The sequence below is a fragment of the Pongo abelii genome, chromosome 6 (genome assembly GCF_028885655.2).
Source record: "Pongo abelii isolate AG06213 chromosome 6, NHGRI_mPonAbe1-v2.0_pri, whole genome shotgun sequence".
Taxonomy (NCBI): Eukaryota; Metazoa; Chordata; class Mammalia; order Primates; family Hominidae; genus Pongo; species Pongo abelii.
The window spans coordinates 26,131,309-26,273,541 of NC_071991.2; the positions used below are offsets into that span (position 1 = coordinate 26,131,309).

General features: G+C 41.8%; 1 long non-coding RNA gene and 2 pseudogenes across 3 annotated transcripts; 1 reads left to right on the forward strand and 2 right to left on the reverse strand.

The window, feature by feature from the left end:
- Window positions 1-2,321: 2,321 nt before the first annotated feature.
- LOC129060634 (uncharacterized) lies at window positions 2,322-94,061 on the reverse strand. Of its 3 annotated transcripts, none has more exons than XR_008527478.1 (6): window positions 93,888-94,061; window positions 56,756-57,022; window positions 52,353-52,551; window positions 50,971-51,145; window positions 46,790-46,973; window positions 2,322-4,311 (listed from the first exon to the last, which is right to left on the reverse strand). It is a non-coding gene; the product is annotated as an uncharacterized LOC129060634 (long non-coding RNA). The 3 variants fall into 3 exon arrangements; XR_008527476.1 differs by lacking the exon at window positions 2,322-4,311 and adding an exon at window positions 53,987-54,474 and having other exon boundaries at window positions 45,992-46,973; XR_008527474.1 differs by lacking the exon at window positions 2,322-4,311 and having other exon boundaries at window positions 45,993-46,973.
- On the forward strand, window positions 24,921-25,427 carry LOC100460753 (probable ribosome biogenesis protein RLP24; annotated as a pseudogene).
- Window positions 94,062-103,502: 9,441 nt separating the features above from the next.
- LOC112131334 (proline-rich protein 13-like) lies at window positions 103,503-104,499 on the reverse strand (annotated as a pseudogene).
- Between the last annotated feature and the right edge of the window lie 37,734 nt (window positions 104,500-142,233).

The window sequence follows — 142,233 nt, forward strand, 5'->3', positions numbered from 1 at the left end:
AATATCTGCATTTGGCATTTACTAGATTTTTGTGGAGTTAGTTACTAAATAACAGATATAGAACCTTTTAATAGTAAGCATAATTATAAACATAAATTCAGTTATAGTATTTCATATTTCATCACAAAACTAAGTTATAAAATATTATTCATATTAATCGGCTGAGTAACACTTTTTAGCAATGAAAGAATAATAATCTGCAAAAATTGAAGAAGATAGCATTCCCTTTTTATTAAAAAAAAACTCTGGGCCGGGCATGGTGGCTCACGCCTGTAGTACCTCCACTTTGGGAGGCTAAGGCGGGCGGATCACCTGAGGTCAACAAGTTCGAGACCAGCCTGACCAACATGGTGAAACCCTGTCTCTACTAAAAATACAAAAATTAGCCGGACATGGTGGCACACACCTGTAATCCCAGCTACTAAAGAGGCTGAAGCAGGAGAATCGCTGGAACCCAGGAGGCAGAGGCTGCAGTGAGCCGAGATGGCACTACTGCACTCCAGCCTGGGCGACAGAGTGAGTCTCTGTCTAAAAAACGAAAAAAACCTCTGAATTTTTTACTCATACAGTCTCATAAAATTTTAAATTTGCAATTTGCTTTTTAAGATATATTCACAAATTTGAAAAGTATGTTTCAATTTTGTTAATAAAATGTACATGTTAATGTTTTATTTCAGTAGGGATAGTGTCCTTTTATTATCTATGATTCTTAAAATGAAAGACAGTATGAAGTAAGGGTACTTTGAAATCAAAAGACAAAATATTGATAATAAGTGTTTATTTGTGACCAATGAGGGCATAAAATTGTTAAGAAAATTAAACAGTACAAAATTATGTAATCACATAAGCATCTTAATATTCGATAAGGCATTTTTAATTCTGTGTGTCTTTGTTTTGTGCACTTAGAGATAGTAATGTCAGAGAGAAAAGAACCTCAACTACTTTCAGTGTACATTTCCAACTTGGAAATATCTCTCCAAATTTAATATTTGACACAGTTAGTATGACTCTCGTTATCTCTTTACTGTTATGCACATGGATATGATGACAAAGGATACTGGAAGCCTTTAGATAAAAAAAGTGTTTATTGCCAGGCACGGTGGCTCACGCCTGTAATCCCAGCACTTTGGGAGGCCGAGGCGGGCAGATCACGAGGTCAGGAGATCGAGACCATCCTGGCTAACACGGTGAAACCCCATCTCTACTAAAAATACAAAAAATTAGCCGGGCATGGTGGCGGGCGCCTGTAGTTCCAGCTACTCGGGAGGCTGAGGCAGGAGAATGGCGTGAACCCAGGAGAAGGAGCTTGTAGTGAGCCGAGATCGCGCCACTGCACTCCAGCCTGGGTGACAGAGCGAGACTCCGTCTCAAAAAAAAAAAAAAAAAAGTGTTTATTCACTAATATCTTAGTTGGGATGACCAGAAAACAATCGACAACAACAACAAAAAGAAACAAAAAACTGGCCAGGTGTGGTGGCTCACACCTGTAATCCCAGCACTTTGGGTGGCTGAGGCGGGTGGATCATGAGGTCAAGAGTTCGAGACCAGCCTGACCAACAGGGTGAAACCCTATCTCTACTAAAAATACAAAAATTAGCCAGGCGTGGTGGCGCATGCCTGTAATCCCAGCTACTCAGGAGGCTGAGGCAGAAGAATCACTTGAACCCGGGAGGCAGAGGTTGCAGTGAGCCAAAATTGAGCCACTTCACTCCAGCCTGGTTGACAGAGTGAGACTCTGTCTTAAAAAAAAAAAAAAAAAAAAAGAGAGAGAAAAACTTCCATTAGGATTTTTAGGGTTTTCTAATATTGGCAACACAGTATTTGTGACCAAGCCCCTCCAGAGTCTTTCTGTGTGCTACTTTTGCAGTGATACTTCCCCTGCCTATGCTTTTTCCTAGGGCATCTGAGAATTAAGTGTTGTGAAATTAGCAATATGTTTGTCAGCAAGAATTGTGTTTTCAGTTAGACCCCATACTAAGTTTAATTTCTAATAAATTGTTGATGCATTGCAGTGATTTGATGACATCTAATGATTATAATATTTCTTATTCTGTCATTTGTTTAATAAAGATCATGCATCTTAAATTTCAGTATCCATAATATTTCATGAAAAAGAATATGAATGATGCCAATCTAATACAGAAGAATTTCTCATAGCTTTAATCCCGCAACAATTGATCAAATGCTTTTTAATAAATGCTACAAATGAAGGCATAGCATCAAGTGATGAGTTTAATTACATCAATATTCACATTTCAAAAACTCTAAAATTCTTTCAATATAAAACAATAAACTTCAAATATAATTATAACTCTTCAAAGATCAAACTCTTGCTTCTTTTAGTCTTACATAAAAATAAATTATGTATTTTAACTTTTTTTTTGAGACAGAGTCTTGTTCTGTCGCTTAGGCTGGAGTGCAGTGGCACTATCTTGAGTCACCGTAACCTCCGCCTCCCAGGTTTAAATGATTCTCCTGCCTCAGCCTCTCGAGTAGCTGGGAGGACAGGCGCCACACCACTATGGTTCTGCTACATTTTTTTAATTTTTAGTAGAGACAGAATTTCATCATGTTTGCCAGGCTGGTCTTGAACTCCTGACCTCAAGTAATCCACCTGCCTTGGCCTCTGAAAGTGCTGGGATTATAGGTATGAGTCACCGAACCCGGCCTTAACTTTGGATTAATCTCTATAATCAACACTCTGCTTAATGTCTAAAGTGTGGTGTGTGCCTTACTGATTTCTACTGTGAGTTATCTGATGATTACTTTGGCTATATTTATTTTTTTACATTTACTGAATCTGAAAAAATCTCATTTAATGTGAACACTTTGCTGTTTTCTAAAAACATCATTTAATGTGAACACTCTGATGTTTTCTGATTTTTTAGAACAGTTTTTCTTCATTTATTATATTTGTAGTGTTTGTCTCCAATACAAATTCTCTAAAGTTGAATAAAGTGTGAGCAACTGTGTGAGGATTTCTCTCCAGCACAATTTCTCCTGTGTACAAGAAGATCCATGATACAAGTGAAGGCATTGAACTCGTCTTTGTATTTGCAATATTGTTCTTCACTAAAATTTTTTGCAATCTAAGGCTTGTATTTTGTAAAATGTCTTTAGACAGTAATTACATTGATAACACTACTAGTCGGTATGAACTCTTCCATATCAAGTAAGATAACAGGTATTACAGACATTGCCACATTCTTCACATCTGTAAAATTTTTCTCAGGTTTAAATTTCCTCATGTACAGTAAGGTGTAAGAACTGGTAAAAGGCTTTGGCACATTCTTTACATTTGTATGGTTTCTATTTGGTATGAGTTGCCTTATGATTAGCAAGATTTGAGTGTTAAAGGCTTTGTCCCACTCTATACATTTTCAGGGTTTCCCTCCAGTATGAATGTTCTTATGTTCATTAAGGTGTGAGCTCTGATTAAAGGCTTTGCCACATTCTTTGCATTTGTAGAATTTCTCTCCAGGATGAGTTATCTGATGTCTAGTAAGGTATGAAAACCATATAAAAGCTCTGCCACATATTACCCATTTATATGGTTTCCCTGCAGTATGAATGTCCTTATGTTAAGTAAAGTATAGAAACAATTTAAAGGCTTTGCCACACTCTTCACATTTGTAGGGTTTCTCTTCACTACAAAGTATTATACGTTTAGTAAAAGTTGAAGACTGTGACTATGTCACATTTGTCACATTTATAGATTTCTCTCCAGGATGAATTCTCTTATGCTGAGTAAGGGATGAGGACCACTTAAAGACTCTGCCACATCTTTCACATTCGTTGGGTTTCTTTTCAGCATAAATTCTCTTAATAATAGAAAGGGTAGAGCAAGATTTAACCACTTGGCTACATTCATTACATTTGCAATGTTTCTCTCCAAGATGACTTCCCTTATTTTCAGTTAAGTGTGAGCACTTATTAAAGCCTTTGCCGCATTATTTACATTTGTGGGGATTCCATCCAGTATTGATTCTCTGATGTTGACTTACAATTTAAGACATTTAAAATAATCTGTTTTTTTTTTACATTTAAAATCTTTCTCTCCAATATGTCCAGCATGTCTTATGTCTATTTATTATTGAAGATTTACTAAAGACTTTCACACATTTATTACATTGAAAGATTCTGCTATGAATAGTGGATGAACATTGGTTAAGTCCATTGTAACATGCCCCATACACTCACCCACAATTTTTCAGTCTTTTCTTATGTGTAAATTCTGAAGATTGCAGTTTCCATGTCTTCTCAGTATTACACTTTGGAATTAATGTATTTTGCTTTGCTTTGGCAATTTATCTTCAGTGAAATAGAAGACACCATTGGAAGAAAGAAAAAAAATTATCCCACTTACTAGACTCAGGTGAATATGCTTTACACATCTAATGTATAAAGTTCTACCAAGTACATGAGCAAGATGGCATAATAAAATACCACAGATCTTTATATACATACACACTTAACAAGAATATACTTAACGAAATTCCATTGTAATAATTCTAAAAATTAAGAGTTTGCAGCACTACAGGTTAGCACAATGCCAAGGGCCAAATAGAAGAAGGAAAGTGTGTTACATTTACCCATTACAACCCTTCTTCCTCTCCAATGCAGCATGATGCCTCTAGAAGTAAATTTCTGACTTCTCCCTCAAGAGAGAAAGAAAATACTGGCAGAGATGTCCATACTTCTAGCTTTTAGGGAACTTTTTAAAGACTGTTTTTTGTCTCCTATAACACAAAGTTCTAAAAGGAATGGTGCTATACTTTGAATGACAGGCTGCTTCTGCTGAGAGCAAAGATAAATAATTCTTACAGCAGTACAGAGAGGTCAGTATCACAAATAAACAACAGGTATAGCAAGTGATTATAGTCTCTTAAGAAGAAACACAGGCAAACTTCATTAATTTAAAAAATGTACAAACAATTCCAGGGTAGACACATCCTGAAGAACAAGTCTGAGAGGGTTCTAGAATCTCTAGCTTGGTCAACTGGTATCAGACTCCCTCATGACAAAGCCACTTTATAAATACTGTGACAAGAAGCTTTTTGTAAATGCACAAATTTCAATAAAAGTTTACAACATATACAAAGTTTCACCATAATATGGCCCTCAAAACCCTCTATAAATATCCATATATCAACCCTAAAGAAATGGAGAAATACCAATTACCTGAAAAATTCAAAATAACTATCTGAGTGATGTTCAATGCATAAAATGGGAAAACAGACAAGTAAATGAAAGCAGGAAAATGAGAATATCAGCCAAAAGATTAAAAGTATAAAAAGAAACAAAAACTATGGAGCTAAAGAATATATTAAGATATAATGACTGAAAAATCCTCAAACATAAAGAAAACACTTGTAAAAAATCAAGAAGCTTAACATACTTTAGGATAAACACAAAGTGACTCATAACAAGACAGATTATAAACAAAAATTTTAAAGTCATAGATAGGCTGGGTGTGGTGGCTCATGCCTGTAATCCCAGCACTTTGGGAGGCTGAGGCAGGCAGATCACCTGAGGTCAGGAGTTCGAGACCAGCCCAGGCAACATGGTGAAACCCTGTCTCTACTAATAATACCTTTAATCTCAGCTACTCGGGAGGCTGAGGCGGGAGAATTGCTTGAACCTGGGAGGTGAAGCCTGCAGTGAGCCAAGATTGCACCAGTGCACTCCAGCCTGGACAACAGAATGAGATTCTGTCAGAGGAGAGGAGAGGAAAGGAGAGGAGAGGGGAGGGGAGGGGAGGCGAGGGGAGGGGAGGCAAGGGGAGGGGAGGGGAGGAGAGGAGAGGAGGAGTCATAGACAAGTATGGAATCTTGGAAGCAGCAAAAGAAATCTAATGTGTTGTCTATAAGTTTGTTACAATGAGACTGGCAGTGGATTTATCCACAGAGTCCCTACAGGCCAGAAAAAAAAGTTGAGAAACACGGTTAAAGTCCTGAAAGAGAAAAATTTCCAGGGAAGAATACTATTACCAGAAAAATTCTTCTTCAAAATGAAAAAAAAATTACAAGGTAACCAAATGCTCATTAATATTCACATTTCAAAAAATCTAAAATTCCTTCCATGTAAAACAATAAACTTTATTTTTTTATTTTTTTAAAATTATTATTATACTTTAAGTTCTATGATACATGTGCGCAACGTGCAGGTTTGTTACATATGTATACATGTGCCATGTTGATATGCTGCACCTGTTAACTTGTCATTTACATTAGGTGTATCTCCTAATGCTATCCCTCCCCTCTTCCCCGGCCCCACGACAGGTCCCAGTGTGTGAGGTTCCCCACCCTGTGTCCAAGTGTTCTCATTGTTCAATTCCCACCTATGAGTGAGAACATGTGGTGTTTGGTTTTCTGTCCTTGTGATAGTTTGCTCAGAATAATGGTTTCCAGCTTCATCCATGTCCCTACAAAGGACATGAACTCATCCTTTTTTATGGCTGCATAGTATTCCATGGTGTATATGTGCCACGTTTTCTTAATCCAGTCTATCATTGATGGACATTTGGGTTGGTTCCAAGTCTTTGCTATTGAACAATAAACTTTTAATATAATTACAACTCTTCAAAAATCAAATTCTTGCTTCTTTTAGTCTTACATAAAAATAAATTTTGTATTTTAACTTTTTTTTTGAGACAGAGTCTCGCTCTGTCGCTTAGGCTGGAGTGCAGTGGCACTATCTTGAGTCACCGCAATCTCTGCCTCCCGGGTTTAAATGAGTCTCAAAATAAATAAATATTGGCCAGGCACGGTGGCTCACGCCTGTAATCCCAGCACTTTGGGAGGCCGAGGCAGGTGGATCACGAGGTCAGGAGATGGAGGCCATCTGGCTAACTCAGTGAAACCCCGTCTCTACTAAAAATACAAAAAATTGGCCGGGCGTGGTGGTGGGAGCCTGTAGTCCCAGCTACTCAGAAGGCTGAGGCAGGAGAATGGTGTGAACCCAGGAGGCGGAGCTTGCAGTGAGAAGAGATCACGCTACTGCACTCCAGCCTGGGTGACAGAGCAAGGCTCTGTCTCAATAAATAAATAAATAAATAAATAAATAAATAAGTGCATCGCCAGTAGACCTGCCCTACTAAAAGTGCTAAAGGGAGTCCCTTCCATTGAAAATAAAATGCTAGAAAACAACACATCATATGAAAATACATAACTCTCTGGAAAAGCCATATACGTAACACACATATAAAACTGTGCAATGATAAAATGATGATGCAGCAAACACTGACTGTACTCATAAACATGATAGACAAAAGAACAAATATAGTTATAAACACCTGTTAATATAAAAAGATACAATTAGTGACATCAATAACAAAGTTGAGGGCAGATGTACTTTAAAAAAATTGGGGCCGGGCGCAGTGGCTCACACCTGTAATCCCAGCACTTTGGGAGGCCAAGGAGGGCAGATCACTTGAGGTCAGGAGTTCAAGACCAGCCTGGCCAATGTGGTGAAACCCAGTCTCTAGTAGAAATACAAAAATTAGCTGGGTGTGTTGGCACGTGCCTGTAATCCCAGCTACTCGGGAGGCTGAGGCAGAGTTGCTTGAACCCAGGAGGTGGAGGTTGCAGTGAGCTGAGATCGCACCACTGCATTCCAGCCTGGGTGAAGAAGCAAGACTCCATCTCAAAAAAAAAAAAAAAAAATTGGATGCAACTGAAGATCTTTCCAGTTTAAAATATATTGTTGTAACTTTAAGAGGTCTTATGTAATGTCCATGGTAAACATAAATAAACTACCTAGAAAGATATTCCATAAAAAATGAGAAAGGAACTAAAATCTGTCAATATGAAAACAAATGAGACAGCAAAGAAGACAAAGTGAAAGAAAAAGAGAACACAATAGTTACAATAATCAAATAAAAAAATTAATAACAAGGCAATAGTAAGTCATCTTCTTTCAGAATATTATTTAAATATTTAGGAACTAACTTTCCCAAATAACAATCATATATTACAAAAAAAAATTTTTAATTGCATTAAAAGCTCCAACTATATTCTGTGTACAACAGTTTCACTTTAGATCTAATGACAAAAATAGACTAAAAGTGGCAGTATAAAAAAAGATATTTCAGGCCAGGCGCAGTGGCTCACACCTGTAATCCCAGCACTTTGTGAGGCCAAGGTGGGTGGATCACCTGATGTCAGGAGTTCGAGACCAGCCTGGCCAACATGGTGAAACTCTGTCTCTACAAAAAATACAAAAATTAGTAGGGCGTGGTGGTGAGTGTGTGTAATCCCAGCTACTCGAGAGGCTGAGGCATGAGAATTGCTTGAACCTGGGAGGTGGAGGTTGCAGAGAGCCAAGATCACGCCACTACGCTCCAGCATGGGAAAAAGAGCAAGACTCCATCTCAAAAAAAAAAAAAAAAGCAGATATTTCAAAAAACAAAAACAAACAAAAAGATATTTCATGCAAATGTTAACTGAATGAGAGCATAAGAGATTGCAATTAATTGGACAAAACACATTTTAAGTCAAAATTTGTCATATTTCATAAAATACACTTTAATTCAAAACTACAAGAGGCAAAAAAGACTTTAATAAAAGAGTTCATTCATTGAAAACCTATGACAATTGTATATGTGTGTCTGTCTGTGTGTTTATGTGAGCATATATCTATATCTACATTTATATCTCACATCAGGGTTTTTAATTTATAAAGTAAACATTGACAAAATTAAAGTACAAAACACACAGGGAGCAGAAGACTTGAAACACTGTAAAATCACACCTAATAGATGTATAGCAAACACTCCACCCAACAAAATACACAACCTTCTGAATATCTCATAAAACATTCTTCTTGATACTACACGTTAGGTCATAAAACAAGTCTTCACAAATTTTTAAAAATTGAAAACTTACTGATTATTATTTATGACCAAAATGGAATAAAATAAGAGAAGGAAATCTGAAACATTCACAAATATATAGAAGTTAAACAATACACTCTTGAGCATACTCTTCTTTAAGGGTGGGAAAACAATATTATGAAGATGTCTTTAGGTAGATGATATACTACTTAAAGTGAGCCACAGATTCAATGCAATCCTTTTCAAATTCTCAGTTTATTTTTGCATAAATAGAAAAAACAACCCCCAAATCATATGAATATGAAGTGACCATGAAGAGCCAAACAATTTTCAAAAATCAAAAGCAATGTTGGAGACATCACACTTTTTTTTTTTTTTTTTGAGATGGAGTCTCACTCTGTCACCGAGGCTGGAGTACAGTGATGTGATCTCAGCTCACTGCAACCTCTGCCTCCAAGGATCAAGTGATTCTCATGCGTCAGCCTTTCGAGTAGCTAGGATTACAGTCGTGTGCCACTATTTCCAGCTAATTTTTGGATTTTTAGTAGAGGCGTGGTTTCACCGTGTTGACCAGGCTTGTCTCAAACTTCTGGCCTCAAGTGGTCCACCTGCCTCATCCTCCCAAAGTGCTGGGATTACAGGCATGAGCCACCATGCTCAGCCTACAATCCCTGATTTTAAAATACATTCTGAAGCTACAATAGCTAAAGCAGTTTGATACTAGCATAAAGGCATTCAACCAGAACAACAAAACATAACAGAGTACTCAGAAATAAAGCTTCCCATATGCAGTCAAGAGTTATTTGCATACCCATATTTATTGCAGCATTATTTGCAAAAGCAGATAGGTCAAAGAAGCCCAAACTTTCCTCATCAAATGAATGAATAAATATAATTTGGAATATAAAAATAATAAAATATTACTCAGCTTTTCAAAAGCAGAAAAGGTAACATGTAAAAAATATAAATCTTAACAACATGTTAAATAAAGTAGGTAGTCACAAAAACCAGATATTGTCTGAATCCACTTATATGAGATATCAATAAACAAGAAATAAAATGATATTTGGAAAGATCTAGGCAATAGAAAAACAATGGGTAGTTTTTTCACGTGTATTGAATTTTGGTTTGGAAGATAACAATGTTCTAAAGATACGTTGCATGATAATGTCACTATACTTAACATGACTGAACTACACATTAAAAATATTTAAGATTATAAATTTTATATGGTTTTGAACACTATTGAAAATAAACAATAAAAACTAAAAAGATACAGAGTTATGAAACTTTTCAAAAATTACCTTTGAATCACAAAATATTTCTCTTCTACAAAAATAATATGGATTGTCCAATAAACAGATGTGGAAATTAAGACAACTTTCATGACTACTCACCTAGACAGGATGAACAACCATTGATCACCAACCAAAAATAATACACCATAAAAAAAGAGAGGATATTTATACAGGCAAACAAAAACATAGATAGTTAAACTGCCAACAGACAATTTGAGTCAAGGAACATAAGTCAAGTGACATATGACATGCATATCTAACTTTTTCTTAACACCTTCTTTTTCTTTCTTTCTTTTTTTTTCTTTTTCTTTTTTTTTTTTTTTTTTTTTTGAGATGAAGTCTCACTGTGTCACCCAGGCTGGAGTGCAATGGCTTGATCTCGACTCACTGCAACCTCCGCCGCCTCCCGGGTTCAAGCAATTCTCCTGCCTCAGCCTCCCAAGTAGCTGGGATAACAGGTGCTCACCACCCAAGCCTAGCTAATTTTTGTATTTTTAGTAGAGATGGGGTTTCACCATGTTGGTCAGGCTGGTCTCGAGCTCCTAACCTCAGGTGATCCACCCACCTCAGCTTCCCAAAGTGCTGGGATTACAGGCGTGAGCCACCGTGCCCAACAACACTTTCTTAAAATATACAAAGTTGAATATTTCTATTAAAACTATAATATATAAATAAAAACTAAAACACAAATTATGTAAGGTGGCCTACACTGAAATTAGAAACACAGAAATATAAAATTGCAAAACAAATTTAAAATAAACTTTAAACTATAAAAACCTAAATAAAAATAGTGTACTACTTAAGATTTTATCTAGAAAACTTTTTCTAGATAACTACAATTTTCCACTATGACTGGGAATGCATAAAGAGCACACAGATTTGGCTGGGCGTAGTGGCTCACAGCTGTAATCCCAGCAGTTTAGGAGGTCAAGGCAGGTGGATTACCTAAGGTCAGAAATTCAAGACCAGCCCGGCCAACATGGTGACACCCTGTCTCTACTAAAAATACAAAAATTAGCCAGGTGTGGTGGTGCATGCCTGTATTCCCAGCTACTCAAGTGGAGGCTGAGGCAAGAGAATTACTTGAACCTGGGAAGCAGAAGCTGCAGTGAGCCGAGATCGCACCACTGCACTCCAGCCTGGGTGACAGAGACAAACTCCACTTCAAAAAACAAAACAAACAAACAAAAAAAGAGCACAGTTTTTAAATTATTAGTATCACAGTGACGGCAATAACATTTCACCAAAATGCATTATGATTATTTAGTAAACACTTTGATAAAAATTAAAGATTAAAGAATAAGCATAAAATGATACCAGAAAAACTTCTTTGTTATTAATATATTGCTGCTTTTCTTACACAAACTGGAAAGGCTATAATCCAGCCTTAAGAAGTAACTAAAAGCCTTTTATTTCCAAGTGCAGAAGCACTGTGAATATTATAAAATACAGTATGAAACATATATTAAAGGAACAATTAGGAATAAATTATATTATCATTTATGTGAAGGGTAAAAAAAGTGGATGAAAAATGCTAATAATGTTTTGCATGCAATAAACATAAGATGCGAACATTTTAATAGGTGCAGGGTGAATAAAAATTATTTAATTTACTTTTTATATGACATATAAACTCAAGCATGTTATTAACACCCCACTGTCAATATTAGATCAATGAGACAGAAGATTAACAAGAATATTCAGAACTTTAATTCAGCTCTGGATCAAGGGGACCTAGCAGACATCTACAAAACTCTCCACCCCAAATCAACAGAATATGCATTCTTCTCAGTGCCACATGGCACTTACTGTAAAATCAACCACATAACTGGAAGTAAAACACTCCTCAGCAAATGCAAAAGAACTAAAATTATAACCACAGTGCAAACAAATTAGAGCTCAGGATTAAGAAACTTACTCAAAACCGCACAACTGCATGGAAATTGAACAACCTGCTTCTGAAGGACTACTGGGTGAATAATGAAATTATGGCAGAAATCAAGTTCTTTGAAACCAATGAGAACAAAGAGACAACATACCAGAATCTCTGGGACACAGCTAACGCGAGATTAAGAGGAAAATTTGTAGCACAAAATGTCCAAATCAGAAAGCTAGAAATATCTCAAATCGGCTGGGCACAGTGGGTCACGCCTGTAATCCCTGTACTTTGGGAGGCCTAGGTGGGCAGATCGCCTGAGGTCAGGAGTTCGAGACCAGCCTGGCCAACATGGTGAGACCCCATCTCTACTAAAAATACAAAAATTAGCTAAGCGTGGTGGCAGGTGCCTGTAGTCCCAGCTGCTCAGGAGGCTGAGGCAGGAGAATCGCTTGAAGCTGGGAGGTGGAGGTTGCAGTGAGCCGAGATTGCACCATTACACTCCAGCCTACAGAACAAGAGCGAGACTCTGTCTCAAAAAAAAAAAAAAAAAAAAAGAGGCTCCCCCTCCCCCTCTCCCCTTTTTTCGGTCTCTCTCTCCTTCTTTTTTCGGTCTCCCTCTGTTGCCAAAGCTGGACCGTACTGCCGTGATCTCTGCTCGCTGCAGCCTCCCTGCCTCGGGCTCCTGTGATTCTCCTGCCTCGCCCTGCCGATTGCCTGGGATTGCAGGCGCAGGCCGCCACGCCTGACTGGTTTTTGTATTTTTGGTGGAGACAGGGTTTCACCGTGTTGACCGGGCTGGTCTCCAGCTCCTGGCCTCCAGTGATCTGCCCGCCTCGGCCTCCAGAGGTGCTGGGATTGCAGACGGAGTCTCCCTCACTCAATGCTCAATGTCGCTCAGACTGGAGTGCAGTGGCCTGATCTCGGCTCCCTACAACCTCCACCTCCCAGCCGCCTGCCTTGGCCCCCTAAAGTGCTAAGATTACAGCCTCTGCCCCTCCGCCACCCCGTCTAGGAAGTGAGGAGCGCCTCTGCCCGGCAGCCCATCGTCTGGGATGTGAGGAGCGCCTCTGCCCGGTCGCCCCGTCTGAGAGGTGAGGAGCGCCTCTGCCCGGCCGCCACCCCGTCTGGGAAGTGAGGAGCGCCTCTGCCTGGCCGCCCCGTCTGGGAGGTGAGGAGCGCCTCTGCCCGGCCGCCACCCCGTCTGGGAGGTGAGGAGCGCCTCTGCCCCGCCGCCCCGTCTGGGAAGTGAGGAGCGCCTCTGCCTGGCCGCCCCGTCTGGGAGGTGAGGAGCGCCTCTGCCTGGCCGCCACCCCGTCTGCTAGGTGAGGAGCGCCTCTGCCCGGCCGCCACCCCGTCTGGGAGGAAGTGAGGAGCGCCTCTGCCCGGCCGCCACCCCGTCTGGGAGGAAGTGAGGAGCGCCTCTGCCCGGCCGCCCCGTCTGGGAGGTGAGGAGCGCCTCTGCCCGGCCGCCCCGTCTGGGAGGTGAGGAGCGCCTCTACCCGGCCGCCATCGTCTGGGATGTGAGGAGCGCCTCTGCCCGGCCGCCCCGCCTGGGATGTGAGGAGCGCCTCTGCCCGGCCGCCCTGTCTGGGAGCACACATGCTCACATGAGGCAGTTTTTCCTTTACCAGTCCAGTGTTCCTAGAGGAAGGTCATACACAAGTTAAATTCTGCCATTTTGCTTCTTAGTGTGCATACTTGAGCTGGAGATGTTACTGAGAAGCTGCCGATCATCAGTTTCAGGGTTTTTTCTATCTGTTGGGAGACTGCCTTTCCCTGGTGCCAGCTGCGACCAATTATTGTTTTAGAAAGGCAGTTTAATGGCCACCTGACCATCACCTGATGGTGGCCTGACATTCCTGGTGGAGAGGCCCTCTCCTGCCCTGCTGGTGTCTGATTAGCTACCTTCTGTAACAATACCACCATCCATACATAATTATAATATTGGGATTTATCCTCCTGGGATATTAAAAAATGTTAAAGAAGTGGAAAAAAAAAAAAAAGAAAGAAGGAAAGAAAGATCTCAAATCAACACCCTAACATCACAATTAAAAGAACTAGAGAAGCAAAAGCAAAGAAATCCAAATGCTAGCAGAAGACAAGAAATAAAGATCAGAGCAGAACTGAAGGATATAGAGACACGAAAAGCCCTTCAAATAAATCAATGAATCCAGGAGCTGTTTTTTTGAAAAAATTAACAAAATAGATAGACTGCTAGCTGGACTAATAAAGAAGAAAAGAAAAAGAAGCAAATAGATACAGTAAAAAATGATAAAGAGGATATCACCGCTGATCCCACAGAAATACAAACTACCATCAGAGAATACTATAAACACCTCTATGCAAATAAACTGAAAATCTAGAAGAAATGGATAAATTTCTGGACACATACGCCCTCCCAAGGCTAAACCAAGAAGAAGTTAAATCCTTGAATAAACCAATAACAAGTTCTGAAATTTAGGCAATAATTAATAGCCTACCAACAAAAAAACTCAAGACCAGTTGAATTCACAGCTGAATTCTACCAAAAGTACAAAGAGGAGCTGGTACCATTTCTTCTGAAACTATTCCAAACAACTGAAAAGGAGGGACTCCTCCCTAACTCATTTTATGAGGCCAGTATCATCCTGATACCAAAACCTGGCAGAGACATAGTAAAAAAGGAAAACTTCAGGTCAATATCCCCAATGAATATCAATGCAAAAATCCTCAATAAAATAGTGGCAACCCAAATCCAGTAGCACATCAAAAGGCTTATCCACCACGATCAAGTCGGCTTCATCCTTGAGATGCAAGGCTGGTTCAACATACACAAATCAATAAACGTAATCCAGCACATAAACAGAACCAATGACAAAAACCACATGATTATCTCAATAGATGCAGTAAAGGCCTCCAATAAAATTCAACATCCCTTCATGTTAAAAAAAAAAACCTCTCAATAAACTAGGTATCGATGGAACATATCTCAAAATAATAAGAGCTATTTATGACAAACCCATAGCCAATATCATACTGAATGGGCAAAAGCTGGAAGCATTCCCTTTAAAAACTGGCAGAAGACAAGGATGTCTTCTCTCACCACTCCTATTCAACATAGTATTGAAAGTTCTGGCCAGGGCAATCAGGCAAGAGAAAGAAAGAAAGGGTATTCAAATAGGAAGAGAGAAAGTCAAATTGTCTCTGTTTGCAGATGACATGATTGTATATTTAGAAAACCCCATTGTCTCCACCCAAAAATTCATTAAGCTGATAAGCAACTTCAGCAAAGTCTCAGGATACAAAAGTCAATGTGCAAAAATCACAAGCATTCCTATACACCAATAATAGACAAGCAGAGAGCCAAATCATGAATGCACTCCCATTCACAATTGCTACAAAGGGAATAAAATACCTAGGAATACAGCTAACAAGGGATGTGAAGGACCTCTTCAAGGAGAACTACAAACCACCCCTCAAGGAAATAAGAGAGGACACAAACAATTAGAAAAACATTCCATCCTCATGGATAGGAAGAATCAATATCATGAAAATGGCCATACTGCCCAAAGTTATTTACAGATTCATTGCTATTCCCATTAAACTACCATTAACATTCTTCACAGAATTAGAAAAAAATATTTTAAATTTCATGGACAGGTACAGTGGCTCACGCCTGTAATCCCAGTACTTTGGGAGGCAGAGGCAAGCAGATCAACTGAGGTCAGGAGTTTGTGACCAGCCTAACCAACATGGAGAAACCCCATCTCCACTAAAAATACAAAATTAGCTGGGCATGGTGGCACATGCCTGTAATCCCAGCTACTCGAGAGGCTGAGGCAGGAGAATTGCTTGAACCCAAGAGGTGGAGGTTGTAGTGAGCCAAGATCACGTCATTGTACTCCAGCCTGGGCAACAAGAGTGAAACTGTCTCCAAAAAAAAAAAAAAAAAAAATATGGAATCAAAAAAGAGCCTGTATAGCCAAGACAATCCAAAGCAAAAAGAAAGGCATCATGCTACCTGACATCAAACTATACTACAAGGCAACAGTAACCAAAACAGCATGGTACTGGTATCAAAACAGACAGACGAATGCAACAGAACAGAGACCTCAGAAATAACACCACACATCTACAACCATCTGATCTTGGACAAACCTGACATAAACAAACAATGGGGAAAGGATTCCCTATTTAATAAATGGTGCTAGGAAAACTGGCTAGCCATCTGCAGAAAACTGAAACTGGACCCCTTCCTTATACCTTATACAAAAACTAACTCAAGATGAATTAAAGATTTAAATGTAAAACCAACATCCATAAAAACGCTAGAAGAAAACCTAGGCAATACCATTCAGGACATAGGTATGGGCAAAGATTTCATGACAAAAACACCAAAAGCAATTGCAACAAAAGCCAAAATTGACATATGGGATCTAATTAAACAGCAAAAGAAACTACATCAGAGTGAACAGGCAACCTACAGAACGGGAGAAAATTTCTGTAATCTACCCATCCAACAAAGGTCTAATATCTAGAATCTACAAGGAACTTAAACAGACTTATAAGAAAAAAACAACCCCATCAAAAAGTGAGCAAAGGATATGAACAGACACTTCTCAAAGGAAGACATTCATGCAGCCAACAAACATACGAAAAAAAGCTCAACATCACTGATCATTAGAGAAATGCAAATCAAAACCATAATGAGATATCATCTCACGCCAGTCAGAATGGCAATTATTAAAATGTCAAGAAACAATAGATGTTGGCAAGGCTGTAGAGAAATAGGAATGCTTTTACACTGTTGGTGGAAATGTATATTAATTTGACAATGGTGGAGGACAGTGTGGTGATTCCTCAAGGATCTAGAACCAGAAATACCATTTGTCCCAGCAACCCCATTACTGGGTGTATACCCAAAGGAATATATAAAGACACAGGCACACATATGCTTATTGTAGCACTGTTTACAATAGCAAAGACATGGAACCAACCCAAATGCCCATCAACGATAGACTACGTAAAGACAATGTGGTACATATACACCATAGAATATTATGCAGCCATAAAAAGGAATGAGATCATGTCCTTTGCAGGGATATGGATAAAGCTGGAAGCCATCAGCAGCAGCAAACTAACACAGGAACAGAAAACCAAACACTGCATGCTCTCACTCAAAAGTGGGGGTTGAACAATGAGAACACATGGACACAGGGAGGGAAACATCACACACCAGGGCCTGTCAGGGGATGGGGGGCAAGGGGAGGGAGAGCATTAGGACAAATACCTAATGCATGCTGGGCTTAAAACCTAGATGACGGGTTGATAAGTGCAGCAAACAACTGTGGTACATGTATACCTATATAACAAACCTGCACATTCTGCACATGTATCCCAGAACTTAAAGTAAAATAATTTTTTAAAAAAGCATGTAAAATCAACCATTTTATTTCAGAACTTTTAAATCTAGAATTACAGGCAAATCTGGCATATTTCAGATTACAAAGTGAACACATATAGCACATAATCCTGATAATATTTATGTTAAAGAAGACATAATTTTATTTTTGTTTATTTTTTTTTTAGATGGAGTCTCACTCTGTCACTCAGGCTGGGGTGCAGTGGCACGATCTTGGCTCACTGCAACCTTCATCTCCTAGGTTCAAGTGATTCTCCTGCCTCAGCCACCCAAATAGCTGGGATTACAGGTGCACACCACCATGCCTGGCTAATTTTTGTATTTTTAGTAGAGACAGGGTTTCACCATGTTGGCCAGGCTGGTCTCAAACTCCCGACCTCAGATGATCTGCCCACCTTGGCCTCCCAAAGTGCTGGGGTTACAAAGTGCTGGGGTTACAAGCCACCATGCCCGGCCGACATAATTTTAAAATAAAATTATTATAAATAAGTAACAATTAAAATTTACGATATGCTGGGTAATCGTCCAAGTTCCTCTCTGACATTAGTTTCTTTATGAATTTCCTGAGGTGAGTAGAAATAAAAAATATTCTACACTAGAAGGATTAAACATATGGAGTTCAAATTTCTAAGCTGAGTTTCTTCTAATATAAATTTTTTAAATAAAATTGATAATTATTCTCACATTTAGTAAGATGCTTTGTGCTATGATGAAAATTCAAAGTCTGATTTTCTTTAAGATCACATATGAAAACTCTATTAAGTGGAAATTACAAAGATTAAAACATACGACATCTGTCCCTGGTGTTTCTGGAATTTCTGAGTGAAATCTCAATTTCTCCATTATTCCTCAAACGATTTTGACATAAGGCACAAACAGAACATTAAAAATAACATACAGGTCTCAGAAAATATGCACAGATTGCCACAGATCTCCAAAAGCAATGGAAGGGCAGTCAGATCACGCAGGCCCTCCCAAGATAAGAAGAGGACTTTGGCTCTAACTGTGTATGCACTGGAAAATCATTGGAGGGACAGGAGAAACCTTTAAGGATTTAAGAACATTATAAGCATAGGTAGAAAATTTTTCTCTGTGGCCACAAGAGAAAGAAAGCTCAAATTCTCAAGAACCAATTCCAGGACAAACACAGTGGCTCATATCTGTAACCAAAGCACTTTGTGAGGCCAAGGCAGAAGGATTGCTTGAGTTTGAGACCAGCCTAGGCAACATAGTGAGACCTCATTTCTACTTAAAAAATAAACAAAATTAACCAGGTGTGATGGTGCATGCCTGTAATCCCCGCTACTTGGCTGACTGAGGTGAGAGAATTGCTTGACAACAGGAGGTCAAGGCTGCAGTAAACTGAGATTATGAGACTCCAGCTTGGGTGACAGAGCAATACCCTGTTTGAGAGAAAGAGAATCAGTTCTATTGCAGCAGAGCTTCCCAAGCTACATTTAAAACTTTGGTTTTCCATTGACCTTTGGACCTCACACATGTGTTATCTGTTCATTCCTTCCCACCCATCAGGATTTATGGCAATTGTCTCCTCTCTATTTACATTCCATGTATGTTCCTATTGCTGTACAAAGTAACCAGGTCTTGTTTAAAGACTGTCCATTACACCCATTCATATTTTCCACAATATTAACTGGACTCAGAAAAAAAAAAAAAAAAAAAAAACTCCCATCATCTCTCTCAGGAGAAAATTAGAACAATAGAAGATGTGTTTAAAGTTTTATCTTTCTCCAGGACTGACTTTAGGCTAGATTCCATCTCCCCTACATGGTGCATTATAAGACATGATGAAGTAATGAAGAAAACAGTTTATTTCTGCTAAGAAGAAGGTGGATGCTTGTTATATTACTAGAGAAACTGGAATACCACAGGAAGTAAACAAAGAAAGCATAATATTACAGGATTTGAAAAAGAAATGAAAAAAAAACTCTCCAAGTCAAAAAACACACACAGAAGTCCAGAGAAGATATATCTGAGGATATGTTCGTAAAGCACCCAGAATTGATAGCCTGGCTGACTGCTGTGAGTATTGCCCTATAATAAGCCAGTCTATAAATACTACGTTAGACAGCTGTTTTATGAATAACCAAGTTTGACCAAAAGATCACTGTGCATACAGAGAAACCAAAAAACTTGTCCCCCTTGAAAGAAAAAAAAAGAATCTCTGGAAATTTACCTTTAAGAAATAAAGATCTTAGGCCGGGCGCAGTGGCTCATGCCTGTAATCCCAGCACTTTGGGAGGCTGAGGCAGGCGGATCACGAGGTCAGGAGTTGGAGACCAGCCTGACCAACATGGCAAAACCCCATCTCTACCAAAAATATAAAAACTAGCCAGGTGTGGTGGTGGGTGCCTGTAACCCCAACTACTCGGGAGGCTGAGGCAGGAGAATTGCTTGAACTCGGGTGGCAGAGGCTGCAGTGAGCTGAGATCACGCCATTGCACTTCAGCCTGGGCAACAGAGAGAAACTCTGTCTCAAAAAAAAAAAAAAAAACAACAACAACAACAACAAAAAAAACCCTATGGTAATAATAAAGTCTTTCCAAGATAAACAAAATCTGAGTGTGCTCCTCGCAACTAGTATGGTACTAGAAGACGTGTAAAAGGGAGTCCAATACGTTGAAAAGTGCAATAATGCAGGACAGTGTCATGAAACCATAGGAAAATATAACACTCTTTTTTAAGGGAAATATTTAGACAGATAAAAAATTTGCTACTATTATAATAATGGTGCATAAAGTTTTAAAATGTTATAGAATTTGAAAAAATAAAAAAGCATAAATCTTTGTTGATAAGAAATAAAATATTTGTGACATTAATAATAAAATGGCAGATGTAAAGTTGTATAGTTATGATTTAATTGAAGTAACTTTATTAGAATAAAATATAGTTATAAATTTAATGTTTTATATACTTTGCATTTCTTAAGATGATTATAAAAATCTTATAGAACGTATATCAAAAATATGAGAAAGGAATCAAAGCATGTCACTACAAAATTGCCAAAAAAAATGAAGACACAGAGCAAATGAAGAAAAACATATCCACAGGAAACAGGGAAAAGAAACACAAACCAAATGGTAATAGTAACTTTTCCATTAGAGATTATGTTATATATAAATGGACTAAAATCTTTAATGAAAAGAAATACAATAGCTAAAGGAATTAACAACAAACAAGATGTTACAATATGCTTTCCACAATAGGGTCACATTAGCTCTAAGGAGTTAAATAGGCCGAAAGTATCAGGATGGAAAAACATATTCCATGCAAATAATAACCACAATTTGGTAAAATAGTCTTAATTATATTAGACAAAATACACCTTAAGTAAACAACTGTCACAGGAGACTAAGATTGTCATTTCATAATGGTAAAAAGGAAGAAAGACAGAGGTGGAGCAAGATGGCTGATTAGAACCCTCTAGCAATCATCCCATATAGGAACACCAAACTGAACAACTATTCACACAAGAAAGCACCTTCACAACAACCAAAAATTAGGTGAGTAATTACAGTACCCAGTTTTAACAAAATAGAGGTACTGAAGAGGGTAGGAAAGACAGTCTAGAATTTCCTACACCACTTATCCCTCATTTCCCAGCAGTAAATATGTGGCACAAAGAGAGAATTTGTGTGCTTAGGGGAAGGACAGCAAGGGATTGTTGAACTTTGCATTGAAACTCAGTGCTGCCCTGTCTTAGTAGGAAGTAATCCAAGGCAGAATTTGGCCATTGCCCATGGTGGGAGCACTTTGATCAGCCCTAGACAGAAGAAAATTATTTATCCCAGCACTTGGTACCTGAGTTGTGGCTAGCCCCTCAGGCTAAAGTGCTCTGGAATTTTAAGTAAATATAAAAAGCAGTCTAGGCAGGGCACGGTGGCTCACGCCTGTAATCCCAGCAGTTTAGGAGGCCAAGGCGGGTGGATCACGAGGTCAGGAGTTCAAGACCAGCCTGACCAACATAGTGAAACCCCATCTTTACTGAAAATACAAAAATGAGCCGGACATGGTGGCACGTGCCTGTAATCCCAGCTACTCAGGAGGCTGAGGCAGGAGAATTGCTTGAACCCGGGAGGTGGAGGTTGCAGTGAGCTGAGATCACGCCACTGCACTCCAGCCTGGGTGACAGAGTAAGACTCCGTCTCAAAAAAAAAAAAAAAAAAAAAACACACAAAAAACCCCGGCAGTGTAGATCACAATGATGGAAATCCCTGAGCAAGTTCTGATGTTTTGCTGGGCTCAGAAAAAGTGGACTTAAGTTCCTAGTACTTGGTACACCATGAAGGGTTTCCAGCATCTGTGTCCTCCCTCTGCCCACTTGCAATGCATTTCATCTGAAGATAGGCTCAGAATGGGACGGAAATTTCAATGTCTCAGTGTCTTGTCAGTTGTTTCCCCTGGCTGTGTCTAGTCAGTCATCTTGGCTCCCAATTGAAACTTAGTCTTTTAACAAAACAGACAGTATTAGTCCATTCCCACAGTGTTATAAAAATACTAACCAAGACTGGGTAATTTGTAAACAAAGGAGGTTTAATTGACTTACGGTTCTGCATGGCTGGGGAGGTCTCAGGAAACTTATAATCATGGTGAAAGCAGAAGTAGGCATGTCTTACACAGCAGCAAGTGAGAGAGAGCATGGAAGAACAGGGAAAACTGCCTTATAAGACCATCAGGTCTCATGAGAACTCACTCACTATCACAGGAACAGCATGGGGGAAACCGCCCCTATAATCAAATCACTTCCCAACAGGTCTCTTCGTAAACACCTAGGGATTACAATTCAAGATGAGATATGAGTGGGGATGCAAAGCCTAACTATATCCTTCCACCCCGGCCTCTCCCAAATCTCATGTCTCTTTGACATTTTAAAACAAATCATGCCTTCACAACAGTTCCCTAAAGTCTTAATTTATTCCAGCATTAACCCAAAAGTCCAAGTCCAAAGTCTCACTTGAGAAAAGGAAAGTCTTTTCTGCCCAGCAGCCTGTAAAATTAAAGGCCAGTTAGTTACTTCCAAGATACAATGGAGGTACAGGCACTGGATAAATGCTCCCATTCCAAATGGGAGAAATTGGCTAAAACAAAGGGGCTAGAGGCCACATGTAAGTCTGAAATCCAGTGGGGCAGTCATTAAATCTTAAAGCACTGAAATAATCTCCTTTGACTTCGTGTCTCACATCCAGGTCACACTGATGAAAGAAGAGGTGGGCTCCCACAGCCTTGGGAAGCTTCACTCCTGTGGTTTCCCAGGGTACAGCCCTTGCCCCCTGCCTACTTTCACAGGCTGGCATTAAGTGTCTTTGGCTTTTTGAGGTGCATGGTGCAAGCTGTTGGTGGATCTAGCATTCTAGGGTCTGGAGGATGGTGGCCCTCTTTTCACAGCTCCACTAGGCAGTACCCCAGTGCTGACTCTGTATGAGGGCTCCAACCCCAAACTTCCCTTCCACACTGCCCTAGCAGAGGTTTGCTATGAGGGGTCCACCTCTGCAGTGAACTTCTGCCTAGACAGCTAGGCATTTCCGCCATCTCGGCTCACTGCAACTTCCACCTCCTGGGTTCAAGCAATTCTCCGCCTCAGCCTCCTGAGTAGCTGGGACTACAAGCGCCCACCACCACGCTTAGCTAATTTTTGTTTTTCTTTTTTTTTTTTTTTTGAGACGGAGTCTCGCACTGCTGCCCAGGCTGGATGGTGCAGTGGCGCAATCTCAGCTCACTGCAAGCTCCGCCTCCCTGGTTCAGGCCATTCTCCTGCCTCAGCCTCCCCAGTAGCTGGGACTATAGGCGCTCACCACCACACCCAGCTAATTTTTTTTGTATTTTTAGTAGAGATGGGGTTTCACAGTGTTAGCCAGGATAATCTCGATCTCCTGACCTTGTGATCCGCCCGCCTTGGCCTCTCAAAGTGCTGGGATTACAGGCATGAGCCATCGTGCCCAGGCCAATTTTTGTATTTTTAGTGGAGATGGAGTTTCGCCAAGTTGGCCAGGCTGGTCTCGAACTCCTGACCTCAGGTGATCCGCCTGCCTCAGCCTCTCAAAGTGCTGGGAAGTTCCAATTTTAAATGAGCTCCTTATGAATGCATAAAACTGAATGCTTTCAGAATAACCCAGTTCACATCTTGAATGCTTTGATGCTTAGATATGTCTCCCACCAGATATCCTAAATCATCTCTCTGAAGTTCAAAGTTTCACACCATCTCTAGGGCAGGGGCAAAATACCACCAGCCTCTTTGCTAAAACATAGCAGGAGTGACCTTTACTCTAGGTCCCAATGAGTTCCTCATCTCCATCTGAGACCACCTCAGCCTGGACTTCATTGTTTACATCACTATCAGCATTTTGGTCAAAATCATTCAACAAGTCTCTAGGAAACTCCAAACTGTCCCACATCTTCCTGTCTTCTTCTGAGCTCTCCAAATTTCTACAACCTCTGCCCACTACCCAGTTCCATAGTCATCTCAACATTTTCAAGTATCCTTATAGCAGTACCCTACTTTATGCAGTACCAATTTCCTGTATTAGTTCATTTTCACACTGCTATAAAGATACTACCTGAGGCCAGGCACAGTAGCTCATGCCTGTAATCCCAGCACTTTGGGAGGGTCAGGCAGGTGGATCGCCTGAGGTCAGAAGTTCGAGACCAGCCTGGCCAACGTGGCAAAACCCTGTCTCTACTAAAAACACAAAAATTGGATGGGCATGGTGGCATACACCTGTAGTCCCAGCTACTCAGGAGGCTGAGGCGGGAGAATCACTTGAACCTGGGAGGCAGAGGTTGCAGTGAGCCAAGATCATGCCACTGCACTCCATCCAGGGTGACAGAGCAAGACCCTATCTCAAAAACAAAACAAACAAACAAACAAAAAACAAAAAAAATTACCGAGACTGGGTAATTTTTTTTTTCTTGAGATGGAGTTTCGCTCTTTAGCCCAGGCTGGGGTGAAGTGGTGTAATCTTGGCTTACTGCAACCTCCACCACCCAGGTTCAAGTGATTCTCCTGTCTCAGCCTCCTGAGTAGCTGGGATTACAGGCACCCGCTACCATGCCTGACTAATTTTTGTATTTTTAATAGAGATGGGATTTCGCCATGTCGGCCAGGCTGGACTCAAACTTCTGACTTCAGGTAATCCATCCACCTCAGCCTCCTAAAGGATTACAGGCATGAGGCACCGTGCCCGGCCAAGACTTGGAAATTTATAAACAAAGGAGGTTTAATTGACTCATAGTTCAGCATGGCCGGGAAGACCTCATGAAACTTACAATCACAGCAGAAAAGGAAGCAGGCACATCTTACATAGTGACAGGTGAGAAAGGCTGTGCAAGAGCAGGGAAAACTGCCTTATATCTCTGAGGCCAATATCTCTGATAAACATCATTGTAAAAATCCTTAAGAGAATACTAGAAAACCAAATTCAACAACACATTAAAAACATCATTCAACTTCCTCTCAAGCTTGGCATTCGCTTGGTAGGGACCTGCGGGTTCGACATGCACTTCGAGATATGTTATTTCTGTTTGGGGCCCACCTACCCTGGCCGTGGCATGATGTTCATCCGCAATGATTGCAAGGTGTTCAGATTTCGTAAATCTAAATGTCATAAAAACTTTAAAAAGAAGTGCAATCCTCACAAAGTTAGGTGGACCAAAGCATTCCGTCCAGAAAGCAGCTGGTAAAGAGCTTATAGTGGATAGTTCATTTGAATTTGAAAAACGTAGAAATGAACCTATCAAATACCAGCAAGAGCTATGGAATAAAACTATTGATGCAATAAAGTGAGTTGAAGAGATGATCAAACAGAAACACCAAGCTAAATTTATAATGAACAGATTGAAGAAAAAGAAAGAGCTACAGAAAGTTCAGGATATCAAAGAAGTCAAGCAAAACATCCATCTTATCCGAGCCTTGCAGGCAAAGGGAAGCAGCTGGAAGAGAAAACGGTACAGCAGTTACAAGAGGATGTGGACATGGAAGATGCTTCTTAAAAATCTCTGTAACCATTTATATACATTTGAAAATGGATATTGGTTTTTTTTTACATAAGGTCACTTAAATGGTTTCTTTTTTACATAAGGTCACTTAAATAAGGTCACTTACATAAGGTCACTTAAATTGGTTTATTTTTTACATAAGGTCACTTAAATGAAAAGTGATTAAAATATATCTTTCCTACATTGCTATCTACAAAACATCAGATATTACGGATGTTAGATCGCATTCCAGTGTTAAATCTTCACTGATAGATGTACTTATGTAAACCATGAAAATTCTACTTACAACTATAGAAGTGAATTGTAGACGTAAAATGGTTCTGCCATTTGGACAGTGGCACTAGGTGGCATTTGTGTAATAACTAATGGCAAAAATTCATGGCTAGTGATGTATAAAATAAAATATTCTTTGCAGTAAAATATTCCCTTTATTAATGTTATAAAAGGGGGGATATGGCTGGGCACTGTGGCTCACGCCTGTAATCCCAGCACTTTGGGAGACAGAGGCTGGCAGATCACCTGAGCAGGAGTTCGAAATCAGCCTGGCCAACATGGTAAAACCCCGTCTCTACTAAAAATACAAAAAATTAGCCAGGCGCAGTGGTGGGCACCTGTAATCCCAGCTACTCTGGAGGCTGAGGCAGGAGAATCACTTGAACCTGGGAGGCGGATGTCGCAGTTAGCCGAGATCACCCCCATTGCACTCCAGCCTGGGTGACAGAGTGAGACTTTGTCTCAAAAAAAAAAAAAAAAAAAAAAGTGGGGGGTGGATACAAGGAACTAACAATTTCTATGACAGTGTCAAATATTATTTTGATTTTAGTATATCCTGTTTTGGTTTATTTGCATCTTAGAAAAGCATAATGGCATTGTTTGATGAAGTCTAATTATGCTGGACTGTTTTGACCTGATTTAAACGTTCTGATAGGTAGTTGTGGAAGTTGGGGATGAGAACTGAATAAATGGCACTACACTCTAGACTTTCCACTTTGGAGGATACTCAGTTCTAACTTGTGATTCCTGGTAGAACAAACTTTATTTTTCTAGCCTAGCAATGATCTAGAAGCAGAGGAATCCCAGTGCCTTCTAAAAGTTATTATGTGGTTTTCTTTTAAAAAAAAAACTCCTGTTTTTGTAAAGTAGAATTTATGGGTACAACATCTGTTCATTATTTGAACATAAAATAAAACCATTTTTAAAGTAAAAAAAAATAAAAATAAACAAATAAATAAAAAGATCATTCATCATGACCAATTGGAATTTATTCAAGGGATAAAAAGATGGTTCAACATACACAAATCAATCAATGTGATACATTATATGAACATAACCAAAGACAAATCCTTATGAATATTTTAAGTAATGCTTAAAATACACGTGATAAAATTTAACATTGGTTCATAAGAAAACCCTAAAAACACTGGGTATAGAAAGAACATACTTCACCACGACAAAAGCCATATATGATAGAACCACGTCTCAATTACATTAAATGGGGAGAAACTGAAAGTCTTTCCTCTAAGATTTGGAACAAAAGAAAGATGCTTACTTTTACCATTCTAATTCAACATAGTCAGGGAAGTTGTAGCTACAGCAATCAGACAAGAGAAAGAAAGGGCATTCAAATAAGGAAGAAAGAAGTCAAAGTAATATTGCGTGCAGATGATATAATCTTATATTTGGAAAACCTAGTCTCCATCAAAACAAACTATTAGAACTAATAAAAAAATTTAGTCAAACTGCAGCACACAAAATCAACATACAAAATGTAGTAGCATTGTGGCTAGGCACGGTGACTCAAGTCTGTAATCCCAGCACTTTGGAAGGCCAAAGGAGGCGGATCACTTGAGGTCGGAGTTCGAGACCAGCCTCGCCAATATGGCAAAACCCCATCTCTACGAAAAATTCAAAAACTAGCTGGATGTGGTGGCAGACGCCTATAATCTCAGCTACTTGGGAGGCTGAGGAAGAAGAATTACTTGAACCCAAGAGGCAGAGGCTGCAGTCAGCTGAGATTGCACCACTGCACTCCAGCCTGGGTGACAGAGCAAGACTCCATCTCAAAATAACAATAATAATAATAAAAAAACTCCATCTCAAAAAAAATTAGTAGCATTTCTAAATGCCAACAGTGAACAATCTGAAAAAGAAATCAAGCATGTCATCCCATTTACAATAGCAATAAATAGAAAGAAATGCCCAAGAATAAACTAAACCAAAGAAACAAGAAGATCTCTATAATGAAAACTATAAAACAGAAGAATGGAAAGATATTCTATTTTTATGGACTGGAAGAAGTAATACTGTTAAAATATTCCTATTACCCAAAGCAATCTAGAGACTTGATGCAATTCATATCAAAATACCATGACATTTTTCACAGAAATAGAAAAAAAGATTCTAAAATTTATATTGAACAACAATAGACCCAGAACAGCTAAAGCCACGAAATTACATTACCTGACTTCAAATTATACTACAGAACTATAGTAACCCAAACAGCATGGTTCTGGTATAAAATCAGACACGTAGACCAATAGAACAGAATAGAGAACTCAGAAAAAAATTTGTATATCTATAGTGAACCTATTTTCAACAAAGGTGCCAAGAACATACATTGGCAAAAAGGGACAGTCTTGTCAATAAATGATGCTGAGGAAACTAAATATCCATATGCAGAAAAATAAAACTATATCTCTATCTCTTAGCATATACAAAAATAAAAGCAAAATGGGCTAAAGACTTACATCTAAGACCTGAAACTATGAAGCTACTAAAAAATCCCCAAAAACTGGGGAACCTCTCCAGGACACTGGACTAAGCAAAAATTTCTTGAGTAGTACCTCACAAGTGCAGGCAACTAAGCAAAAATGAACAAACAGGGCTGGGCGTGCTGGTTCATGCCTTTAATCCTAGTACTTTGGGAGGCTGAGGTGGGTGGATCACTTGAGGTCAGGAGTTCAAGACCAGCCTGGCCAACACGGTAAAACGCCATCTCCACCAAAAATAAAAAAATTAGCTGGGCATGGTGGCACACGCCTGTAATCCCAGCTACCTGGGAGGCTGAGGAAGGAGAATCACTTGAACCCGGGAGGCGGAGGTTGTGGTGAGCCGAGATTGCGCCATTGCACTCCAGCCTGGGCAACAAGAGCAAAATTCTGTCTCAAAAAAAAAAAAAAGGAACAAACAGGATTACAGCAAGTTAAAAAGCTTCTGCACTGCAAAGAAAACAATCAACAAAGTGAAGAGACCACCCACAGTATGGGAAAACTATTTGCATAGTATCTATATGACTAGAGACTAATAACAGGAATATATAAGTTACTTAAAAATGCTATGAAAAAATGTATTAATTCCATCAAGATTGGATAAAATAATTGTTTCTCAAAAGAAGACATACAAATGACAAACAGGTATATAAAAAGGTGCCCAGTATCATTGATTGTCAGGGAAATGCAAATCAAAACTACAATGAGATATCATCTCACTCCAGCTAAAATGACTTTTCCCCAAAAGACAGGCAATAATACATGTTGCTGAAAGTGTGAAGAAAAGTGAACTCTCATACACTGTTTCTGGGAATATAAATTAGTACAGTGACTATGAAGTACAGTATGGAGGTTCCTTAAAGAACTAAAAATAGGACTACCATATAATCCAGCATTCACACTTCTAGGTATACATACTAAAAAATAAAAATAATTAGTATATTGAATAGATATCTGGCCTCCCATGTTTATTGCAGCACTATTCCCAATAGCAAAGTTTTGGGATCCACTTAAGTATGCATCAACAGAGAAATGAATAAAGAAAGTGTACTACATACACACACACAATATTATTGTGTACACACAATAAGTACAACTTAGCCGTAATAAACGAGATTCTGTCATTTGCAACAAAGTGGATGGAATTGGAGGATATTATATTAAGTAAAATAAGCCAGGTACAGGAAGACAAAAACAAAAACTGCATGTTCTCACTTATTTGTGGGATCTAAGAATTAAAACAACTGAACTCGTAAAGATAAAGAGTAGATTGTAGTTATCAGAGGCAGAGAAGGGTAGTGAGGAGGGATGATTAATGAGTACAAAATTGTAATTAGAATGAATAAGATCTAGTATTTGATAGCACAACAGTGTGACTACAGTCTGTAATAACTTATTGTACATTTCAAAATAACTAAAAAAAGTATAATTGGAATATTCATGATACAAAAAAATAGTACATGCTGGAGATGATGTATACCTCATTTACCCTGGTGTCATTATTAAACACTTTAGGCCTTTAAAAAAAAAACTCAAGAAACACATTAATATATACACTTAATATATACCCACAAAATTAAAAAATAAAAAAAATCTATTTACCAGGTATCTGTAACAGTTATATAAATTTACATATTTTTGTGTGTATATTACACCAAATATTGACAGAAATGAAGCAAGAAATACATAGCAACACAATAATTGTGCACTTCTAGACCAGACCCCACTTTCAATAATGAATAGAAAAATCAAACATAAGGTCAATTAAAAAAACAGAAAACTTGAACATTATAGGCAAATAGACCTAATAAACATGTACAAAACTCTTCAGTCAAAACTGGCAGAATACACAATATTCTCAATTGCACATGGCAAATTCTGTTAGGATACATAACAAGACAAATAAAATTGTAAAAGATTGAAATCGTGAAATATATCTTCTCTAACCAAAATAAAATGAAACTAGACATTAAAAGAAGAAAAAGTGGCAAATCCAAAATTACTTGGAATTATTTAAACACAAGCTTGAACATATTTTTGTTCAAGGGTAAAAGAATTTAATATTTTTAAGATTTTAATACTACCAAGAGTTATGTACAACTTCAACTTTATATCTATCAAAACCCCAATGGTACTTTTTTGCAGAAATATTTTCAGAATCCTAAAATTTCTTTTAGGGACAATGACTAGGCAAGCATTCCCAAAAAACAAGAACAAAGAGGCATTACACTTCCTGATTTCAAAACATATAACAAAGCTACAGATATAAAAACAATGTAGTACTGACATAAAGACAGATAATTATATAAGGGAACAGAACAGAAAGCCCAGAGGCAAACCCTTTTGCATATGATTAAATGAACTTCCACAATGTAGCCATGATCATCCAATGGGGAAAGAAGAATGTCTTTAACAAATAATGTTGAAAACTGAATATCTTCATTAAAAACACCACAAAGTTGGATCCTTTCCTTTCTCCAGATACAAAACAATCTTTTAAAGGGATTAACTAAATGTAAAAAACATAACTAATGAAATTCTTAGAAAAAGTATAGGAGAAAAGATAATGACATCAGTCTTGGCACTTTCTTATGTATGGAATTAAATGTATAAATAACAAAGAACAGAAAAATGGGAGTATATCAAATTCCAAATTTCTACACGTCAAAGGAAATGGTGAAGTAGAAAAAGGTAAAAATATTTGCAAATCACATATTTGATTGGTGTTAGTATCAAGAACATATAAACAGTTCCTAAAACTCAACAACAAAAAAGTGAAGAACAAAATTAAAAATGAGAACAAAACTGAACTGATATTTCTCGAAAAATATACAAATGGCCAATAAGCATTTGAAAGGATGATTTACAAAAATGCAAAGCAGAATACAATGAGATATTATTTCACACCAATTAGAATAATGACTACAAAAAAAATCTGTCAAGAATGTGGAGAAGTGAGAGAGAAAATTTGTAAACTGCTGCTGGGGAAATATGACTCTGCCAGTACAAAAAACAATATGGAAGTTTTTCAGAAAATTAAAAATGGAATTGTCATAGTATCCAGCAATTCCACATCTAAGTATGCATACAAAATATAAGACACATAACCTGGAAGAGATATCTGCACACACACGATATTTGTTTATTATAGCAATGTTTACAAAATCCAAAAGGTAGAAGCAACCCAGATGTCCCTAATGAGCAATTAAAACAATGTGGTGTATATCTATCTATCTATCTATCTATATATATATATATATATGCCAAATACATATACACACATATATGTGCACTGTAGTGGGTACATATATACACACACAACATATGTATACACACACATATACACACAATAGCGTTATTCAGCTTTTAAAAAGGAAATTTGGTCACATTCTCTAAGAATAAATCTTGAGAATGTTAACTGAAATAAGCCAGTAACAAAGTGACAGATAGCATATGATTTCATTTTTATGAAATATCTTAAGTAGTCAAATAGAAACATAAAGTAGAATGGCATTAGTCAAGGGGTAGAGAGAAGGTGATATAGGCAGTTGTTATATGAGAGGTATTGAGTTTTAGTGTTGCAAGATGTAAACATTCTAGAGGTCTTTTGCATTAAAATGTGACTATACATAACATAACTGAAACATACACTTAAAAAGATTGAGGCCGAGGCAGTTGGATCGCCTGAGGTGGGGAGTTCGAGACCAGCCTGGCCAACATGGTGAAACCCTGTCTCTACTAAAAATACAAAAAAATTAGCTGGGCATAGTGGTGCACGCTGTAATCTCAGCTACTGAGGAGGCTGCGGCAGGAGAATTGCTTGAACCCAAGAGGCGAAGGTTGCAATGAGCCAAGATTGCGCCACTGCACTCCAGCCTGGGCAACAGAGCAAGACTCCATTTCAAAAAAAAAAAGATTTAAGATGGTAAATTTGATGTTATGTTCTTTACCACAATATTTTTCTTAAAGGATAACTAAAAAAATCAGAGTTATAAAGCTATCCAAAAATTACCTTCAAATCACAAAAGTGTTTCACGTAGAGAAAATACAGATTCATCAACAAACACACTGTAAAACTAAGATTATTTTCCTGATTACTCACCTAGACAAGATAAAAAAACATAAAAGATCAGCCAAGAAAAAATATATAAGATAAGCTATGAACAAAGTTGGGGTCATATTTATAGACAACATGCACATTCGTATGTATAATTTAAGAATGACAGCCATCTGGCGGATTCATTTTCTAATTAAGCCCCACATTGACTTAAAGTGCATATATAGAGTTGCAAATTGTCATCCAAAGCTATAATGCATAAGTAAAACCAAAAACACAATAAACTGATGTCAAGGAATCTACCCTAAAAGAGAAACCCAGTAATATGAATTGTACAACAAAAATAAGAGAAACATTTACCCACAAAATTCTGTAGGCTACATTGATGTACTATTAAGAAATAATTTTGCTAGATAACCAGAAGTGCTTGTGCACTTCTGGAGTGGACACATTTGCAATAATTGGTGTCTACCATATGGCAGTAATTTTTTTTCTTTTTTATACTTTTTTTGTGAGACAGAGTCTTACTCTGTCACCCAGGCTGGACTGCAGGGGCAGGATCTCAGCTCACTGCAACTGCCACCTCCTGGTTTCAAGCCATACTCCTGCTGCAGCCTCCCAAGTAGCTGGGATTACAGGTGCGTGCCACTATGCCTGCCTAATTTTTGTATTTTTAGTAGAGATGTGCTTTTACCATGTTGACTAGGCTGGTCTCAAACTCCTGACCTCAAGTGATCCACCTGCCTCAGCCTCCCAATTTGCTGGGATTACAGGCATGATAGCCACCGCACCTGGTCCTTTTTATTCTTGATTTATTTATTTATTTTAACATGTATGAAACCAATCATCCCTGGTTGCTACAGGAGAATAGCAGACAGGTATAGTTAAGAAACAACTTTATTTTATTTTATTTATCTTTTTTTTTTTTTTTTTGAGACAGAGTCTTGCTCTGTTGCCCAGGCTGGAGTGCAGTGGTGCAATCTCGGTTCACTGAAAGCTCTGCCTCCCGGGTTCATGGCATTCTCCTGCCTCAGCCTCCAGAGTAGCTGGGACTGCAGGCGTCCACCACTACGCCCGGCTAATTTTTTGTATTTTTAGTAGAGACGGGGTTTCACCGTGTTAGCCAGGATGGTCAAGATCTCCTGACCTCTTGATCAGCCCACCTCGGCCTCCCAAAGTGCTGGGATAACAACCATGAGCCACCGCGCCCGGCCTATTTATCTTTTTTTTAGATGGAGTCTCACTCTGTCACCCAGGCTGGAGTGCCATGGCACAATCTCAGCTCACTGCAACCTCCGCCTCCCAGGTTCAAGTGATTCTCCTGCCTCAGCCTCCCACGTAGCTGGGATTACAGGTGCCCACCACCATGCCCAGCTAATTTTTGTATTTTTAGTAGAGATGGGGTTTCACCAAGTTGGCCAGGCTGGTCTTGAACTCCTGACCTCAGGTGATCCACCCGCCTGGGCCTCCCAAAGTGCTGGGAATACAGGCATGAGCCACCATGCCCGGTCAAGAAACAACTTTATTTTGAGCACAGGAAGTGACAACAGCACTTAACAGCTATATCATAGTCTAAATCCTGCTTTGGCAGGAAAATTTTACAGAAAATGCACTACAGTCAATAAGAAAATGCTCTAATAAGAAAATTTTAACAAGCATTTAAAGACAGTAAAGATAATTTCTTACTATTAATATACTAATGCTATTTTTACACAAAATTAAAAGTCTGCAATCCAGTCTTTAGAAGCAAAAAAAAAAAAAAGCCTTAGACTTCTAAATAAAGTAAAAATGTGTATGTTGAAAACATGAGTCACTGATATATAAAATAAAAATTTTGGAATAAATTATATAATAATTTCGATATAGGTTGAGAAAATGAAAATCTTGATGTATTTTTGGCTACTATAAAACTTACAAATGAACATTTTAATAAATGAGTGCCTAGTATCTAATTAACTTCTTGCATAACATGTAAATTACAGTATATTGTTCTGAACCTTTGAATCTAAAATTACAGACAAATTTGAAAGAGAGAAAAATAGAAAGTGAAACCATATTGGGAGAGTGACATCAGCAGGAATGTGGAAATAGGGGGGTCACTCTTATTTATCCTGCCAGAGCAACAATAATTTTGCTGCCATCCATGGACAAAAGTGCCTTTATGAGAGTTTTGGGATCCAGGGAGAGTATTGTGATGCCCTGCAAAAGCCCAAGACTGAGGAGGGCTGTATTGGGAAGGCAGGCCCTCATTCAGGTGGCAAACTTGAGGGCTCCTGATCTTGGTTACAGAACAGAAAATGACTCACTCAACTCAGTCACATTGAATATTCTGAAGTGACTCTGTAATCATCTCTGATGCCTTCTAGCCACGGTCTAGAAGCAGTCCTTCCCAGAGACCTCAGGACACTCAGTCATGGTCATGGAGGCAGGCCTACAGAACTTGGCCTTTAGTCTTTACTGTGACCTCTGAAGCAGGTCTGTGACTCAGTTTTAGCCATCTTAGCCACAGTTCATGGACAGTCCTGCCTACCTGGGAACCTACACAGAGACCTGAGGAAATCCTCTCAGGTACTCAGAAGGAGCCATACTCATCTACACATCTTGTAACAGGCCTACCTTATGTGAACCCAACTGCAGAACCCTGCCCTGGTATCTGCCCTACAAAACAAAGTTCTGAAAGCAAAGTCTGCTCAAAATAAGAAAGGATTTACAAGAAGACTACATTAGGTCTAATTCGAATACTTCTATTTTAACATATTACTGAAAATCCTAAGTATAACAATTTGGCAAGAAAATGAAAAAAGCCATCTGACATAAAAAGAAAAAAGAAAAATGACACTGTTTGTAGATGACATACTCTTATATATAGAAAACAATAAATAGCTGGCGCAGTGGCTCACACCTGTAATCCCAGCACTTTGGGAGGCTGAGGCGGGTGGATTACCTGGGGTTGGGAGTTCGATACCAGCCTGACCAATATGGAGAAGACCCGTCTCTACTAAAAATACAAAATTAGCTGGTCAGAGTGGTGCATGCCTGTAATCCCAGCTACTTGGGAGGCTGAGGTAGGAGAATCGCTTGAACCCCGAAGGCAGAGGTTGCCGGGAGCCAAGATCATGCCATGGCACTCCAGCCTGGGCAACAAGAGCGAAACTCCATCTCAAAAAAAAAAAGAAAACACAATAAATAGTACACCAAAAAGCTGTTTAACATAATAAATGCATGCAGTAAATTAGCAGAATATAAAATTGCCATACAAATATCAATTGTGTTTTCATACACTAACAACAAACTATCCAATAAAAAAGAAAAAAATAATCTCATTTAAAATAGTATCGAGGCTGGGTGCAGTGGCTCATGCCTGTAATCCTAGCACTTTGGGATGTCGAAGTGGGCGGATTGCCTGAGCTCAGGAGTTCGAGACCAGCCTGGGCAACATGGTGAAACCCCATCCCTACTAAAACACAAAAAAATTAGCCAGGCATGGTAGCATGCACCTGTAGTCCCAGCTACTAGGGAGGCTGAGGCAGAAGAATTGCCTGAACCTGGGAGGCGGAGGTTGCAGTGAGCCGAGATCACACCACTGCACTCTAGCCTGGGTGACAGAGTGAGACTCCATCTCCAAAAAAAAAATAAAATAAATTTAAAAAGCATCAAAATAATAAATTTCTTAGAAATTAAACCAGGTAAAAGACCTTTATGATGAAAAATAAAAGATATTAATAAAAACTGAAGAACACACAAATTTAAAAGTATCCCACATTTATAGATTGGAAGAATAAATACTGTTAAAGTTTTCATGTTATCCAATTCAATGAATTTCCTATCAAAATTCTAGTGACCTATTTCACAGTGATAGAAAATACAAGCTTAAAATTTATATGAAACTCTAACAGACTTTGAATAGCTAAAGCAATCTTGAGAAAGAAGAAAACAGTTGAGGGCATTATAGTTTTGATTTCAAACTATATTTCAAGACTACAGTAATAAAAACGTGATGCCATAAAAGTGGACAAAAGAACCTATGGAACACGGTAGAGGGCCCAGAAAAAAACCTATTTATATTAGGTCAGTTAATCTTCAATAAGGGTACTAAGAATGCACAATGCAGAAAGTATAGTCTCTTCAATATTTGGTGCTAAATAAATGGATATCTGCAAGCAAAAGCATGACATTAGACCATTTTTCTTAAATTATACCCAAAAATTAACTCAACATAAAATAAAGACTTAAATAAAACACATGAATCCTTTAAAATTCAAAAAGAAAACATATGGTAAACCTCCTCTATATTGGTCCTGATGGTAATTTTTTGGGAAAAGGTACCAAAAGTACAAAAACAAGAGCAAATATAAACAACTTGGACTACATCAAACTTAAAAGCTTCTAAACAGAATACAACAAGAAAAATCACAAAATGGGAGATAATAATTGCAAACTATATATCTGTTAAGTGGTTAATATCCAAAATATATACATAACTCATGCAAATCAAAGGTGAAAACAACAATAAAAAATATAATAATAATAACCCGATTTAAAAATAGGTAAAGGAGGCCGGGCATGGTGGCTCACGCATGTAATCCCAGCACTTTGGGAGGCCAGAGCAGGCAGATCACGAGGTCAGGAGTTTGAGACCAGCCTGACCAATATGGTGAAACCCCACCTCTACTAAAAATACAAAAATTAGCCAGGCGTGGTGGCATGTGCCTGTAACCCCAGCTACTCAGGAGGCTGAGGCAGGAGAATCACTTGAACCCGGGAGGCAGCGGTTGCAGTTGAGCTGAGATCACGCCATTGCTCATGCCTGTAATCCCAGCACTTTGGGAGGCTGAGGTGGGCAGATCACTTGAGGTCAGGAGTTCGCAACCAGCCTGGCCAATATGGCAAAACCCTGTCTCTACTAAAAATACGAAAATTATCCGGATGTGGTGGTGCATGCCTGTAATCTCAGCTACTCGGGAGTCTGAGGCAAGAGAATCACTTGAACCCGGGGGACAGAGGTTGCAGTGAGCCAAGATCATGCCACTGCACTCCAGCCTGGGCAACAGAGTGAGACTCTGTCTCAAAAAATAAAAAAATAAAAATAGGTAAAGGAATAATTTTTTTTAGTAAAGACATACAAATGGCCAACTGATATATGAAAAGCTGTTCAACATGACCAATCATCAGACAAATGCAAATTAAAATCATGATGAGCTATCACTTCACACTTGTTAAGATGGCTAACATAAAAAAAGAGACATGTATGTTACTCAGGTAATGAATATCCTAAAAGCGCTAATTTCACCACTGCACTCTATTCATGTAATAAAATTACACTTGTGCTCCCAGAGTTTATACAAAAAAAAAGAAAAATATATAACGTTTTGAAAAGGGTGTGAAAAAAATTCTGTACTCTGTTAATGAGTTCTAAATTGGTAGTCATTATAAAAATCAGTGTGGAGATTATTTAGAAAAAACCCCCACAGAACTAACATACAATACATCAGTCCCACTTCTGTGTATATATATAATATATAGAAATAAAATTAGTATCTTGAGTATTTGGATCCCCATGTTACTTGCAGCATTATTCAAAATTGCCAAGATATAAAAACCATCTAAATGTTGTTGAATGCTGAATGGATCAAGAAAACATGTTGTATATATACTCAATGAAGAATTGTTTAGTCAGTCTGACAACATGGATAAACCTGAAGAAAAATATGCTAATTGAAATAGGAAGATACTAAAAAAGCTAACTTATGGACTCACCTACTCATTACTTAGAGTAGGCCCCAGAATAACAAACGATTTACATGCACATTGAAGCTTGAGAGGCAATGCTTAGCTAAGTGGCTCTTAGCCCACACTTCTAATTAGGATTACACAGCCAGTTTTAAAAAAATCCCATCACCCATGCCTCCTCACAGATTATGTCTGTTGATCTGGATGGGAGCATCTATGTTGTTTTAATTAAGTGCCCTTGTGGTTCTAATGTGAGGTCAGGATCATGCCTGAGGGCTCCTAGAGACATTCATGAGAACTGAATTCAGTCCTTATTTCTATTTTTTTTTTTTTTTTTTTTGAGATGGAGTTTTGCTCTCATCACCCAGGCTAGAGTGCAGTGGCACAATCTCGGCTCACTGCAACCTCGGCCTCCCATCAGCCCTTGTTTCAAAGGGAGGTTGCAGACCGTGCTCTGCTTAGGTTTGATAGAAGCAGGCCAGTGCAGCCATTATTCCCATTGCTGCAGCAGAAATTACTGAAATCTTTGGCAGAGACAGGCACTTGCAGGAGGGAAAGGAGAAACAAATGTTGATCTTTATGTAGAAGCTCACTGTTCCTGACTCTCTTCTGGGATAAAAGACAGGGAAGTGTGACTTTTTATGCACTTCTACATCCTTCTGCCTGTGGGTGCAGTGGTAGCAGGTGAAGGGGTTGTGTTGATGCCTTTACAGGAATATTCTCAAGATGCAAGTTTTGGCCGGGTGTGGTGGCTCACTCTTGTAATCCCAACACTTTGGGAGGCCGAGGCGGGCGGATCACAAGGTCAGGAGTTTGAGACCAGCCTGACCAACATAGTGAAACCCAGCCTCTACTGAAAATACAAAAATTAGCCGGGCATGGTGGTGCGTGCCCGTAACCCCAGCTACTCGGGAGGCTGAGGCAGGAGAATCACTTGAACCCAAGAGGCGGAAGTTGCAGTGAGCAACCTCCAGTGAGCCACTGGGCGCCTGGATGACAGAGTGAGACTCAGTCTCAAAAAAAAGCAAGTTTTATTTTTTCCAGAGGATCTCACCCGACAAGGAATCTCAGAGAAGTAGTAAAAAAGAGAATAAAATGGCTGGGTTTTGGGTAAATGTGTCCCAGTTCAGGGGCTGTGTCCACTTTTCCTCCTGGAATGTTACATGTTTAGAACTTCAAAAACCTTTACTTCTCTACTTGTGATATTCCTGCCTATGTGTTTTTTTTCAACTACATTTTCCCCTTTTCTTCCTGTGGTGGTCAAAGAGCTCTGCAAAATTTCTCTCCTCTATATACCAGAACTTTCCCTCTACTCTCTCCATTCAGGCTTTATACACACCGTGACCAAACCTCACTATGAATGTATTGCATGCAATATTAAAAGTGTTCCATTTGGCTAGGCATGCTGGCTCACACCTGTAACCCCAGCACTTTGAGAAGCTGAGGTGGGAGAATCTCTTGAGTCAAGGAGTTTGAGACCAGCCTGTGCAATATAGGGAAACCCTGCCTCTACAAAAATAAAACAAATTAGCTGACATGATGTCACACATTTGCGGTCCCAGCTACTTAGGAGACTGAGTTGGGAGAATCACTTAGGCCCAGGATGCTGAGGCTGCAGGTAGCCAATGTACCTAGCCTACATGACAGAGTGACACCCTGTCTCAAAAGAATGTTCTCTTTGTGACAGATCAACAAGAGCAGGCACGAACACCCAAGATTTCTGTTGGGGACAGGGTCATGCCCTCAGATATTGGTGAAGAAGGGGAACACATGCTGTTTAGGTCCCATCTGGATACTCCATCTGCTCCATGCGTAACAGAATTAAGGAAATGCAGAAAGAGGATGGCATTAATTCCCCAGAATTACTCAGAAAGTTTTGAACAAAAGAATACTTAGAAGACACTTACTTTTTACGATGCTAAAGAAAAAATATTTAACTACATTTACTAAAGATTACAGAACCTGGGAGATTTCTGTAGCTTAATCTTTGAATAAAACTAATGTAACTCTATAATTAGATTCAGATTGTAATTTACTTCTTTGTGTTCAATAATATCACAGCTCTGGGTGCGGTGGCTCACGCCTGTTATCCCAGCACTTTGGGAGATCGAGGTGGGTGGATCACGAGGTCAAGAGATCAAAACCATCCTGGCCAACATGGTGAAACCCCGTCTCTACTGAAAATATATAAATTAGCTGGGCGTGGTGGTGCACACCTGTAGTCCCAGCTACTCGGGAGGCTGAGGCAGGAGAATCACTTGAACCTGGAAGGTGGAGGCTGCAGTGAGCCAAGATTGTGCCACTGCACTCCGGCCTGGTGACAGAGTGAGGCTTTGTCTCAAAAAAAAAAAAAAAATTACAGCAGTGATATTGTGCCCTCTGTGTGCATTAGCACTTATACCAATTCTTTCTATTACAGTTCATGTTAATTTTATTCTGTTGGATAAGGTGCTGACAGATTTTTTAACTGTAGAGGTAATGATTTTTCTAATTATTAATAAGTAACTTTAGGAGATTTACCAACTGTTGTTCATAAATCATCACATGTAATCTGGAGTCTCCCAATTCTTTTCAAATTCTCCTTGCTTATAGCTTGCTTTAGAAAATGGAAGTTCTCACCTTTGTGTACTGGGATAAACCCAGGCTCTGCCATGTACTTAATATTTGACAGAATATTCTCCTTGGGCCAAAAGCATTGGCATCACTGGGTAGCTTATTCGAAATTCAGAAACTCAGGCTTGAGCCCAGATCCTCTGAATCAAAACCTGCATTTTAACAAGATCTCCAGTTCATTGTTTTACACATTAAAATTTGAGGCATATCTTCTAACTGACCATAACTTCTTCATATAAGAAATATTCAGTCAGGCTTGGTGGCTCACGCCTGTAATGCCAACACTTTGGGAGGCCGAGGCGGGTGGATCACAAGGTCAGGAAATCCGGACCATCCTGGCCAACATGGTGAAACCCTGTCTCTACTAAAAATACAAAAATGAGCCAGGCGTGGTGTTGGGCGCCTGTAGTCCCAGCTACTCAGGAGGCTGAGGCAGGAGAATTGCTCGAACCCAGGAGGCAGAGGTTGCAGTAAGACGAGATCTCACCACTGCACTCCAGCCTGGGTGACAAAGCGAGACTCTGTCTCAAAACATTTAAAAAAAAAAATCACAACTTAGCCTGTATAATGTAAATATATCAGTAAAAAAATATATGCATGGGTTAATGCGCTAAATTTTATGCTGTCTCATCCACAAAAGCATACTCACTACTCTGGTTTAATGGATTTTTTGCCATTCTTCTTCAGCATTAGAGAATAAATTAGAGAGTATTTCTGTGTTAAAAATTATTTTACTGGACAACTTCAGTCACTCATATACGTCAGAGCCAGTTCTTTTTACTCTCTATTTTCTTTCTTTCTGTTTTTTTTTTTCTTTTCTTTTTTTTTCTTTTAGACAGAGTCTTGCTCTGTCATCCAGGCTGGAGTGCAGTGGCACAATCTCAGCTTACTGCAACCTCTGCCTCTCGGGTTCAAGCGGTTCTCCTGCCTCAGCCTTCTGAGTAGCTGGGACTACAGGCACCCGCCGCCTCGCTCAGCTAATTTTTGTATTTTTTAGTAGATACGGGGTTTCACCATGTTGGCCAGGCTGGTCTCGAACTGCTGACTGCCTCGGCCTCCCAAAGTGCTGGGATTACAGGCGTGAGCCACTGCGCCCGGCCAACTTAGATTTTTTCACAAATAAAAAATGGATAACTATTGTATACAATATAATGATTTTTTTGAGACTGAGTCTGGCTCTGTTACCCAGGCTGGAATACACTGACATGATTATGCCTCACTGCAACCTTAATACCCTAAGCTCAATTGATCCTCCCACCTTAGCTTCTCAAACAGCTGGGAGTACAGGTGCAAGCCACCACGCCTGGCTTATTTTTTTTTTAGTTTTGTAGAGATGGAATTTTGTCATGTTGCCCACACTGGTCTCAAACTCCTGATCTCAAGTGATGTGGCTACCTTGGCCCCCCAAAGTGCTGGGATTATAGGCATAAGCCACCATGCCCATCCTGTGCCCATATTAAATGAGCATTTAATATGTATATAAACTGTGAAATAATTTTTTTTTGAGACAGAGTTTCACTCTTGGTGCCCAAACTAGAGCGCAATGGTGCAATCTCGGCTCACTGCAACCTCTGCCTCCTGGGTTCAACTGATACTTCTGCCTCAGCCTTCCCAGTAGCTGAGATTACAAGGTATGCTAATTTTTTGTATCTTCTGTTTTTTTTTTTTTTTTTTTGAGACGAAATCTTGCTCTGTCACCCAGGCTGCAGTGCAATGGCACATCTCAGCTCACTGCAACCTCCGCCTCCTGGGTTCAAGCAATTCTCCCTTCCTAAGCCTCCCGAGTAGCTGGGATTACAGGCGCCCACCAACACACCTGGCTGATTTTTGTAGGTTTCGTAGAGATGGGGTTTCACCACGTTGGCCAGACTGGTCTCGAACTCCTGACCTCAGGTGATCTGCCTGCCTCAGCCTCCTAAAGTGCTGGGATTACAGGCGTGAGCCACTGTGCCCTGCCATTTGTGAAATAATTAATTCAATGAAGTGAATGAATACATGTATCATCTTACATAGTTTCCTTTATTATATCCAAGTATACAAAAACATTATTATCTACTATAATCATGATGCTATACATTAGATTCACAAACCTTATTTATGTTATAACTAAAAGTTTGTACCCTTTAAATAACATCTTCCATTTTCCCTACCTCTTGGCTCTAGTATCCACCTTTGTACTCCCTACGTCTAGGAGTTCAACCTTTTAGATTCCTCATACACGTGAGACAAATAAGAAATATTTGTCTTCCTATTCTTCCTATTTTTATTAAGTCCCCTGTTAATGCTCATGCTGCTCCCCCAGACCCATCATCAGTAGCACTCAGGTGGAGAAAGCAGGCACAGCACTGAGTCACTCAACCCAACACTCTTACCACAACATGAATGCTTACGGTCCAAAGTGAAAACCACCAATTACCATCCTGAAACATGGCATTCTCTGCTGACCTTTAAAGTTTAAAGAAGCTGGAGAAGGCAGCAACGTCTGAGTGAGTCCGCATTTGGAAAAGAGCATATGTACATGCATCAGTGCAGTATTTACTGAGAATGTGCTGTGTGCTCAACAGTATGCTACAGAGCACAGTGCTGGGAACTTCACATTATGTGAGTGAATCCTCATAACACCATGGGAGATGGGTATTAAGTGTCCCATGATTCTCAGAATTTAGATAAAAAGCTCAGCATTTCTATTTCTTCTTCTGTTTTCCTAACATTTATTTTATTTTATTTTATTTATTTTTTTGAGACAGAGTCTCTCTCTGTCACCCAGGCTGGAGTGCAGTGGCACAATCTTGGCTCACTGCAATCTCCACCTCCTCGGTTCAGGCGATTCTCCTGCCTCAGCCTCCTGGGTAGCTGGGATTACAGGCGCATGCCACCACACCCAGCAGATTTTTGTATTTTTAGTAGAGACGGGGTTTCACCATGTTGGCCAGACTGGTCTTGAACTCCTGACCTCACGTGATCCACCCACCTCAGCCTCCCAAAGTGCTGGGATTACAGGCGTGAGCCACCACACCTGGCCCTAATATTGTTTTTAAAAAGAAAATGTATGTAATAAAATTTTATCTAGAAAAGTAGGAGGGATACAGAAAAGAAGAGTTAAGCTTAATTCAGAGGAATTGTTATATTTATATTTACTTTCTTGTGACTTGCAGGGCAACTACTGGATCTCCAGGAATAGAGAACGGGTTGCTAGGTGGCATATGTCTCTAGAAATACTTGTTTTAATTAAAAAAAAAAAAAGAGAGAGAGAGTTCTCCTCTTTCATTTATCTGCTTTTAGCTTTTAGGAAATTGTGAGCAGCAGCTCTAGGGAGGCAGCAGAAGCCACCACCCAAAACTCTGATCTCCTTTAATCAGTCTGTAAGGGGAGATTGCAGGGTGGGGCAAGACCTGGATGAGGCCTCAGAAGAGGATGGAGTTAAGCAGGCCTAGAGTACCAAGGGGGCCACAGGATTCTCATTTCTATGCTGCTGGGGTATTTCCAGGTCTGTCTTTTCTAAGTCTGTCCAAGGGAAACTTGACTTGAAGTTTGTAGAATTGTCATCTATTTTGGCCAATTTTCTGTCTATTTTATAACATATAATAACATATATACATGTTAATTTAACCAAAAACCCCTATGGTTTTCTAGCACAATTATAAGCTAAACATGGATTCTTAGCGAGGTAAAAGCAATAGAAATAATGATAACAATAACAACCGTTCTGTGCATCAATAGCCCTTCAGCTGGTGACATAACAACTCCGAACAACGTAAGGGAATTGGCCCCAAAGGAAGCCCAAGTTCCTGTACACCTCCCTTCTTTGTACTGACCCCATAATACTGAATTCAACCATTTATCCATGTGCGCTAGGCTGAAACTGCCAGGATTATAGAGATAGTGACTGCTTTATCTGTTTTTTCTAATGCTCATTTTTAATGGAAGCAATTGATTTATCGATCTGTCTTCAGAGCTCCTCATTCATTACCCAGAAAACTGGAGAAACACCCATCTAGGTACCAACCAAGGAGATTCCTTCTGTGAGGGGGGGAAAAAATCCTGGATGACTCATTCCCCTTCCTCTGAAATGGGAACAGAATTAGACACTGCTGTCAGCCTGACACAGCTGTGCCAATCCGCACAGCACATCCCCAAATGTCTCAAAGACTCCCAGGTGCTGGTGAGAGGGTCCCCAGTGAGCCTGGGCTGAAGCCACCCTGGTTATCCAGGCAGGAGAGACTCAAGCTAACTCTGCATGATCGGAATACAGAATAAACCTGCCCTGGTGGAGCTGCAGACCCTGGATCCAGGTGTGATATCACTTGTTTGTGATCAACTCACTCTTGGGTAAGAAAAAGAACAAGAATACTCTACTACAGTAACACAGTTTACAGGTGGGTTAATTGTGGTCATAGCTCTGGATATTGTGTGGCCCTAACATCCTTCTGCTAAGGTGCTTGTTTAACTTACAGATTCTGCTACCAGATTCTGTTTACACCAGGAACATATCACACAACTGTAGCAAGTCACTAAACATTATCTGGAAAACTTGAAGGACCTCACCCTGAAAGAAGAGCACTAAGATTTCTACGTTGCTTTCTCATGATGAAACAAATGTGCCCCATGGGTTTTCTGTACATCCTCAATCCAAAATCTGACCCTGTCTTGTAAATTCCAGGTGTGCAGATTTTAGATGGGATCCACCTGTCTGCATTTTGGGGGGTTACAGCAAGTGGAGTAAAAGCAGAGGAGAGATTCCCTCATGGAGACTCCTGTAACACATTCTAAAGACCTGTAAGGAAGAAGATGAGGCAAAAGTAATACAAGTAGAGAGTTTATTTGGGCCAAGTTTGAGGATTGCAACCTGGGAGCATAGATTCTCGTTTCCCTGAATATGCACTTTGACTAGCAGCAGTTACAAGTGGATTTTTAAACGCAAAAATTGAGGATGGGACATGGGTTGTCACAAAGCTATTTGTCAGGACATCTTATTGATTTACAGAAATAATATTGATTAGTGATTGGCTATATAGGGTGTAGGCTATGATTTCAGGTGTGGTATTATTAGTTAATGTATAGTCATTTTGTAGCAAAAGCAAGCAGTTTCAAAATATGAATACATAGGTCGGGTGCGGTGGCTCACGCCTGTAATCCCAGAACTTTGGGAGACTCAGGCGGGCAGATCACCTGAGGTCAGCAGTTTGAGACCAGCCTGGCCAACATGGTGAAAGCCCGTCTCTACTAAAAATACAAAAATTAGCCAGGCATGGTGGCACGCACCTGTAATCCCAACTACTCAGGAGGCTGAGACAGGAAAATCACTTGAACCCAGGAGGCGGAGATTGCAGTGAGCCAAGATCACACCACTGCACTCCAGCCTGGGCAACAGAGTGTGACTCCATCTCAAAAAAAAAAAAAAAAAAAATACATATATATATATATATATATACACATAGCTCAAAGAGGGGAGCAGGACATGATTATAATCTCCTTTTAATGTCTCTATGGGCCTGATAATTAAAGTTACTTGCATTTCTCAGATGAAACTTACATTTTTAGGACCTATATACAGAATTTGAAGATGCCAATTTGGGTCTTAGCAGGGTGAGGATGTAGCGGTGAACTCTGTGCCTCCCTAAGCATTATGGCAGAAGGAAAATGAGGGGAGTTAAGATTCTCAAAGCTACTTATTGCACATGTGTGAGCCTGGATGGGTTTCGAGGTCCCATGGTCTCTGAACCAGTTTCAGGTATAAAGAATGCCAAGGGCATAAAAAGAGGTAGACTGGCTGACTGCTGTCCTCTGAAGTTATTTATGTGGAAACCTGCTCTAACTGCTCTAACATGACTGTGGACCCCAAATAGGCAGAGACACCACTCTACCTGCAGATTTTGGGGGCAGCATGCATGTTGCTGCATAACTGTGAGTTACTGAGAGGAAAGGACCCCTCTAGTGTGAGGCCTGGTGGGCACCTCATATGTTTATAGTGTGTCTGGCAATTCTGGACAGTATTCATAAAATGTAATTGAAAACTTAATTGTCTCCAACTCCCCCAAACACTCTCCACAGTAGAATAGAAAGCAAATTATAATTACACAGTTAGACCAGAATCTGATTTAAATTACAGGTAATCTTATAACAGACTGAAAGACATAATTAGTCCTCAAGTAGGATACTTCACAGCACCATGTGTCATATACAGTTTATCCTAAATTCACCTGGTAATTGGGGAGGCCATCTGTGGTTGCTGAACGGCATATCTGAAGGAAAAATAATGGTCCCAAGTCCAAGAGGGACAGAAGGTAATTTTGAAACTTGGAGCAAGCTGTGTGATAGGGCTCTAACTTTTTTGCTGTTTACATTTCCAAGCAATCATTTCCAGGTCCTAGAGAAAGACTTTTCCTAGAAAAAAATAACAAAAGGACTGTTCAGCCATTAAAAATATTAACACATATGTCAAAGAGGCAGAGAAAAAATTAAATATAAAAGTTTTCTAAATTAAATGCTTTAAGGAAGGAGAGCAAATTTTCTACTCTTACTTTCAAGTTGGAAAATTAAGTCTTATATTTCTAATTTGTATTTATGCTTTCAACAGCCAAGTCCAGGGAAGTTGGTCTTAAACTCATGGGTATTTGAATTCCAGTAAGTCTGGACTCAGGCGCCTGAGGGGTAGCCTCGGCCACACTGTATGCACTTGAAATAAAGTTTGTGGAAAATAAAATGTCAGAAGAGAAAAAAATGCTATATAGGACAGACGTGTGAGGGACAATGAAGAGTTGCTGGAAGGACTGGTTTGTGCTACAAATACTGGCCTAGGTAGGGTTATGCTCTGACTTATTTCTGTTTCCATGAGGATGAGAGTATAATCAAGTGGTCCAGAAGCCTAGGTGCATAAAGGGACCACATTACTGCCACTGATTCAGGGTGTTGGGGCAAGGATATGCCAGGAGTTCTCTAGGCATATGTTTGGGTTTTTGGTGGAAACCTCTAGGTTCCCACAGAGCAAAAGCACTGTGGGTGCAATTCCTGAGTTTGTACTTTTGTCCTGGGAGAAGCAGGGCCCTGTCTTTACCTAGAGCTAGAGCACATGTGCGTGAGTGGGTGAAAATAACATGGTGGCAGCTGGGCGAAAAGAGGGGTCTGTCCTCAGAATTGATTTATTCTGTGTTGTGAGACAAAAGAAATAGCTCAGAGCTGTCTATGTGACATATGCAAAATCAATCACACTCAGAGAGACATGAATATGAAATTTAAGTCATCTTACCCCACCCATACCTGGAAGCAATTGTTTAGATATTTTCTTCCCAACTAGTATCTCACTCATCTTCGTGTTCCTGAAATTGGTGACAAAAAGTGCAATGCATGGCCAATCAATAGTTTATGTTATTTTATTTATTTATTTATTTTTAGTTTTTTGAGACGGAGTCTCACTCTGTCACCCAGGCTGGAGTGCAGTAGTGCAATCTCAGCTCACTACAACCTCTACCTCCTGGGTTCAAGAGATTCTCTGGCCTCAGTCTCCTGAGTAGATGGGATTACAGGCGCCCGCCGCCTTGCTCAGCTAATTTTTGTATTTTTTAGTAGATACAGGGTTTCACCATGTTGCTCAGGCTGGTCCTAAACTCCTGACCTCAAGTGATCCACCCATCTAGGCCTCCCAAAGTGCTGGAATTACAGGCGTGAGCCATTGCGCTTAGCCAGTAGCTTATGTTATTTTATTTTTTGTAAGTTTTTATTTGAGACTAAGTCTCACTCTTGTCCCCCAGGTTGGAATGCAATGGCGTGATCTCGGCTGACTGCAACCTCTGCCTCCCAGGTTCAAGCGATGCTCCTGCCTCAGCCTCCCGAGTAGCTGGGATTACAGGTGCCTGCCAACACGCCCAGGTAATTTTTGTATTTTCAGTAGAGATGGGGTTTCACCATGTTGGCCAGGCTGGTCTCGAACTCCTGACCTCAGGTGATCCGGCCGCCTCGGCCTCCCAAAGTGCTGGGATTACAGGCATGAGCCACCATGCCTGGCTGCTTATGTTATTTTAATGTAATGCTTGGAAAACAACTTATAAACTATTTTTGCTATTTCCCTTTGCAAAACCATATGTAACTGTGGCTAATGTTCCCAGATAGAACTGTGTCCAGCTGCATGTTCTTGCAACCCAATAACAAGATGCAGCAAACTGGAAAAGAAGAGAGTTTATTTCTGTAACTGGGTACAGGGAGAAAGTCAGAGATAATTTACCAGACCAACTCAAGATTCTAAAGTTCTTCCAGTGCTTATATATATTTCAAACTATACGCCTACGTGTAATATTATACTCGCTTAAGTTTATGGGTGATTAATTTTGTTTTAACTAAAAGATCAGAGCCCAGAAATGTCCCCTAAATCTACTTAATTTGTGAGGGCCCCGGTACCAGTGTGATTACTTCCATCCTATCTTACCTATGGTTTGGGTCTGGAGAGTTGCTTCAGACCCCCAGTAAATTTATCTGACCCAAGATGGGTCTTGGTACAAGGAATGTAGGGCTTGCTTTCTTTATTATCTTGACTTGCCTCAAGTTTCAGGAGAATCCTGGGCAAGATTCTTACCAAACATGTGTTTCATTTCTGGCTTTGCTGTTGGGGCATCAATTTCCCTAGGTTTAACTGCTACCTTTATGTTAAGGCAGATGCTGTGGTAGTTTGAATGTATAACTGGAGTGCTATGGAGGCCTGTCTATGTGACTGTTAGGAAGAATTGGCCTGCCACCATCCCCACTGTCAATTTGCGCATGATTTCTATCATGCCCAAGCTGGAGGGACTACAGGGATGTGGGACGTCGTGATCATTCTGGCTACTTCCTGCTGAGGGGGGGGTCACTGTTAGGGGGCAGTGAACATGGGATTGGAGTGGCAGAGGCTCATTTGCTCTTGGAAATACTATTGGCCTCAGGCTTTTAGCAGCAGCACCTGCTGAAACATAATGGCATGAGTTTTGGGAACGTTGTGAAACAGCACACAGCACATAGCAGCAATACATTACACAGCACAGAGATATACTTAAGCCTAGGAAAATAGCAAAGAACACCAGGACTTCCTGCCAGCAAGAAGGTTCTGTGCTGAACCATGATGCGAGCCAATCATTTCGTGATAACTGCGGGCTGGAAATGGCTATAATTTGCTAACGTATACCTTTTAGTGCTAGAAAGGCGTTCCCAGAATTATTCGGAATATACACACAGCATTCAGTTTTGATGAGGGCATGAGTTCCCCCTTGGGCTGCAGTAAGAATGTCTAAGCCCATTCGATATTGCAAAATAGACTTTCACATATGATACATTTCAGTATTTATAAGAGAGATGCTTTGGAAGCTGTCACTTAGAGCCCACTGAGTAAAGTTGGCTAATGCCTCTATGTGCCATATAACATTTTCTAATCCTATTAAGAGCATGAATATTGCAGATTGATGGTTGTACCAGTGAAAGACTGACCTGGTCCATCTGTTAATCATATGTGGAAGATTAGGCAGATTTTGTATGGTTTTTACCTAACGACCTTATGCCTATGGGAAGCCTAGAGTGCAACATCCCTACCCGCCCAAGGGAAGCCACGGCCACAGATTGGTGCTGCAAAGCCATTGAGTCCTGTTGGGAGGATACCAATTTAGGCCAGGCCATTAAGACCAATCTATGGTGAACACATCCCTCTGCTGGAGTACTATAATATATTGGTACCACTCAGAAGGAATCCATCCTATAATCTGAGTTGCATTAGGCCAATGGTCAAGGAAATGTTTTCATTGCTCCCAGAACAAGGAAGCTATTTGCCTTAAATGTCCAGTAGAAGCAGTTAACCAAATGAACCCATCCCAAATTTGGAGAAAGCCATTCTTGTATCAAACATTTTGGGGTTTGACGTTTGGATGGGCACTTTTGAATCTAATAAAGGAGTAGCTAATGCTATAACTTTGTCCCTTGTTCTATTAAAGAGAATGGCTTTTTGTGTCCTAGGTCACTTAAAGTCTCATTTATGGGCCATTCTGACATATTTGCTTTAGTTATCCCCGTCATTTGCAAACCAAACCAGTTTTCAAATTTCCTAGAAAAGTTTGTAGGTATGCCCAATCTTTTCCTTGCACAGGTGAGACCCACCAAGGCAGACCTGTGGTGCTAGAAAGCAGTAACGGGCCACAGACCCAACAGGAATCTTGCTGGAGGCTGTCTGCATAGTCCTGTGCCCATTGTAGACAGAGGTTACAAGTGTGTAACGAAACAGTAAGAGGTATAAAAGGAAGCATAGCATAAAAGAAATCTGTATCGTTTTCTGAATAGAAACTTTAAGTCCTCTAGGGGCTCCACTTCCCATTGAGTGGTTGCAGGTGTTTCCATTGTGGAGACCCCGGGTGACTGGAATTTCTTCACTCACATATGATGAACCCAGGGTTTGATGCCTGTCAGCTTCAGTGCCAAGTCAGTAGTCAACAGCACGTCATAGGGCCCTTTCCATTTTTCCTGTAGTTGTTGGGCAGGATCAGCTTCCCTCCATTCCTTCAGCAGCACTTGATCACCAGGCTGAAATGGGTGGCGGTCTCCTACAAAATCTGTGACATTCCTCTAATAAGCAAACTTATGCAAATCATTAAGAGTTCGTCCTGAGTGACATAAGTTTTAATAGCTAATTCTGTATCCAGTGACACTCTAGCAACCCAGGACAAGGCTACAAAGGGCCTCCCAAAAATAATTTCATAAGAACTTAATTTAATCCCATTTCTGGGAGCCATTCTTACCCAGAGCAGTGCAATCCCAAGTACCTGAATCCATTTTAACTGAGCTTCCTGACATAGCTTAGCAAGAATTGTCTTTAAAGTATGATGCATTCTTTCAGTCTGTCCAGAGGATTGAGGCTTCCATGCCGAGTGCAGCTTCCATTTTATTCCTACTGTTTTGCTTACTTGTTGGGTTATTTCCGAGGTAAATGAAGGCCCATTGTCACTATGGATAATGTCAGGGAGCCCATATCGGGGTATGATGTTCTTTAGCTGCACTTTAACTACCTCTGTTGGCCACTCGGTGTGATATGGGTATGCTTCCACCCAGCCTGAGAGTGTCCACTACAACTAAGAGGTATTTGTACCTTCCAGGGGCAAGTGGCATTTGAGTAAAGTCAATCTGCCAGTTTTCTAGTAGATGCTTCCCTCTCGCCTGTTGTCTGGGTTGTCCTCTGCTATAGTTATTGGTCTCATTTTCAGCGCAAAGGTAGCAATGTTGTATTATACTTCTCAAGTGAGCCTTTTCCTTCATATATTTTTGCACAAAAGTTAACGAGGCATCTCATCCAAAATGCATGCTATCATGAATATATTTTAGCATTGGGTTGAAGGAAGGTGTGCTGGCACCCAAACCAGGCCCTTGTTATTTACTTTCCAGCCTTTCTTGTCTTAAATAAACCTTTTGTCCTTGGCAATCTTTTCATCCTCAAACTATACTGGGGTTTGAAAGCTGCCAAATCTACTTGGGAAATCAAAGGTCCCTGGACCTTGGCACTGGTGCTGGCTAGATGCCTGGTTGTGCGGTAGGTGAAGGTATTCCCCCTAGCTGGTTTGAAATTGCTGCTCTTATGGCCTGGACAATGCATAGCAGCTATTTTTCTTGACGCTTTTACTGCCTCCAACAGCTCCAACACTTGCTTAGCATATTAAATTTCAGTATTATCAGCTTTTAGCAGTCCCCTTTCCTTCCAAATAGCTCTGTGTGCATGAACTATCATGAAGGAATATTTGGAATCAGTGTAGATATTGGTGCTCTCACCTTGGGACAGTTGCAAGGCTCTGGTAAACGCGACTAACTCAGCCTTTTCCGCAGAAGCCCTGTCGGGAGTGTTCTTGCCTCTATTACCTCCAAGAGAGTTACTACAGAATAGGCAGAATTTCTCCTTTGTTGGTGACTAAGCTGCTTCCATCCGTGAACAGCAACCAGTCTACATAGGGGAGGGCTGCATCCTTTAGATCTGGGAGACCAGAAAATACTTCATTATAACCTCTACAGTTGTGTACTAGTTCGTTTCATCCCCAGTAGGTGGCAGCAAAATGGCAGGGTTTGAGGCTCCAGGGGTCTGCACTTTTACTGCAGGATTATCGAGCAGGATGCCCGATATCAGCCTAATCTGCCAACCGTCAGCCAGTAGCCACCCTTCTGCTCAAATAACACCAGGCTTGATGGGGCACATAAATCACGATGGGCTGATCCAAAGTCAGCTTCTCAGCTCCCTTGAGCAACAAGCAGGCGGCAGCTACTGCTTTGAGACAAGGGGGCCAGCCCCTTGCCACTGTATCAATCCTTTAGACAAATAAACCACTGGTTGCAATATTTCTTTTAGTTTTTGTGTTAGGATCCCGAGTGCCAGACCCAGTCTTTCATGCACTTAAAGTTGCAAGAGTTTATGAGGATTTGGCAGCCCCAGAGATGGGGTAGATGTCATCTTAAGCTTTAATTGTTTAAACGCATTCTGGTGTTTCAGCTCCCATTTAAAGGGGTTGTGGTTGGCCCCTTTTATCAGTTCATATAGCAGCTTTACCATCAGCCATAATTGGAAATCCAGATTCTGCAGAACCCTGCCATTCCCAGGAAGCCCCTTAGCTGCTTTCTGGTTGTGGGTGTCATGATAGAGGCAACTGCATTTTGCCTCTCCACCGTCAGGGCTCTGGTTTCTCTGTAACAGAAATCCTAAGTATCCCACGGTTTGTTTGCATATCTGTACCCCTGTGCCCTTTTGCTTAAGACCTTGTACCCCCAGGCTGCCAAATGGTTTAGAGTTTTTACAGTGTTATCCTGACATTCTTGCTTCAAGGAGCTGGAGATTAGCAAATCATCCGCATACCGTAGCAGTACCCCATTTTCCAATTGTAAGTCTCTTAAGTCCTGAGCCAGTGCTTCCCCAAATACAGTTGGGGAATTTTTAAACCCTTGAGGAAGCACTGTCCAACAATACTGAAATTGTGCGGCTGTTTCAGGGTCTGTCCACTCAAACAATAATTGGCTTTCTGCATCCACTGGTATGCAAAAGAAAGCATCCTTCAAATCTAATACTCTAAACCATTCATGGTCTCTGGACAGGAAGATAAAAATAGTGTATTGATTGGCCCCAGTGGGGTGGGTGTCTTCTACAGTATCACTGATCACCCTTATATCTTGCATGAATTTGTACTTGCATGGATGAGATTTCTTTACTGGCAGAATGGGCATGTTCTATGAAGACTGACAAATTCTTATTAAGACATGCCACAAGAATCAGAATGTACCAGCTGGATGCCTTCTAGGGCCTCTTTCTTTAAGGCATACTGTTCCTTTCGAACAGGTTGGGTCCCTTCCTTCAGCTTGATTTCTACTGGATTCACATTAATTGTCCGCCTTGGTTGGTTGGATGCCGATACTTCCGGCTTTACCTTGTTGAGGACTTCCTGTGGAATCCTCTCTACCTTAAGGTGTGAAGTCTCCGATTTCATCAGGAGGGCGTGTCGCCACAATCTGTGTTCTGAGGGTACCTGGAGGCACATCTGGCGCATCTCTGGGTCAAAGACAACTCATGCCTGTAACTTACATAAGAGGTCTCTACCAAGCAGAGAGATCGAGCAGTCCAGCACATAAGGAAACTGATGAGGCCGGGCACCTTGGCTCACACCAGTAATCCCAGCACTTTGGGAGGCCGAGGCGGGTGGATCACAAGGTCAGGAGTTCAAGACCAGCCTGGCCAAGATGGTGAAACCCCGCCTCTACTAAAAATACACAAAAATTAGCTAGGTGCGGTGGCAGGCGCCTGTAATCCCAGCTACTCGGGAGGCTCAGGCAGAGAATTGCTTGAACCTGGGAGACGGAGGATGCAGTGAGCCAAGATCGCACCACTGCACTTCAGCCTGGGTGACAGAGCAAGACCCTGTCTCAAAAAACAAAAGGAAAAAAGAAACCAATGAGTTATTAAGCCATTTCCCACCTTCCAGGATAGAGGGTGAAAGAACTATTCTGATTTTAGCTTTCTGCTCACCCCAACTATATTGACAGAGGTGTCAAAAAGTTCAGTAAGGCCGGGTGTGGTGGCTCACACCTGTAATCCCAGCACTTTGGGAGGCCAAGATGGGCAGATCACTTGAGGTCAGGAGTTCGAGACCAGACTGGCCAACATGGTGAAAGCCTGTTTCTACTAAAAATACAAAAATTAGTTGGGCATGGTGAGGCATGCCTGTAATCCCATCTACTTGGGAGGCTGTGGCAGAATTGCTTGAACCCAGGAGGCAGAGGTTGCAGTGAGTTGAGATCATACCACTGCACTCCAGCCTGGGTGAAAGAGCAACTCAGTCTCAAAAAAGGTTCAGTAATTGGGATATTAATTGACAAGTAAGCAGCACCCATATGGATTTAGAAGTCCAATTTTCATTTCCCCACTGTCAAATTTACCCAAGGCTCCTGAGGGAAAATCTTAACATCAGACAGGGTTGGAGCCATCAGGAGTCTTGGGCCCCTCAGTCCTCCTTGGATTCGTTTTCAGGCTTAACAGCCATAAGTGACCTGGGCTCCTTCTTAATCAACTTGGGGCAGTCTTTCTTTCAATGCCCTGTCTCCTGACAGTAAGTGCATTGATCCTTTCCTATATTTTCCTTCTGCCTCAGGGGTCCCGTTTTCTTTGGGTTTCCTACCACAGTGGCTGTAAGTATTGCTGCCTGCCATAGAGCCTTAGTTTCCTTGGATTCCCTGCTATTATAGACATTGAATGCAATATCAATTAACTGAGAAGCATTCATTCTGACAGCCCCTTCCACATTTGGAACTTCTTTCTGATGTCTGGGGACACTTTGCCCTATAAAAGTCATGTTTACCATTCTGACATTTTTGGGATCCTGTGGATCTAAGTCTGTATTCTTTCTATACATTTGACAGATCTGTTCCATAAATTCTGAGGGGTCCTCATTAGGTTTCTGCTGAAGTTCCTGCAGTTTGTTCAGACTTTTGGTCTCGGCATCCCAACCTAATGTCCTTTAGAATACACCTTTTATAATGCTACAGACAATTATCTCCAGCTACACTGGCCTCATTTGGGTCCAAATTTGGGTCACTGCATGGAATCAGCTCATCAGGGTCTAGGGTATCATCAGGGCTTTCGTCATGAAAGTGCCATGTTTTTCTCCTTTGTCTAATACTAGCCTTCTCTCATCTGCAGTAAGCATAATATTTAGGAGGGCTTGCACATCAGCCCAGGTAGGGCAATGGGTAGCAAAAATAGTGGTAAACAGTTCAGTCATCTTCTGGGGATCTTCCCTGTAGAAAGGACTGGAACTTTTCCAATTCAGTAAATCAGATGTGGAAAAAGGGCTTCATGCTCAAGTAATATCCAGCCAGAGGCTCTTGCTGATTAACTCCCGTGGGATATTGTCAGAAGGGAAATTGTCCTGCCCCAAGCTTGGTAGCTCCTCAGCCAAAATTAGTGCCTTGCCTAGTTCAGGAGGGAGAGACTATGTTTGTAACCTCTTTGAACTTTGGGGGTGGTGACTCTTCACTCTCTTGACTAGGTGGTGGGGCACTAGCTTCTACTGGATTAGGCATGTATAGCAATTGCTGACTCTCTAGCTCTTTTTCTTTCTTCCTCTCCCTCAGGGTCAGGTCACAGTTTGTCTGGGTAATGCAACATTAACTTACTCCCTTTAACCTCTTGGTTATGTAGCAACATAAGTGCCTGAATGTAGGGGAATTTTTAAACCCTTCCTCCCATTTCCCCAAACATTGACAAAACAGCTGTAACTGAAAGATATAATAGCTTAAAGACCCCAAAATCGGCCACCATTTTTTGGATCCTAAAGCATACATTGGCCAAACCATATTACAATAGTAAACCATTTTCCTCTTAGTCATGGGGGGAACCTCATACTATTTCCAATCTGACAGCGTTTTTCCCAGAGGGCTCCCTGAGGGAAGGAAAGCAGCACTTTCCATTTTAAGTCTGACGAAACCACAGACATGAACATGGAGACAGTTTCAGACAAACACAAAAGGAAGCGTACTTGGGTAAAACAGATCTGAAATCAGCTTAAGGTTTACTCCTAACCAAATAGCAACTGAGTATACAAATGAGCCCTACTATTTTCCTGATGATATCAGACCAAAGGGCTTAATAAGCCCAGATAAGAAAATAACAGGCTTCCTGCATATGATCCGGTTTTACTCACCCTTTGAGTGCATCCACTCCTGCCTGATCACCATTCTTCCCCAGTGGTGAGAAGGACATGTGGTTTTTGCACATGGGATAGCCCCTGGGAGAGTCCCCAGGACAATCTTATCCAGCAGCTTAACCATCTTAACCATCTCGCCACAATCACGGGCCACTGAGTGCAGCACCATTTCAGTGACTCTTGGTTAGCTTGCCAAATGTTGTTCCTGGACCAAACTGGGTCTGACTGTGTGTTCTTGTGGCCCAATAACAAGATGCAGACAAACTGGGAAAGAAGAGAGTTTATTTCTGTAAACAAGTACAGGGAGAAAGTCAAAGATAATTCCCCAGACCAACTCAAGACTAACATTTTTCCGTTGCTTATATATGTTTCAAACTGTATGCTTATGTGCAGTATAATACTCACCTATGTCTACAGGTAAATAATTTTGTTTTAACTAAAAGCTGAGAGACCAGAAATGAACCCTAAATCTACTTAATCTATGAGGGCCCTGGTACTAGGGTGATTAAGAAATGTCCCCTATTTTTGCTCTACTTAATCTATGAGGGCCCTGGTACAGGAGTGATTACTTCTATCTTATGTTACCTATGGTTTGGGTCTGGAGAGTTGCCTCAGATGCCCAATAAATTTATTTGACCCAAGATGGGTCCTGGTACAAGGAATGTGGGGCTATCTTCATTATCTTGACTTGCCCCAGGTTTTAGGAGAAACTTGCACAAGACTCTTACCAAACATATATTTCATTCCTGGCGTTGGTGTCCAGGGATTGATTTTTCTAGGGTTAAGTACTAACTTAATGTTAAGGCAGATGCTGTGAAAGTTTGCCTGTATAACTTGAGTGCTATGGAGGCCTGTCTGTGTGACTGCTAGAAAAAAATTGGCCTGTCACACTAATAGGAGTGTATATTCAGGGAAACTGTAATCTGTACTCCCCTGTGGCCACCCTAAATTTTGCCATACATAAACTCTAAACAAGATTCTGACTTTTTGATTATATTAAGTTGATGGTTCTCAGTCTCCACTGACCCTGGGAGAGAAACAGAATCATAGGACAATTTTCAGTGTGACAGCCTCTGTGCAGGAGAACAGAGCCTCCCTTCCATGAGACACCCGGAGTCTACCCCCAGCCCAGACACCCATCTGAAAAGCACTGATCGAGACTCACAGGCAACCACATGTTCTCACCTCCCCTAATGTATCTCACTAGAGACACTTAGGCCAAATCTCAGAAGCCTGAGCACAAAAACTAACCGCCTTTCTTTCGCGTATCTCTCAGGGCATACTGTCAGGAATCATTTCCACGTGAGAATGAAGGTGTTTTTATCCAAGAATGCAACAAGGGAGCATAGTTTAATAACATCTGGTTGGAATGGATGGAAGCCCTTAAAAGATGCCATTATGCAGTGATGATACACAAAGCAAGTTGTGAAACATGTCAGGTAACAAATTAGATTATAGCACCATCGAAATGTGATTCTGTTGTTTTTGCTTACTTTCTGTGTGTTTTTTCTATTATGTTACAATATATCCCATTTAAGTCCTTGTATTTTCTCATTTAAAAGTCTAGGGCTGGCCAGGTACAGTGGCTCACACCTGTAATCCCAGCACTTTGAGAGGCCAAGGTGGGTGGATCACCTGAGGTCGAGAGTTCGAGACCAGCCTGACCAACATGGAGAAACCCTGTCTCTACTAAAAATACAAAATTAGCCAGGCATGGTGGCACACACCTGTAATCCTGGCTACTTGGGAGGCTGAGGAAGGAGAATTGCTTGAACCCATGAGGCGGAAGTTGTGGTGAGCTGAGATCGTGCCATTGCACTCTAGCCTGGGCAACAAGAGTGAAACTCCATCTCAAAAAAAAAAAAAGTCTAGGGCCAGGTGTGGTGGCTCATGCCTGTAATCCCAGCACTTTAAGAGGCTGAGATGGGTAGACTGCTTGAACCCAGGAATTTGAGATTAGTCTGGGCAACATGGTGAAACCCTATCTCTAGAAAAAATACAAATGTTAGTTGGATATGATGGTGTGTACCTGTGGCCCCAGCTACTTGGGAGGCTGAGGTGAGAGTATTGCTTGAGTGTGGGAGGATGGATCGAGTCTGGGAGGTGGAGGTGGCAGTGAGCTGAGACTATGCCACTGCACCCAGCCAGGGCTATAGAGTGAAACTCTGTCTCCAAAAAAGATCTATTGCTTAAGCTAATTTTTAAAAAATTTTATTTTTCAAATATACTTTGAAAGCAATGACTCTTTAAAACATTATCTAAAGATTTTATACTCAAAATACCATTATAGTTTAATATTTCTGTTGTAAAAAACTTTACTTCTTGGCTGTGTTCTAAAGTTTTATATCTAAGGTATTTTTAGAAACATTTAGTTCAAAAGAGTGATGACACTGTGGTCAACATGTGCAAGATTTTAAATGAGAAAATAACCATTTTATATGCTGTGAAAAAAATCTCATAGCTATAACTGGTTAGAATTGACATGAAGGCAGTTGTCTTTATGCAAACACATACAAAGAAACAGACAAGCAGAGCACCACTGTGGTTTGCACGAGGCAAGATAAGGAGAAGAGGGAAGGCTGTTGCAAGTGTGGTTAAGGACTGAAGCTTAGGTGGTCCCAGGAAAGCCTCACTGAGAATTAGGTTTTAGTAATTAAGTAATGGAGGGCAAGTGAGTAGTTATGCAAAGAGTAAATAGAAAGATGTAAATTTTATTTGCTGTGGGATTAAAATGTTGATGATCCTACTAAATAAACTATTAATTCATCCAGTTTAATTATTGGCATAATCTTATCATGACTGTTATCTCAGTTAACTACTCTACATTAATTATTTTAACTTCCAAGTCAGGTTTATTACATTTGTAAGCTTTTCCATACCAACGAACAGCTTTTGTTTTCTTGTTTTACCAACTGTATCTTTTAATATTCCATTTAGCCTTTGTGTGTAGATGGTCAGCTGAGAAGCCGGGACCCTAAAATATACGGCCTACAGATGTGGGTTGTACCCCATTTGCAGCTAGCCGAATGTTCTTTAAGCTGTCAATTGGAGAGATGTGGATCTTAGAAGGGCTATAGCTTTTGCTTCTTCTTTGGAGACCTTAATTACAGCTATAAAGGACTTCTTGGTTGTGGTCTCACGTGTGTTTATTTGTGTAGTTCTGAGAGATTTATTAAGGTATCCCTTTGATTTAAAATTTTGATATATGTTAAGAATGTGATAAAAAAAAATTTTGTTTGTATAGCCTTCTCTCCTAAGCTAAATAAGATATATACCCAAAGAGAAAATAATTAAAACATTTCGGGCTGGGCTCAGTGGCTCACGCCTGTAGTCCCAGCACTTTGGGAGGCCAAGGCGGGCGGATCACGAGGTCAAGAGATCGAGACCATCCTGGCTAACACGGTGAAACCCTGTCTTTACTAAAATACAAAAAATTAGCCGGGCATAGTGGCGGGCGCCTGTAGTCCCTTCTACTCAGGAGGCTGAGGCAGGAGAATGGCGTGAACCCGGGAGGCGGAGCTTGCAGTGAGCCGAGGTTGTGCCACGGCACTCCAGCCTGGGTGACAGCGAGACTCTGTCTCAAAAAAAAAAAAAAAAATTCAAAGGCAAACAGTTTTAAATAATGACTATCCTACACCTCTAGTAAAGAAATATGCCCCACCTCCAAAACTTATTAGTAGTGTAAATTTCAGAATAAAATAGCCAAGAAACAGAAATGTTTGCTATTTATGCAGCTAAAACCCGGCAAAAATATTTTAAGAACTCTATAGTCAGAAGTTTACTTAATTGAAACTGATATTTAGACTATATATGGACACATACATTTATCTGAGGTCTCTGTTCTCTCCATAAAAGCTTCTCAGTCCACGAAATTTACCACTTCTTAAACTCCTGCTATCTATATGAACTCCCCGTTTATCCTCTTGTTGACATATTTTTTGCCAAGGATAATCTAAAACATTATTGGCTTTTTGATAAAGAAGATATTTTCAAACTGGCTGCTCTAGAATTAGTTTTTTCATTTACTATGTTCTGTCAGTCCTTCCTTTTGCCACTTTTGACACCATATAAGGGGCCCTAAAGGGAATTTCTAGAGGCCCAGGGACCCTTTGAAAAAGACAGAAAGGACATAAGGGATTTTTTTTGGCAGAGTACTTTTATTTTTTCTCACAGGGCTCCAAGGCTTGTGCAGGTGGAAAGGTTCCTCTTAGGTGTAAGCTCCACTATATTTTCAATTGAATTCCTCAATCTCTTTGAATTTTAAATGCATCCATGTGCACACACATAAGTTATGTACTGTATCTACATATATGCATATGTTTATACCTCTGTTTGTATAGTATCCACATGGTACCATATTAACTTAAAGATAAACAAGGGTTTGTAAATTAAATAAATAAGTCCAAATATTTTTCAAGTTCACACTACTTGAGCACATTATTTGGTAAATGTAATTAGTTTAATATTGTTGCATTAATAAAAACAATTGGCTTCTGACTTATCAGCAAAATATGCGTGTATTTCACTGTAAAGTTATTGCCTCTATAATACTTGCCTAACATACAGTAATATGAAATTAGTTAACATTACTGACATTAGCTAACACTACTGACATTAATTACTAAATATAATCATATACTTTTGACTTTTTATTTCAGAGAAACAAAAGATATCTAGATATTAGTAAATACGTTTTGTTCCAAATTGAAAAACTGTTCAACTAGAATTATGTTTCTAAATATTATAAAATGTGTATTTATAAATTCTTTTTTGGGGGGGACAGAGTCTCTCACTGTCACCCGGGCTAGAGTGCAGTGGCGCAATCTCGGCTCACTGCAACCTCCACCTCCCACGTTCAAGCGATTCTCCTGCTTCAGCCTCCCAAGTTGCTGGGATTACAGGCGCCCGCCACCACGCCAGGCTAATTTTTTGTATTTTTAGTAGAGATGGGGTTTCACCATGTTGGCCAGACTGGTCTCCAACTCCTGACCTCGTGATTCACCCACTTCGGCCTCCCAAGGTGCTGGGATTATAGAAGGAGTTAAACTTTCTTACTTCTTAGGTTTTCATACTATGAATTAACATCATTAGGATTTAAAATTCTTACTAACATGGTGATTGAAACTAGAAATAAAGAACAATTCTATATACAGTGTGTATAAAGAAAATAAGATACGTTTGTTGAAAAAAGATCATATTGAAAAAGACATGAGGATGTGGTTTTTCTTAAAGAAACAGTAATTTTGCTTAATGTAGAGATTATTTAAATGTTTTCTTAAATTGCAAAAAGAAAAAATGAGATACAACAATTAAATGGATATAGAAATTGAAGAAAGAAAAAGAATAGAAAAAAATTATAAGAGTTTATAAAAGATTTATAGAGTTGAGCATGGTGGCTCAAGTCTGTAATTCCAACACTTTGGGAGGCTGAGGAGGAAGAACTGCTTGAGCTCAGGAGTCTGAGACCAGCCTGGGCAACATAGGGGAGACCACATCTCTACAAAAAAAATTTAGATACTAGCTGGGCATGGTGTCGAATGTCTATATTCCCAGCTACTGGGGAGGCTAAAGTAGGAGAACCCCTGGTGGGACTGAGGCTGCAGTGAGCCATGATCACACCACTGCACTTTCAGCCTGGGGGACACAGTGAGACTCTCTCTCCAAAAACAAACAAATAGAAAAACCAAAGGTTTATAAAAAATCTTATTATGGGCCAGGCATGGTGGCTCATGCCTGTAATCCCGGCACTTTGGGAGGCCGAGGCGGGTGGATCAGCTGAGGTCAGGAGTTTGAGACCAGCCTGGCCAACTTGGCGAAACCCCATCTCTACTAAAACTACAAAAATTAGCTGGGCGTGGTGGCGGGCACCTGTAATCCAAGCTACTTGGGAGGTTGAGGCAGGAGAATCTCTTGAACCCAGGAGGTAGAGGTTGCAGTGAGCCATCATCACGCCGCTGCACTCCAGCCTGGGCGACAAGAGCAAAATTTCATCTCAAAAAAAAAAAAAATCTTATTATGAGCGGTCAAAGCTGACTGAGATTACACTGATCTGTTTATGAGATTTTATTGAAATTAGCTTTAATTTTAATCATACAATCAATTGTATCAAACATGGGATACAATTCAGTTTTCTTTTTTTAAACAGAATTTTTGTGAAGTATTTTTAAGCAATAATAAAATACCTGGGGGTTCACCTTTTGAGTAAACTGTGTAAAATAAAAAAGAAAATGACCAAATTTCTTTGCCAATTGCATCTTTAATCCTGACCATATTAAGTCTTGTACAATTTCTTCTTAGGGAGTTTCTTCTGAGGTTTCCAGAGACCAAGAAATGCACTTCACTGGGCAAACAGTTTATTGTACTTTTAACATATGGCTGCTTTTTAAAATTTTTTATTGTGCATACCACCCTCTGTCCTCTGGAGTGGTGTCTCACTAAAAATTTTAAATTAATTCAAGATTCCGGCTGGGCGCGGCGACTCACATCTGTAATTCCAGCACTTTGGGAGGCCAAGGCGTGTGGATCACTTGAGGTCAGGAGTTCAAGACCACCCTGGCCAATATAGTGAAACCCCATCTCTACTAAAATTAGCCAGGCGTGGTGGCAGGCGCCTGTAATCCCAGCAACTTGGGAGGCTGAGGCAGCAGAATTGCTTGAACCCAGGAGGCGGCGGTTGCAGTGAGTCGAGATCGTGCCACTGCACTCCAACCTGGGTGACAGAGCAAGACCCCATCGAAGAAGAAGAAGAAAGAAAGAAAGAAGAAAAAGGAGGAGGAGGAGGAGGAGGAGGAAGAAAGAAGAAAAAAGAAGCAGCAGCAGCAGCAAGATTATAATGGTAATTAAAAAGTTACCAAAAAATAAGTCCAGGGCCAGACCGATTCATACCTGAATTCTATGAGACAATTCAAAAAAAAATGGGTACCAATCCTATTGACACTATTCCAAAAGATAGAGAAAGAGGAAATCCTCCTTAAATTATTCTATGAAGCCAGTATTACTCTAATACCAAAACCAGGAAAAAATATAACAAAAGAGAAATCTACAGACCAATATTCCTGATGAACATAGATGCAAAAATCCTCAACAAAATACTAGTTAACTGAAACCAACAGCATATCAAAAAGGTAATCCACCATGACCAAGTGGGTTTTACACCAGGGATGCAGGAATGGTTTAACATCGACAAGTCAATAAATGTAACACACTGGCCGGGCGCGGTGGCTTACGCCTGTAATCCCAGCACTTTGGGAGGCCGAGGAGGGTGGAGCATGAGGTCAGGAGATCGAGACCATCCTGCCTAACACGGTGAAACCCTGTCACTACTAAAAATACAAAAAATTAGCCGGGCATGGTGGCGGGTGCCTGTGGTCCCAGCTACTCGGGAGGCTGAGGCAGGAGAATGGCATGAACCCAGGAGGCGGAGCTTGCAGTGAGCCAAGATCGCGCCACTGCACTCCAGCCTGGGTGACAGAGCAAGACCCCGTCTCAAAAAAAAAAAAAAAAAAATGTAACACACCACATAAACAGAATTAAAAACAAAAATCACATAACCATCAAAATAGATGCAGAAAAAAAGCATATGACATAATCCAGCATTGCTTTATGATTAAAACCCTCAGCAAAATCGGCATAGAAGGAAAATTCCTTAAGGTAATAGCAGCTGTCTATGACAAACACAGCCAACAATATACTGAATGGGAAAAAGTTAAAAGCATTCCCCCATGAGAAGAGGAACAAGACAAGGATGCCCCTTTCACCACTTCTATTCAACAAAGTACTGGAAGTCCTAGCCAGAGCTATCAGACAAGAGAAAGAAATAAAGGGCATCCAAATCAGTAAAGAAGAAGTCAAACAGTTGCTGTTTGCTGATGACATAATTGTATATTTTGAAAATCCTAAAGGCTAATCCAAAAAGCTTCTAGATTTGATAAATGAATTCAGTAAAGTTTCAGGATACAAAATTAATGTACACAAATTAATAGCTCTGTTATATACCTACAGTGGCCAAGTTGAGAATTAAATCAAGAACTCAAGCCCTTTTACAATAACTGCAAAAATAAAATAAAATACTCAGTAATATACTTAACCAAGGAGGTGAAAGACCTCTACAAGAAAAACCACAAAACACTGCTGCATGAAACCACAGATGACACAAACTAATGGAAACACATCTCATGCTCATGGATGGGTAGAGTTAAGACTGTGAAAATGACCATACTGCCAAAACAATCTACACATTCAATGCAATTCTCATCAAAATACCACCATCATTCTTCACAGAACTAGAAAAAACAATGCTAAAACTTATGTGGAACCAAAACAGAGACTGCATAGCCAAAGCAAAACTAAGCAAAAAGAACAACTCTGGAGACATTATGTTATCTGACTTCAAATGATACCATAAGACTATAGTAACCAAAATAGCATGGTACTGGTATAAAAATAGGCATATAGATCAATGGAACCGAATAGAGAACCCAGAAATAAAGCCAAATATTTACAGCCAACTGATGTTTAACAAAGCAAACAAAAACATAAAGTGGGGAAAGGACACCCTATTCAACAAATGGTGCTGGCAAGCCACACATAGAAGAATGAAACTGGATCCTTATTTCTCACCTTATACAAAAATCAACTCGAGATGGATCAAAGACTTATATCTAAGATCTGAAACCATAAAATTTCTAGAAGATAACACTGGAAAAACTCTTCTAGACATTGGCTTAGGTAAAGACTTCATGACCAAGAATCCAAAAGCAAATGCAACAAAAACAAAGATAAATAGATGGGACTTAATGAAACTAAAAAGCTTCTGCAAAGCAATAGAAATAATGAGCAGAGTAAACAACCCACAGAGTGGGAGATCTTCACAAATTATGCATTCAACATCGGACTCATATCCAGAATCTACAAGGAAGTCAAACAAGTCATCAAGAAAAAAAACAATCCCATTAAAAAGTGGGTTAAGGAAATGAATAGACAATTCTCACAAGAAGATACAGAAATGGCCAACAGACATAAGAAAAAAAGGCTCAACATCACTAATGATCAGGGAAATACAGTTCAAAACCACAATGGGATACTAACTTACTTCTGCAAGAATGGCCATAATAAAAAAAAAAAAACATAGATGTTGGCATGGGTATGGTGCAAAGGGAACATTTTTACACTGCTGGTGGGAATGTAAATTAGTGCAACCACTACAGAAAACAGTGTGGAGATATATACATCTACTATTTAATTCAGCAATTCCACTATTAGGTATTTACCCAGAGGAAAAGAAGTCATTATACTTAAAAGGCACTTGAACGCGCATGTTTATAGCAGCACAATTTGCAATTGCAAAACTATGGAACCTGCCCAAACACCCATCAATCAACAAGTGGATAAAGGAAATGTGGCTGGGTGTGGTGGCTCACACCTGTAATCCCAGCACTTTGGAAGGCCAAGATGGGCGGATCACTGGAAGCCAGGAGTTTGAGACCAGCCTGGCCAACATGGCAAAACCCCGTCTCTACTAAAAATTCGCTGGAAATGGTGGCTCACAACTGTAGTGTCAGCCACTCAGGAGGCTGAGGCATGAGAATTGACTGAACATGGGAGGTGGAGGTTCCAGTGAGCCAAGATCACACCAATGCACTCCAGCCTTGATGACAGAGCTAGAATATGTCTCAAAGGAAAAAAAAGTTAGAAAATATGGTGTATATTATATATACACACACACACTATGGAATACTACTCGGCCATAAAAAGAATTAAATTAATGGCATTCACAGCAACTTGGATGTAATTGGAGACCATTACTCTAAGTGAAGTAACTCAGAAATGGAAAACCAAACATTATATGTTCTCACTCATAAGTGGGAGCTAAGCTATGAGAATGCAAAGGCATAAGAATAATACAATTGGGCTTTGGGGAATTAGGGCAAAGGGTGGGAAGAGGGTGAGGGATAAAAGACTACACATTGGGTACAGTGTACATTGCCTGGGTGACAGGTACACCGAAATCACCACTAAATAACTCATTCATGTAATCAAACACTACCTGTCCCCCAAAAACCTATTGAAATAAAAAAATAATAACACTGAAACCCCAAATTAAGTTCATTCATAGTCTAAATGAAGCATTTACAATCCCCTATATGCTCCCTGAATTATGAACACTGAAGGAGCATTTTTTTTTTTCTGATACCATGATTAGGGAGTCATGCTTTCTCCATTTTTAAAGCATAAGGCTATCTAATAAACATTAATTTTGAATAAACTTACAATTATTCTGATAGAAGTTATTTTCACTTTTCTGATATCTGAATTATCAAATAATATTTGTCTTCTATGTCTTCCATCACAAAAAGCACCCAACATTACAAAGATATGTCGGTATTTTAAAAACCTGACCATTTTATTTTATTTTTTTTTTCTATTTTATTTATTTATTTATTTATTTATTTTTCTTTTATTGTAATTATTATTATTATTATTATTATTATACTTTAGGTTTTATGGTACATGTGCCCAATGTGCAGTAAGTTACATATGTATACATGTGCCATGCTGGTGCACTGCACCCACCAACTCGTCATCTAGCATTAGGTATATCTCCCAATGTTATCCCTTACCTGACCATTTTATTATACTTAAAGAGCAATTGGTGAAATAATTTGGAAACTTCAGAATATTCCTTGTACTTTAATACAGAAGAATAATGATCTGAATATGTATATTTTTACATGCATTACTGTTTTATATGCAAGTATTTTTCTTTATATTTTCTTTATATATTTTACATTTGCCATTAAACTTTCCTTAAAACAAACTGACATTAATAATTTTTACCTAATATAGAACGACCTTTCATAGCCCTGAGGCAGAAAAAACAGACCTCCTATTTTTATATAAACACTAGGAATTAATATATAGCATCGACTATTTGAGAATTGAATTATATCAATAATACTTGCTTTTCAAAAATTTCAAGTACTGCCAGTGTCAATAATATATCCATTGAATATGACAGAACATCAATATTCTTGCTTGTTTGAAAGAAATAAGCAAATAAATTATCTAATTGCCTTGACTTTATATTATTCTCTGTAATAAATACTCTGGTTTGATGTAAAGTCTGAAAATGTTCGTGCTTTAGTCCTTTCTTGTGTAACTCTCCTGACACATTTATACTTGAGTTTTATTAAATATTTCATCACACTTATTACATCTGCGAAGTTTCTTTCTGTGTGAACTCTATGGTGATTTCTAAGTTCCATATTTTAGATAAACTCTTTTCACATTAATTACTTTTATAGAGTTCTAATATGAATTCTCTTATGTTAAGTAAGGGTTGAGTAGCCATCAAATAGTTTGTGGCATTTCAATAATTGCAGGGTTTCTCCCCAGGATGAATTTCTCTGGTGTTGAGTAAAGTGTAAACTATGGTTAAAGGCTTTGCCACATTCTTTCAATTGGTAGGTTTTCTCATCATTACAGATTATCTCATGGTTTTTTTTGTTTGCTTTTTTTGAGACGGAGTCTCGCTCTGGCACCCAGGCTGTAGTGTGGTGGTGCAATCTCAGCTCACTGCAAGTGCAAGCTCTGCCTCCTGGGTTCACGCCATTCTCCTGCCTCAACCTCCCGAGTAGCTGGGACTACAGGCGCCCGCCACCATGCCCGGTTAATTTTTTGTATTTTTAGTGGAGACGGGGTTTCACCATAATAGCCAGGATGGTCTCGATCTCCTGACCTCGTGATCCACCCGCCTCGGCCTCCCAAAGTGCTGGGATTACAGGCGTGAGCCACCGCGCCCGGCTATCTCATGTTTTTTTAGATTTGATTATTAACTAAGAACTGTCTCACATTTATTGTATCTGAGTTTTATCCGATACAGATTCTCTAATGCTGAGTATGTTTTGACAACTGGCTAAAAACTTCTACACATTCATTATATTTGTATGACTTCTCTGAACATTGGTACTCTGATGTATAGTAAAGATGAAGAACTAATAAAAGACTTTCTCACACTTTCTACATTTGTAGTGGTTCTCTAGAAAATGAGTTTTCTAATGTTTTCTAGGGATTAAGCTTTGGCTCAAGGTTTTATCGATTTATTGCATTGCTAATTTTTTCTTCAATAAAAATATCTTGGTAAATATGTAGCGTAGAGCCCTCCCTACTGGTTGTCAAAGTTGTATTATATGTGTGATGTTTTCCACAATTATCTATTCCATGATATTGGCTAAGTAATACTTAATGGGTAAAGACCTTCTCATATTGACAAAATTTGCAGATTATGGCAGAAGAAGGTATTATTTCTTGGTGAAAACTTTTTAACAAGGACCCATTAAACAGATCATATTTAGAAATATTCTCATTTTGAAATATCTGCTTTTCAGAAATATTTGAACGTTTAATCCAGTCTTATATTTTAACTGGTTCATATGATTATTTTAAATGTAATCTAGATTACTATTTAGATTTTCTAAGTTTTATTTCAAAGAAAAATATGTTTCAAAATTGATATTAATATTTGTAGAAATACATGGTACAGGGCCAGGCACGGTGGCTCACACCTGTAATTCTAGCACTTTGGGAGGCTGAGGCAGGCAGATCACGAGGTCAGGAGTTTGAGACCAGAATGACCAACATGGTGAAACCCTGTCTCTACTAAAAACACAAAAATTAGCCGGGCGTGGTGGCACATGCCTGTAATCCCAGCTACTTGGGAGGCTGAGGCAGAAGAATAGCGTGAACCAGGAGGCAGAGCTTGCAGTGAGCCCAGATGGCACCACTGCACTCCAGCCTGGGCAACACAGCGAGATTCCATCTCAAAAAAAAAAAAAAAAAACCACACACACACAGAGTACAGAAAAAGCAATTGACATAAATTGTGCTGTCTTCGGAATACTTTATGTTCTTGACCTCTTTTAGCAGTGGTATGTTTGCTATAGGTAGTTGTCCTACATTTGGTATAGCCATCGTAACATCTATTGTGTTCTTCACACTTACCCTTTACTCTCCCACTCTCCTTAAGGGTAAATTCTCAAGGCCACAGTTCCCATATCTTCCCAATATTACTTTTTGAAAAAAAGCTTCTAGGGCCATACGTGGTGGCTCACGCCTGTAATCCCAGCATTTTGGCAGGCTGAGGCAGGTGGATCACTTGAGGTCAGGAGTTCAAGATCAGCCTGGCCAACATGGTGAAACCCCCTCTGCGCTAAAAATACAAAAAATTAGCCTGGCATGGTGGCCAGCACCTGTAATCCCAGCTACTCAGGAGGCTGAGGCAGGAGAATCGCTTGAACCCAGGAGGCGGAGGTTGCAGTGAGCCGAGATCGCACCATTACACGCCAGCATGGGTGACACAGTGAAGCTCCATCAAAAAAGAGAGAAAGAGAAAAAGAGAGAGAGAGGAAAGAAAGCAAGAAAGCAAGAAAGAAGGAAGGAAGGAAGGAAGGAAAGAAAGGAGAAAAGAAAGAAGCTTCTATGCACTGCTTTCTCAACTTATCTCAGGTATAATGAGAAAACATATCTGAAAAATATTTTTAAAATTTTCCAATTACTAGATTGAAGTAAATATACTACATAAATACACAAAACTAGGACAGCTGAGAACAGCACCATAATAGTTGAATCAAAAACCTGAGATCCTTTTTTCTCAACATATGAACTTTATTTTTATTTTATTTTATTTTTGAGACGGAGTCTCACTGTCACCCCAGCTGGAGTACAGTGGCACAATCTCGGCTCACTGCAACCTTCACCCCCGGGTTCAAACAATTCTCCTGATTCAGCCTCCCGAGTAGCTGGGACTACAGGCACCTGCCACCACACCCAGTTAAGTTTGTATTTTTTAGTAGAGATGGGATTTCATCATGTTTGCCAGGCTGGTTTGAACTCCTGACCTCAAGTGATCTGCCTGCCTTGGCCTCCCAAGTGCTGGGATTACAGGCGTGAGCCACCGTGCCCAGCCAATATATTAACTTTCATGACAACAGGGTGAACAAAACCAGTTGGGTTTGCAACACCTCATGTGAGCAGAAAGCCAAGAATAACCACATTTAGAAGATTTGTTACATTCTGCACTACAGCACCATGCAGTTAAACAAATCTTCCCACTTTCTGTTTCTCCCTGAGGAAAGACTAAAAAAGTGGAATGTGTATCCAAATTTCTGAGTTACTGAGTTATTCTTGGGCTATACAAAGACTGGTTATTGCTTCCTTTAACACCTCCTGCTGAAGAGAATAAAGATACAGTTAAAATGAGAGGTTTGGTCAAGGGAAATGAAGATAAATGCTTGCTACAACAGACAGACTGTAGTGCCTATAAGAGTGACCAAGGGAAGAGATTACAAGCTCTTGAGCAGAAACAGAGGTAAACCTTTCTTTTCTTTTTTTCTTTTTTTTTTTTTTTGAGACAGAGTCTTGCTCTGTCACCCAGGCTGGAGTGCAGTGGCGCGATCATAGCTCACCCAACCTCCGCCTCCTGGGTTCAAGGGATTCCCCTGCCTCAGCCTCCCAAGTGGCTGAGACTACAGGCACACCACCACGCCCGGCTAATTTTTTGTATTTTAGTAGAGACGGGGTTTTACCATGTTGGCCAGGATGGTCTCGATCTCCTGACCTCGTGATCCACTCACCTCGGCCTCCCAAAGTGCTAGGATTACAAGAGGAAGCCACCGCACCCGGCTGAGGTAAACCTTTTTAACAAGAAAATACACACAGTAGTCCAGAGAAGACACAGTTTTGCTAATAGTTTAGAAAAGCTCCCAGAATGATTAGTGTGGCTAAATGTTGTCAATTTTCCCCTGTGAAAAGCGATTCCGTAAGGGATGAATAGGTAGTCGTTTCTTAACTGGCCAAAACCTCAACAAAATTGCAATACATAAAAGTGACCAGGAAGCACAGCCCAGTCAAAGGAACAAAATATATATTCAAGTGAACCTAAAAAGTGAAAATTTATGAATTAATTTTTAAAAATTTTAAATATTTTTATTTTTATTTTTCCACACTGACAGGGTCTTGCTCTGTCTCCCAGAATAGAGGGTAATGATGTAATCATGGCTCAATATAACCGCAAATTTCTGAACTCAAGCAGTCATGCCACCTAAGTCTCCTGAGTACATATGACTACAACACCTGGATAGTTGTTTTTAATTTTTGTACAGACAGAATGTTGCTATGTTGCCCAGGCTGGTCTCAAACTCCTGGTCTCAAGTGATCCTACTGCCTCAGCTTCCTAAAGTGCTGGCATGAGCAACCACACCTGGCATTTTTTTTTAAGAAATAAGGACTTTAACAATAGTAAAATAGGACAAAGAAAGGCATTGCATAATGATAAAGGATTCAATTCAACAAGATAACTTAACTAGCCTAAATATAGATGCACCTAACATTGGAGCACACAGATTCATAAGAGAAGTAATTCTAGACCTGCAACAATACTTAAATAGTCACACAACAATAGTAGGGGAATAGGACATCTCGCTGACGGTGTTTAACAGATTATCTAGGCAGAAAACTAAATGAAGAAATTCTGGAGTTTGACACTTGACCAATTGGAACTAATAGACATCTACAGTATACTCCACACACCAACTGAAGAATATACATTTTTCTCATCTGCCCACAGAATATACTCTAATACTAACCACATCCCAGCCATAAAGCAAATCTCAATACATTCAAAAGAAATAAAAATCATGCTAACCATACTCTCAGGCCACATAAAACAACAATAAAAATTAATACAAAGAAGTTCTCTCAAAGCCACAGAATGACATTGAAATTAAACAACTTGCTCATGAATGACTTTTGGATAAAGAACATAATTAAGGCAGAAATAAAAAAAAGTTTGAAATATATGAAAATATAGACACTACATACCAAAATCTTTGGGATGCAGCAAAAGCAGTGTTAAGCGTATAGAGAATCTATAAGAAACTCAAACATCATCTTACAGCAGTCAGAATGGCTTTTGTTAAAAAATTAAAAAACAAAACAAAACAAAAAAACAGGTGTGGATGAGGTTTCAGGGGAAAAGAAACACTTATACATGGCTGGTGGGAATGTAAACTAGTTCCGCCACCATGAAGAGCAGTTTGGCGATTTCCCAAAGAACTGAGATTTGAACTAAGATTCAGCCCAGCAATCCCACTACTGGGTATACACCCAAAAGAAAATAAATTATTCTATGAAAATAGCACATGCGCTTTTCTGTTCATCACTACACTAGTCACAATAGCAAAGACATGGAATCAGCTTAGGTGTCTATTAATGGTAAATTGGATTTACCATTGGTATTTTACACCATAAAATACTACTTAGCCATAAAAAAAGAACAAAATCTTGTTCTTTGCAGCAACATGAAAGCAGCTAGAGGCCATTGTTCTAAGCAAATTAATTCACAAACAGAAAACCAAAAGATGCACGTTCTCACTTACAAGTGAGAGCTAAACATTGGCATACATAGACATAAAAATGAAAGCAATAGAGGGTGGAAAAAGGGAGGGGGTCAAGGGCTGAAAAACTACCTATTGAGTACTATGATCATTATCTCGGTTATGGGATGATTTATTCTTCAAACCTCAGTATCATGAAATATACCCATGTAACCGACCTGCACAGGTATCCCCCAAATGTAAAATTAAAATTAAAGTATAAAAAGGCAAGAAAAAAGGTCTTACTCTCTCACTCTGGTGAGAGTGTAATGCCATAATTAGCCCACTGCAGCATCAAATTCCTGGGGTTAAGCAATCCTCTCATTTCAGCCTCCTGAGTTCCTGGGACTACAGGAACATGTAACCACACATGACTAATTTTTAAGAATATTTTTGGCTGGGCATGGAGGCTCATGCCTGTAATCCCAGCACTTTGGGAGGCTGAGGTGGGCGGATCACCTGAGGTTGGGAGTTCAAGACCAGCCTGACCAACATGGAGAAACCCTGTCTCTAGTAAAAATACAAAATTAGCCAGGCATGGTGGAGCATGCCTGTAGTCCCAGCTACTTGGGAGGCTGAGGCACGAGAATCGCTTGAACCCAGGAAGCGGAGGTTGCGGTGAGCCAAGATCATGTCATTGTACTCCAGCCTGGGCAACAAGGGTGAAACTCCATCTCAAAAATAATAATAATAATAATAATAATATGTTTAAACACAGGATCTCACAATATTGCCCAGAGAGGTCTCAAACATCTAGCCTTAAGCAATTCTCCTGCCTTAGCTTTCAAAGTAACTGCAATTACAGGCACACATCATTGTGCCTGGCTAAAACATCTCTCTTAAAGATGCTTAGTCAGCGAAATGAAAAAACAGAAAACTAAACAAAAGAGGAAAAACAATGCATGAAGAAAATGAGATTAAAACCATAAAAACAGAAGCAAAGTGTGGAGCTAAAAAATAAAATAAATTATTATTTTTAAAATTTAAAGGATATTTATTAAGAACCTACTACATGAAAGATACTGTTATCAGGTGCTGGGTTTCCAGCATGGGCAAAGGCCTCAAGGTGGGATGAAGCATGACACGTTCTAAAAGCAGAGAGTGAGGCTGAGGGTGACATGAGCTGAGGAAGTAGGCAAAGACCTGGCAGGATGGGACCTTCCAGTTAGAACTGGCTGCTGTGTGAGGAGCTGAGGCCCTGATTTGATTCTGGGGTTGCCCTATTTGACCTTCAGATTTTTGTCAAGGGCAGACAGGATAACAGGGATAAAAAAGAGCTTAGGAAATTGAAACCTACTGTGCATTATATAATAAAGATGGCCAACCAATTTCATAGCAAGAAATATGAGTGAAGGCTTGTTCTGGGCAGCAGGACTATACAAATCTAATGCCTGGAACTGGCAGGTGCCCTGGGACCTCACCCTGAGACCGCAGGTCACCAGTCCTCAGAATGACACAGCTCTTTTCAAGCTGCTTACAGAAAACTCTTTGTTTAATACTTTATACAAATCTCATGACGATGTTACAAGCCGTTATCTTACTTATCCCTTTTTACAAAAGAGGCCTGGAGAGGCCAAGGGACTTGCTCAAGGCCACACAGCTAGACAGAGGCAGAGCCAGGCCTCTGGCCCTCGTGTTCTGACACCACCTAGGGATCCTTTCATTATTCCAGGCTACCTCTTCTTTCCCTTCCATCTTCTCTTCTCTTTCCCTCTCCTCCTGTTTATTGCCTCTTATCTGCCTGCACTTCAACTTTCTTCAACTTTTCCTCAACTTTTGCGTTCAGGATTACATGTACAGGATGTGCAGGTTTGTTACATAAGTAAACATGTGCCATGGTGGTTTACTGCACAGATCATCCAATCGCCCAGGTATTAAGCCCAGCATTTATTAGCTATTCTTCCCAATGCTCTCCCCCAGCAACAGGTGCCCAGTGTTGTTTTCCACCGTATGTTCATGTGTTCTCATCATTCAGCTCCCACTTATAAGTGAGAACATTCGGTATTTGGTTTTCTGTTCCTGAGTTAGTTTGCAGAGGAAAATTGCTTCCAGCTCTGTCCATGTCCCTGCAAAGGACATGATCTTGTTCTTTTTCATGACTGCATAGTATTTCATGGTATATATGTATCATATTTTTTTTATCCAGTCTATCATTGACGGACATGTAGGTTGATTCCATGACTTTGCTATTGTAAATAGTGCTGCAACGAACATATGCATGCATGTATCTTTATAATAGAATGATTTATATTCCTCTGGGAATATACCCAGTAATGGGATTGCTGGGTCAAATGGTATTTCTGCCTCTAGGTCTTTGAGGAATTGCCACACTGTCTTCCACAATGGCTGAACTAGTTCACACTCCCTCCAACAGTGTAAAGGCATTCCCTTTTCTCCACAACCTCATCAGGATCTGTTGTTTTTAACTTTTTAATAAAAGCCATTCTGACTGACATGAAATTGTATCTCATTGTGGTTTTGATTTGCATTTCTCTAATGATCAGTGATGTTGAGCTTTTATTTTTTTTCTTTTTCTGAAAGAATCTCGCTCTATCGCCCAGGCTGGAGTGCAGTGGCACGATCTCAGCTCACTGCAACCTCCGCCTCCCAGGTTCAAGCAATTCTCCTGCCCCAGCCTCCCAAGTAGCTAGGATTACAGGCACCCGCCATCATGCCCAGGTAATTTTTGTATTATTTTTTAGTAGAGGCAGGGTTTCACCATGTTGTCTAGGCTGGTCTCAAACTCCTGACCTCAGGTGATCCACCCGTCTCAGCTTCCCAAAGTGCTGGGATTACAGGTGTGAGCCACAGCGCTCGGCCTGAGCTTTTTTTTAATGTTTGTTGGCTGTATGTATGTCCTCTTTTGAGAAGTGTTTGTTCATGTCCTTTGCCCACTTTTTATTGAGGTTGGTTTATTCTTGTAAATTTAAGTTCCTTGTAGATTCTAGATATTAGACCTTTGTCAGATGGATTGCAAAATTTTCTCCCATACTGTAGGTCGTCTGTTCATTCTGATGATAGTTACTTGAAGCTCTTTAGTTTAATTAGATCCCATATGTCAATTTTTGCTTTTGTTGCAATTGCAATTGCTTTTGGTGTTTTTGCCATGAAATCTTTGCCTGTGCCTATGTCCTGGATGGTACTGCCTACATTCTCTTCTAAGGTTTTTTCTTTTTTGTTTTGTTTTTGGTTTTGTGAGATGGAGTCTCACTCTGTCACCCAAGCTGGAATGCAGTTGCCTGATCTTGGCTCACTGCAATCTCTGTCTCCCCGGCTCAAGTGATTCTCATGCCTCAGCCTCCCAAGTAGCTGGGATTACAGGTGTGTGCCACCATGGCTGGCTAATTTTTTTGTATTTTTGGTAGAGACAGGGTTTTGCCATGTGGGCCAGGCGGGTCTCAAACTCCTGAACTCAGGTGATTCACTCACCTTGGCTTCCCAAACTTCTGGGATTACAGGCATGTGCCACCATGCTTGGTCTCTTTTAGGGTTTTTAGTTTTAGATTTTGTTTGTTTTCTGCATCTATTAAAATATGCATGTGTTTTTTGTCTTTAGTTCTGGTTTATGTGATGAATCACATTTATTGATTTGCATATGTTGAACCAAGCTTGCATCCTGGGGATGAAGCCAACTTCACCATGGTGGCTAAGCATTTTGATGTGTTGCTGGATTTGGTTTGCCAGTATTTTATTGAGAATTTTTGCATCAATGTTCATCAAGAATATTGACTTAACACTTTCGTTTTTTTGTTGTATGTCGCCAGGTTTTGGTATTAGGATGATGATGCTGGACTCATAAAGTGAGTTAGGGAGGAGTCCCTCCTTTTCAATTTTTTTGAATGGTTTCAGTAGAAATGGTCCCAGCTCCTCTTTGTACCTCTCGTAGAATTCCACTGTGAATCTATCTGGTCCCGGGTTTTTGTTTTGTTTTGTTTTGTTTGATTTTTTTTGATTGGCAGGCTATTTATTACTGCTTCAATTTCAGAACACATTATTGGTCAATTCAGGGATTCAATTTCTTTCTGGTGGATAAGCATTTTGATGTGTTGCTGGATTTGGTTTGCCAGTAGTTTATTGAGAATTTTTACATCAATGTTCATCAAGAATATTGACCTGAAACTTTCATTTTTTGTTGTATGTCTGCCAGGTTTTGGTATTAGGATGATGCTGGCCTCATAGAATGAGTTAGGGAGGAGTCCCTCTTTTTCATTTTATTTTGAATGGTTTCAGTAGAAATGGTACCAGCTCTTCTTTGTACCTCTGGTAGAATTCCACTATGAATAATCTATCTGGTCCTGGGTTTTTTTTTTTTTTTTTGGTTGGCAGGCTATTTATTACTGCTTCAATTTCAGAACACATTATTGGTCAATTCAGGGATTGAATTTCGTTCTGGTTCAGTCTTAAGAGGGTTTATGTGTAAAAAAAAAAAGTATCCATTTCGTCTAGATTTTCTAATTTATGTACGCATAATATTGTCTGATGATTGCATTTTTGTGGGCTCGATGATATCCTTCTTATCATTTCTGATTGTGTTCATTTGATTCTTTTCTCTTGTCTTCTTTTTTAGTCTAGCCAGTGGTCTATCTACTTTATTAATTTTTCAAAAAACCAGGTTCTAGATTTTTTGAATTTTTGAAGGGTTTTTCATGTCTCTATCTCCTTCAGTTTGGCTCTGATCTTGATGATTTTTTGTCTTCTGCTAGCTTTAGGTTTTATTTGGTCTTGGTGCTTCAGTTCTTTTGGTGGAAATGTTAGGGTTGTTGACTTGAGATCTTTCTAGTCTGTTGATGAAGCCATTTAGTGCTTTAAATTTTCCTCTTAACACTTCTTAACTGTATCCCAGAGATTCTGGAACATTGTGTCTTTGTTCTCAGTTTCAAAGAACTTTTTTTTTTTTTTTTTTTTTGAGACGAGTCTCACTCTGTCACCCAGGATGGAGTGCAGTGGCGCAATCTCTGCTCACTGCAAGCTCCACCTCCTGGGTTCACGCCATTCTCCTGCCTCAGCCTCCCAAGTAGGTGGGACTACTGGCGCCCGCCACCACGACTGGCTAATTTTTTGTATTTTTAGTAGAGACAGGGTTTCACCGTGTTAGCCAGGATGGTCTCGATCTCCTGACCTCGTGATCCACCCGCCTCGGCCTCCCAAAGTGCTGAGATTACAAGTGTGAGCCACCGCACCCGGCCTCAAAGAACTTCTTGATATCTGCCTTAATTTCATTATTTACCCAAAAGTCATTCAGGAACAGATTATTCAATTTTCATGTACTTGTGTGGTTTTGGGTGGATTTCTTAATCTTGAGTTCTAATTTGATTATGCTGTGGTCTGAGAGATTGTTATGATTTCAGTTCTTTTGCATTTGCTGAGGATTATTTTACTTACAATACATGATCAATTTTTGAGTAAGTGCTGTGTGGTGATGAGAATGTATGTTCTGTTGTTTTGGGTGGAGAGTTCTGTAGATATCTATCAGGTCCACTTCATCCAGAGCTAAGTTCAGGTCCTGAATATCTTTGTTAATTTTCTGTCTTGATGATCTGTCTAATATTGTCAGTGGTGTGTTAAACTCTCCTACTGTTATCATATACTAGTCTAGGTCTCTTTGTAGGTCTCTAAGAACTTGCTTTATGAATCTTGGTGCTCCTGGATTGGGCGCATTTATATTTAGAATAGTTACATCCTCTTGTTGAACTGAACCCTTTACCATTATGTAATGCCCTTCTTTGTCTCAATGAAACAGAATAGAGGGCCAGAAATCAAGCTGCACATCTACAACCATCCGACCTTTGACAAAGATGACAAAAACAAGAAATGGGGAAAGAATTTTCTATTCAGTAGATAATGCTAGGAGAACTGGCTAGCCATAGGCAGAAAACTGAAACTCAATTCCTTCCTTACATCATATACAAAAATTAACTCAAGATGAATTAAAGATTTAAATGTAAAACCCAAAACTAGCACTAGCTCTCCCTCTCCCTCTCCCTCCTTCTTTCTTTGGTTTCCCTCTACTTCTTTCTTCGGTCTCCCTCTGTTGCCGAGGCTGGACTGTACTGCCGTGATCTCAGCTCGCTGCAAACTCCCTGCCTCAGGCTCCTGTGATTTTCCTGCCTCGGCCTGCCGAGTGCCTGGGATTGCAGGCGGGCACCGCCACGCCTGACTGGTTTTTCTATTTTTGGTGGAGACGGGGTTTTGCCGTGTTGACCGGGCTGGTCTCCAGCTCCTGGCCTCGAGTGATCTGCCCGCCTCGGCCTCCTGAGGTGCTGGGATTGCAGACGGAGTCTTGCTCACTCAATGCTCAATGTTGCCCAGGCTGGAGTGCAATGGCGTGATCTCGGCTCGCTACAACCTCCACCTCCCAGCCACCGCCTTGGCCTCCCAAAGTGCTAAGATTACAGCCTCTGCTCAGCCGCCACCCCGTCTAGGAAGTGAGGAGCGTCTCTGCCTGGCCGCCCATCGTCTGGGATGTGAGGAGCCCCTCTGCCCGGCCGCCCCGTCTGGGAAGTGAGGAGCGCCTCTGCCCTGCCACCATCCCGTATAGGAAGTGAGGAGCCTCTCTGCCTGGCCGCCCATCGTCTGGGATGTGAGGAGCGCCTCTGCTCAGCCGCCCCGTCTGGGATGTGAGGAGCGCCTAGGCCCAGCCACCCCATCTGGGAAGTGAGGAGTGCCTCTCTCTGCCCGGCCGCCCCCTCTGGGAAGTGAGGAGCGCCTCTGCCCGGCCGCCCCGTCTGGGAGGTGAGGAGCGCCTCTGCCCGGCCGTCACCCCTTCTGGGAGGAAGTGAGCGCCTCTGCCCAGCTGCCCTGTCTGGGAAGTGAGGAGCGCCTCTACCTGGCCGCCCCGTCTGGGAAGCAAGGAGCGCCTCTGCCCGGCCGCCCCGTCTGGGAGGTGAGGAGCGCCTCTGCCCGGCCACCCATCGTCTGGGAAGTGAGGAGCACCTCTGCCCGGCTGCCCCGTCTGGGAGGTGAGGAGCGCCTCTGCCCGGCCGCCACCCCGTCTGGGAGGAAGTGAGGAGCGCCTCTGCCCGGCTGCCCCGTCTGGGAAGTGAGGAGCGCCTCTACCCGGCCGCCCCGTCTGGGAAGTGAGGAGCGCCTCTGCCCGGCCGCCCCGTCTGGGAAGTGAGGAGCGCCTCTGCCCGGCCGCCCATCGTCTGGGAAGTGAGGAGCGCCTCTGCCTGGCTGCCCCCTCTGGGAGGTGAGGAGCGCCTCTGCCCGGCCACCACCCCGTCTGGGAGGAAGTGAGGAGCGCCTCTGCCCGGCCGCCCCGTCTGGGAAGTGAGGAGCGCCTCTACCTGGCCGCCCCGTCTGGGAAGTGAGCGCCTCTACCTGGCCGCCCCGTCTGGGAAGTGAGGAGCGCCTCTGCCTGGCTGCCCCACCTGTGAGGTGAGGAGCACCTCTGCCCGGCCGCCCCGTCTGGGAGGTGAGGAGCGCCTCTGCCCGGCCGCCCATCGTCTGGGAAGTGAGGAGCGCCTCTGCCCGGCTGCCCTGTCTGGGAGGTGAGGAGCACCTCTGCCTGGCCGCCACCCCGTCTGGGAGGAAGTGAGGAGCGCCTCTGCCCAGCCGCCCCGTCTGGGAAGTGAGGAGCGCCTCTACCTGGCTGCCCCATCTGGGAAGTGAGGAGCGCCTCTGCCCCGCCGCCCCGTCTGGGAGGTGAGGAGGGCCTCTGACCGGCCGCCACCCCATCTGGGAGGAAGTGAGGAGTGCCTCTGCCCGGCTTCCCTGTCTGGGAAGTGAGGAGTGCCTCTGCCCGGCTGCCCCATCTGGGAAGTGAGGAGTGCCTCTGCCCGGCTTCCCCGTCTGGGAAGTGAGGAGTGCCTCTGCCCGGCTGCCGCATCTGGGAAGTGAGGAGTGCCTCTACCTGGCTGCCCCGTCTGGGAAGTGAGGAGCACCTCTGCCTGGCCGCCCATCGTCTGGGATGTGAGGAGCGCCTCTGCCCGGCGGCCACCCTGTCTGGGAGGAAGTGAGGAGTGCCTCTGCCCGGCGGCCCCGCCTGGGAAGTGAGGAGCGCCTCTACCTGGCCGCCCCGTCTGGAAAGTGAGGAGCGCCTCTGCCCGGCTGCCCATCGTCTGGGATGTGAGGAGCGCCTCTGCCCGGCAGCCCATCGTCTGGGATGTGAGGAGCGCCTCTGCCCAGCCGCCCCATCTGGGAGGTGTACCCAACAGCTCCGAAGAGACAGCGACCATCGAGAACGGGCCATGATGATGATGGCGGTTTTGTTGAAAAGAAAAGGGGGAAATTTGGGGAAAAGAAAGAGAGATCAGATTGTTACTGTGTCTGTGTAGAAATAAGTAGGCATAGGAGACTCCATTTTGTTCTGTACTAGGAGAAATTATTCTGCCTTGGGATGCTGTTGATCTATGGCCTTGCCCCCAGTCCCGTGCTCTCTGAAACATGTGCTGTGTCAACTCAGGGTTAAATGGATTAAGGGCGGTGCAAGATGTGCTTCGTTAAACAGATGCTTAAAGGCAGCATGCTCATTAAGAGTCATCACCACTCCCTAATCTCAAGTACCCAGGGACACAAACACTGCCTAGGAAAACCAGAGACCTTTGTTCATGTGTTAATCTGCTGACCTTCTCTCCACTATTATCCTATGACCCTGCCACATCCCGCTCTCCGAGAAACACCCAAGAATGATCAATAAATACTTTAAAAAAATAAAAAATAAAAATAAAAAAATAAAAAATAAAAAACCCAAAACTATAAAAACCCTGAAAGACAACAGATATTTCCATAGGCAAGAAGCACATAGCTAATTCATATGTAAATTAACGGACCCTCAGGGAAAAACATCCATCTGTGCCCCTGGATGTAGGACAATCAACATTATAATCTCACTTTTACGAGTAATCTGAAAAAAAAGGAGGGGTTTATAGAAGCAACAAATACAACAGGGATCACAGAAGAGTAAACGGGGAGGATGGGAAGAGGTTACTTAACAAATATTAAGTTACAATTAGACAGGGGAAATAAGTTCTGGTTTTCTACTACGCAGTAGTACAAAATAGCTAGAAGAGACCAGGTGTGGTGAAACACGACTGTAATCCCTACACTTTGTGAGGCTGATAGGAGAATCACTTGAAGTCAGAAGTTCAAGACCAGCCTGGACAACATAGTAAGACCCCATCTCTACAGAAAATAAAATTATTAGCCAGACATGGTGGCATGTTTTTGTAGTCCCAGTTAGTTGGGAAGCTAAAGTGAGAGGATCACTTGAGCCTGGGAGTTTCAGGTTACAGTAAGCTATGATTCCACTACTGCACTCCAGTCTGGGTGATAGAGCAAAATTCTGTCTCTAAATAAATAAATAAGGTCGGGCAAGTTGGCTCATGCCTGTAATCCATAACTTTGGAAGGCCAAGGCTGGTAGATCACTTGAGGCCAGGAGTTCAAGATCAGCCTGGCCAACATGGCAAAACCTCATCTCTACTAAAAATACAATAATTAGCTGGGTGTGGTGGCACATGCCTGTAATCCGAGCTACTCAGGAGGCTGAGGCACAAGAATCACTTGAACCCAAGAAGTGGAAGTTGCAGTGAACCAAGATTACACCACTGCACTCCAGCCTAGGTGACAGAGCAAGACTTTGTCTCAAAAAAACCCAAAAAACAAAGATAAGATGAAATAGCTAGAAAAGGGGCTTTTGAATGTTCTCACCACAAAAATAACAATTGCATTAGGTAATAAATACACTAAATACTCTGATTTGATCATTATACAACCTATATATAATTGTACCCCAATATGTGTAACATTACATGTGTCAATTTTAAAAAATGAACTAAGACTTTAACATAAAACCTGTAACTGTAAAACTCCTAGAACAATACAGAAGGGGCAAGTTTCATGACAACTGGTTTTGGCAATGATTTGGGGGATATAACGTAAAGGATCAGGTGACAAAATCAAGAGCATATACATGGTACTAAATCAGTATATTTAAAATATCCCATAGTCAAAGCAGAACATGGAATAGATATTTTGTACATTCAGGTACATTGCAGCATTACAAAAAATAATACCTGGAAGCAAATGTTTCTTTACGGATGAGTAGATTAAACAAATGTGGCACATATATACAATGGAATATTATTCAGTCTTTTAAAAAGGGGACATCTTGACAAGACCAGAGATCCAGTAGGAGTCAAGCACCCCTATATGCAGAAACAAGTGCAATTTCTTATCTCAACACCAGCCGTAATAATAAAGACTCTGAAGAAAGTTGAGTCTTTCTAGGTAATAGACAGAATCTATGACTGATGTCCTGATAACAAGTCAGCCAATCATCTTGACAAGTACTGCAATAACGATAAATCTTTAGAACATTATGTTAAGTAAAATAAGAGAGTCACAAAGAAAGAGACACTGTATAATTACACTTGTATAAAATATTTAGTCAAACTCATAGAAACAAAAAGTAGAATGGTGTTCTTCAGGAACTGGAAAGAGGTAGAAAGGACAATTTGTTGTTTAATGGGTATTCACTTTTACTTTTGTAAGACAAAAATTATCTAGAACCTCTTGCAAAACAATAGGATTGTACTTAACAATTCTAAACTGTACACTTAATAATGTTTAAGATGACAATTGTATATTTTTAACCACAATTAAACACTTAAGACTACCTAAGAGACAGTTACAAAATTTTTTTTTAATTACCTTCAAATAACAAAAATGTTCTTCTCACACAATCATATACATTCAAACTGTAAGTAGATTGTGAATTTAAGATTATTTTCCTGACTATCACCTGAACAGAATAAAATAATCATTGAAAACCAAGAAAAAAGGTCAGGAGCGGTGGCTCACGCCTGTAATCTCAGCACTCTGGGAGGCTATGCATTTGTCAAAGGACTAATATCCAGCATCGATAAGAAACTTAAACAAATTTACAAGAAAAAAAAATAACTGGCCAGGTGCGTAATTCCAGCATTTTGAGAGGCTCAGGCGGGTGGATCACCTGAAGTCAGGAGCTCATAACCAGCCTGGCCAACATGGTGAAACCCTGTCTCTACTAAAAAATACAAGAAATTAGCCAGGCATGGTGGCGGACTCCTGTAATCCCAGCTACTTGAGAGGCTGAGGCAGGAGAATCGCTTGAACCCGCCAGGTGGAGGTTGCAGTGACCCAAGATCATGCCACTGCACTCCAGCCTGGGCGACAGAGTGAGACTCCATCTCAAAAAAAAAAAAAAAAAGAAAGAAAGCCAAGAAAAAATATGTCATAATCAAAGTAGGGGCAACATAGGTGAAAAACACAGATATTTCTATAGGCAAGAGGCATATAGCTAATTCATATGTAAATTAAGGGACCCCCAGGGAAAAACATCCATCTGTGCCCCTCAATGTAGGACAATCAACATTATTCTGGAGTCTTGAAATGGCACTGTAACCTGGCTCTTGAAATGGCACTGCAACCTGGCTCTAGTTTCATGCAGCCACAGTTCAGGAGCAGTTTTGCTCAACCTGGGACTTGCCTAAAAGCATGCAAGTCTGTGCCCCTTGAGGCAGGCCTGCTGACATCAGTCTCACTGCGAATCTTAAAGCAAGGCCTGTAACCCAGTTTTAATCCCCTTCAGCCAGTGTCTGGGAACAGTCCTGCCCACCTAGAAACCCGGAGGGAAATATATCATGGACCCAGAGACAAAACTGAAGACTTTTAGTCTCAGTTGTGTATCCTGAAGCAGCCCTATGGATCAGTTCCAGTGGCTCTCAGGTTTGATCAGGGGTCAGTCCTGCCCATCCAGTGAACTGTCTAATGACTGGGTTAGACCAGAGATCCAGTAGGAGTCAAGCACCCCTATATGAGGAAACAAGTGAAATTTCTTATCTCAACAACAGCCCTAATAATAAAGATTCTGCCCTTGTCTTTCTAGGTAGTAGACAGAATCTACGACTGATGTCCTGATAACAGGTCAGCCAACCATGAAACCCACTCAAGGCCAAGTAAGAAGTCATGTCATCTGGCTCCAACAAACTCAAATGCAATCTCAGTTGAAATCTCATCAGCCCAGGGACCCAATAAAAGAAATTATTTATCTTTCAAAACTATTCTATAATTAATGGAAGATTTGTTCTTTCACATTTAGGGATACAAACATAAGTCTACATAGATGAAAAAGAATCAGGAAAACAAGAGCATCACCAAAAGAACTAATAAAGCTCTAGTAAACATCTACAAAGAAATGGAAATCTCAGAATTGCCTGACAAAGAATTGAAAATAATCATCTTAAGAAACTTTGATAAGATGCAAAAGAACACAATAGATAACTAAAAAATTTTAGAAAACAACACAGAAACAAAGTGAGAAATATAATAAAGAAGTAGACCAAGCATGGTGGTTTACACCTGTAATAATAAAACATTGGGAGGCTGAGGCAGGAGGATTGCTTGAGGCCAGGAGTTCAAGACCAACCTGGACAACATTGCAAGATGGCTCATTAAAAAAAAAAAAAGAAAAAAGAAAGTAATAGGAAAATAGAAACCATAAAAAACAACCAAACAGAAATCCTGCAGCTAAAGTAAAAAAAAAAAAAAAAAGGTAGAACTGAAAAACCATAATAGAAAATCATAACAGGAGACTCAATTATAACATAAAAAAAATCAGCGAACTCAAAGATAGGCTATTTGAAAGTGACCAATCATAAAGTGAACAAATCAACACATTTTAGAATTTTCAGAAGAAGGGAGAGAGAAAAAGAGAAAGAGATTGAAAGACATAATGTCTAAAAACTTCCCAGATCTAGGCCAGGCATGGTGGCTGACACCTGTAATCCCAGCACTCTGGGAGGCCGAGGTGCAGGGATGGCTTGAGTTCAGGTGTTTGAGACTAGCCTGGGCATTATAGCAAAACTCCATCTCTACAAAAAATACAAAAATCAGCCAGGTGTGGTGGCACATGCTTGTAGTTTCAGCTACTTGGGAAGCTGAGGTGGGAGAATTGCTTGAACCTGGGAGGCAAAGGTTGCAGTGAGCCAAGACCATGCCACTGCACTCCAGCCTGGCTGACAGAGTGAGACCCTGTCTCAAAAAAAAACAAAAAACAGCAACAACAACAAAAACTCCCCAAATTTAGAAAAAGATATGAACATCCAGTTTCATGAAGCTCAATATACTTACAGCAAAAAGAACCTAATAGGATTGCCCTAGAACACTTTATAATTAAATTTTCAGCATTCACAGATAAAGCGCAATTCCTGAAAACAATAAGTGACAAGAGATTCTTCACATACAAGGGAACCTTTATAATGTTCTCAGTGAATTTTTCAGCAGAAACCTTGCAAGCTAGGAGACTCAATTATATATTTAAAATACTTTAAAAAGAAAAAACCTGACAACTAAGACTATATCTAATTAGGCTGTCCTTTAGACATAGAAGAGATCAAGACATTTTAAGACAAAAAAGCTGAGGGAATTTATCACCACTCAACCTGTCTTACGAGAAATGCTAAAAGAAATTCTTCACATTGAAATGATAGAATGTTAACTAACAATACGAAAAACATATTATACATTAGACATAAAGTATAAATGTCACTGGAAATGGTAAGTAGTGAAGTTCAGAATACTCTAATACTGTAATGGTTTTGCATAAATCACTTTTAACTCTAATGTAAGACCTATTAAAAAGTATTAAAAAGAAAGATAGCCACAATAATTTGTTAAATGCACAATATAAAACGTTCTAAAGTGCCATATATAGTATAAAATGTGTGAAAGCAGAAAATTTGTAGTTTTTCTATGGCATAGAAGTTAAATTGCTATCATCTTAAGCTAGGCTGTTAAAATATAAGATGTTTTATGTAAGTCCCATGATAACCACTAGGAAAAAACCATAGTAGATACACAAAAGAAAAAGAGAAAGTAACTAAAGCATATAAAAACAAAAAAAAACCCAAAAATTTAAGGCTGGGTGCAGTGGCTCATTCCTGTAGTCCCAGCACTTTGGGAGACAGAAGTGGAAGAATCACTTGTGCTCAGGAGTTTGAGACCAGCCCAAGCAACATAAGGAGACCATATCTCTACAAAAAATAGCTGGGTGTTGTGAAACATGCCTGTAGCCCCAGCTACTTTGGTGGCTGAGATGGGAGGACTGCTTGAGCCCAGGATGTTAAGGTTACAGAGGGCTATGATCACGCCAGGCACTCAAGCCTGGGAAACAAAGCATGATCCTGTCTCAACAAAAATGAACAAAACCACAGGAAAGATAAGACAAGAAAAAACAAACAAATTTTAGATAGTCAGAAAACAACAAAACCACAATAATAACTTATTAATGGTAACTTATTAATAGTAACCTATCAGTATTTTACATATAAAGAGATTAAATTATCCAATAAACACACACTGCTACAGAAAATGTCATCTCTAAATTTTAGGTTAAAATTCAATAGCCATTATGATAGTATTAAGAAGCGGGACTTTTAAGAATTGATTAGGCCTGGCCAGGCACACTGGCTTACGTCTGTAATCCCAGCACTTTGGGAGGCCGAGGCGGATGGATCACCTGAGGCCAGGAGTTGTAGACCAGCCTGACCAACATGGCGAAAACCTGTCTCTACTAAAAACACAAAAATTAGCCAGGGGTGGTGGTGGGCACCTATAATCCCAGCTACTTGAGAGGCTGAGGCAGGAGAGTCACTTGAATCCAGGAAGTGGAGGTTGCTGTGAGCCAACATCACACCATTGCACTCCAGCCTTGGTGACAAGTCTGAAACTCCATCTCAAAAAAAAAAAAAACCCCAGGTGCAGTGACTCACTCCTGTAATCCCAGCACTTTGGGAGGCCGAGGCAGGCAGATCATAAGGTCAGGAGTTTGAGACCAGCCTGGCCAATATGGTGACACCCCGTCTCTACTAAAAATACAAAAATTAGCCGGGTGTGGCAGCTCACACCTGTAGTCCCAGCTACTCTGGAGGCTGAGGCAGGAGAATCGCTTGAACTGAGGAGGCAGAGGTTGCAATGAGCTGAGATTGCGCCACTGCACTCCAGCCTACATGATAAAGCAAGACTCCATCTCAAAAAAAAAAAAAAGAATCGATTAGGCCATAAGCACTCTGCCCTCATGAACGGATTAATGTCCTTATCACGGGAATTTATTAATTATAACAAGAGTGGGTCTGTTATAAAAGGAAACTCTCTCCCCCGCTCATACTTTTGGCTATGTTATCATGCAGCAAAAAGGCCTTTAACAGATGCCAGTGTTATGCTCTTTGCCTTCCCGGCCTCCAGAATCATAAGCCAAATACTTTTACTCTTTATAAATTACCTAGTCTGTGATATTCTGGTATAGCAGCACAAAATAGACTAAAACAGGATGAATAAATTTTTTAAAGACAAATGATATGCTGCTTACAAGAGACTAGCATTTGCTATAAGGACAACCACAGGCTGTAAGTGAAAAGATGGAAAAGAATATTCCATGCAAGTAATAACCAAAGAAGTGCTTTAGTAGTTATGCTTAAATTAGACAAAATAGACCTCCTGGCAACATCTATCACAAGAGTCAAATGAGTTCTCCATATAGTAATAAAGAGGCTAATTTGTCAAGAGGATATTATAATTAAACATATATATGCTTGGCTGGGCACGGTGGCACATGCCTGTAATTCCAGCACTTTGGGAGGCCAAGGTCAAGAGTTTGAGACCAGCCTGGCCAACACACAAAACCCTGTCTCTACTGAAAATACAAAAAATAGCCAGGCATGGCAGCGCACACCTGTAGTCCCAGCTACTCGGGAGGCAGAAGCAGGAGAATTCTTGAACCCAGGAGACAGAAATTGCAATGAGCCAAGATCACGACACTGCACTACAGTCTGGGTGACAGAGCAAGACTCTGTCTCAAAAAAAAAAAAAATTATATATTCTCACTGGAGCTTCTAAATATATAAAGCAAATATTGACAGAACTGTAGGGAGAAGTAGATAGGAATACAATAATAGAAAACTTTAATACCCTACTTGAAACAGACAGATTATTCAAACAGAAATCTTCAAAAAAAGAAGTGTGCTTGTATAACACTATAGACTAAATAGATGATATAAATATAACATTTCACCCAACAGCATAAGAATACACATTTATCTCAAAAATACATAAAATATTCTCCAGGAGAGATTATATATTAAACAAGCTTTTCAAATTTAAGAAGGTTAAAATTATGTCAAGTTTTTATTCTGACTATAATGGTATAAAACTGGAAACCAATAGTAAGAAGAAAATTGGAAAACTCACAAATATGTGGATATTAAACAATATGCTCCTAAACAACCAATGGGGGTCAAAGAAGAAATCAAAAGGGAAATAGGAAAGCACCCCAATACAAATAAAATTGAGCACACAAGGATCCAAAACTTCTGGGATACAACAAAAGCAGTTCTAAGACAGAAGTTTATAATAATAAACTCCTACAGTAATAAAAAAAGAAAGATTTAAATAAACAACCTAACTTTAACTCCCAAAAAACTTGAACAAGACCAAAATAATTCCGTTAGCTTAATTATAAAAATATCAAGAATTAGAGAAAAAAGAAAGTAAACAGAGACTAGAAAGACAATAGAAATTTTTTTTAATTGAGCTGAGTTTTTTAAAGAACCAAAATTGACAAACTTTTGGCTATATTAACCCAGGGAACAAAAAGAGAGAGGACTTAAAAAAAATTGTAAATAAAAAATTAAGTTATTTCAACAGATCCCAGAGAAATGCAAAAGATAATAAGAGACTACTATGAGCAATTATATGACAACAAATTTGATAACTCAAGAAATAATTATTAGAAACAAACCCACCAAGATTAAATTATAAAGAAATAGAAATACCGAACAGATCAATAATGAGGAAGGAAATTGAAGCAGTAACCAAATAGTTCCAATTTTAAAAAATCCCATGACCGGCTGGGCATGGTGGCTCAAGCCTGTAATCCTAGCACTTTGGGAGGCCGAGATGGGCGAATCACGAGGTCAGGAGTTCGAGATCATCCTGGCCAACATGGTGAAACCCTGTCTCTACTAAAAATACAAAAAAATTAGTAGGGCGTGGTGGCAGGCGCCTGTAGTCCCAGCTACTCAGGTGGCTGAGGCAGGAGAATGGCGTGAACCCGGGAGGCGGAGCTTGCAGTGAGCTGAGGTGGTGCCACTGCACTCCAGCCTGGGGGACAGAGCCAGACTCTGTCTCAAAAAAAAAAAAAAAAAAAAAAATCCCATGACCAAATGACTGCATGGGTGAATTGCATCACACATTTAAGGAAGAACTAATGTCAGTCCTTCTCAAACTCTTCCAAAAATTGAAGAGAAAAAACACTTCCAAACTCACTTGAGGTGGCCATTAGTACCCTCATACTGAAGCCAGATAAGGACACTACAGAAAAGAAAATTATAAGCAAATATCCCTTTGAAGATACAGAAAAAATTCTCAACAAAATACTAGATGCTGAGTTCAACAACATATTAAAAGGATCATACACTATGATCAAGTAGGACTCATCCCCAGGATGCAAGAATGTTTCAACATACACAAATCATTAAAAATAATATACTACAATAACAAAATAAAGAATGAAAATTATATAATTATCTCAAAAAATTTATTAAAAGCATTTGACAAAATTTAATATACTTCTATGATAAAAACTCCCAACAATGTACATATAAAAGCATGCATTAAAACACAATAAAGGCCATATACATTAAGGCCTCAGATCCCATTATATTCAAGAGTGAAATGCAACAAATTATTCCTCTAGTATCAGAAAGAAGACAAGGATATCAAATCTCACCACTTCTGTTCAACATAGTACTAAGGAATCAAGCTAGAGCAATCAGGTAAAAAGAAGAAAACAAAGGCATTCAAATAAAAAAGTCCCACATTTTCTTTGTCCAGACTATCATTGATAGGCATTTGGGTTGATTCCATGTCTTTGCTATTGTGAATAGTGCTGAAATGAACATACGCATGCATGTATCTTTATAATAGAATCATTTATATTCCTTTGGGTATATACCCAGTAATGGGATCACTGGGTCGAATGTTATTTCTGGTTCTAGATCTTTAAGGAATAGCTACACTCTCTTCCACAACGATTAAATTTATTTACATTCACACCAACAGTGTAAAAGCATTCCTATTTCTCCACAGCCTCACCAACATCTGTTGCTTCTTGACTTTTTAATAATCGCCATTCTGACTGGCATGAGATGTTATCTCATTGCAGTTTTGATTTGCATTTCACTAATAATCACTGATGCTGAGCTATTTTTTCACATGTGTGTTGGCCACATAAATGTCTTCTTTTGAAAAGTGTCTCTTCATGTTTTTTGCCCACTTTTTAATGAGGTTGTTTTTTTTCCTGTAAATTTGTTTAAGTTCCTGGTAGATTCTGGATACCAGACCTTTGTTAGATGGATAGATTGCAAAAATTTTCTCCCATTCTCTAGGTTGTTTGTTCACCCTGATGATAGTTTCTTTTGCTGTGCAGAAGCTCTTTAGTTTAGTTAGATCCCATTTGTGAATTTTTGCTTTTGTTGCAATTGCTTTATACACTATGGAATACTATGCAGCCATAAAAAGGAACAAGATCATATTCTTTGCAGGAACATGGATGGAGCTGAAAGCCATTATCTTCAGCAAACTAATACGCAGGAACAGAAAACCAAACACTGCATGTTCTCACCTATAATTGGGAGGTGAACAATAAGAACACATGTACACAGGAAGGGGAATGACATACACTGGGGCCTGTTAGAGGGGTGGAGGGAGGAAGAGTTCCGATATAAACTGGGGGCTCCCATAACCTCCTTCTCAAGTTCAATAACTTGATACAACTACTCACAGAATTCAGCAAAACACTATACTTGCATTTACCAGTTTATTATGAAAGGTACAAATCAAGAAGAGCCAAATGAAAAAAAAAGTATAAGGCAAGGAAAAGTGGTGGGAGAAGATGAGGTGGGTAGATAACAGCTGTGATTAAAGAAATCCCCCATTCTTTGTGTTTTTCAAGAGCATCTTACTGCTGAGAAACACCCTTCCTGTTTTTGATATCCCAAAGCCAGAGACTCTCTAAATTCCCATATATTTTTATTTTTTTGTCTCATAAACAATTAAACAAGTTTGTCTCTAGTGGACAGAACAAAATACTTGTTAACCAAACTTTTCTTAAGTTTCTTTCCTTCCCCAGGCCCCTGAAATTCGACCCAATCTTACAACCCCTCCTTATGTCCCTCTTAAGAACAGGCTGACTTCTAGGTAAAACATTCTCTGATCTAGGATCTGATTTCGCCATGTTTTATCCCTTCCTCCCCCTCCCATATTTTTTTCTCACCTTCCAGTAGTTTGCTCCTCCTTAAGAAAGAAAGCCCTTTTCTGCCTAATCTTAGTTTAAAGCTAATGCCCAGTGTTTAAAGAAAACAGCAAAATCACTCAAACACAGTGTTTACAGAATATTGTAAGGAAATAGTAAGGCACTTAAATTTTATACTTCAACAGGAAAAGCTGAAGTCTCTATCTCTTTCAGACATTAAGCATGCCACTTACATACTTTCATGATAAATAGTTTAATAAGCAACCATATACGAACATTTCTAGAAGGTGCCAAGTTCTATTTCATAAAATTTAACATCAAACTTGGACATTTAGGCAACAGAATACAAAACAGAGATATCCACTGTTACAAATTTTAGACCCTGCAAAAAAGGGGAGCTGACATTTTGGCAAATATATGCACTTCATCAATTAATCTTTCACATTTTCTTGGGGAAATGTATTCACTTTCTATAGCCATAATGAAAAAGTGATTTTTCCTATTTCTTTTCCCTGGTAGCATTCCCAAAGCAAAGCCTTGGAATTCTATTTGAAATCACCACCCAAAAAGAACGGACATAACAAACTTACTACACTCACTCTGAGGAAGATAAAGGTAAAGAAGCATTTTTAACAAATAAAATATATGACTAGATTTTTCTGAAATCCACCTTTCATGGTCTTTGACTTGTTAAAAAAATTTTCAGCTCTATTGACGAAACGTAATTTACAGTTATTGAAAAACAAGTGGAAACAAGTGAAAAAGTCTTTCCAAGGTGACAAACTCAGGAAGTGGCAGCGCTGATGGGAACACAAACATGTCTGACTCAACTGTCAAGTCAGACCATGGTATCCCTCAAAACATTCTCCCATCCCCATCCTGCCCATTAAATTACTCAAGGAGTGTCCCCTCCTTCCCAGGAGGCACCGTACAATGTCCTGCTTGAACCTGGGAGGTGGAGGTTGCAGTGAGCCGAGATCGCGCCACTGCACTCCAGCCTGGGTGACAGAGCGAGACTTCATCTCAAAAAAAAATTTTTTAACAGGAGACACTAGGGACCCCACTGGCCGCAGCTCCTCCCACGCACCCACCGAGTCGGGATTCTGCTCTAATGACCCTCTGTCATCCCTGAACAATCTGGGAGAGTCGGGGCTGCGGGTGGTGCAGCGCTGCCCAGAGAGCTTCAGGCAGGTCGCGGCGCGGGAAGAGGACGGTGAAGGGTCAAAGTCCGCTGGCTCAGCCGCAGTCTTGCGCCGCCCCCCACCCCACCCTCCGGGGGTACTAAGGGCCCAGCTGCGCCAACGGGGACTCAGGTCGGTGGACCCGGGAGCTGACCGTGGGGAGGCCGGTTCCGCCGGTTTCGACCAGCCCACTCTCCCCTCTTGGGATGCCCAACCCTGCATACTCACCATTTCCTGGTTTCCAGGATGTCCTGGCATCTTAGCCATGCATCTCCCAGTACCTGCAGATCTCAGGGCAACAGAGGCTGTGACAAAGTCACCGAGGGCTCCCGAGGGGCAACACGCGGGACAGTAGAGATGGATCCCAGGCTCCGGCCTGAGCCAGAGACAAAGGCCCCGCCAAACGCTGGAAGCCACGCCCTTCTCCCCAACTGCATGCCTGATAGGACGGTTCCTACTCTGACAGATTGAGCAAGGCTCCAGGACCCTCCCCCACACCCACCGGCCCCAGCATTAGTGCGCCTTATGGACAGGGAAACAGGTTCCTGTAGGCGGAGTCACATGCCCTGGGTATCACAGCTAATTAAGAAGTGAGCTGAGCCTTGAAATGCACTTGCTTTTTCCCTTACCTGGGTCTGCTTGTATAATGCATCTTATTAGCTATTTAAAAGTAGAAAGTAGAACAATTCGACACCTTTTTAACAACTTTCTAATCATTTGGATAATGCAGGAAAGACCCTTATCCCATCCCTGAGCTCCTTTCTCAGCATGCTGTACCACACTGCTGACCACAACGTGGGATGGCTATTAGAAATGGAGGGGCAGCAGGGGCTGGGAACGGATAAGCAAGAATTATGTTGCCCAAATATGCTTTTTTTTTTCTTTTTTTTCTCTTTTTTTGAGACAGAGTCTCACTGTTGCCCAGGCTGGAGTGCAGTGGCTTGATCTCGGCTCATTCCAACCTCCACCTCCTGGGTTCAAGCGATTCTCCTGCCTCAGCCTCCTGAGTAGCTGGGATTATAGGCGCCTGCCACTACCTCCAGCTAACTTTTTTGTATTTTTAGTAGAGACAGGGTTTTGCCATGTTGGCCAGGCTGGTTTTGAACTCCTGACTTCAAGTGATCCGCCTGTCTCAGCCTCCCAAAGTGCTGTGATTACAGGCGTGAGCCACCACGACCAGGCAATATGCTCATCTTAGAAAGACTAAGATATATTCACACACACACATACACACACACACATATATACACACACACCTATATATGTGGACAAGGCCAGAGGAAAGTATATTTAGTATAACACAACCATGAGGCTGCAAATCAAACTGGTGGAAGAGAACATACATGAGGCTTCAATGGCCAAGACACTGATGGCTATCCTTGGGTGTCACTTAAGACTTCGAGGTGAGGGACAACTTTTTTCCAGTTGGCGCAGGGAAAATAACAGACATTAGAATTGGAATTTGTTGTTGTTGTTGTTTTTAGAATTTCTAAAACATGAAGGACTCCCTAAACACTCCAAAAGGCATTGAACTATATATGTGGCTGAGGACCTGCCTGCTCTGCAGAGGGATGGCTGAGCAGCAGCCATCAGCTGTAATGAGCCTTAAACTCCCCCTCTCATAGGGACAGGCCACCTCCACACACACCCTCTTACTTCACAGGCCCTGTCCCTCAGGTTCACCTGAGGGCAGGTACCCTCGAGGGTAACTTGACAAGGGCAGGTACCCAGCCAGTTAGATGTTCAGGGACCTCACAGGTCCAACATGCCCAGGGTTTAGCCCCACAGCCTAGCACCCCTTCCCCACTAGCCTTTTTCCTTTTGTCACCAATGACAGGTTCACCTGTGCCACACCCTCACGAGTCTAGTAAACGGAAGGTGGGTAAACCCCAACTGAGTGCCTGTGACTCCACCCTCTTACTTTCCACTCAAGTGGCATTATAAGAATAACCTTAAATTTGATCTAATTTATACATATTCCTCTCTTAGTAACATTTCTAACAACAGCACTCACAATCAAACTCAGTTTGATTGTGAGACTGGGTCACAGAACACACAGGTGAGGCTGGAGCAGCAGGTTTTAAAAACTTTATTCTAATGTGATATAAAGATGTGATGGTTTAAAAATAAGAAACACATATTTATCAGCTGTGGGGATGCTACACTTGCTAGCTTGCATCCTTTCTTCTTGAAACAAGGTATCTGGACAGACCATACCCATAAGTAGCTCTTTGCAATACCCCAGGCAGAAGCTCCAGTCAGACACAGCTCCCTCAGGCTCACAGGGTGGCAACCTCCTCCTTCGTGTGGGCTCTGAAGGGCAAGGGAAGGAGCACAGGCAGCAGGGGACAGGGAGCAGCCCGGGGCTGCTGGGATTCCCAATCACCGCAGAGCTAGTCTCTGTAAAGGTGCTGTGTGGCAATGACCCGGTAGAGAGCTGGGCTCCACAGAAAGGTGAAAACCACTCCTGTGTCCTTAACTTTCCCCCAGGATCCATGATCCTGCCCTGGTTCCCCCAAAGCCCGTCACCCATCCTATCTCCACGGTGTGTTAGGCAGTTCAGATTAAAACGGGAGAAAAATACATTCAGATTGTAGCCTCCGAGTATTCCCATCTGGGGTGCAGGGAGTAGGGGGGCAAGTCAGGGCCTGTGGTTGTGCCTTTTGCTGTGCCTGAGGGCAGACAGGTCAGTGCTGGGCACGTGGATGTCTGGGGGACCACCACCGCTGACTCCCTCCCCCTCACCCGGAGCTATGACCAGGCCAGGCCAATCACAATTAATAAAATCACTGCAGCTCTCATCCTGCCACAAAACTAAAGTGCACCCCAACCCCCAGGGATCTCTGACTTCCCATCACAGGACACAGGAAGCCCTCCACCTTTTTTACCTAAAGCCTAGACTTTAAGCTAGGTCGGGCCTAGGGGCAGGGGCAGCAAAAGCAGCAGCCATAATGTCAAGCATACAAATGACCTGAGAAATCTCATCTGCATGTCCTTCACTCAGAACTGACCTGGAGTTGTGTACAAGTTAAGAAGGACAGGTCACACACCATGGGCATGGACACATTCCACACTTGCTGGGGAAGATGAGATACCTGAGAGGCACCTGTTTCCCAGCTGCAAGCTGATCTCCACATAACACGATTCATGTGTCTTCATTTTAGGCCTCTGCATTGTATATTCATTGAGCCAGTGCAAACACATTTTGGGGGGGTCATCATTCAATGCAGTACCTGCCCCCACTTGTTCTGGGGGGCAGTCAGGAAGGATCTGGTCAGTTCCTAATCCCCCAGGACAAAGGTGCTGCCACCTTTCCAGCACTAACATCCAGCAGCGCCATCTCAGGATAATTTATTCACACAAGAGCAGCATGAGGTAGCAAGCATGGTGTGACAGGCTCAGGGCCATGGACAGCTCGCTGCTGGTGAAGCAGCACAGGACAAGTGCATCTGTGGTGGGGCCATGACAAACCAAGGCAGCCACAGCCCCTGTCTCCACACAGCCCCAGCCACAGATGGCATTCAGATCTTCCTGGATGGTATTGGGGTGCTTGAGGCCCATTACTAGCCTGCTCATTAGCACTGCCTTGTGTTGTTTACACAGGGCCTGGGAGAGGGAGTGGGGGTTGTAGATCCAGGATGGGCACGACCTCACACCCAGAGTTCACCTGGCCGCAGGCCAGCAAGCAAGCCCAAGCAGCACGGCTCTAGACACTGAGCCTTGTCACCTCTGGCTGCACTTCCTATATATACTTTGTGCAAAGGCAGCAAGAGAAGGTCAACATTAGCATTTGTGACATGGAAGTCTATGCCCCACTGAGAACTTCTAAAAATGTTCTTTTCTTTTTCTGTTTTCTTTTTTTTTTTTTTTTTTTTTTTTTGTGAGACAGAGTTTCACTCTTCTTGCCCAGGCTGGAGTACAATGGCTTGATCTCGGCTCACCACAACCTCTCTGCCTTCCAGGTTCAAGCAATTTTCCTGCCTCAGCCTCCAAGTAGCTGGGATTACAGGCATGCGCCACCATGCCCGGCTAATTTTTATATTTTTTTAGTAGAGACGGGATTTCTCCATGTTGGTCAGGCTGGTCTCAAACTCCTGACCTGAGGTGATCCGCATGCCTCAGCCTCCCAAAATGCTGGGTTACAGGCATGAGTCACCGCGCATGGCCAAAAATGTTGTTTCCTTAAGCCCTCTTTCTTCTAATAAAATCTATACAAATACATACAAGCTTGAAACTACTATAAATGAAATCTTAGGTTTTTTAAAACCCATAAATAAACAAACACCAGAGACACTGTTTGATTGAGGAAAGAGTGGGAACCTAAATCAGCTGACCCCCAAACAGCCTCACCAAGCCCCAGGCCAGGCAGTCTGAACACTACAAGGCCACATGATGGTTACAGAGGATGACAGCTCCCACAAGTACTTGTCAGGCACTGTGCTAGCTTCTCATTCAGAGTCTCAGAATGCCTCCTTGCCAATACCCTGTGAGGGGAGGCCCTGCCTCAATGGAGCACAAGAGGTTCCTCAGCTCTCCCAAGGAAATGGTTATCAAAGGGTGGAGCTGGGGGATGCCAGACAGAACAAGAGTCTCCCCAGGGTCCCCCTAGACTCCCTCCACTCTTCCACATGGGCCTGGGGGGAGGTGAACAGCCTCCTAACCCCCTCGATAGGGTTCCAGTCCTGTAGGCCTGGACGCTCTCATTTCCTGCTACCATGTGGGGTGACAATGCAACCCCAGACCCCTCATTTGCCATCCTTCAATCCCAGGCCAGGCCCAAAAGCCTTTGCTGATACAGCCCAGAGGGTACTCGACACCCGCCTTGGCACGGTTACTCATAATGTAGTGGGATGGTCAAGGAGGTGCACGTAGGTGCAAATCCCCATGAGCGTGGCCTCAGGCATGTTCCACAGGCTCAGGACCTCACTGAGGAGCCCACAGCCCTCCTTCAGGAGGCCGCAAACACAGTCCCAGGGAGCAGTGCTCAGATGGGCAGACAGGCCCGCCAGCACTGAGGACCCCAGACCCCCCAGCGTGAGGCTCTGTGCAACTTTGTAGGGCTTTTACACTGGCCGGTCCCCATTGCTTCTCTGGTGAGACGTCCGAGTTGAATTGAATGTTGAAGGCCGTGCATCTGATGGAGCTGACTGCTTTGCACACACTGTAAATCACCTCCTGGCTCCAAGGGTGGGCTGTGGAGACACAGCCTGATGGGAGGTAGTTCCACTCCACCATCAGTGGGGCTGGGCTGCCCTGAGCCACAGCCACCCAGCTTCCTGCAGAGATGTCTGCCTGCTTCTCTCGGAGGCTGAGTTATGAGCCACCCCTGGCAAGGACCGGCTGCCAGGACAGGCTGGGAACTCTCCCCCAGCATCCTCGGCAGCCCCGCCTACGCTGTCACTGGTGCTGATGATCTCCATGGTAAGATTATGGACTGGCCTGGTTATAGCTCCGAGTGAGGAGGAGGGAGTCCTCAGTGGTGGTCCCCCAGACATTCATGTGCCCAGCCCTGGCCTGCCTGCCCTCAGGCACGGCAAAAGGCACAACCACAGGCCCTGACTTGCCTCCCTACTCCCTGCCCCCGACAGGGGAATACTCGGAAAGTAACCTTCCCCTCGTCATTTCTCTATCTTAATAACAGCGCTGATAACTTTTAAGTTCTAGTAAGCTGAAAGTGTAAGATAAATGAGCTCCTGCCTTAGAAGGGGCATGGTTAGGCAGTGTGTGCCCAGGTGAGAGCCCCATGGTTGTTAGTAGAGGGTGGGAAGCTGGATGGCCCTGGCCACTCAGCACAGTGGAAGTAGAGTCCTCTCCTTCCAGGGAATCAAGGTCTCAAAGAGGCCAGAAAAAGGTGCATGGGTGGCCTGCCAGGAAGCAGAAGGCTAGAAGGCCTTGCAGGAAACCCTAGACAGCATTCAGGGTGCCTGAGAGGGCTCGGCTCATTCCAGCTTTCCTTGCTTTCCTCCTGTCCACAAGAAAGCCTGCCCGCAGATGGCAGATGGGCCTGAGGCTGCCAGTCAGTCACCAGGGGCTCTAAGCACCTTGATTATGGCTCTTTCTTGAAGCAGCTGCTTAGGCCAGTTCTGGCAGAGCAGTTCCCTCATTATCTGCAGCTCCTTCTTACAATCCCGGGTCTGCAGAGGGACCAGGAAGACAAGGGCTCAGGCTGTGCCCCACAACCTGCTGTGAGAAGTCTCTCTCTTTTTTTTTTTTTTTAACCTCTTCATTGATAGCCCTAGACTTCCAAATGAACTGACCAGCATGGAGCCTCCAGAAAAGGGCACAAAATTCTGTCCGGCACCCAGGAGGAAGGGGGTTCCCAGTGAGGGCAGGGCCAGTCTGCGTGCACCTGTTCAGGAATGTTCTCCTCATAGCTCAGCCTCAAGGTGTAGACATCCTCTGTGAAGACGCAGTGTCATGGGAGCCCCTGCCTGGGGAGCAGTCCAGCTGCACACCTGGAATGGGATGGTTTTCCTCTTGAATGGGTGGTGCTAGGCCCCATGGCAGGCAGTGGAGAGGGAGATACACAGCCCACCAAGCTCAGAGCCCTGCCACAGCCTTCTTCTCTGAGACCTCTACCTGCTCTAAGTTCTTCTTGGCACTGAAGTCAGAAGCAGATGGGGTCCCTCCCAGGGTTGCTCTCTCCCACATTGACTGACAGCCCCCTAGAAGGGGACTCAGGCAGTGGAGGCAGTTTTTTGGGCAGAAGCACTGGAGTTAGGCTGGCCAGTTCATCCCATATCCCCACATGACATGACACAAGGCAGGGGCAGTGGGACAAAGCCATCACCTTTTTTTTCTATGGCATGACAAAGGGTTTTGTGAAGTTCAGGCTGATGTGGTTGAGCAGCTCCAGTGGGAATGGCTTGGGAAGCCGGGGCTAGTGGGCTTGGGTTTGAGTGATAGGCTATGGGCCTACAAGGAGTGGGTGGGCACTAAGTAAGTGCCCTGGTTGTCTGTCCACAGACCCAGAACAAGTGGCATCCCAGGAACCTGTGGGGGGCTGGCAGAGACTTACTGGTTCCAGTAAAAGCCCCATGTGGATGCAGTGATTCTGCCTTACTGGCCCTTGGCTGTAATTACAAACAGGTACATGAGGTCTCCATGCATCTTGCAGTTCCCAGTGGGTGGGTTCCTGCTGCTCATGGTAGGCACTGGAAGTGCTTCAGGAATGGCCAAGCTTGAATAAGCCAGGCTTGTTGGTGTGTGGCCCTCCACCCCAACGAGGACCCTCTTCCTTGCTCCCCATGGGAGTTCCACCTTCCAGTCATGGTTCTAGAGACACAATGGCCCCTCCTGGGTCCCTGGCAGGATCAGCGACCCACAGTTGACAGGGCCCATCTCCAAGCCATTCTTCCAATTCCCACTGTTTGAATATCTATGATAACTGTATATCTGTGAGGAACCCGAGGCTGGTGGTCAGCACAGGGCCACCCAGGGCCAGCTGTCTTTCTACCTAAATGTGACCCTGGTCTGGGTGTCTCAGGGCCAGGCCCCTCCAGGTTGGAAGGCCTGGTCCTCAGCCCCTGGCCTCCATGCTCCTTTTCCCTCTGTTCAGTCCTGGCACCAATACCTCCCACCCCTCTCAGGTCACCACTGGAGAAAATGCTCAAGAAGGACAAGCAGCTTCAGTCAACTCTGCTGAAGGTGGCAGATGGGTCCAGGCTCTTGAGCAGGGCTTGGACATGGTACCTGTGGATTCAGGTCTTCAGCAGTGTGTGTAATTCTTTCAGAAAGGGAGAAAGAAGGGTGTTACCAGGACCCTGCACCCTGGAACAACCCATCTAGCACAGAAAATAGTTTATAGCTATCATGGGTGATTTTAATTTTCAACTTTAGGCTTCCATTTTCAAATTCCACAATGAACACATAAGGTGGAGTTCTGGTTTCAACACACACACACACACACACACACACACACACACACACACACACACACCCCACACTCCTGCCTCCTAGTGGGCAGAGATTTTTGTTCACAAAGAATCTTCTGCCAAATGCCTCCGAGGTACACGTAGGTCTTGGGGAGCCCACGGGCCAACTGTTTTGTGTGCACTCCTGTCTTCGGTAGGCAGGGTCTTCAGAGCTTTGAGACCTCCACAACCTTGCGCTGCTCTCCTGGGGCAGCCTTCATGCAGGGGTGTCCTGAGGACTTCCCAGGGCACCCAACTTCAGCACTGTCATCCAGTGTGCGTTTCACAGAATTTTTTTTCCCAGGAGAAATAACCTTATTTGAACTGAGAGTTGGAGAATAAGACAAGGACTTGAGACAGCATGAGTAGAGGTGAGGTTCCAAAACGGCAGTCAGTCAGAGCTCATCCACCAAACGGACTCCACTTCCCAGCAACCTTGCTGTTAGTGCCACCAACAAAAGGTCCACTGGGAAATGTATTTGCCACAAAATTACCCAAGTATGCCAACATTACAAAAAAGATATAGATTTTTCATCGTAATTAAATTTCCACAAAACCCCCAAATCACAAGTGTTTTGTTTGTTTCTTTTTTTTGAGACGGAGTTTTGCTTTTTTCGCCCAGGCTGGAGTGCAGTGGCACAATCTCAGCTCACTGCAACCTCTGCCTCCCAGGTTCAAGCAATTCTCCAGCCTCAGCATCCCAAGTAGCTGGGATTACAGGTGCCCACAACCACACTGTGGGGAAAAGAAAGAGAGATCAGATTGTTACTGTGCCTGTGTAGAAAGAAGTAGACATAGGAGACTCCATTTTTTTCTGTTCCAAGAAAAATTGCTCTGCCTTGAGATGCTGTTAATCTATAACCCTACCCCCAACCCTGTGCTCCCTGAAACATGTGCTGTGTCAACTCAGGGTTAAATGGATTAAGGGCTGTGCAGGGTGTGCTTTGTTAAACAAATGCTTGAAGGCAGCATGCTTGTTAAGATTCATCACCACTCCCTAATCTCAAACCACTCCCTAATCTCAAGTACCCAGAGACACAAAACACTGCAGAAGGCCACAGGGACCTCTGCCTAGGAAAGCCAGGTATTGTCCAAGGTTTCTCCCCATGTGAGAGTCTGAAAGATGGCCTCGTGGGAAGGGAAAGACCTGACCGTCCCCCAGCCCGTCACCCATAAAGGGTCTGTGCTGAGGAGGATTAGTAAAAGAGGAAGGAACGCCTCTTTGCAGCTGAGATAAGAGGAAGGCTTCTGTCTCCTGCTCATCCCTGGGCAATGGAATGTCTCGGTGTAAAGCCCATTGTACATTCCATCTACTGAGATAGGGAAAAACCGCCTTAGGGCTGGAGGTGGGGCATGCTGGCAGCAATACTGTTCTTTAAGGCAATGAGATGTTTATGTATATGCACATCAAAAGCACAGCACTTTTTTCTTTACCTTGTTTATGATGCAGAGACATTTGTTCACGTGTTTACCTTCTGACCTTCTCTCCACTATTACCCTATTATCCTGCCACGCCGGATAATGATCAATAAATACTAAGGGAACTCAGAGGCCGGGGCCTGCGTAGATCCTCCGTATGCTGAACGCCTGTCCCCTGGGCCCCTTTCTCTTTCTCTATACTTTGTCTCTGTGTCTCTTTCTTTTCCAAGTCTCTCATTCCACCCAACGAGAAACACCCACAGATGTGGAGGGGCAACCCACCCCTTCACACATCAGGATAATTTTTCTATTTTCAGTAGAGACAAGGTTTCACCATGTTGGTCAGGTTGGTGTCAAACTCCTGACCTCCAGTGATCCACCCGCCTCGACCTCCCAAAGTGCTGGGATCACAGGCGTGAACCACCACACCTGGCCCCAATCACAAATATTAGAAGAAGCAGTAAAACATAACATTTTACAGATCTTAAACTTGTCTTCAACATTTAGCTCATCATCTTTGGAAAATAGCTCCCCTGCTAAATTCATCAGCTATATGATGTGTCCAAGCAGCAAGAAGACAGTTGTGCCATAGCAATCCTCTTCCCAGTTTCTCTAGGCACTCAAGGCTGAACTGCAGGGTGAGGACCGGGCAGGGGTAGGGGTGGGGAGCACAGGGGCTGCTTTCCCCTAGTACAACATAGGATCTGAAGCTTGATGGGAGAGCAGAACTGGTGCAACTTGAGGGTCTGAATACAGGGTCCGAATACAGGGTCCAGAGCCTGTATTCAGTCAGGTCACTGTTGGAAGAGGAGGAGGAAGAGGGGGAATGCGGGCCATGCTTCTGGTGCTTGTGCATCTTTTTATGAGCTTTCTTCCTTTTCTTTTTCGTCTTTTTTTTTTTTTTTTTTTAGACAGAGTCTTGCTCTGTTATCCAAGCTGGAGTGCAGTGGCGCCATCTTGGCTCACTGCAACCTCCTCCCCCCAGGTTCAAGCGATTCTACTGCCCCAGCCTCCCAAGTAGCTGGGATTATAGGCACCCACCACCACACCCAGCTAATTTTTGTATTTTTAGTAGAGACGGGGTTTCACCATGTTGGCCAGGCTGGTCTCAAACTCCTGACCTCAGGTGATCCACTCACCTCGCCCTCCCAAAGTACTGAGATTACAGGTATGAGCCACTGTGCCCAGCCTTCTGCATCTTCTTGTCCACTATCACTCCTTGTCCTAACATGTCAGGAGCCAAGGGATTCACAGGAGGCATTCCAGGGGCAGGTGGTGGGTATAAAGGAGGGTAGGCATCCTGAATACCCTGGCTATAGCACAGGATGAGGGGGCCCACCTGGAGGGAAAGCTGGATTTCCCTGGGGAGCTCCTGGTTGGGGAGAAAAGGGGCCTGGAGGAAAGATTGTATTGGTAGGTGGTAGGTTGGCATGATTGGAACCTCCAGGGTACCTGATGTTGGGGGGATATGGATTTGGACCTGGCAGCTGGGCATTGGGATTGCACATGTTTAGGTGTTTCCTCCAGCCTTCCCACCACAGCCTGGGTGGTGATGCCTCCTCCTTTCCAGTCTCATCATGGGATTTTAATGGTGGTTCTTTTTTTTTTCTGAGACAGAGTCTTGCTGTGTCGCCCAGGTTGGAGTACAGTGGCATGATCTCAGCTCACTGCAACCTCCGTCTCCAGGGTTCAAGTGATTCTCCTGCCTCAGCCTCCTGAGTAGCTGAGATTACAGATGCCTACCACCGCACCTGGCTAATTTTTGTATTTTTAGTAGAGATGTGGTTTCACCATCTTGGCCAGGCTGGTTTCGAACTCCTGACTTTGTGATCCACCCGCCTCGGCCTCCCAAAGTGCTGGGATTACAGGGGTGAGCCACCACGCCCGGCTTAGTGGTGGTTCTTTTAGGAAAGAGGAAAGGTTCTGTGAACAGCTATAGACACCATTGAGCTACAGATCTTCCTCACAACTGCTCTTAACAAGCAGGTAGGTCCTAGGAACACAAGTGGCTCCTGCCCAGGGAACTTGAGTACATGAGAGCTTTTGCTTTACACCTAAGCCAATTTCACCACACCAGTTGGTGGTGCAGTACTGCATAGACTTCCTCATTAAAAGACTGAAACTTTTAAAGTTTTTTGGTTTTTGCTTCTTTTTTTTTGTTTTTTACAAAACATCATTTATCCTTACAAATTTTGATTGGGCTGATGTGAAGCCCTGATTCAGTACTGCCTGATTTTTTTTTAGAATCACAACTCTGTTCTTTAAGTCATGGGCCAGTAGTGGAGAGAAGGTCAGAAGGTGCTGGTGTGACAGCCTGAGATGCAGACCTGGGCTCCAGACCCACCTTCATGTGCTCATCTGTGACACAGAAACCCCAGAAGGGGTGGTGAGGTGCTGCCTGGCCCTGCTTCTGGGGGCTGTCCCCAGGACAGACCACCTAACTTCCAAACCAGCCCTCCATCGTGCACAGCGCTGAGCCCTCCTGCAGCTCCTCAATGCTGCGCAGCTCTGAGAAGTGGTCTGGTATGTTGCTGTCCAGGTGCAGTGACAAGCAGGCACAGTGACACATGTCATCAGATGCAGTGACACCATGAGCACTGGGTAAATCTCCTGCACCATCTCCTTGGGGGACTCCTGCAGGGAGAAGGCCCCAACAACTCTGATGAGAAACCACATGGCAGCAAGCAAGGACTTACCCTTTCCCCAGCCCAAAGTCCTGAGAATTATGCTGAAAATTCTGTTTCCCACTTTTAGGAAATATAAAAATTTTTTAAATTCCAGGTTTTATCCATACACACCATGCCAGCCTGCAAGAGTGTGTGTGTGTGTGTGTGTGTGTGTGTGTGTATGTATATGTGACAGGACATAGCCTGGACCTGTTGACTATTCCTGCAGACCAAGAAAAATTCTGATGGGGGAGATGGAAGAACAGAGGAAAAGAAAATGGCAGCTTTGCCTACTCCCTTGCCCAGTGCTAAGGTCCCCAGGGCAAATGGATTTTGCCTTCAACTTCATGTTAATAGTATACAAAATGTATACTTTAAAATTTTTCCCACTTTCTTACTAACATCACAATTTATATCCTTATATATTGTGTGTATATTAACAGAGATTTAACCTTTTTTTTTTTTTTGAGACAGAGTCTCACTCTGTTGCCCAGGCTGGAGAACAGCGGTGCCATCTCAGCTCACTGCAACCTCTGTCTCCTGGGTTCAAGTGATTCTCCTGCCTCAGCTTCCTGAGTAGTTGGGATTACAGGCGCCTGCCACCACACCTGGCTGGTTTTTGTATTTTTAGTAGAGATGGGGTTTCATCATATTGGCCAGGCTGGTCTCCAACTCCTGACTTTTCAAGTGATAGGCCTGCCTCAGCCTCCCAAAGTGCTGGGATTACAGGCATGAGCCACCAAGACAAGTCAAGATTTAGCAATTTTAGGCACCATCATTATTATTGCGGAAAATTGTGTATCTGCATCTATATTTACATTCAACAGAGAGCTTAATATTTTCATATGGTTTTATGATGCTGTCCAGCATCATTTCATTTTTCAACATAATGAACTCTCTTTAACATTTTTTCTAGAAATATCCTGGTGTTGAACACCCTTAGCTCTTTTTTTTTTAAACCTTTAAAAGTCTTTCTTTTTTTCTAATTTTTGAATTACAATTTTTCTTGCATCAGTTATTCTTGGTTGGTAGTATTGTTTGTTTCATCACTTTGAAATGTGAAAATTTATCAGAACCTCCCATTTTTTCCAACTAACTTCTAAGCCATTTCTCCCTATATTCTTTTATTCTTTTTATAACACTCGTTTTTTTTTTGTTTTTTCAGACAGACTTTCAGTCTGTCGCCAGACTGGAGCGCAGTGGCATGATCTCAGCTCAGTGCAACCTCCACCTCCCAGGTTCAAGTGAGTCTCCTGCCTCAGTCTCCCCAGTAGCTGGGACTACAGGCGCACACCACCATGCCCAGCTACTTTTTGTATTTTTTCTTTTTTTTTTTTGAGACAGAGTCTCACTCTGTTGCCCAGGCTGGAGTGCAGTGGCACGATCTCGGCTCACTGCAAGCTCCGCCTCCCGGGTTCACACCATTCTCCTGCCTCAGCCTCCCGAGTAGCTGGGACTACAGGCGCCCACCACCACGCCTGGCTAATTTTTTTGGTATTTTTAGTAGAGACGGGGTTTCACTGTGTTAGCCAGGACAGTCTCGATCTCCTGACCTCGTGATCCGCCCGCCTTGGCCTCCCAAAGTGCTGGGATTACAGGCATGAGCCACCACACCTGCCACTTTTTGTATTTTTAGTAGAGATGGGGTTTCACCATGTTGGCCAGGATGATCTCGATCTCTTGACCTCGTGATCTGCCCACCTTGGCCTCCCAAAGTGTTGGGATTACAGGCGTGAGCCACCGCGCCCGGCCATAAGACTCTTTTTATAAATATATTGGTCTACTTGATGGTGTCCAGTAAGTCTCATATTTCATCCTGATTTTTTTCATCATTTTTAAAAATTGGCTTCCAGGACTCAATACTTGTGAATAATGTTCAATTTCCTGATTCCTTCTGCTTCATTAAGTTTGCTGTTGTGTCTGTAGTGAATTTATAAAACTCAGTTATTGCATCTTTCAACTCCACAATATCTGTTGGCTTTTTGAAAATAATTTTTATCTCATTTTGCTCATTCATTATTTTAAAATTTCATTTAGTTGTCTATTTGTGTTTTATTTTTTGTTCACTGAGCATGCTTAAGATGATAATTCTGAATTCTTTATCAGATATGCAAAAATCTTTACTTCTTAAGATTCCATTTCTGGAGATTTATTTTGTTCCTTCAAGTAGGGCCTATTTTCTGCCTTCTTTATATGCCCTGTGATTTTTTTTATGAAATCTGGTGATTTAATAACATAAGAAAGTGCTGTGGCTCACATCTGTAATCCCAGCACTTTGGGATGCCAAGGGGGGCGGATCACCTGAAGTCAGGAGTTCAAGACCAGCCTGGCCAACAAGGTGAAACCCCCCTCTACTAAAAATACAAAAATTAGCTAGGTGTGGTGGCGGGCACCTGTAATCCCAGCTACTCAGGAGGCTGAGGCAAGAGAATCACTTGAACCTGGGAACCCGTGATTGTAGCGAGCCAAGATTGTGCCACTGCACTCTAACCTGGGCAACAAGAGCAAAACTCCATCCAAAAAAAAGAAACAAAGAAATTCCAGGACACCAGGGACAGATGACACATTTTCTGCTGTGTAATTTCAAGTCCTATGGAGGTTTAAAACATAATTCTACAAAAAATTAGACTAAAAAATTTTATGTGCACAAAGTGTCTTATTAAATTATTTCACTTAAAATTTTTCTCTTTCCTAGTAGGACCTAATCTTAGAAATTTAAACTCTATATGCCAACAGCCTGTACTATAGGGAGTTTACTGTATGTACTCATTTCATAGATTTCCTTCAAAAACTTTTGTCATAAGAAAACTTAGAACATTGTTATATATATAGTAAATTCCCAATTGTTACCTTATTTCCAATTATTATCTTATACTTCTGTCTTCTTTAATATGAAGATTACCATGGCTGTGTTTTCACTTTCTGAATTGTCATATGTCACATTTGTCTGTAATTTTGGTTTCAAAAGTTCTAAAATAACATGCTTGAACGTATATGTTAAAATGAAGTAACATATAATTAATAATTTATTAACATATTTGGCTTGTATGTTTAATTAACTATAGGCAGAATATTATTATTAGCATTTCCATCCATGTTCCTAAACCTTTATCTGAATGTTAGTACAACTTATTCCTAATTTTTTATATACCAATGTTTTATACCCTACATACTATATTTACATTGTCCTTGTATTTAGAAATGTAAGACTTTTCTTCTAAAGGCTAGATTACAGCCTTACCATTTTATGTAATAAGAGCAGCAATGTATCAACAGCATAATTTAAGTTTCTCTAGTATTATTTACATTTTTATTCCTTAAAACTTTCTCATCAAAGCTCTTTATTAATAATTATAATGTGTTTTCTCTGAAATGTTGTTGCCCTAACTGTAGGCTAATGATTCAAAATTCATGCTCTTCATGGCTGCACAGGCAAAATTCAAAATTGTAGTTATCTGGCCGGGGCGACAGCTCACGCCTGTAATCCCAGCACTTTGGGAGGCCGAGGCGGGCAGATCACTCGAGGCCAGGAGTTCGAGAGCAGCCTGGCCAACATGGTGAAACCCCGTCTCTACCAAAAATACAAAAATTAGCTGGGCGTGGTGGCGGGCGCCTGTAATCCCAGCTACTCGGTAGGCTGAGGCAGGAGAATCGCTTGAACCCGGGAGGCAAAAGTTGCAGTGAGCCGAGATCGCGCCATTGCACTCCAGCCTGCCTGGGCGACAGAGCGAGACTCCTTCTCAAAAAACAAAAACAAAAACAAGAATCTTAAGAGAAAGGTGCCCAACAGTCAGGTAACTCACCAGGCCCGAGCGTCTCAGAAGGAGGAAAGGCTTCCGGGAGGCGGAACTGGGCCTAGCGATTGGGAAATGGAGGAAATGATTGGGCGAAGGTGTGTGGGTGGGAGGAATAGTATGAGCAAAGGCCGGGAAAGGAGAAAGCGTAGGACAGGAGGGGGAGAAGATTCGAAAGCCAGCTTGGAGCTAGGTTGGAGAGGGGCCTTGCTGCCAGGTTTGAGTTTTGAGCAAGGTGCTTCTGTCGGGTTTAGAGGAGAGGACTAAAGTAAAAAGGTGGAACTCAGCCCAGGATCCGGAGGGAAGAGCCTCACAGTCTCTGGTGACGGAGGGTTCACTCCTTGACAAGTGCAGTTGTTCCATGTCCCAGTTGGAGCCTATTCTGCGTCCAGAGCTGGCCTGGTTGTGGGGCCTGGGCTGTTTCTTCGCTCCCGCTGCCCCTCCTTCTGTTCCTTTCTTGCTGGCATCAGGTTGCAGAGAGCTTCTGTTTCCTGCTGCCACCCTTCCATAGGCATAGCAGCCTCTGTATTCTGTGAGCTCCGCCTCGGGTGCTGCAGCAAGAGCGCGAACATGGATGGGGAGAGCCGCTCCTATGAGGGATGAGACCTCGGATCTGGTTGGGGGAAGGCAGAGTCTCGAAGCGCTTTGCCTGCTGCCCTTGGTTCTGCTGGTCACAGTCGTAGCCCCAGTGCCCTGCCTACCCTTTCTCCTCAGTTGCATCTTCTTTCCCAGCTATTTCCACGAGTTCAGATTCTCCATTTTTCTTCCTGTCTCCTCCATCAGAGTATGAGCTCTTGGAAATCAGGGGCACTTATCTGACTCACCTCTGGCCAATGAGTCCTGGCTCCAAGCAGCCTAGTCAGCACTTCTTAACCTCAACTAAACTGCAGGGTTCACTGTGGGCAGGAAGACAAGAGGCCCAGCTGGACTAGCCACTGCCCTGGACCTGCCATGAGCCATTGATGTCCATTATTTCTAATGCTCACAGCAACCCTGGTAGGTCTTGTGCCGGTTTTACAAATGGGGAAAATTGAGTTTCTGGCTCTGAGTCGTGTGTCCAGGATGGCCTAGCTAGTCAATGGGGCTGGAATCCAGATTACCCTGATTTCAGAGCCACAATTCTTGACGATTTTTTTCCCATCCATTCCCTTCCCTCCTGTAGTTCTGGTCCTGTTGCCTCATCCCTGGCCTGTTGTAATAGCTGTCTGACCAGTTGCCCTTTTTCCAGGTACCTCTCACCTCTCTTTGACCTACACATAGTCCCAAGAGTGAGCTTTCATGGCATTGGCTCCCTGCCTAAAATCTCGGCTGGCTCTAGTCAGGATCCAATCCACCCAGTGCCTCACGCTTTCTGACTTCTGCATTCACTTCATGTGACTCTCCAGCTTAAATACAGTGCCCCAACCCAGTCCCTCCCACCTCTGGGGTTGTATCAAGTCCTGGGGCTGCAGAGTTGGGAAGGGAGGCATGTTTGGCCATGGAATTCGACCACTTGTTCCTTCACCCCTTACTCACAAGAATCCCATCATCAACACCTGCCCCCTCCCAGCTCCCTGGCCTCTTATAGTAGGAAAGCCCTTTTCCATGTGGAGCTGTTTGCCTGGCCAGCTCCAGTGCAATTTTCTCTAGGAGGCCTGACCAGTATTTGACCAGACTTTTGGTTGCAAGTAAAAGAAGCTTAAATCATACTTGCTTGAGCAAGAAGGGATTTTAAAGTCCAGGAGTAAAACTAGATCAGGCATGGCTGGATCCAGGATCCTTCTCTTCCCCATTTCCATCTTTTCATACATCTGCCATTTCTTGTCTCTGCTTTTCTCTAGGTTGACTTCATTCTTTGCAGCCTGTCTTCCTGTAGAGGCCCCAGATGTTTTCTGGCTTACAGTCAACCAGCTTAGCAACTCCCACAAAGGCAGAGTGCCCTTCCTAGAACCAGTCTTGTTGGCTTGATTTGGGTCATAGGCCCGTCTCTAAACCTGTCTCTGTGGCCAGGAGGATAAAATCAGCCTTTACTCATGTGCCTTCTGGGGCACAGTGAGTAGAATTAGCCTTACCTGAGCCAAAGGAAGACAGGGATTGTTAGAAGTAGATGAAAAGGGGCTGGGCGCAATGGCTCACACCTGTAATCCCAGCACTTTGGGAGGCTGAGGCGGGCAAATCACCTGAGGTCAGGAGCTCAAGACCAGCCTGGCCAACATGGAGAAACCCTGTCTCTACTAAAAATACAAAAATTCACCAGGCGTGGTGGCAAACACCTGCAATCCCAGATACTCGGGAAGCTGAGGAAGGAGAACCTCTTGAACCTGGGAGGCGGAGGTTTCAGTGAGCTGATATCATCCTACTGCACTCCAGCCTGAATGACAGAGTGAGACTCAGTCTCAAAAAAAAAATGGGTGGTCGCAGGTCAAAACAACAGATCTCCTCCACTTTTCCTGCTCTTGTTCATCTCAGTAGGAAGGGAACACTTCCTTCCATGTTCCTAATGGGCTTGTCATCCTGGGACATTTGTTCTCTGTGTTTGAGCTCTAGTCACTTACATTAGAGGTTTTGCAAAAGCTCTTTCTTTCATTGGCTTGGTGGTCCTTCCTTGCCCCTTTTCTTTCTCTCAAGGTGATACATGAGTTAACACATACAAATGTTTAGAACAGGGCTTGGCATGTAATAAGCCTCAATAAGTGTTAGCTATTATCCTATGGACTATTACCACGAGCCCATCGATTCTTCCAGACCCGAAATTCAACAATCCTGGCTATGAATCTGGGCTTTGCCATTTACTAGTTATGTGACCTTGATCAAGTTATTTTGCCACTGAGTTTCCTCATCTACAAAATGGTGTCATCCTAACTTCCTGGGATTGTTGTGAGAATCAAACAAGACAGTGCGCAATAGACACATAGCATAGTGAGGATACCCAGTAGTGGTAATGCTTTTTTACAATCACTACTATCACCATTACAAAACCTTTTTCAAACTTCCCAGTTAGGATTTATGTTTTCAGCCTGAGCGCCTTGGCTCACACCTGTAATCCCAGCAATTTGGGAAGCCGAGGCAGGTGGATCACCTGAGGTCAGGAGTTCAAGACCAACCTGGCCAACATGGTGAAACCCCATCTCTACTAAAAATACAAAAAATTAGCCAGGCTTGGTGGCACACGCCTGTAGTCCCAGCTACTCAGGGAGTTAAGGCAGGAGAATCACTCAAACCCCAAAGGTAGAGGTTGCAGTGAGCCGAGGTCACGCCATTCCACTTCAGCCTGGGCAACAAGAGCGAAACTGTCTCAAAAAAAAAAAAGGAATTAATGTTTTCAAAACACCTTGCTCCTATATTCTAGTTCTTTCTTCATTCTGCCTTGTGGTGTAGCAACTTGTTAGCTTTTCTGCAGGCCTCATTAGCCAAGGAGGTAACAGGGGGACTCTTCCTTGTTTTGTTTCTCCCAGTGCCTGGATTTGGGTTTGTTTCCCAGCTCCCTCTTTCTGAAAGCAGGGCTGTGAGCTGCTCTTGGGATCCTTTGTGGGGCCAGCTTAGCCTCTGTCCTGTGATTGTAGGTGTTTGGAATGGAAAAAGTGGGACAGTGAGACCTTCATGTACACAGGGAGCCCCAGCCAGCTCACCATCTCACTGTGGGTTGGGAAGTACAAGAAAATGTCCAGAAACATCATAATCAACCCGAAGGGCGTTCTAGAGGTGGACACCAACAAACGGGGGAGAATAGCACTGTTCCCTAGTTGTGGGAGCAGGTAGTGCACTGCCCCTGGTGCATGAGGCTCGCAGGGAGCTGATTTTAGCCAAGGGCATCCCAGAGTGGACTGGACCAAGGCCCATGTCCTCATGGAAGGCTCTGCCCACTACTGCTGTCCTCATGCCTCACAGCTACCAAGGAGAGAGATGGGTCCTAAGCTCATCTCACAGGCTGGCAGACTAAGAGCTCAGAGGGACCCTTCCACTGTCTGTATTTCCACAGGAAGTAAGGAATGGGGAAATCATGGGCTAAAATAAGAGATAAAAGGGAACTTATTTACCCCTTTGTGGTAAGGAAGTGTTCAGGTGGAACATGGGCTAATTAAAGGAACAGATGGCATGGTCTTGCTACAAGCTTCCTGGAGACCCACGTGTTTAATAGCCTTAGAAATGTGCATACTCTTTGACCCATGTAGTAATTCTACTTCTTGGAACTTAAGGAAAAGGGAAATAGGTTTCAATATAATTAAAGATACCAAACAGCTAGAGAGATTGCATCACAGTTTTATTTCTAATTGACAAAATTTCTTTTTTTTTTAAATTTTATTATTATTATAATTTAAGTTTTAGGGTACATGTGCACAATGTGCAGGTTAGTTACATATGTATACATGTGCCATGCTGGTGTGCTGCACCCATTAACTCATCATTTAGCATTAGGTATATCTCCTAAAGCTATCCCTCCCCCCTCCCCCCACCCCACAACAGTCCCCAGAGTGTGATGTTCCCCTTCCTGTGTCCATGTGTTCTCATTGTTCAATTCCCACCTATGAGTGAGAATATGCGGTGTTTGGTTTTTTGTTCTTGCGATAGTTTACTGAGAATGATGATTTCCAATTTCATCTATGTCCCTACAAAGGACATGAACTCATCATTTTTTATGGCTGCATAGTATTCCATGATGTATATGTGCCACATTTTCTTAATCCAGTCTATCATTGTTGGACATTTGGGTTGGTTCCAAGTCTTTGCTATTGTGAATAGTGCCGCAATAAACATACATGTGCATGTGTCTTTATAGCAGCATGATTTATAGTCTTTTGGGTATATACCCAGTAATGGGATGGCTGGGTCAAATGGTATTTCTAGTTCTAGATCACTGAGGAATCACCACACTGACTTCCACAATGGTTGAACTAGTTTACAGTCCCACCAACAGTGTAAAAGTGTTCCTATTTCTCCACATCCTCTCCAGCACCTGTTGTTTCCTGACTTTTTAATGATCGCCATTCTAACTGGTGTGAGATGGTATCTCATTGTGGTTTTGATTTGCATTTCTCTGATAGCCAGTGATGGTGAGCATTTTTTCATGTGCTTTTGGCTGCATAAATGTCTTCTTTTGAGAAGTGCCTTCATGTCCTTCACCCACTTTTTGATGGGGTCTTTGTTTTTTTCTTGTAAATTTGTTTGAGTTCATTGTAGATTCTGGATATGAGCCCTTTGTCAGATGAGTAGGTTGCGAAAATTTTCTCCCATTTTGTAGGTTGCCCGTTCACTCTGATGGTAGTTTCTTTTGCTGTGCAGAAGCTCTTGAGTTTAATTAGATCCCATTTGTCAATTTTGGCTTTTGTTGCCATTGCTTTTGGTGTTTTAAACATGAAGTCCTTGCCCATGCCTATGTCTAATTGACAAAATTTCTATACCCAATCATAGAAGACTCATTAAATGTGGTGAATCTGGCCAGGTGCAGTGGCTCACACTTGTAATTCCAGCACTTTGGGAGGCTGAGGTTGGGGTATCACAAGATCAAGAGATCGATACCATCCTGGCTAACATGGTGAAACCCCGTCTCTACTAAAAATACAAAATTTAGCTGTACGTGGTGGTGCACACCTGTAGTCCCAGCTACTCAGGAGGCTGAGGCAGGAGAATCCCCTGAACCCGGGAGGCAGAGGTTGCAGTGGGCTGAGATCACACTACTGCACTCCAGCCTGGGCGACAGAGCAAGACTCCGTCTCAAAAAAAGAAAAAAAAATGTGGTGAATCTACTCTATGGCATTTTGTTATAGTGAGACTTTGGCCAAGTTACTTAATCTCACTGTACTCTTGTAAAAGCAGCTTTATTGATGTATACCTGGCATATGATAAACTATGCATATTTAAAGTACGCCATTTGGTCTGGGCATTGTGACTCATGCCTGTAAGCTCATGCCTGTGAGCCATGATTGTACCACTGCACTCCAGCTTGAGCAAAAGAGTGAGAGCTTGTCTCAAAAAAAATTAAAAAAAGAAGCTGAGCATCACGGCTCATGCCTGTCATCCCCCAGCACTTTGGGTGGCCAAGGCAGGAGAACTGCTTGAGCTTAGGAGTTTCAGACCATCCTGGGCAACATTGTGAGACCCAGTCTCTACAAAAATATTTAAAAATCAACCAGGAATGATGACACATGCCTGCAGTCCCCGCTACTGGGAAGGCTGGGGTAGAAGGACTGCTTGAACACAGGAGATCAAGGCTGCAGTGAGCTATGATACTGCCAGTGCACTCCAGCCTGGGACACAGAGTGAGACCCTGTCTCTAAATAAACAAAGAAGGAAACAAAGTAAGGAGTATACTTTAATAAGTTTTGACATACATGTGCACCCATGAAATTATTTCCACAATTATGACAATGAGCATGGCCATCATGTCTCTAAATTTCCTCATTTTCCTTGGTAATCTCTTCCTCAAGCCCCTCCTTCCCCCTTCCCTTTACATCCTTAGGCTAACACTGATCTTTCTGTCACTATGAATCAGTTTGTTTCTAGAGTTTTATATAAATAGAATCCTGCAGAACTCTTTTTCTGTGGATAGCTTTTTTCACTCAGCATAATTATTTTGAGATTTATCTTTGTTGAAGCATGTATCAATAACATGCTTTGTTTCACTGCTGAGTCATATTCCATTGTGTGGCTATGTCATAGTTTATTTATTCACCTGCTAATGGACATTTGGCTGCTTCCTGTTTAGAGCTTTAACAAATGAAGTGGAACATCTGCGAACAGTCTTGTGTGGACATATATTTTTATTGCCCTTTCTCTTGGGCAAATACCCAAGAGTAAAATGGCTAGATCATATGGGAGTTTTATGTTTAAATTTTTAAGAAGCCGCCAATGTTTTTTCAAAGCAGTTGTAGCATTTTACATTCCCACCAGCAGTGTGATTGTTCTAGTTGCTCACATTGTAATCAACTTGGTGTGGGTCATCTTCTTAATTTTAGCCTTCTAATAGATGTATAGTAGTTTCTCATTTCCCTGATGACTAATGATGTTGGGCATGTTTTCTTGCATATATTTGCCATTTATATATCTTCTTGGAGGGGACTATTCTAATCTTTTATCAATTTTAAAAATCAGGTTGTTTTCTTATCTATTCTAAAAACACATCCTTGATTAGATACATGATTTGCAGATTTTTTCTTCCAGTCTATAACTTGTCTTTCAAAAAACAAAAGTTTTTAATTTTGGTAAGGTCCAATTTAATAATTTATTATTTTATACATTGTGTTTTTGATGTACTATTTAAGAAATCATTGCCTAATCCAGTGTCTTAAAGGTTTTCTTCTGGAAGCTTTATAGACACCATAAAGTGAAGCTATCTGGGCCTGGAGTTTTCTTTGTGAGCAAGTTTTTAACTAGAAATTCAATTTTTAAATAAATATCGAGCCCTTTAGTTGATTTTTCTTCTTAAATGGGATTTGGTAGTTTGTCTCTAAGGTATTTGTCCATTTTTCCAAGTTGTATAATTTATTGATGTAAATTTGTGTATAACATTTTTATTGGCCTTTTAATACCTATAGCTATATCACATCTTTTATTCTTAATATTGGTATGTTTTGCCTTTTATTCTTGACCAGTCTGACTAAAGGCCAATCAATTTTTTTGATCTTCTAAAGAAAACTAGCTTTAATTTCGTTGATTTTTCTCTTTCTGTGTGTGCTTTGTTTTCTATTTTACTGATTTCTGCTTTGGTCTTTATTATTTACTCTATTTTCTTACTTTGGATTTAATTTTACTTTTCCTAGTTTTTTGAGGTTATAGTTTAGTTCATTGATTTAGCCTTTTGTAAAACAAATATGGATGTTGATGCTGTAAATTTTCCCTTAACCACTGTTTTAAGCTAACAAATTTTACTTTTTATTTTCATTCAGTTGAAAATACTTTCAATTTCCCTTTTTATGTCTGCATTGACCAATGGATTATTTAGAAGCATGTTAATTCTTCATCACTGGATTTCAGCAATTTTATTGTGATGTGCCTTAGAGTTGTCATCCTAATTCTTGTGCTTGAAATTTGTTATAATTTTTTAAATCAAATCTGGAAATATTTTGGCTGTTATTTCTTTAAATGCCTTTTGGTCCTCTCCTCCTCCTCCTCTCTTTTTGGGACTGCTATTACATAAATGTTAGGCAGCTTCAAATTGTTCCACAGCTCAGCTCACTGACGCCCTATTGATTTTTAAAGAATTCTTTGTTCTGTCTGTTTCGTTTGGATAGTTTCATCTTCTGGATATTTTCAACTAACCCTTTCTTCTGCAATTTCTAATTTGTTATTAGTCCCATTTGGTGTATTTTTTATTTCAAACGATGGGATTTACATTTTCAGAAGTTTGATTTTGTCTTTTAACAGATCTTTTAAATGTCTCTACTAAATTTTTTAAATATAGGAAATAAAATTGTAATGACTGTTTTGATCTTCCTTTTTTGCTAATTCTAATATTTGCCAGTTCTAAGTCTGTTTAGACTGATTTGTCTCCTCATTATGTGTAAATTTTTCCTGCGTCTTTGCATGGGTGGTAAACTTTGATTGGATTCTAACGTTGTGACATTATGGCATTTTACTTTATTGGGTGCTGGATATTTTGTATTTCTGTAAATTTTGAGTTTTGTTCTAGGAGGCAGCTAAATTACTTAAAAACACTTTGATCCGGTGAGGTCTTTATTTTTATTATTTTTTTTGAAACAGAGTCTCGCCCTTGTTACCCAGGCTGGAGTACAATGTCACGATCTCAGCTCACTGCAACCTCTGCCACTTGGGTTCAAGCGATTCTCCAGCCTCAGCCTCCCAAGTAGCTGGGATTACAGGCGCCCACCGGGTCCCCAGCTAATTTTTGTATTTTAAATAGAGACAGAGATTTACCATGTTGGCCAGGCTGGTCTCGAACTCCTGACCTCAGTTGTTCCACCCGCCTCAGCCTCCCAAAGTGCTGGGATTACAGGTGTGAACCACCGTGCCTGGCCTCTGCTTTAACAATTTGTAAGTATTTTGTTTGCTAGTAAATCATCAACTCTTCTGAAAGTATCTGTTTGGGTCCACTATTTCATTTCCAGTTTGAAAAGGTGTACACACACACACACCCACATAGGCACACATAAATACATTTTTTCTTCTATATATCTCTTATAACTAAAGTTTATCTTTAGCTTAATATATTGGTATATTTCATGCAATGTAAATCAAACCAAAAAAAATTATGTGTTCAATTGGCTCAGAAATAAAAAATATGCAAGAAAAGTATTGGATACAATTTTATAACTAATGATTCAGAATTCAGAAACCATGGCTTCTAATTCTACTTCTACATAATCTTTATTGTAACTATCATAATGTCCCAGTAGTTATAGCAGGGAGAAAACAATATAAAATATATTTCTTGAGAACATCAGTCTCCAAATGATTTAGGGTTTCAATTCTCTTTTAAAAAGAAACTTACTAAAGAAGTAATTCCATTGTGTTACCTAATAGTATATTGTTATTATCTGTTACTTCCAATGTTAAGTAAAGTAGAATAGGTTACCATGGAAAAGATAACATTTGATTCATTGCACTTCAGTGTTAAAACATGAGAAACCATTTAGTTTTCATAGTTAAATTAAGCTCACACATTGTCTAAATAAGACATTTTAAAATTCACTATATGCTACTTAGTCAAAACACAGTTACAAGCACACAAGAAGCATTAGTTTTTTTCTGATTTAGTGATCTTAGAGATTTTGTTTTTTCTTTTTTTTTTTTTTCTTTTTTTTGAGACAGAGTTTCACTCTTGTTGCCCAGGCTGGAGTGTAATAGCACAATCTCGGCTTACTGCAACCTCCGCCTCCCAGGTTCAAGCGATTCTCCTGCCTCAGCCCCTCTAGTAGCTGGGATTACAGGCGCCCACCACCATGCCCAGCTAATTTTTGTATTTTTAGTAGAGATGGGGTTTCACCAAGTTGGCCAGGCTGATCTCGAACTCCTGACCTCAGGTGATCCTCCTGCCTTGGCCTCCCAAAGTGCTGGGATTACAGGTGTGAGCCACCACTCCCAGCCCGATATTTTCTTTCTCCATTTTTAAATGCTGAGGTTAATTATTTAGAAAACGTTGATTTAATAAGACATTTAAAACCTTTCATAGGCCTGGCACAGTGGCTCACGCCTGTAATTCCAACACTTTGGTAGGCTGAGACGGGTGGATCACTTGAGGTCAGGAGTTCGAGACCAGCCTGGCCAACAGGGTGAAACCCATCTCTACTAAAAATACAAAAATTAGCCAGGCATGGTGGCGAGTGCCTGTAATCCCAGCTACTCAGGAGGCTGAGGCAGGAGAATTACTTGAACCTGGGAGGCAGAAGTTGCAATAAGCTGAGACAAAACCACTGCACTCCAGCCTGGGTGACAGAGTGAGACTCTGTCTCAAAAAAAGAAAAAAAAAACAACCTTTCCTAGAGGAGTTATCTTCACTTTTCTCTGATATCTGTACTCTTAAAAGTTTTATTACATCAAATAATACTTAAGACTTTAAAATACTGTTAAAATACGTTGGTATTTTAGAGGATTGCCTTTTTTTTTCTTAAGGAGAAATGGGTAAAATTATATATTCAAAAATTTAGAATGTTTCTTTCTTATGTTAATAGAGATTGATGCCCTGAACAACTACCTCATGCTGACTTGCATCACTGTTTTGTTTTTTTGTTTTTGTTTTTGGGTTTTTTTTTGAGACAGAGTCTCACTCTGTCACCCAGGCTGGAGTGCAGTGGTTTGATCTTTGCTCCCTGCAACCTCTGCCTCCCGGGTTCAAGCGATTCTCCTGCCTCAGCCTCCTGGGTAGCTGGGATTAGAGGCATGTGCCACTACAACCGGCTAACTTTTGTATTTTTAGTAGAGAGGGGTTTCACCGTGTTGGCTAGGCTGGTCTCCAACTTCTGACCTCAGTTGATCTGCCCACCTTGGCCTCCCAAAGTGCTGGGATTACAGGCTTGAGTCACTGCACCCAGCACAACACTGTTAAGTCAACAACAAAGAGCATCCTCCTACATTTCCCACTAAGCTTCCATAAAAAAACTGATGCTAGTGATGCCCACCTAATACAGAATGGCCTCTCATATCTCTGAGGCAGCAACAGTGGGCCACATGTTTTCTTATAAACACAAGGAATTTAGGCATTTCACCAACCAATTTTTGAGAGTTTAATTACATAATAATTGAAAATTTCCAATACTGTCAATACAAAACCAGTATTCATTGCATATAAATACGTCTGTCTAAACGTCAAAGTCTTGCTTCTTTATTTATTTATTTACTTAATTTTTTTTTGATACGGAGTCTTGCTCTGGTGCCCAGGCTGGAGTGCAGTGGCTCGGTCTCAGCTCACTGCAACCTCTGCCTCCCGGGTTTGAGCGATTCTCCTGCCTCAAGCTCCCAAGTAGCTGGGATTATCAGCGCCCACCACCACACCCAGCTAATTTTTGTATTTTTAGTAGAGACGTGGTTTCACCAGGTTGGTCAGACTGGTCCTTGAACTCCTGACCTCAGGTGATCCACCTACCTCGGCCTCCCAAAGTGCTGGGATTACAGGTGTGAGCCACCAAGCCTGACCTGTCTTGATTCTTTAAAACATACAACTAAATTATCTTATTGTTTAGACTTTGAGTTCCCTATTTTAAATACTCCTGTTTAACATAAAACTTTAAAGTGTTAGTACTTTTTTGTGTAATCCTCTGATGTTTATTTAGACTTAATTTTTTATAATACTTTTTTTCCCTTTTGTAGAGATGGGGGTCTTGCTATGTTGCCTAGGCTGGTCTCAAACTTCTAAACTTAAGTTACCCTTCTGTCTCAGCCTCCCAAAGTGCTAGAATTAGAGGCATGAGACACTGAGCTTGATTTTTTTTTATTACTTTCTCAAATTTATTGCATCTGTAAAACTTTTTTTTTCTGTGAATACTGGTAATTTCCAAAGTGTACATTTTGAATAAAACTCTTTCCACATTCATTATAGAGCTTCTGTAGTATATAGAATGTAGTATATAGCTTCCATAGTATACAGATGTGTATAGAGCTTCTGTAGTATAAGTTCTCTGATGTTCACTAAGGCAGTAGTCCCCAAGCTTTACAGCACCGTGGACCAGTTTCATGGAAGACAATTTTTTCCATGGACTAGGGCTGAGGGAAATGAAACTGTTCCACAGCCAGGCGCGGTGGCTCACACCTGTAATCCCAGCACTTTGGGAGGCCAAGGCGGGTGGATCACAGGGTTAGGAGTTCGAGACCAGCCTGGCCAAGATGGTGAAATCCCGTCTCTACTAAAAATACAAAAATTAGTCTGGTGTGGTGGCACGCGCCTGTAATCCTAGCTACTCGGGAGGCTAAGGCAGAATTGCTTGAAACCGGGAAGCGGAGGTTGCAGTGAGCTGAGATCGCACCATTGCACTCCAGCCTGGGCAACAAGAGAGAAACTCCGTCTTAAAAAGAAAAAAAAGAAAAGAAAAGAAACTGTTCCACTTCGGATCATCAGGCATTAGTTAGATTTTCATAAAGAGCGTGTAACCTAGGTACCTTGAATGTGCAGTTCACAATAGGGTTTGGACTGCTATGAGAACCTAATGCTGCTGCTGATCTGACAGGAGGTAGAGCTCCTGGAGCTCACGATTGAATTGTCTATGTAGTAAATCCAAAATAGTCAATGTAAAAAAATCTAGAACTAATAAGTGATTATAATAAGGGTGCAGAAGTAAATTCTTCTCTATATAAGCAATGAACAAGTCAAATTTGAAATTTTAAATACATTAACATTTAAAGTAGCACTTTTCAAAATGAAACACGTATAAATCTAACAAAATATATTCAAGATCTATTTGATGAAAACTACATAATTCTGATAAAAAATTAGTAACTAAATAAATGGAGAAATAGTTCCTTCTCATATATAGGAAGAGTCAGTATTGTCAAGATGTAATTTCTGTCTAACTTCACCTATAGATTCAACGCAATCCTAATCTAAACAAAAAAAATTATTTTATGGATATTGAGAACACTTTCTAACATTTATATAAAGAGAAAAAACCAAGCAACCCACACAGTATTGAAAAAGAACAAAGTAAGAGGACTGTTATTACTCAACTTCAATACTTATTATAAATTTATAGTAATCATGAGAGGTTGTTTTGGCAAAATCATCGACAAATTGATCAAAGGAACAAATGCAGATCTCAGATATAGATCCACACGAATATAGTTAAGTGATTTTTCACAAAGAATCAAAGACAATACAATGGAGAAAAAATAGTCTTCAACAAATGGTACTGTAACAACTAGACATCCACATGCAAAAAAAAAAAAATAGATATAGTCATTACACCCCTCTCAAAAATTAACTCAGAATGCATTATAAACCTTAATGTAAACACAAAACTATAAAATTAGAAGAAAACAGGAAAAGATCTAGATCTCCGACTACAGCAATGATATGCCACCCTTCATTGAAATTTTAAAACAAAGAAACAAAAACTGTGAAAGACACTGCTTCTCATTTAAATAAGAAGACAAGACACAGACTGGAAGAAAAATATTTTCAAAATATCTGTCTGGAAAGAAATATTATCTAATGGCCAGACACAGTGGCTCACACCTGTAATCCCAGCACTTTGGGAGGCCGAGGCCGGCTGATCATGAGATCAAGAGATCGAGACCATCCTGGCCAACATGGTGAAAATCCATCTCTACTAAATAACAAAAAAATTATCTGGGCGTGGTGGCAGGTGCCAGTAATTCCAGCTACTCGGGAGGCTGAGGTGGGAGAATTGCTTGAACCCAGGAGATGGAGGTTGCAGTGAGCCAAGATCGCACCACTGCACTCCAGCCTGGTGACAGAGTGAGACTCTGTCTCACAAAAAAAAAAAAAAAAAAAGAAAAAGAAATATTATCTAAGATATATAACAAACACTTAGAAGTCAACAACAAGAAATGAACAACTGCCATGGTTTACATATATTTTATATTACATATATTATTTATTTTTCATTTTTTGACACGGAATCTCACTCTGTGGCCCAGGCTGGAGTGCAATGGCACGATCTCCATGCTCACTGTAACCTCCACCTCCCAGGTTCAAGTGATTCTCCTGCCTCAGCCTCTTGAGTAGCTGGGATTACAGGCAGCTGCCACCACACCAGTCTAATTTTTTTGTATTTTTAGTAGAGGCGGGGTGTCACCATCTTGGCCAGGCTGGTCTCAAACTCTTGACCTCAAGTGATCTGCCCACCTCGGCCTTCCAAAGTGCTGAGCCTCAGATTACAAGCCACAGATTGTAAACCACGGATTACAAGCATGAGCCACCGCTCCCGGCCACATGTATTACTTTTTAGAATCCCCAACAGAATGAAATCCTAACATACCCAAATTATAATTTCTGAACACTCTTTAAGTAACGTATGTAAAGGCACGAGAAATGCTAAAAGAGGCCAGGCGTGGTGGCTGATGCCTGTAATCCCAATATTTTGGGAGGCCAAGGGGGGTGGATCACCTGAGGTGAGGAGTTCAAGACCAGCCTGACCAACTTAGCAAAACCCTGTCTCTATTAAAAATACAAAAATTAGCTGGATGTGGTGGCAGGCACCTGTAACCCCAGATACTCGGGAGGCTGAGGCAGGAGAATCGCTTGAACCTGAGAGGTGGAAGTTGCAGTGAGCTGAGACCAAGCCACTGCACTCCAGCTTGGGTGACAGAGGGAAACTCCGTCAAAAAAAAAAAAAAAAGCTAAGGCTTTTTTGTATTCATGGTCTACTTCATTAAAATGTAATCTTTGAAGGGTGTTGTAGCCATAGCCAGCTCTTTGGGCTGCTAGAGTTATAAGGAATGCATTGCTTCCCTCCAGGGCAAAGAGTAGCACTGAAAAATAACATAATAGTTGTGACATGAATTTTTCAGGCATGGCTTCAATTCGACACTGATTTCAGGTAGAATTTTAAATTCTCCTTAAAGACAGAAACAAACAAAAGGACTAACTGACAAAAGCGAATAAAAGTGTGCTCAAATTTACTGACAGGATCATGGGTACATTTAAATAATTAGACCCTACTGGTTTTAAGTAAAAAAGAAAACACCTTAAATTTCAAAGGGGTCTATTTTTGGGGAAACAAAAAGCCACTTTTCACCAACTGTCCCCCATATACACACACCCTGGTCCCCCAACCACCCGTCAAGAGGGCCATGTCAAGGTTCCTAAGAGAGAGAAGACTATGCGGTCTCGGCGGTGCGGGGCGCAGGCTCTGGAACCGCAGGGTCGCGATTGGTCTCATGCCAGCCCTCCTGGACCCGTAGCCAGAGGGACAGGGCAGGCGCGGAGGGGCCGGGGTGTTCCGCGGGCTGGTCCTTGCCGAGAGGAGTCCGGGGCACGGGCTTCCTGCTCTGGGAAGTTTGTTTCCGCTGCCCAGGAGGGCTCTGCAGCCTCCAGGGAGGGAACGCAGCGGGGAGGAGGCGCCGAGTCAGGCGATCCAGGAGCTCTGGGTGGTGCGGGCTAGGTGGCGGGGGTCGGAGAATAGGGGAGCAGGAGCCCGGCCACGCCAGCTTCTGTCTCTGCCCGCCTACGTAAGGAGCCGCCCTCTTTGCCCACCAGATTCCGGGAGGCGCTCTCTTCCCGCCGGTGCCGGAGCGGGGCGCGGGGGTCGCCACCCTCTGGGAGACTGAGCACGCCAGGACACCCGCCCCTGCCGTGGACACCCCGCCCCTACCGTGGACGCCCCGCCCCGCCCTCGCGCCCCGCCCTCGCGCTCACCCTGGCAGTGACCGTGGTGGCCGGCACCGCCTTGGAGCCCTGAGCAAGGGCAGCGCGGTGTGTGGGGAGCAGCAGGCGGGGAAGGAGGCCGCGGGCACCCAGGAGAGTACGGGGCCCTGCAGGGGACGCTGGGGAACTGGACACAGGGGCCTGGGTGGGGAAAAGGCGCCGCGTGTAAGTGGCACTTCCAGGTTAGTCCCGGCTTCTGTTGCCACTCCTCCAGAAGATCACTGCTTGAGCCGGGACAGCGGTTGTGTGGCGCCAGGAGCTGCAGGGCCACCACCCAAGTGCGACGCCCTGGCGGGAGCCTGGCCCGTGGCGTCCACAGACCCTGCCCCTAGGCCCCAAAGCCAGAGGCTGGAATTTGGAGGGTGGATGTGCAGGAGTCAACTGAAGCCCAGCCCCTGCCTGCAAGTGGCCAGCGTGATGCGGTGACACTCTAGTGCCACCACTGCCCCTACCCTACTCTCAAGCCTGGTGGGCTAAGGGATTTGTCTGCCCCATGGGGTGCACACCCATCACCAGGGAGAGGTAATGGGGGAGATGTCCCAGGAGTGTGGGACCGCTGACAGTCAGGGGCCTACGAGAAAAGGAGGGCCTTCTAGGAGGCGCCCCGAGGCCAGAGAAGGAGAGGGTGCTCCAGGCCCGCCTTGGAAAGTTGACGCTGTCCCCGAGGTGTGGCGCTGGCGACTCCCAACCAAATCGCCAAGCGCTCTGTGTGCTATCTGCCCTGCACACGCGCTACCATACTCCAGGCTACCAACTAGAGAGGGGTGGCCTGGAGGCCGACTGTCAAGAGCCTGTTCCCCTGGAAACAGGCAACCCCCATCCTGGGCAAGGGGGGCACGGACACCCCCATCCCCAGCCTAGCAACCATGCATAGGGAGGCCCTCCACGGGTGAGCGAGGTGGATTGGAGTGGAGCAGGTGGTCCAGGGGGTCCCTGAGTGATTTAAAGGTGATTAAGCTGGGAGTGGAGCCGTCCCGTTGGCGAAAAGGTTGGGTGTGGGTGGGCTTGGAGGGCGATGTCTGCGGGGACCTCTAGGGCTCCAGGCTGCCAGTTGCCTGGCTAGACTCTTGGTGTCCACCTTGAACCTCAGTTTTCTCCCTTGTCCCAGACAATGAATATGGCACAGCTGTTTTGATTATTAGGCCAGATAGTCCTGGTGAGCATTTATTAGCCTGCCTGGTCTCTGGATTTTTTCTTTCCTGACTTTGTAAGGAAACTCTACTGCCCAATGTGTACTCTTGGGGAGTGAGTTGGGGAGGCAGGAAGACAGGACTCTCACCTTTGGCTTCAGAGTCCCTTCTGGGTGCCCCCTCCCCTTAGGCTCAATTAGAGCACATAGCTGGCAACAAATCTCCTACCTATGACAGCTGAAGAGTCCAAAACAAGATGGGTTCCTTTCCTGACCCCAGGGCCTCATCTCACCTCCAAATTAAAATCCCTTAGGGTGGTCAGCTTCAGACAGCACTCTAAATTTGATTTTTGTTCTCTGGGGCTGACCCAAAGCCCTTATGATGGAGTGTTGCTCCCCCTTCATACTACCCCATGCCTCCCCCAATGCATTGGAGGACCTTAACTGTAGCGACCTGGAATTGGGAACAAGGTTCCCCAGCAGAAAATGTGATCCTCCCCAGCAGGCTGGCCTGGCATAGCCTCATGGACATCAGACTTGGGTCAGGAGACTCAGGGCAGGGAGAGACTCTCACCCCACCCCACCCCCACTTTCACATGCTGCAGGGTGCTTCCTCACTCAACACCCTACAGTGGTGGAGGCTCCAGTCATGGCTGGCCTCTGGGCTGCTCCATGTCCCTTCCCAGATCCCAGGAGAGGATCTAAATTTCTCAGCTCAGCTGAGCCCTCGGCCACTACCCTGGAACACACACTCTGGTTTTCTTGCCCTGAGTCCCTTCTTGCTCCTGCCCATCTGGGTATCCCAGGCAGGTGACTGGGTTTCTGCCCCATGTCTGGTTGGGCTGTGAGGGTCACTGGCAGGCCACCTTTCAGAAGGCACCATCTGGCAGTGGGCAGATTGTCATTGTGGTCTCTGAGGTCCAGAAGTAGTCTCTGCCACAGCCTGCTGGGCTCTCTCCATCACCCTGTGGGTCACCACCTACCCTGGGAGGCCTGGGAGGGCAGCTCAGAGCTCTGGGAGGTACCTCTTCCCAGCTTCTGCCCACATTGCTCCCACCCGTGCCTCAGTGTCCTCCTCTGAGGGATGGATGTGTTTCTGCAAGTAGATGACAGTGAGGTTACCATGGGGAGGGGCTCCTTCCCGCCTCTATCCTGGGCCCCTGGTGCCTCCCTCTGACAGATGCTGGCCCAGACACCCCATGAATCTTCACAGGAAGGCAGCTTCCACCACAGCCCCCAAGAAAAAGGAAAGCCAACTGGGCTGTGCAGGAGGGGGTGGCAGCAGCCCTAGACACCAAGATGGGCAGGAGGCCAAGCCTCTAGAACTCTATCCTTATTAGGTGCCCACCAGGTCCTGAAACACTGCATAGGGTGGCCTAGAGCCTCAGATTCTAGTGGGCAGACACCATCCCACTGCCTTCTAGGTTCTCCACACTGTGGGCATCTGAGTTCACCCTCCTGGAAAACTGCTACAAATGCCTGTCCTGGCTCATGCACCCAGCTGGGATGCCCTCTGAGTTCTGGACCATGCCCCTGTGGGCCTGCCTCTGTGTGCCTCCTTTGGAGGGTAGGGGCTTCCCTGGAAGATGCCCTCATGCCTTGAAGTTCTCCAGGTCAGATTGGAGCACACTGGGCCTCTCAACAGGAGTAGCAGCTTGGAGGAAGCAGACAGAGAAGCGAGGAGACACACAGCCCGGCCCTGAGAATGCCCAGGGTTTGGGGGACATGGTGGTGTTGCTCATGGGAGTCTAGTCCAGCCCAGGCAGGAGTCCTTAAAAAGCCAACACTCTCCCTCCACAGAAGGGGAAACTGAGTCTGGAGTTAGCCAGAAGGACCCATTGAAGGGGTCAGGTCAGATGGGCCTCCGTTCCTCACCTCTGTTGTGGCCTTCATGTGCCAGGGTTCCCCTACTGGACTCGGCCCCAGCAGATGGACAAAAAGCTGCTGGCCATGCCAGCTGTTGAACCCATTCACTTTGCCACCAGCAATCCAACACTCTCCATTTCCTGGCTGGAGAACCATAAGGAAGTCCATGAAGTGCATCACATCAGGGCATCAAGGTCAGCCTGGTGGTAGACGCATGACCTTTGGACCTGGACGAGTGTGAGTGTGGGGTCCAGGGTGGAGGACTCCGCAGGGCAGGGTCTGTGATCCAGTCCTCTCACCTGAGGATCCACCCACAGTAGTGGCACCAGCTGTGGAGCCTGGTCATGGAAAGCCTAGTGGAGAATAAGCTCCCCATTGTGTTAGCTCATTCTCAGACTGCTATAAAGAACTACCTGAGACTAAGTAATTTATGAAGAAAAGAGGTTTAATTGACTCACGGTTCTACAGGCTATACAGGAAGCATGGCTGGGGAGGCTCAGGAAACTTACAATCATTGCGGAAGGTGAAGAGGAAGCCGACCTATCCTACATGGATGGAGCAGGAGGAAGAGAGAGTAAAGAGGGAAGTGTCACACACTTTTAAACAACCGGATCTCATGAGAACTCACTATCACAAGAACAGCAAGGGGGAAGTGAAGTTCACCCCCATGATTCAATCACTGCCCATCAGGCTCCTTCTCCAACATGTGGGGATCACGATTTGACATGAGATTTGGGTGGAGACACAGAGCAAAACAGTATCAGGCAGTATCCTTCAGGCATATGGCCTGGACATGCTGGGTGAGGGCTGCAGGCAGAGTCAGGCAGTGAGGAATCTGTCCAGCTATTGTGTGCCCCCACACATTGCCGTCCTCACTGGCCCATCCACATACATGGCTTCTGCTCAACCAGATGGTGGTGCTGGGCAGTGAGGTGGAGCTCCACTGTGTGGTGTGAAGTGGCTTAGCATGGGGAGGTGAACAGCAGGAAGGTGGGCACCGATGGCATGCCGTACCTCAGCATGCTCAAGGTGGATGTCACTGCTGGATGGATGCAAGGGGTGGGCAGGCTTGTTACCAACGGAAGAGATCCGAGTTACTGGGGGGCGAGTTTGTGTGGGTCTCCAGCAACTTCAATTTTTGTCTCCCCAGAAGAAAGAATTCGACTGAAGGAGCAGAAAAAGAGACCAAGGCAAGTTTCAAAGCAAGAATGGAAGTTTATTTAAAAGGCTTTAGAGCAGGAAAGAAAGGAAAGAACACTTGGAAGAGATCCAAGTGGGTGCCTGAAGGTTAAAAAGAGGGAAAAAAGGGGGGTCTTTAACTTTGATCCTGGGACTTTATAGACTCACCTCTTTCCCCTAGGGTGGGCTTTCTGCAGATGTGATGCCCTCCTTACCCTTGGGAATTGAGTACATGCAGTATGTATGTATGTAAGTTTAGGAACTTAAACGCATGCCCATCTGAGGCTTTCTTCTTTTCTCTGGTGGAGTGTACCCAGAAGACCATACTTTGCCTTTTTTGTCTGTCAGTGTGCATGCCCAGGAAGTTGCTTTTCCCTGGGGCCTGCCATTAATTAACCCTTAAATGTTAGCAGGTGTGGACCATCGGGAACTGGCCTCTCCCTGGCTTTTGCTGCCAATTTATCACTTTTAGTGAGGCAATGCCATAATTGCCAAACCATCACCTAACATTTTTAGTGGGTGAGGTAGGGGAGAGCCCTCTCCTGCCCCATCATGTCTATCTATCTATCTACCTATAACAGGCTGGGTTGTGGGGGCTCCACTTTACTGAAATCTACCACCATTATAGAAGTTTTAAAGGAGCCAGTGAAAGACAAATTTATGATACCAGCCAGGAGACAAAATCCTCTGTAGTGAGCAGTTCTGGATATGAACTTGCTGCTGATTCATAGCACCTTCTATAAACCACGGTCTGAAATTAGATGCATTTCCTCCCAAAGTGAGAATATATGCGCCAGTAAATAACAATGGGAATCATTTCTGTGACTTTTGTTCCTCATAATCCTTTCAAAGACATTTCTTTCTCCCTCTGCAACTTTGTACTCTCTGAATTCACTCACTGAGTAAAGAATTCCTTGAGTAAAGAATCCCACACATAATCTTCTCTTTTTTTTTTTTTTTTTGTGTGTGACAGAGTTTCACTCTTGTTGCCCAGGCTGGAGTGCAATGGTGCAGTCTCAGCTCACTGCAACCTCCACCTCCTGAGTTCAGATGATTCTCCTGCCTCAGCCTTCTGAGTAGCTAAGATTACAGGCACACACCACCACACCCAGCTAATTTTTGTATTTTTAGTAGAGATGGGGTTTTGCCATGTTAACCAGGCTGGTCTTGAACTCCTGACCTCAGGTGATCCACCTGCCAATGGCCTCCCAAAGTGCTGCCACTGCGCCTAGCCAACCTTATCTTAACGTTACCGGAAAAGGGTCTGAATCCATATCCCAAAAGAGGGTTCTTGCACCTCCCATAAGAAATAATTCAGAATGAGTTCATACAGTAAAGTGAAACCAATTTTATCAGAGATGTAAAGAAACAAAAGAATGACTACTCCATAGACAGAGTGGTGAGATCGGCCGCTCAATTGATTATACTTATAGTTGTTTCTTCATTATATGCTAAACAAAAGGTAGATTATTCATGAGTTTTTCAGGAAAGGGGCAGAAATTTTCCAGAACTGAGGGTTCTTCCCCATTTTAGAGGCTACAGGGTAACTTCCAGATCTTGCCATGGCATCTGTAAGCTGTCATGGCACTGGTGGTAGAGTCTTTTCGCATGCAAATGCATTATACTGGCATATAATGAGCAGTGAGAATGAGCATCACCATCTTGGTTTTGGTGGGTTCTGGCTGGCATTTTTTTAAACCACATCCTGTTTTATCAGCAGAGTCTTTGTGACCTGTATCTTATGCTGGCCTTCTATCTCATCCTGATAGAAGGTTAGAATGCCTAACCTCCTGGGAATGCAGCCCAGTAGGTCTCAGCCTTATCTCACCCAGCTGCTATTTAAGATGGAGTCGCTCTGATTTTGAAGCAGAATATCTCTCTGACACCTTCACAGGTGGGAACTGGAGTGCACGGGTGCTGGCAAGGGCAAATTCCACTCACTCAACCCGCTGTGCTCCACCGCTTGTGGGAGGTGGAGCTTGCAGGTGAGTGGGTGCAGGAGCTGAGACACTTTTGGACCCTGGCAGGAGCAAACTCTGTACTGGCCCCATGGCAGCATCTGGGGGATGCTCATGACTTCTGAAACCCCAGAAGGACTCTTACAGTGCCCTTTTAGCTTTGCTGTCCATGGATAGCTTAAGTGTTAACAGCTCAGTGGAGGGTCAGTGTGATAGCCTTTTGCACCCATACTCATGGCACCTGAGTTGTTGTCTGGCATCCAGGAGGAATGAGGTTGCAAGAACAAATTGAAGATGGTAAATGTGAGATATTTTATTGCCAATCAAAGTGGCTCTCAGCAGGAAGGGGAGCAGAAAAGGATATTGAGCAAGATTATCTTCCCCTGAAGTCTGGTCATCCCTGGCCAGACTTTTCTCTGAAATTATTCCATCATGCTTTCTCTGTGAAGTCAAGCTCCTTCTCTCTAATGTCCAACCATAGTCTCCAATGTCCAGCTGCTTCTCCTCTCTCTGCTGGCTGAGCCTGGGCTTTTTGTGGGCACAAGAAGTGGGGTGGGGTGGGACATGGGTGATTTTGGAAAAGGCAACATTCAAGCAGGAAAACAGAGATGTAAATTTTCACTTTGAGCAGTGTTATCGGGCTTTTTGGCACGAGGGTGGGGCCCTCACCAAGGATCTGCCCTCCCAAAATTTCTCTGCCTCCTGTCCCTGTCATTTGAATGCCTCTGACATTAAGATTCACTACAACATTATGGGAAAAGTCTATTGAAATTATAGTCAACGAGCAATGGAAGAATTAGGATGGGCTATTCTGAGAGGCGTGGCATTAGGTACATTTGTGTTTACAAGTTTTTTGTTAACCTATATTTGTTACTTATGAATATATATCATGTTTTATTCTGTCTAATTTAAACATATACACTAGATAATAAAAGTGGTCCCCACTGTGAAAGAAAAATAAACCTCTGGACCCCCAAATCACTAAGCCAATGGAAAAGTCAAGCTGGAAACTATGTCAGGCAAACCTGCCTCCCATTTTATTTCTAAATAAGATAGCTACAAATATAAAAAGCTACATATTTTCCTCACGATTTGCCCATAAGGAAATTCCTTGTCAACAAAGGGCAGACAGAACTCAAAGTCATCCCTCTGAGGCTCATCTGAGACAAATGCATATCTGATTTCTTCCTCTGCCCTATCGTTTATGTAAAAATGCAGATTCACTGAGGCAGACTAAATTTTGAATTCAGTGAAGGGCTTATCAAGGACTCAAAATAATGTAATCTTTTGTCTCTTATCTACTTATGACCTGGAAGCCCCCAACTCCAGTTGTCCCACATTACCAGATCGAACCAATGTACATCTTACACATATTGATTAATGTCTCATGTCTTCCTAAAATGTATGAAAGCAAGCTCTACATCGACCACCTTGTGCACATGTCATCAGGACCTTCTGAGGCTGTGTCACAGGCATGTCTTTAACCCTGGCAAAAAAAACTTTTTAAATTGATTGAGACCTGTCTTAGATACCCTTTAGTTTACAAAGCCAAGGCCCTGCTAGCTGGCCACTACCACGCCCAGCTGATGCATCGCCATTGCATGGGCTCTGGTTTCTTGATAACAATTGTTTTATTTGGGTAGCAGATGGGCAGATGTGTACCTGAGACTGCAGCACTGTACTTTTAGGTGACGTGGGATGTTCCAAGCACCAACTTCCAGCCAGTCTATCTTGTGACTGTTTAAAATTCTTTAGTGTAGTGTGAAAATGGGAATAAACAGCTCCTGAATGCTAACAATGGCTGTTAGCACATTTTAGGGTGCTCTAAGGTAGCCATGCAGAAGTTCTGGGTCCTTTTGTGGCTCTTCTCTGAGTGGCTGGTGGAGTGGTTTTCTTGGTCTTGTGATCCAGGTTGTATGTATGTAAGGGGAGTTGAGGGCAGGGTGGGGAAAAGAGAAGAGATCCAGATTCCTAGAGGGCACATCCAGGCATTCATTATTCTCCTGGCTTGGTGAGTTTCCTATTTAAATATTTTTCTTATTAATGGTTCATGTGTCCTGAACAAGGAAGTGAGAGAAGAAAAATATCTCAGAACAGTCTCAGATCTGTGAGGGCTGCAAAATTTATCAAGCACGCAGAAATGAAAGTATGGGACTTCAGTCTCACCCCACACCTGTGCCCAGGGACAATTGTTTAAAAAAGTTTCATTTTGGACTAGCTGTCTCACCCATTATTTCTCTTTCTGGGAATTTGTAAAACAAAGAAAAACATATAGCCAATCAATAGCTTATGAATTCAATGTAAATCATTGGTAAACAACTTAGAAACTGCTTTGTTGTTTTTTTCAAAAATACCCACTTTTAATGGTTGCTAATTGAAATATATATTCAGGGCAACTTAAATCTATTCTCCTTGTGGCCACCCTCAATATTTTACCTTGAAGAAATTATTTTCAAATTAGATTCTGACCTTTTTGGTTATTTTAGGCTCACTGGGGCCTGGCCTGGAACACCCTCCTAGGTGTAAATAGCCCAGCCATCAGCCACCTTCCTAGCAGAGGAGATAAATCAACAGCAGGTCAAAGACACATGCAGTGAGTAGCTCTCTGGGACCAGAGGGCTAATTACAAGGAGAGTCACACAGGTATTCCTGAATGCTTGGACAGCCTGACCTTTCCTGAACCAACTCCTACACCAGCTTTTTCAAGCACACCTTGATCTCTTGTTGGTCAGTCCTCTGGGGTAAAAACTGATCTTCAGGATTGTCTCCAACAGGAGAGAAACATCAGGTTATTAAAACCTCAGGAATGGCTGGTCACGGTGGCTCATGCCTGTAATCCCAGCACTTTGGGAGGCCGAGGTGGGTGGATCACCTGAGGTTGGGAGTTCGAGACCAGCCTGACCAACATGGAGAAACCCAGTCTCTACTAAAAATACAAAATTAGCCAGGCATGGTGGCGCATACCTGTAATCCCAGCTACTTGGAAGGCTGAGGCAGGAGAATCGCTTGAACCCAGGAGGCAGAGGTTGCAGTGAGCTGAGATTGCGCCATTGCACTCCAGCCTGGGCAACAAAAGTGAAACTCCATCCCAAAAAAAAAAGAAAGAAAGAGGAAAAAAAATAACCTCAGGAACAGGAATTACAAAAGACTGCTGAAAGAAATTTTAATTGACACAAACAAATGGAAACACATCTCATGTTTGTGGATGGGTAGAGTCAATATTGTGAAAATAATCATACTGCCAAAAGCAATCTACAAATTTAAGGCAATTCCCATTAGGATAACATCACAATTCTTCACAGAACTAGAAAAAACAATACTAAAATTATATGGAACCAAAAAAGCACACATAGGCAAAGCAAAACTAAGCAAAAAGAACAAATCTGGAAGCATGACATGACCTGACTCTAACCTATACTATAAGACTGTAGTTACCAAAACAGCATGGTACTCATATAAAAATAGGCATGTAGACCAATGGAACAGAATAGCAAACACAGATATAAAGCCAAATACTTTCAGCTAACTGATCTTTGACAAAGTAAACAAAAACATAAAGTGGGGAAAGGACACCCTATTAAAAAATTATGCTGGGATGCCTGGCAGGCCACATGTAGTAGAATAAAACTGAATTTTCATCTCTCACCTTACACAAAAATTAACTCAAGGCCGGTCACGGTGGCACATGCCTGTAATCCTAACACTTTGAAAGATGGAGGGAGTCAGATCACTTGAGGTCAGGCGTTCTAGACCAGCCTAGCTGACATGGTGAAACCCTGTCCCTACTAAAAATACAAAAATTAGTTGGGCGTGGTGGTGGGCACCTGTAATTCCAGCTACTCAGGAGGCTGAGGCAGGGAGAAGTGCTTGAACCCGGGAGGGGGAGTTTGCAGTTAGCCAAGATCACACCACTGCACTCCAGCCTGGGCGACAGAGTAAGACTCCATCTGAAAAAAAAAAAAGACAAAAAACAAAAATTAGGCGGGTGTGGTGGCACATGCTTGTAATCCCAACTACTCAGGAGGCTGAGTCATGAGAATCTCTTGAACCCTGGAGGCAGAGGCGGCATTGAGCTGAGATCCCACCACTGCACTCCAGCCTGGGTGACAGAATGAGACTCTGCCTAAAAAAAACTTACATTAAAAAAAAATCAACTCAAGATGGATTGAAGACTTAAATCTAATATGTGAAACTATACAAATTTTAGAAGATAATATAGAAAAAACTCTTCTAGACATTGGCTTAGGCAAAGAGTTTATGACCAAGTTCCCAAAACCAAATGCAACAAAAACAAAGATAAATAAATGTGACTTAATTAAACTAAAAAGCACAGCAAAAGAAATAATCTGAAGATTAAACAGACAACCCACACAGAGGGAAAAAAATATTCACGAACTATCCATCCAACAAAGGACTAATATCCAGAATCTGCAAGAAACTCAAACAAATCAGCAAGAAAAAAACAAATAATCACATTAAAAAGTGGGCTAAGTACATAAATAGACAATTCTCAAAAGAAGATATACAAATGGGCAAAAAATGTATGAAAAAATGCTCAACATTACTAATTATCAGGGAAATACAAATCAAAATAATGTGGGCCGGGCATGGTGGCTCATGCCTGTAATCCCAGCACTTTGGGAGACCGAGGCGGGTGGATCACGAGGTCAGGAGATGGAGACCATCCTAGCTCACATGGTGAAACCCCGTCTCTTCTAAAAATACCAAAGAATAGCCAGGTGTGGTGGCAGGCACCTGTAGTCCCAGCTACTGGGGAGGCTAAGGCAGGAGAATCGCTTGAACCTGGAAGGCGGAGGTAGCAGTGAGCCAAGATTGCACTGCTGCACTCTAGACTCGGGTACAGAGCGAGACTCTCAAACAACAAAACTAAACAAAACAAAACAAAAAACAAATAACAAAAAAACAAACAGAAAAAACACACAATGTGATACCACCTTACTCCTGCAAGAATGGCTATGATTAAAAAATCAGGCTGGGCGTAGTGGCTCACGCCTGTAATCCCAGCACTTTGGGAGGCCGAGGCGGGCAGATCACCTGACGCCAGGAGTTTGAGACTAGCCTGGCCAACATGGTGAAATCCTATCTCTACTAAAAATGCAAAAATTAGCCAGGCAACGTGGCGTGGACCTGTAGTCCCAGCTACTTGGGAGGCTGAGGCAGGAGAATTGCTTAAACCTGGGAGGCAGAGGTTGCAGTGAGCTGAGATCTTGCCACTGGACTCCAGCCTAGGTGACAGAGCAAGACTCCTTCTCAATGTATATAAATATTTATATATAAATACATTGTGTATATATATATAAATATATGTATATATATTTATATATAAATATATGTATATATATTTATATATAAATATATTGTATATATATAAATATATTTATATATAAATATATTGATATATAAATATATTGTATATATATTTATATATATTTTTATAGATTTATATATAATATATTGTATATATAATATATAAATATATTGTATATATATTTATATATCATACATTGTATACATATTTATATATTAATATATTGAATATATATAAATATATTGAATATATAGAAATATATTGAATATATATTTATATAGAAATATATTGTATATATATTTATATAGAAATATATTGTATATATACTTATCTAGAAATATATTGTATATATATTTATCTAGAAATATATTGTATATATATTTATCTAGAAATATATTGTATATATATTTATCTAGAAATATATTGTATATATATTTAGAAATATATTGTACATATATAGTGTATTTATATAGAAATCTATTGTGTATTTATATATAAATATATTGTGTATTTATATATAAATATACAGTATATTTATATAGAAATATATTGTATATATACTTATATATAAATATACTGTATATTTATATATAAATATATTGTATATATATTTATATACAATATATTTCTATGTATTATATATATATTGTATATATATTTATATATACTATATATATTTATATATAAATATATTGTGTATACATATAAATATATTGTATATATGTAAATATATTGTGTATATATAAATATATTGTGTATATATATAAATATATTGTATATATGTAAATATATTGTATATATAAATATATTGTATATATATAAATATATTGTGTATATATGAATATATTGTGTATACATAAATATATTGCATATATGTAAATATATGTATATGTAAATATATTGTATATATGTAAATATATGTATGTACATAAATATATTATATATATAAAATATTTATATAAATATATGAGTATATATACTATATATAATATATATTTATATATAATTTTTAAAAAGTTGGTATGGATGTGATGAAAAGGAACACTTTTCCACTGCTGATGTGGATGTTAACTGGTGCAATAAATACGGAGAACAGTATGGCGATTCCTTTTTTTTTTTTAATTTCTCTTTTTTTTTTTAAATTATTATTATACTTTAGGTTTTATGGTACATGTGCGCAATGTGCAGGTTAGTTACATATGTATACATGTGCCATGCTGGTGCGCTGCACCCATTAACTCGTCATCTAGCATTAGGTATATCTCCCAATGCTATCCCTCCCCCCTCCCCCAACCCCACAACAGTCCCCAGAGTGTGATGTTCCCCTTCCTGTGTCCATGTGTTCTCATTGTTCAATTCCCACCTATGAGTGAGAATATGTGGTGTTTGGTTTTTGTTCTTGCGATAGTTTACTGAGAATGATGATTTCCAACTTCATCCATGTCCCTACAAAGGACATGAACTCATCATTTTTTATGGCTGCATAGTATTCCATGGTGTATATGTGCCACATTTTCTTAATCCAGTCTATCATTGTTGGACATTTGGGTTGGTTCCAAGTCTTTGCTATTGTGAATAATGCCGCAATAAACATACGTGTGCATGTGTCTTTATAGCAGCATGATTTATAGTCCTTTGGGTATATACCAGTAATGGGATGGCTGGGTCAAATGGAATTTCTAGTTCTAGATCCCTGAGGAATCGCCACACTGACTTCCACAAGGGTTGAACTAGTTTACAGTCCCACCAACAGTGTAAAAGTGTTCCTATTTCTCCACATCCTCTCCAGCACCTGTTGTTTCCTGACTTTTTAATGATCACCATTCTAACTGGTGTGAGATGGTATCTCATTGTGGTTTTGATTTGCATTTCTCTGATGGCCAGTGATGGTGAGCATTTTTCCATGTGTTTTTTGGCTGCATAAATGTCTTCTTTTGAGAAGTGTCTGTTCATGTCCTTCACCCACTTTTTGATGGGGTCGTTTGTTTTTTTCTTGTAAATTTGTTTGAGTTCATTGTAGATTCTGGATATTAGCCCTTTGTCAGATGAGTAGGTTGCGAAAATTTTCTCCCATTTTGTAGGTTGCCTGTTCACTCTGATGGTAGTTTCTTTTGCTGTGCAGAAGCTCTTGAGTTTAATTAGATCCCATTTGTCAGTTTTGGCTTTTGTTGCCATTGCTTTTGGTGTTTTAGACATGAAGTCCTTGCCCATGCCTATGTCCTTAATGGTAATGCCTAGGTTTTCTTCCAGGGTTTTTATGGTTTTAGGTCTAACGTTTAAGTCTTTAATCCATCTTGAATTGATTTTTGTATAAGGTGTAAGGAAGGAATCCAGTTTCAGCTTTCTACATATGGCTAGCCAGTTTTCCCAGCACCATTTATTAAATAGGGAATCCCTTCCCCATTGCTTGTTTTTCTCAGGTTTGTCAAAGATCAGATAGTTGTAGATATGTGGCGTTATTTCTGATGGCTCTGTTCTGTTCCATTGATCTATATCTCTGTTTTGGTACCAGTACCATGCTGTTTTGGTTACTGTAGCCTTGTAGTATAGTTTGAAGTCAGGTAGTGTGATGCCTCCAGCTTTGTTCTTTTGGCTTAGGATTGACTGGCAATGCAGGCTCTTTTTTGTTTCCATATGAACTTTAAAGTAGTTTTTTCCAATTCTGTGAAGAAAGTCATTGGTAGCTTGATGGGGCTGGCATTGAATCTGTAAATTACCTTGGGCAGTATGGCCATTTTCACGATATTGATTCTTCCTACCCATGAGCATGGAATGTTCTTCCATTTATTTGTATCCTCTTTTATTTCCTTGAGCAGTGGTTTGTAGTTCTCCTTGAAGAGGTCTTTCACATCCCTTGTAAGTTGGATTCCTAGGTATTTTATTCTCTTTGAAGCAATTGTGAATGGGAGTTCACTCATGATTTGGCTGTTTGTCTGTTATTGGTGTATAAGAATGCTTGTGATTTTTGTACATTGATTTTGTATGCTGAGACTTTGCTGAAGTTGCTTATCAGCTTAAGGAGATTTTGGGCTGAGACAATGGGGTTTTCTAGATATACAATCATGTCGTCTGCAAACAGGGACAATTTGACTTCCTCTTTTCCTAATTGAATACCCTTGATTTCCTTCTCCTGCCTCATTGCCCTGGCCAGAACTTCCAACACTATGTTGAATAGAAGTGGTGAGAGAGGGCATCCCTGTCTTGTGCCAGTTTCCAAAGAGAATGCTTCCAGTTTTTGCCCATTCAGTATGATATTGGCTGTGGGTTTGTCATAGATAGCTCTTATTATTTTGAGATACGTCCCATCAATACCTAATTGATTGAGAGTTTTTAGCCTGAAGCGTTGTTGAATTTTGTCAAAGGCCTTTTCTGCATCTATTGAGATAATCATGTGGTTTTTGTCTTTGGTTCTGTTTATATGCTGGATTACATTTATTGATTTGTGTATATTGAACCAGCCTTGCATCCCAGGGATGAAGCCCACTTGATCATGGTGGATAAGCTTTTTGATGTGCTGCTGGATTCTGTTTGCCAGTATTTTATTGAGGATTTTTGCATCAATGTTCATCAAGGATATTGGTCTAAAATTCTCTTTTTTTGTTGTGTCTCTGCCCGGCTTTGGTATCAGGATGATGCTGGCCTCATAAAATGAGTTAGGGAGGATTCCCTCTTTTTCTATTGATTGGAATAGTTTCAGAAGGAATGGTACCAGTTCCTCCTCGTACCTCTGGTAGAATTTGGCTGTGAACCCATCTGGTCCTGGACTCTTTTTGGTTGGTAAGCTATTGATTATTGCCACAATTTCAGCTCCTGTTATTGGTCTATTCAGAGATTCAACTTCTTCCTGGTTTAGTCTTGGGAGGGTATATGTGTTGAGGAATTTATCCATTTCTTCTAGATTTTCTAATTTATTTGCATAGAGGTGTTTGTAGTATTCTCTGATGGTAGTTTGTATTTCTGTGGGATCGGTGGTGATATCCCCTTTATCATTTTTTATTGCATCTATTTGATTCTTCCCTCTTTTTTTCTTTATTAATCTTGCTAGCGGTCTATCAATTTTGTTGATCCTTTCAAAAAACCAGCTCCTGGATTCATTAATTTTTTGAAAGGTTTTTTGTGTCTCTATTTCCTTCAGTTCTGCTCTGATTTTAGTTATTTCTTGCCTTCTGCTAGCTTTTGAATGTGTTTTCTCTTGCTTTTCTAGTTCTTTTAATTGTGATGTTAGGGTGTCAATTTTGGATCTTTCCTGCTTTCTCTTATGGGCATTTAGTGCTGTAAATTTCCCTCTACACACTGCTTTGAATGCATCCCAGAGATTCTGGTATGTTGTGTCTTGGTTCTCGTAGGTTTCAAAGAACATCTTTATTTCTGCCTTCATTTCGTTATGTACCCAGTAGTCATTCAGGAGCAGGTTGTTCAGTTTCCATGTAGTTGAGCGGTTTTGAGTGAGATTCTTAATCCTGAGTTGTAGCTTGACTGCACTGTGATCTGAGAGATAGTTTGTTATAATTTCTGTTCTTTTACATTTACTGAGGAGAGCTTTACTTCCAAGTATGTGGTCAGTTTTGGAATAGGTGTGGTGTGGTGCTGAAAAAAATGTATATTCTGTTGATTTGGGGTGGAGAGTTCTGTAGATGTCTATTAGGTCCGCTTGGTGCAGAGCTGAGTTCAATTCCTGGGTATCCTTGTTGACTTTCTGCCTTGTTGATCTGCCTAATGTTGACAGTGGGGTGTTAAAGTCCCCTGTTATTAATGTGTGGGAGTCTAAGTCTCTTTGTAGGTCACTCAGGACTTGCTTTATGAATCTGGGTGGTCCTGTATTGGGTGCATATATATTTAGGACAGTTAGCTCTTCTTGTTGAATTAATCCCTTTACCATTATATAATGGCCTTCTTTGTCTCTTTTGATCTTTGTCGGTTTAAAGTCTGTTTTATCAGAGACTAGGATTGCAACCCCTGCCTTTTTTTGTTTTCCATTTGCTTGGTAGATCTTCCTCCATCCTTTTATTTTGAGCCTATGTGTGTCTCTGCACATGAGACGGGTTTCCTGAATACAGCACACTGATGGGTCTTGAGTCTTTATCCAATTTGCCAGTCTGTGTCTTTTAATTGGAGCATTTAGTCCATTTACATTTAAAGTTAATATTGTTATGTGTGAATTTGATCCTGTCATTATGATGTTAGCTGGTTATTTTGCTCGTTAGTTGATGCAGTCTCTTCCTAGTCTCGATGGTCTTTACATTTTGGCATGATTTTGCAGTGGCTGGTACCAGTTGTGCCTTTCCATGTTTAGCGCTTCCTTCAGGAGCTCTTTTAGGGCAGGCCTTGTGGTGGCAAAATCTCTCATCATTTGCTTGTCTGTAAAGTATTTTATTTCTCCTTCACTTATGAAGCTTAGTTTGGCTGGATATGAAATTCTGGGTTGAAAATTCTTTTCTTTAAGAATGTTGAATATTGGCCCCCACTCTCTTCTGGCTTGTAGGGTTTCTGCCGAGAGATCTGCTGTTAGTCTGATGGGCTTCCCTTTGAGGGTAACCCGACCTTTCTCTCTGGCTGCCCTTAACATTTTT